The 139,106-nt window shown below is 43.5% G+C and overlaps 1 protein-coding gene across 4 annotated transcripts; it reads left to right on the forward strand.

Annotated features, from left to right (window-relative positions):
* The first annotated feature begins 1,388 nt into the window (after positions 1 to 1,388).
* Positions 1,389 to 84,709, forward strand: LOC139565267 (transmembrane protein 104-like). 4 transcript variants are annotated; one of them, XM_071385456.1, is made up of 11 exons: positions 2,535 to 2,728; positions 3,295 to 3,367; positions 11,165 to 11,286; positions 11,948 to 12,029; positions 13,220 to 13,307; positions 15,225 to 15,311; positions 20,871 to 20,970; positions 23,513 to 23,609; positions 58,838 to 58,931; positions 78,645 to 79,444; positions 80,667 to 84,709. In XM_071385456.1, the coding sequence occupies exons 2-10, from the start codon at positions 3,323 to 3,325 to the stop codon at positions 79,406 to 79,408; spliced, it is 1,479 nt and encodes a 492-aa protein (XP_071241557.1). In that variant the 5' UTR covers positions 2,535 to 2,728; positions 3,295 to 3,322; the 3' UTR covers positions 79,409 to 79,444; positions 80,667 to 84,709. The 4 variants fall into 4 exon arrangements, with proteins under 4 accessions (XP_071241556.1, XP_071241558.1, XP_071241557.1 ...); XM_071385455.1 differs by lacking the exon at positions 2,535 to 2,728 and adding an exon at positions 1,389 to 1,531 and having other exon boundaries at positions 78,645 to 84,709; XM_071385453.1 differs by having other exon boundaries at positions 78,645 to 84,709.
* The last annotated feature ends 54,397 nt before the right edge of the window (positions 84,710 to 139,106 follow it).

The raw sequence follows: 139,106 nt of genomic DNA on the forward strand, positions 1-139,106 counted from the left end.
TTGGAGTGAATTTGCATTCTCTTTTATGTCTTCCAATAGTTTTTAATTTGTATTTCTTGAGTTATAACCATAAATATTACAAAGTAAGAACTGTTTACCAGCAGTTTCAATTACTAAAAATACCCAGTGACCTCTTGTATGAGTCTTAGTTGTTAATACAACAACAATAAAAAATGCCCATGCTGAAGATCTAGGTCTATATCGGTCCACTAATACAGGACTAGTAAAAGCCCAGTGCACTACTTTTGTGAAAACATTTGAACTATCTGTATTTAAGTGTTTACCAGCATTTGTAACTTGAGTCTGATAATTATCTGTACAAAACAGTTAATATGATAATACTTGTGGAATATAAAAATACTTTCATACTTTTCCCCCGTGGGTATCGAACCCACAAACCTAGCATTGTAAGTGCCATTCTTTACCAACTGAGCCACATCATCACATAATCACAAACCACTTGATGTCTCAATGTACTCAATTACTGTATTGTGCATTGTTTTTCTTCATGGGGATGGAAAGTCTTCAGTTACAAACCTAGATGACCAGCCGTACAATACAGTAATGCACATTTACATTGTGATTTGTAAAGATGGTAAATTAATACTGCACAAAAAGTGTCTCTTTCTAGATTTCCAGAAAGCCTTTGATACTGTAAGCCATACTGTTTTTTTATACCCTCCACAAAATTTTGAGATTTCTTTATTAACTCAATAAGAACTCTATACAATGGAAATAATAGCTCTCTAAAACTTGCCAATGGTACATCACCTAAATTTGAAGTCAACAAAAGAGTGAGGCAAGGTTGCCCAATAGTCCATTCCTCTACCTCTTGACAGCTCAGTTTTTACATCTACTAGTATCCCATAATTCATTTACAGGTATTAAGATAGATAGATTAAAGAGAAATTAAGATATCCCAATTGGCAGATGATACCACTATTTCTTTTAAACCATTTGGAAGTTCCTCTAGCCCTTGATTGATGTAATTATAACTTTTTCAAAGATCTCAGGTTTAAATCTGAATTTGAAAAAGTTTGACATTTTAGCATTGAAAGGTACTGATATCACTGAAGCTTGCAGTATTCCAATCAAAGACTCTAACTTATTTAGGGATACAAATTACAAAAGGAGAGAAGAACCTTAATCTTTCCCCAGTTGTCTCAGCTATAAAAAAAGAAGTTTAACTCATGGTTAGGCAGAGATTTGTCCATTCAAGGAAGAGTTTTGCTGACTAAGGCTTGTCTAGAGCCTCTTATGCGTTCTCTTGTTTTAATAGTCCCAAATCTATTTGCTCCCAATTAGATGAAAAAAAATTATTACATGCCTTTGATTTGACGGCTTGCACATGCGCAGTACGGCGAGAGACCGTTTTACCCGATTACGTATTTCTACGCATGATCTTAGCTAACCAACTTCGCCATGACATCGCCTACACGTGTGATCGGGAATTTCAATTTTCATACTGTACTGTCTTTGGTTTTCACCATAATAAGAACGTGACATCTTTGACCGGGATCTGAAGCATCTGGTATGTATCATATGACCAGAGAGGAAGCTTAGAGGCCCAACTCCGCGGAAGATCTGTCTCCCTCCAGCAGGTGGCGTTTTTTCGCCCACCAATGAGTGTCCAATTTGGCCAACCTAAAAATGAATGGCTTAGTGGATCCATAAGGTTTATTTGATCGAATAGAATTTTCGTAGTGCTTAAGTTGTTACGAGTGTACTGATAAGTGACATGACATCGCGGAAACTTTGCGAAAAATCACTTTATATAGGCGTTGTCTCGAAATAGCTATGCATATTCATAGCATGACGAGTCTAGTTTATGCCGCATTCAAACACAATTGGGAACTAGGAAAATACGTGGTCAAATCATGATGTCAGTGATCTTCAGGTCGGAGCTCTGGAAAACGGCCCGAGTTCGAATTCAAAGTTGGATGACCGTTTCCCAGTAGGAGTTAGTTTTTTTCCCAGGTTGCCAGTTCATTTGAACGCACGGAAGTCAGAAATTTACGAGTTCCCAGTTGTTTTGAACGCGGCAGTAGCATATCTCTCCATTTAATACAGGCATTTGACGTCAACTACAGTCATCGAATATTAAAAATATGATTACAATAATCACATGTATCCACCAATGCAAAGAAAATAGGCCGCTAGACAGCCCACCGTGCCGCTTTATGGACACCGACTCAATCGTTAGGGCGGAGAGACCTGTATCTTGTCAGTATATCCAGAGTCTTTGATTTGACTCTCGGTGGCGTTCCGAATTTTGTCGTCTCGTGACCTACTAAATACTATATAAAGTCATAAACCCCTAAAATTGTTATTTAAAACATATAATTTTAACCTTAACCACAATGATAACCATATGCTTAACCTTAAATTAAGACCAAAAGCACATTTTTGTTTTCATACATTTTAACGATATATTCATTACGCCAATTCTGTTGCAAAACATTTCTTTAACGGAAGCAAACGAAACGGGGGAGGGACCTACCTTGATTTGTCCAATAGAAACTCTCGTTTTGAAACTGGCTAATGATGACACCACTGGTGTGCACACAGTCATTGAATGTGCATGAGACAGAAGAATGGACATATAAAGTTTATTGGCGGAGGATGTTTATTTTCTGCACGAGTTATTTATTATTGCCATTCGCTGTCTTGTTGGCTTGAAATTTAGCTTTCTGGTTTAGTTACCCTGAAAAAGATTCACTGAACGCAGGTGCGTGTTGTTTACATCTTACTTTGACTTTGTTAATACTGTTGCAAGTGCTTGAAAACAATGTCTAGAGATGATAAACGTAGCTAGATAACCAGTTCAACGCTCATACTAAATATAGCTACAGTACACATGATCGTACTAGCTACAGTAACGTTAACGTTAGACTGGAGAATGTGTCTAGACAGTGCTAGCTACTTACTGCTGTAGCTCAGTTAGGGTAGGTTGTTTAGCTAGCTATCGTTAGCCAACTAACGTTAGCTAGCGTAGTTAACGTTATCTAGTGAGTGCAATACATTTATGCCACATAGCAGCAGATATAATGCCTTAGCCAACTACTCAAGACAAGGCATCACTAGTGTGATGGCATGGAATAGTTATCAGTGCTAGCTAGCGAGCTATCTGCTTTCTCACAAGGTGTAATGCATTTTTCCCGACGGCTGTCAGGAAGCTACAGTCAACTAGATTTGTATAAAAGCGGTATCTATGAAAGTGAAACATTATGTGATTGGTAGGACACAGTTTTGTGAATAATTTGATTTAGGATTTGCCATTACTGTATCTTCCAGGTTGTGATCTCCAGTATTGGTGCCCATCATGGCAGGAGGCATCACAGAGACCGGGGAGCTCTACTCCCCATATGTGAGTATCAGTATTAGACCCTGCAGTATTATGCTCATTCTCATAACTGTTTCATGTCAGGTATTTGATGTGCATTATTTTTTATTTTACAATATTTTTGTAAAATGTCACTCCCAAAAAATGTCACTCCGTATACGATTTTATACATACAAACAACAACTTCCAGACACACACAAAAATTGACTACATCTCATCTGCCCAGACCCGCATGCTCACACCCCCATCCCTAGTGCCTGTATTATTGTTTGCCTTAGTGCCTGTATTATTGTTTGCCACTTGGCCTGAAATTGTATCAATTTTTTTGCTTTTCTCTATCGCCCATGCTATTTCAATATGTACATAAATAATTAGATAAAAAAAATAAAAAAAATATGTGTTAATGATTGCCATATTGATTTGATTTCCAAGTCTTCAGAGAAAGTTTTATGAAGATAAGTGTAAAACTAAAAATGACTCAATAATCCATGCTTTCTGGGAATTATATAGTCTGGAGGTTGTGGGCAGAGCTAGAAAGTTGATTGTCATAAGTATTACAATGTAAATGTACTTTTAATCCTTTTGTCTGCATATTTCAAGACATGACATAGGGGGTGTAGTGAGAGACCCAATGGGCTGGACAATTCTCTTCTCATCACTCAAGACATGACTCTGTCATTGTGCTGTAGAATTTGTGAATTTAGTCTCTTGTGTATATAATATATTCTATATATTAGTTTATACTGGATTAAGTGTAAATGTTAGTTAACTGTAATGTCGTTAGTTATACTCCAACTTTCCCTCCATATTGTTCCAACATCAGTTATTTTTTACGGTTTTGTTCCAATAGTTTTTTCCCGAAGAGATTGTCAGTTGGATATGGTCTCTGCCAGGTTTTTATATCTTCCCTATCATATGAACATACTTTTCTTACTCAAATAAGATTCCTTCAAGGTTGCTCTGATGTCGAAAAGATTTCAAATCAAAATTTTGAGATGTGTAACTTTTAAGTGTGCTGTAAATTCTGAAGAGAGGTTGACAAATGTATAATGGATAGCAAATTCTGAAAACTTATCTAGACTAAATTAGTTCAAGTTACCTGCATGAGTCCAAAGTCCACACAATATGTGACAAAATTATTTAGAATAGTGATCTGCACCTACTCTCGTTTCGATTACATTTTTGTCCCTAAAAATGTTCATGAATTCTGCCGCTTGTACAATCGGACCTATAGCACTTTCAGATCACGCCTTTGTCCGCCTCCGCTTTGACCTCTGTAAAATCATCCCGAGATCAAAGAGCTGGAAATTCAACACCTCCATGCTATCAAATGAAGCATTCCATACATTGGTCACTACATGGATAGCCAACTACACACAAGACAAAGACTCTCCTGTTTCTCCGGCCAAATGCGAGACGCTGCCAAAGCCACCCTAAGAGGTCATTTGATTGTATATGATTCCTCAGAGAAAAAAGCAATGGAAGCACACAGGTTAGAGCTTGAGAAGGAACTGGAAGTACATAAACAATCTCCAGACAGCGCCTCCTGGATTCAACTTAAAGCAGCCAAAGCAAAACTAAACTTGGACTATACTCGAGAGATATTGCATACCAATTAAAAAAGAGCAGTCGGAGCATACAATCCTGGCCATCCGAATAGAAGATGACGAGGTCACATATGATCCAAATAAGATACATTTAACTTTTCATAATTTTTACTGCAAATTTATATGCTTCTGAAAGGGCACATACAGATGCAGAACTCCATTCCTTCCTAGAGGGAATCTCGCTACCAAAACTATCAGAGACCAACCAAGAAGATATCAACTCCCCTTTCACTCCCGAGGTCTTAGCGGCAATTATCTCCATGCCACCTAACAAATCCCCAGGCCCAAACAGATTTCCCAGAGTTCCACAAAGATTTTTGGCCACTACAAAATAATTACCATATTGCTCGACGAGACTAAACACTCCTCTTCCCAAAATAATAAAAGTGTACCAAACTGAATTTATTAGAGACAGGTACTCTTTTGATAACATTCGCCATCTTTTTGATATTATAGATCAAGTAAATGCACGGAAGACCCTTGTTCTGCTGGCTTCACTGGATGCTGAGAAAGCATCCAGTGGGCTCCCGAGTGTCGCAGCGGTCTAAGGCACTGCATCACTACAGACCCTGGTTAGATTCCAGGCTGTCTCACAACTGGCTGGGATTGGGAGTCCCATAGGCCGGTGCACAATTGGTCCAGCGTTGTTAGGGTTTGGCCGGGGTAGGCAGTCATTGTAAATTAGAATTTGTTCTTAACTGACTTGCCTAGTTAAAGAAAATATTAAATAAAATAAAAAGAAACGTTCGACAGGATGGAGTGAAGCTTTCTGTTCTCAGTCTTAGAAAAGTTCAATATGGGCCCAAACTTTATCAAATGGATTAAGTCCCTATATTTTCATCCAAATGCCGTGGTGTCTACTAATGGTCTAAACTCTGAGAGATTCTCTTTGGGATGTGGCACAAGACAAGGATGCTCGCTGTTCCCTCTGTCTAAGCGGATGATGTTTTATGCTACATATCCAACCCTGAGAAAATCCTCCCTTCCATTTGAGATACAATTTCTCAGTACAGCAATTTTTCAGGATATAAGATCAATTTTAATAAATCCATTGTTTGCCCTCTCAATCTTACCAGCTCTATGAAGACACTCTGCCCGTTCCAATGGAAGACATAGGCTTTCAATACCTTGGAATCTTTGTAACACCAGATCTGAATTGCCTTTTCAACTACCGCTCCTGGATCGAATCAAGAATGACCTCCGAACCTGGATCTCCCTCCCAATTAGCTTAGTCAGAAGAATCAATGTTATCCATATCAACATACTCCCTAGATTGAACTATTTATTTCAGATGCTTCCATGCTATCTCCCAGTTTCATTTTTCAAAACAACCAACCAACGCATCACTATCGTTCAAAAGTTTGAAAGAAAAGCACTTTTTTTGTCCATTAAAATAATATCAAATTGATCAGAAATACAGTGTAGATATTGTTAATGTTGTAAATGACTATTGTAGCTGGAAATGGCAGATTTTTTAATGGAATATCTACATAGGCGTACAGAGGCCCATTTATCAGCAACCATCATTCCTGTGTTCCAATGGCACGTTGTTAGCTAATCCAAGTTTATAATTTTATTAGAAAACCCTTTTACAATTATGTTAGCACAGCTGAAAACTGTTGTCCTGATTTAAAGCAATAAAACTGGTCTTCTTTAGACTAGTTGAGTATCTGGAGCATCAGCATTTGTGGGTTTGATTACAGGCTCAAAATGGCTCTAACCAGAATATAAAGAGGAGGGTAAGGCCCCGGTGCACAACTGAGCAAGAGGGCAAGTACATTCGTGTGTCTAGTTTGAGAAACGAACACCTCACAAGTCCTCAACTGGCAGCTTCATTAAATGGTACTCAACGTCAACAGTGAAGAGGCGTCTCTGGGATGCTGGCCTTCTAGGCAGAAAAAAAACAAGGACATTTCTAAGTGACCCAAAACATTTGAACGGTAGAGTATATGGGGCAATAAAAAAACCTAGAATCAAGTTCTCCACTCTATCAAAACCTGAATCTAAGGGTGGTCTTGCCCTTCCCTGCCTTTAAATCAAATTGGATTTGTCACATGTGCCGAATACAACAGGTGTAGTAGATCTTACAGTGAAATGCTTACTCACAAGCCCTTAACCAACATTGCACTTTTAAGAAAAATACCCCCCAAAAAATAAGAAATAAAACTAACAAATAATCAAAGAGCAGCAGTAAAATAACAATAGCGAGGCTATATACAGGGGGTACTGGTACACAGTCAATGTGGGGGCACCGGTTAGTCGAGGTAATTGAGGTATGTACATGTAGCTAGAGTTATTAAAGTGACTATGCATAGATAATAACAGAGTAGGAGCAGTGTAAAGGGGGGGGGGGACAGTGAAAATAGTCTGGGTAGCCATTTAAGTAGATGTGCAGGAGTCTTATGGCTTGGGGGTAGAAGCTGTTTAGAAGCCTCTTGGACCTAGACTTGGCACCCCGGTACCACTTGCCGTGCAGTAGCAGAGAAAACAGTCTATGACTAGGGTGGCTGTAGTTTTTGACAATTTCCTTCCTCTGACACCGCCTGGTATAGAGGTCCTGGATGGCAGGAAGCTTGGCCCCAGTGATGTACTGGGCCGTAAGCACTACCCTCTGTAGTGCCTTGCAGTTGGAGGTCAAGCAGTTGCTATACCAGGCAGTGATGCAACCTGTCAGGATGCTCTCAATGGTGCAGCTGTAGAACTTTTTGACGATCTGAGGACCTATGCCAAATCTTTTCAGTCTCCTGAGGGTAGTGGTTTTGTCGGGCCCTCGTCACGACTGTCTTGGTGTGCTTGGACCATGTTAGTTTGTTGGTGATGTGGATGCAAGGAACTTGAAGCTCTCAACCTGCTCCACTACAGCCCCGTTGATGAGAATGTTGGTGTGCTCGGTCCTCTTTTTCCTGTAGTCCACAATCATCTCCTTTGTCTTGATCACGTTGAGGGAGAGGTTGTTGTCCTTACGTTACATGGTCAGGTCTCTGACCACCTCCCTATAGGCTGCCACATCTGATGAGCGTCGGAGCCGGTGTAGTACGATTCGATCTTAGTCCTGTATTGACGCTTTGCCTGTTTGATGGTTCGTCGGAGGGCTTAGTGGGATTTCTTATAAGCTTCCAGGTTAGAGTCCCGCTTCTTGAAAGCAGAAGCTCTACCCTTAGCTCAGTGCGGATGTTGCCTGTAATCCATGGCTTCTGATTGGGGTATGTACGTACAGTCACTGTGGGAACGATGTCATCGATGCACTTATTGATGAAGCCGATGACTGATGTGGTGTACTCCTCAATGTCATCGGAAGAATCCCGGAACATATTCCAGTCTGTGCTAGCAAAACAGTCCTGTAGCTTAGCATCTACTTCATCTGACCACTTTTTTTTTTATAGACTGAGTCACTGGTGCTTCCTGCTTTTATTTTTGCTTGTAAGCAGGAATCAGGAGGATAGAATTATGGTCAGATTTGCCAAATGAAGGGCAAGGGAGAGCTTTGTACGCGTATCTGTTTGCGTTTTCCTGTTTGCTTATGGCGGTATACAGCTCATTGAGTGCTGTCTTAGTGCCAGCATCGGTCTGTGGTGGTATGTAGACAGCTACAAAAAAATACAGATAGTGTGGTCTACAGCTTATCATGAGATACTCTACCTCAGGCAATCAAAACCTAGAGACTTCCTTAGATATCGTGCACCAGCTGATGTTTACAAATATACATAGACCGCCACCCCTTGTCTTACCAGAGGCTTCTGTTCTATCCTGCCGATACAGTGTATAACCCACCAACTGAATGTTATTCATGTCGTCGTTCATCCACGACTCGGTGAAATTAAGATATATTAAGATATTACAGTTTTTAATGTCCCGTTGGTAGGATATGTGCTTTTAGTTCGTCCAATTAATTATCCAGCAATTGTACGTTGGCCAATAGGAGGCAGATTAGCCACTCTTCGGCGGATCCTCACAAGGCACCCCGATCTCCTTCCACGATACCTCTTCCGTCTCTTTCTCCTTCAAATGACGGGGATGAGGGCCTGTTCGGGTGTCTGGAGTAAATCCCTCTCGTCCGACTCATTAAAGAAAAATGATTTGTCCAATTCAAGGTGACTAATCACTGTTCTGATGTCCAGAAGCTCTTTTTGGTCATACGAGACGGTAGCAGCAACATTATGTACAATTGTACTACTGGTCTGCCCAAATCAGCAACATGTTAACATGGATCACAAACAGACAAGACTCAATGTGGATTCAGATAGAGGCCCAATCCTGTGGTTAATTTCCCCTAAGCTCAATTATATTCATTATTGACTTTAGTGAAGTGGGGAACATACCCAAAACCTTTGATTTACAACACCCTACTAGCATGGAAGGACTGCAAGAAATACCTTGGCATTTCCTCCCAGATGTGCTCTCACTTGCCTATAGTAAACAACCCAGACTCGCCAAACCCCAGAGTGATGCCAACTTTCATCTTTGGCATACTCTCAGGATCAGGACCTATTCGGACCTGTTTCATCAGAACGCAACTACACTGAAATCCTTTCAAGAGCTCAGCAGGGAATTCGATGTGCACATTTTTTGTTGTTGATATCTTCAAATTAGACACGTAATTTCCTCATTCACTTCCAAGGGGAGGTTTAGAGCTCATCTCAATTAAGTTGAGACCCTTCTTGCTACAGCACAATCCATCAAAGGCAAAATCCTATACTAGAGTGTGGGTTCCTCCTTACTCTTACTCTCCTTTTCTGGGAAAAGGACCTTTGTCTGATTATCAGTGATGAGTTATGAGCGGAGGTTTGCGACAGGATATGCTGCTCCTCTACTAATATAAAAATGAAAGTACACATTTTTGTTCAAATTGTATTACACCCCAGTGAGACTCCATAGAATGAATACAGACATTTCTCCCTATTGTAAAATATGTACATCTGAAAGTAGAACTTATATGCATGTATTTTGGAGTTGTAGAGAGATCTGGTCATCTACATGCATGTACAGTTTGATATGACCTCGTGTCTCTATCTTCTTAATGTTCAGCAGGACTTTGTTCTTGATCTAGACAGAGAGCATTTGTTTAAGACTATCACATACTTTGCTATAAAATGTATTCTCCTGCGGGGGCTTCTAATTCCTCCCCTGCATTTTAAAATGAGGATTGACCAGATTGTTGACTTTCTCCCTCTTGAAAAGCTCACTTACGACCTCCGCAAGAGACAGCCCAAGTTTCATAGACTCTGGTCTCCACAACTCAACGATATTTCAAACTGGACAGAGTGAATGGGGTGATTTAAGGAAATGTGTGTATATACAGGAAGTGTAAGTTGCTTTAAAGCTAATTTTCTTTAATTGTCTCCGCTAAAGCTGGAAATGTCTACACGATTACTGATAGTGCTGCTGCAAATTTGTTTGTTTGATATTTTATTTTATTCTATAATTTGTCTGCCACATCTGTGAATATGGAATGTGTTTTGTTTGTTGATTTGAAAAACAAGAACTTAATATATCTTTAAATTATACAAAAGTGATGTAGAGCAGAAATGTTGTGGGGAGCACGTGCGGTGGTTACTCATCTGGTCAGGACACTGAAAAGAGGAAGAAGGAATGCTTAGGCACTGAAAAAGTCTACCACTGATGAACTTTGATGACCCACACCATAAATTCTGTTTAGCAAAGTGTTATTGTGAGGCCTGTCTAGGTATGTCACAAGTTCCTGCAGGGACTGATATCAGCATGGCTGTGTCTGCTTCAGCTGTTTTAAGGCTAGTTGTCTTGTGGTTAAAGTGCCCTTTCTAGATGAAATATTAACGGACTGAAGGAATGGATAGGGATAAGGGCTTTTTAGTGATCTGACCTTCTGTTCACTGGTCTATCTGTATGTCACGATGTCAGCCCTACGTCTCTACTGCTAGATGGGACTGTAATAGTCCACAGCTGAGGACTGTGTTTGAATAAGATCAAGATAATGTCTTCAGTTGACCAGTGCGTTGCAATTTGTCAATGTGAGGTCAACATGTTTTTCTTTACACCCATGCTAAACTGTCGCATGATTTCCAGGGTTCAGACTTCACTCCCTTGACCAGAGTGTGGTGTTACGTTGAGTGAAGGGAGGATAATGTCCAGTAAACAGGAGTGTCCAGACGTACTGGCCTCTTGTGGACCCCCAAGACAACGACACCCTCTAATAGAGCACTCCCTTGGTCTTACTTCTTGTTCTGTGTCTTTGCAGGTGGGCTTGGTGTACATGTTTAATCTGATCGTGGGCACGGGGGCACTGACGATGCCCAAGGCCTTTGCCCAAGCAGGTTGGGCGGTCAGCCTGGCGCTCATCTCCTTCCTGGCGTTTATGAGGCGAGTTCCTCGTAGGCTCACTGCCTTTCCATTCATTTCCACAACTGTTGCCTTACATCCACTTCCCCAGCTCTCACTTTAGTTTAAGCACACCATAGCACAAGAGTAATTTACCATATTTAATCCTTATCGTCCACACCTAAGGTCCTCCCAGCCACCTACGTGGAGAGTTATTGCCCTCCCTATCAAATGGGATTCCACTGATGAGGCGTGTCAGTAATCTAGCAGGGAACAACCAGAGCAGGAGGAGTTGCAGATGAGTTGATGCAGCGTGTCAGTCAGCAGGAGGAAGTTGATGATGCAGGATGTGTTTCATTAGGGTAGTATATGAGGAAAAAGGGGAGACAGTGGATACACAGAGATGCAGATCAGAGGCCAGTACTTTAGCTTTGTAATGTGGATTTAAACATACACTGTGCCTTTTAACAGTTTCATCTTTTTACATTGCTTTGTTTTTAGATGGTTGAGATCTAGAGATCCTATTTTATCACCAAGGATAGTGTGCAGTTAGGCAAGGTCACAGACTACAGCAAATACAACACAATGATATTCAATGACAGTTGTTGACAATGGGTCATACAATTCTACATTTGTATAAAATTGTTATGCTCAGTATATAATATGTGTAGACTCTGAACCCACTTTGTTTAATTTTCATCAGTTACATGACCACTACGTTTGTGATCGAGGCCATGGCAGCAGCCAACGCTCAGCTGTGCTGGAAGAGGAGGGAGCAGGAAGAGGTGAGTTAGCACATATAAATAACCAACAGGTGGAAGTAATGGAGGAACAGTGATAGTCGACACTCATACATACTGTCTTTTCCAGTGATCCCTACTCATCAAGTGAAGGCCCAGATTCGCTAGTTCACTACCCCTTCAACCTCAACACCTTTACGGGAAGAATAACCTCAAGGCGCTCAATAGACCATTAAAGAATAATATGGGGAATGGAGCGCTTGCCACTCCCACAAATGTGTGATTAAACAAGCCTTGTAGTGTCCTCTACTGACTCACTGGGGGGGCAATTTAGTTTTTAATCGTTTAAATACTAAGGGAAAGTCATCTCGTGCAGAGATTGATGGAGCTGGTGGAGTTAATTTTCTTATTTACAGAAAAGCAGCAAGTCATTTTGCCTAATGCCCAAGGTTTCCACTGGAGGAGTTATGAGCGTAAGGACAATGGGTCTGGCTTTGACAGAGCCCCAAACCCCATGGCCTTGATTAATGGCTCACTTAGTCTTCCTCCAACATAATGGGAAGAAGGGAGGCACAGAGTGTGAATGTTTACCCTTGAACATTCTTTATTTCTTTCCGCTCGAATGAAGCACATAAAAAAAATTAAGCTGTTCCTTTAAAGTGATATACTGGCCGACATTTTCTGAGAAAGTCCCATAAAAGTGTATTAGTTTGAATTTGGGGGGGGACTGACTGCATCTCTCGGATGTGACTGAGAAATAGGATAGATCTGTCACTTTGATGTTAGATGCTTTGTTTCTGTTGTTGGCATATTCTCTTCCAGTGAGCCACCCACTTCTTAGTCTCTCCCACACCCTGCCCAACCAGCTGTAGCTGCTCTTGTTAATTTAACTGATAATGACATCCTCAATGTCAATTGTAATTGAGCATTAATTAATATAAATCTGTAGTGAATTTGGTAGATGAAGAGTTATGGGAGGGCGTCAGATTGGCGCTCATATCTATTGTATATGAGGGGGAAAGCTCCCTCATCCTCCCCAGCATATCCCAGCTGTTCCAGACAATTTCCAGATGCTGCTGCCCTCCACGTCACATGTCCAGCAAATAAAACACAGTGTTAATAGGTTGTAAACTGACTGTTGTTGGCACTGAGCAATAGGACTTGTAGATTAGGAGTGAAGTCATTGTTGGGTGGAGGCAGGCTGGTTATCTTCTTTCCATCACCCTCATCTTCAGGTCCAAGACTGCGACTGCACCTCTGATTATTCGGATGATGATGTCCGGGGACGATCAGAGCCAGAGACAAGGCCCATTTTGTCAGTCCGTGAGTATAGTGTTCCCCTCATCCCTCCTGAAGACTAGACACACTGCTAAGGTCGTGTTAAGAATGTGTTGAAAATAAGGTACACTACATGGCCAAAAGTATGTGGACAACTGCTCGTCGAACATCTCATTTCAAAATCATGGGCATTAATATGGAGTTGGTCCCCCCTTTGCTGCTATAATACCCTACACTCTTTTTGGGAAGGCTTTACACTAGATTTTGGAACATTGTTACAGGGACTTGCTTCCATTCAGCCATGAGCATTAGTGAGGTCGGGCACGGATGTTGGGAGATTAGGCCTGACTCAGTCATTCCAATTCATCTCAAAGGTGTTTGATGGGGTTGAGCTCAGGGCTCTGTGCAGGCCAGTCAAGTTCTTCCACACCGATCTCGACAAACCATTTCTTTTTTTTCTTTTTTCTTTCTTTTAAAATTATTTTTATCCCCTTTTCTCCTCAATTTTCGTGGTATCCAATCACTAGTAATTACTATCTTGTCTCATCGCTACAACTCCCGTACGGGCTCGGGAGAGACGAAGGTCGAAAGCCATGCGTCCTCCGAAGCACAACCCAACCAAGCCGCACTGCTTCTTAACACAGCGCGCCTCCAACCCGGAAGTCAGCCGCACCAATGTGTCGGAGGAAACACCGTGCACCTGGCCCCCTTGGTTAGCGCGCACTGCGCCCGGCCCGCCACAGGAGTCGCTGGAGCGCGATGAGACAAGGATATCCCTACCGGCCAAACCCTCCCTAACCCGGACGACGCTAGCCCAATTGTGCGTCGCCCCACGGACCTCCCGGTCGCGGCCGGTTGTGACAGAGCCTGTGCGCGAACCCAGAGACTCTGGTGGCGCAGCTAGCACTGCGATGCAGTGCCCTAGACCACTGTGCCACCCGGGAGGCCCCGACAAACCATTTCTGTATGGACCTTGCTTTGTGCATTTGGGGGCATTGTTTTGCTGAAACAGGATTGGGCCTTCCCTAAACTGTTGCCACAAAGTTGGAAGCACAGAATCGTCTAGAATTTTATTGTATGCTGTAGCGTCAATATTTCCCTTCACTGGAACTAAGGGGCCTAGACTACTGAACCATGAAAAACAGCCCCAGACCATTATTTCTCCTCCACAAAACTTTACAGTTGGCACTATGCATTCGGGCAGGTAGCGTTCTCCTGGCATCTGCCAAACCCAGATTCGTCTGTCGGACTGCCAGATGGTGAAGTGTGATTCATCACTCCAGAAAACGCGTTTCCACTGCTCCAATGTCGGCAAGCTTTACACCTGGCGGTCCCGTTCTGTGATCTTGTGTGACCTACCACTTCGTGGCTGAGCAGTTGTTGCTCCTAGACGTTTCCACTTCACAATAACAGCACTTGCAGCTCTAGAAGGGCAGAAATTTGACAAACTGACATGTTGGAAAGGTGGCATCCTATGACGGCGCCACGTTGAGAATGGACACCCTTCAAATTGGTGGATTTGGCTATTTCAGCCATGCTAACAGGTGTCTAAAATTGAGCACAAAGCTCGATTTTAGAAGAGCCCAGTACGAGCCATTCTAGTGCCAATGTTTGTCTATGGCGATTGCATGGCTTTGTGCTCGATTTTAGACACCTGTTAGCATGGCTGAAATAGCCAAATCCACTAATTTGATGGGTGTCCACATACATCTGGCCATGTAGTGTATATATGAAAACATTGAGTCTTGTGGAGGATTCGGAATTCTCTTTTTTGTCATCCATCCTTTTTGAAGGTCTCAATTCTTAAGCATATGTTGATTGACATAATCAGATCAATCATAAATTGTATGTATCCTCCATATGTCATTGGTTAATGTCAATGTTGTATAGAAGGAATGACATCAGAATCACTCGGATTGGAATGACTCACCACTGCATTCTCATGTCTATGCATTATCATAGAGCGAACAGGAGGAGGACACGTTGATCACTTTGACATTGTGGAGAGGGTAGAGATGGGTCAAATGGCCTCCATGTTCTTCAACAAAGGTAAGAGCCTATCCTCATTCAGTACTTTGAGGGGATATGATGAACCCACACTCCGTTATTGAATGAAGTGCTGCTGATGCCGCTATGTGCAGGGCATGGTTAAACCTGTCCTCCTTGTCTAACAACTATGGAGGAGTCTTGACAGTTGTGTGGGATAATTTGGGGACAGTTTCTTAACCTTTAAATGGGAATCATTGTTAGATTCCAAAAGTGAGGCTGTTAGCTCTCTAATGGGGTGTAATTTTACACTGAGTGTACAAAACATTAGGAACACCTTCCTAATAGTGAGTTGCGCTCCCTTTTGGCCTACAAGGTGTCGAAAGCGTTCCACAGGGATGCTGGCCCATGTTGACTCCAATACTTCCCACAGTTGTGTCAAGTTGGCTGGTAGTAGATCTCTACTAGTAGCATCGTTCCAACTCATCCCACAGATGCTCAATTGGATTGACATCTGGTGACTGGGTAGGCCACTGCAGTAAGCTGAATTCACTGTCATGTTCGTGGAACCATTCCTGGACAATCCTAACCTTGTGCAATTGGGTATTATCCTGATAATAAAAAATACATTTGCAGATGGATACACTGCTGCCATGAAGGGATGCACATGATTGGTAATAATGTTCAGATATCCTGTGGCATTCAAATGTTCCTCCATTTTTATCAAGGGGCCCAATGTATGCCATGAAAACAAATCCCACACCATTATACTACCACAACCACCACCAGCCTGCAATGTTGACACACAGCATGATGGATGCATGTACTCGTGGTTTTCTCCATTACCTTGTCCTCCCATCAGCAAGAACCGGGGTTCATTCAGATCAGGCAATGTTTTTCCAATTTTCCAGTGTCCATTGTTTTTATTCCTTAGCCCACTGCAACCGCAGTTTTTAGTTTTTTGCTGAAAGAAGTTGAACTCTGGAAGGTCGTTGGCTGCCATACCCCATTTGTGTCAAGGTACGACTAGTTGTGCATTCTTTTATGAGCCTTTGGGCACCAATGTTGTACTGGACTATCAGTTGACTAACTGTAGCCCGTCTGTTGCGCTGCACAATTTGTCAGCCTCCTTTGTCCTCTTTCATCAATAACCCGTTTTCGACCACTGGCCTGCCGTTGGCTGGATGTCGTTTGGGTGGTGGATCATTCTTGATACACATGGGAAACTGTTGAGCGTGAAAAACCCAGCAGCGTTGCAGTACTTGATACATACCTGCTGCGCCTGGCGCCTACTACCATACCCCATTCAAAGGCGCTTAAATATTTTGTCTTGCCCATTCACCCTCTGAATGGCACACATACACAATCCATGTCTCAATTGTCTCAAGGCTTAAAAATCCTTCTTTAACCTGTCTCCTCCCCTTCATCTACACTGATTGAAGTGGATTTAACAGGTGACATCAATAAGGGATCATAGCTTTCACCTGGTCAGTCTATGTCATGGAAACAGCAGGTGTTCCTAATGTTTGGTACCCTCAGTGTATATGGCTAAATGGTTGTATTTCCCAGGCCATCACACTGCTGCTGTTTTAGTCTCCCCAGCTGTGTGTGTGGGCCTCCTGCAGGCTGCACCAGCGGCGGTGAACATGTTAAAGCCTCAAGAGCCTGAGTGATGAGCTAATTGAAAGCAGAATCATGTTCACCTTGAAACAGAACAACCTTGCTGATTTACATTACTCACCTACGTCAGAGTAGACACTCCTCGGTGTGCTGGGCCCGCTCACTACCCCCTCCCCACCCTCTCCTCCTCTGCTGGCAGGTTGGCCTGTTTCTCAAGTAGTATTAACCAGGTAGGTGACTCAACAGTCTGCAGCATACGTACCTGCAGCGCCAATACTTCAACAGCATCGCTTTTGTCATCTCTGATGTTAAAAAGGTCAAACCGTTCTGCTCCACTCTGACAATGTCATCTGTGTGCAGATCTCTTCCGGCCACTAGGTGGTGCACTTGGCACACTCGCACACAAAATGATTCACTGACTCACACAAAGCCAGGCAGGCATGCAACATGCTGTTAGAGAAGCAGCATGTTGTTCCCTTGTGGAACACTCTGGCTGCAGTCTCTTCTTTCCACTTTCTCTCAGCCCTATTAAAGTGTTAAAACACTCTTTGGTGATGACCTCTCCCTGTGTGTGTCTGGTGTGGTGTTGTCCTCGGCTGCAGGTGAGGGTGAGGCGCCACAAGGAAGTATCGATCGGTGGCAGAGATAAGAGTCCCCTCTATCTCTCTGTGTGATGTGGGAGTGCTGCCCAGTGACTCTAATCAGAAATGAATTAGATGGGCACTGGGCCCAGCGCGTATGAGAGAGGAGTGAGATGCAGCTCTTTGTCTCAGCTCAATGGCACTCCAGCATAATGGAAGTCTCGTTTATCTCTCTACCCAGATCTCCGCTGATATGAACTCTTCTTTGTGTAATTAGTGCTGGGAGGTAATATAAGATTAGTGGTATGTCTGGTCAGGGAGTTTTACTGGTGTGGTAAAGCTGCCAGGCATTAAAACAAAATCTCTTGTTGTTTTGTTGATGGATATTGGATAGTGGAGTGTTGTTGAATGTGGTGTTGGAGTTAATGGACTTGGTTGTGTGAGTGAAGGGCTGAGGCCTGCGGTGGGGAAGGGCAGCGCACAGGCCAATCAGCTGGCCTCTTGAATCCTTACTACCTCGGGCCGGTTCTGGTTATTGATGGGACTGTTCGACCGCACTGGGCACCACTGGCAGGAAAGGCACTTTTTCACTTGATATGCAGATTCGGTGTGGATGTGTGGGGGAATACTTTTTTTCAATGTTTTTTTTCTTTCTTCTCCTTCCCACTTCATGTAATTGAAAAATAATCACTATGAAAGGGCATTCGACTTCCTCCTGAGCTAAAATTGTCATAGCAGCAGAGCAAGCTTGGAGTAAGGCCATGGGTATCGGCCCCGCCGGTACTGACAGGAATTTTGATGGGGGCTGGTTTATCAGCGGAGCAGCGAGGAGAGTGCGTGTAGTGTTACTGTAATCTTCCTCATCCACAATTTGCAAGTTGATTAGAAGACAACTTTGGCTAATATCACAAAGGGGGGTGAACAACAGAGGCTGGTCTGTGTGCTCCTGCTCCCATCTCAGCCCACCGTCCCTCTAGGTAGAAAAGGCAGTAGAAGTGATGTATAGGGAAATGGATGGTGTGCAAACAGAGGGAGAAGGTACAGGCTCTATAACATGCACCACCCTATACCCTTGACTTATAGAGACCATGGAGAGGAATACTAATCCAGTCTCCTTTATTACAGACCCCAGCTTTAATGAGAACCTAACACCGATGCATACATTTTCTGTACTTGAATGACTTTTCTTAAATGTGATACTTGTACGCTATGAGGGGCACTGACAAAAGGAAAATGGGGAGCAGCGCTGCCATTAAGAAGATAAATGGACATGTTTATGTCAGCCATTTCACCCCTCCCACCACCCCAATTACATAAGCCTCAACTAAAATAGTTTTCAAGTCTCTATTGTATATGAACATAAAGGATGCACTTTCCTTTTCAGAGGGCCTGCTGCTATTACTGCTCAACTCTGATTACCCCAAGATCCAGATCAATATCCCAAGTTTTAGCACAAAGAATACATCTCACTCAATAAAAGCCCATTGGGGTTTCAAAATCAAACCTAAGGAAAGTAATTTCTGTTGCATCCAACAAACCGCCTTTAGTTGTCAGGCTCTCGCATTCACATTCCTGCCTGATGACGCTCCACGATAGCAGAGCGGAGCCCAGTACAGCTGTGGCTTCCAGCGTGGTTGGCATTCAACAAAATGGCTGTGGATGTTGGAAGGAAGCAACTTCCTAACGTACCTCTTCTTCTGGGAACCACTCCTTCCTCCTCCAGACCCAGCTAGAGAGGCTATCAAGGCCTCTGTCAGTCTGCAACAGTGGGGTGATGGATAGTGACGTGTGTCCGTGCCGCTAGGGGACTGAGTGGAGCTCCTAGGTGAAGAGTCATTTGCAGCAGCAGCGTGTGAGCCTCTGGCCGTGGGTAATGGGGAGGTATTAGTGACAGAGCCTGGCAGGGCAGCATCCTCTTGGTCATGCTGGGTCCTCACCTAGCTATCGCTCACTGACAGGGGCAGCACAGGCAGCCCTGATTTCCCCCTATCTGAGGCAAAAGCTCTAACAGGCTTCATTTCCACAGGGCCAGATGGAGACATGCAGGAATGGTAGAGAGTACTGTACAGTGCTAACCTCTGAAAGTGGGGTTGTCGGAGAGGAGGTGAAAATGGAATGTGTAGAATTGATGCAGAGAGAATCGAGTCCCCACCCCACCAACCTGTGAGATACTTTCATACTGTAATCAGTGTGCAGATCAATACTGATATGTACAGTATAGTGTAATCACACACACTGGCGTCTTCTTGAGTTAGTGTTTATTTTCCCCAGCCTGTGTTTTATGACCTCAGTGCACCACTGCACAATGATGTGATCAGATGGTCCTGGAAGAGAATAAACACAACCTGGCTACCAAAGTGCCCTTTGGTTCCCTCTCCCACAGTACTTCAGCACCACATTATTCTCAATGGAGGTAAGATGAGTGGTGGTGCTAGCTAGGTAAATGTTTGCTGTCATCGTCCTTTCCCACAGAATTGACCTGCTGTTAGACTCTCCATCTAGCTCAAACAGGGCTGCAGCAACTTACTGTAGCAACTGTAATATAGCTTCATATCATAATGCAGTCTACTGTAAGTGTCCATCCAACCCTGCCATAAAACAGGTGATAACTGTTTTACAACTACATGGGCTTATCTGGCTGTTGGACCAGCTAGTCCTCTTCCATATCCCTTTTCATGTTTCCCTCGGCTATGCTGTGTGATGGGCAGCAGAAGGTTGCCATTCGTTCCTTTACTCTCAGATCAGATGAATCAATTTAGCCCTGTAAAACTATAAACCCCTCACTTTTATTTATTTTTAATGGACTCCACACTCTAATTTCCCTGTCAGTAATGAATTGGCTGCCAGGACCAGTAGGACGCAGGAGCCTCCCACATGAGAACCCCAGTGTATGATGGATGCCTGGCACAACATGGCTATCGGTCTCCCGTTGTTGAAAGCTCTCAATCTCCGCTCGTTGTGCCAGCTTGGATGGGCCAGTAGTGTGAGGTGGGTGTAGGGGAGGCTGAGGAGAATTTATCATGAAGTGATTACTTTCTTAATTAGTGTGATTAATATTCTTCTGGAGGAGCGGAGAAATGTGCTGCTGCAGTTGTGGCTGCCATCCCGGAGGGAGAAGCAGGGGATTGATGGAGGTGTAGAGACGGAGGAGATTGCCTCTGATGAAGACTGCACGTTTAGCTGTTGAAGTTTGACACAAGTTGCATTGACCATATTTCATAATCAGGCATCTGACGGCTGTTAAAATGAGGAATGTGTTAGCTAAGCTATTCCTGCATGTGTGTAGGCAGATTCTCTCAGAGATATGATGAACTGATAACACAGTCATATACACTAGAAATATCATGTATAATGTATGACATTTATGTATAGATCCAAGTATAATCTGCTCATGTCTTAACCCTTTGGTTTTGTCTTTCAGTTGGTGTCAACATGTTCTACATCTGCATGGTAGTCTACCTGTATGGAGACCTGGCCATCTATGCTGCTGCTGTACCCATATCACTAATGGAAGTAGCCTGGTAAGACCAGCCAGCCAGCCAGCCAGCTTGCTGATTCATTACATTCATGGGTTTCTTATTTGGGGGTGTTATTTCAAGAAACTTTATGACTACTGTGGGTGCAGCTGACTTTCCCAAGTACTTGGAGCATTTACTTTTGGCAGGACAAAACATATCCCTTTCTCTCAGTTCTGTTTTTGTCTCTGCACTTTGGCTGTTCCCTGACCTTCTGTCTCAGTAAAACTTTCTGATGAGGGGGCCTTTAGCCTTCCTGACTTCCCACCAGTGCTCTTGGCATTTACTTTTTGTTGACTGGCTCCCAGACAGGTTTTTATTACAAGTCCCCTCCACTGGCCCGGTGGGCTGGGTGAACATCACATATTCCATATTGTTCTAGTCTCAGACAGTATGACTTAGCCTGCAGATCTAAGGGAGGCTCTTCTCTAGAGAAACTATTGTACTGGTGAGACCACCTTAACCTCTCTGGGGTAGGTGGGACGCAATCGTCCCACCTGGCCAATAGCCAGGGAAAATACAGAGCGCCATATTCAAATAAAATGATATAAAAATCTAACTTTCATTAAATCACACATGTAAGATACCAAATTAAAGCTACACTCGTTGTGAATCCAGCCAACATGTCAGATTTCAAAAAGGCTTTTCGGGGGAAAGCATAAGATGCTATTATCTGATGATAGCACAACAGTAAACAAAGAGAGTAGCATATTTCAACACTGCAGGCACGACACAAAACGCAGAAATAAAAAATATAATTCATGCCTTACCTTTGACGAACTTCTTTTGTTGGCACTCCAATATGTCCCATAAACATCACAAATGGTCCTTTTGTTCGATTAATTCCGTCGATATATATCCAAAATGTCAATTTATTTGGCGCGTTTCATCCAGAAAAACACAGCTTCCAACTTGCGCAACATCACTACAAAATATCTCAAAAGTTACATGTAAACTTTACCAAAACATTTCAAACTACTTTTGTAATAGGTATTTTTTTGTAATGTTAGGTATTTTTAAACGTTAATAATCAATCAAATTGAAGACGGGATGATCTGTGTTCAATACAAAAAGAAAACAAACTGACGCAACTTTTCTGGTAATGTGCCTCTCTCAAACAATTTACTTCAAGTGACTCTCATTTAAGATGGCCGTACTTCTTCATTACACAAAGGAAAAACCTCAACCAATTTCCAAAGACTGGTGACATCCAGTGGAAGCGGTAGGAACTGCAAACAAGTCCCTTAGAAATCTGGTGTCCCAATGAAAACGCATTGAAAAGACAGTGACCTAAAAAAAAAAAAAAATCTGAATGGTTTGTCCTCGGGGTTTTGCCTGCTACATAAGTTCTGTTATACTCACAGACATGATTCAAACAGTTTTAGAAACTTCAGAGTGTTTTCTATCCAAATCTACTAATAATATGATTATCTTATATTATGGGGATGAGTAGCAGGCAGTTGAATTTGGGCATGCTATTTATCCAAAAGTGAAAATGCTGCCCCCTACCCCGAAGAAGTTAACCGTCAGGATCACAATTCAATTTGGTGTAGCTTTATGACAGAAAGATGATTGACTTTCTCATGGTGTTCCAAAAAGTACAATTTCAACCAAAGACCTCCGCCCCAAACACTAAAGCGCTCTCCCATTTTGCCCAAATGACGTTAGATTATCAGTGACTCTTTAAGGGTTCAGTGAGCTCTGGGAGTGCCATATAGGGGGTTCTTATGAACATAATGTGGTGAGGATGAGATCCTTAAACATTTATAGAGATACTTAGCTTTTAAAGGTGAAGGGGAGTGAATACATTTCAATTCAAGATTACAATTTAACCACTTACCACATCAGAGGAAGTTCTATTAACATACCACCATAATAGCATAAAAAATATACATTTGTCCCTCTGACTCAGCGGGGTCGAAAAGCGCCGTGGTAACTTTTTAGCTAAAATGTGAGGCGGAACAGACACTTAAAAAGGAATTACCCTATGGCACAGACCGGAGCTCCCCGCTCGACTGGCTCTGCCACTGAGGAGAGCCAGGCGATTGAGATCGCAGAGCGGTATCTCTTTGTAAAGCCTTGCCGCAGCAGACTTCTCGGTGGCAGAGGCAGATTCTAATGATTATGTCCCATAATTGATGCTCAGTCTGCCGCACCTTGTTGGCAGCACTGAAAGGGTTTTGTGATTGCCTCAGAATGACAATGTGTAATTTTCCACCAGGAAGACTGGATCATCAATTGGATACCTTTCTTACTGATAATCTAACCGCTCCGAGGTAGTAGGAACTGGCCTCACTGATAATCTAACCGCTCCGAGGTAGTAGGAACTGACCTCGCTGATAAATCTAACCGCTCCGAGGTAGTAGGAACTGACAAGTCTCCAAAGTTTTCGTAATTCTGCCCTGTCATATTTCATCTTTTATCATTGCTTCATGTTCCTTTGCTATATTGTAAACTAGTCTTTCCTGTCGTATGTTATTCTTGGACTGACTTGATCTGATCATGAAGGGATCTGTAATGATCACCAGTCTGTCTGTTCTCTCTGTAGTGGTAACCACTCATGCAGTGCTGGCAGTGTGAAATACGACGACACCGACTTGTGCTGGGGGCCTGTCACCAGGAAAGACGCCTACAAGGTGTTTCTGGTGAGTACATACTGCACCCCTGTTTCTCACCCCTGTCCTTCTACCCTTGTCCCAAAGGCCCCTGGAGGACACATGGTGTACCACACCTCTCTCTGTCAGATCCTGCAATCGTGACAGCCCCAATGTGCCAACCCCTGTCTGTGTTAGTGTCAGCCTCAGCCCAGAGAGCCCCTTCCAGTTCGGTCTCCCTCTCACGCCACCCCTCCCGCAGCCCTCCTGAGCAAGTGTGTGTGCCCTTGAAGTCTTAAGAGAGCAAAACTCCTGCGATTTCCACTTTTGCTTTAACTTTGCCGGCCGACAGTGATAGATGTGCTGATCTCCTCCTGTATTATTTCCCCCCTCCACTGTTCTCCCTCCACCCTCACTCCTCCCTCATTTTCAACAGAACGAGCATACTCAAACAATTCTCCAATAAATGCATTGTTGGTTTTATCTCGTCTGGGATAAGCCTCTTACATCATGTCAACGAATTGAAATTATGCTGATTTATAATCTCCTCCTGTATTTTTTTTGTTTACTTTGCAGTTTCACAAAGTTTCCTTTTAGGGAAAGGGACATTTCCACCTCTGTGTTAATTTATCTAACTGATTGCCTCTTATTATAGTAGATGTTGAGATGATGTCTGCTTGGTAATATGTTTAAAATAATTGACTGTATCTGACAGAAACTGTTTTCTGGTGTTTCTTGAAGAAGTTGTCTCCTGTTATTAGTTTTGGTCTCCTGCTTACAGGCATTTGGACTTCTAGGAGCTTAGTTGTATTTTCTCCCATTTTCGTCTCCATGAAACCTTATTAGATTTCTTCCCGTGGTGGACTCGTCTTTAAATAAATAATTGGGCTTTGATAAAACATTCATCAGCTTCTGTTAGCACACAGGGAGTGGAGTGTCTTCCTGCTCCTCAGCCCCCCTTTGTCTTTGACGTGCCTGGGTCAAACGCTCTGGCCCCTTAGCCACTGCCCACCACTCCCCATGATCACTTTAAATAATTGATTGACTATTCCTTTTAAGCCCAGCCGCTCTCCATACACCGCTCTGTCCTGCCCAATGGAAATACCTCTCCTCTCCCACCTACGCTATACCTGCTTATGCCCTCTGACACGTCTCTGCCCCACCCCAAAGACCACGGTGCCCTTCGTCCTAATGATGGGTCTATCTAGGCACAATGTCCACAACATCTAGAGTATTTGCCATCTGGAGTCATTATGCAGCCCAGTATTTTCCTTTTTCTTTACAACGTCCATATCATTTCACTGGAAGGCTTCAAGCTCCAAACTAAGTGACCTGCTTTATCACCCTACTGCCAGTCTCTTTATGAACTGAGTGAGTCAGATGGTGCTTTAGTATTGACTCCTATTATAATATGCTTAATCAGACTTTGGAAAACATTGGAACAGTTGTCAGAAAGGCTGACAATACGGCATTGGGAAATGCTTAATTATTTTGTTTTGGTTTAGCTAAAGAATTCAAATGAGCCTATTCATATATTATGCCGTCCCATTCTTTGAGTGTTTGAAAAAGGCATTACAAAAAGAACCATAATTACAATTCCTAATTACTTTTTTTGTTTTGGTTATGCAATTAGTTTGACTTAGTTTTGAGCCTCTAAGAGGGTGTTGGCATTAGCAAACACACTGCGTTCAATATGTTATCATTAGGTGCTGCTCAGTTGTTGTATACCAATGGAATTGCTCAAAGCTGGTCTCTTCTCTGTGTTTCAGTCATCATTACATTCTATCTTTAATGGCCCTTCTCTCCTGTCCTCATCAACCACATTTCTCTCCTCACCATCACATCTTCTCAACCTCAAAATCGAGTAGTCTCTCCTGGCAACAGATTGTCAGTTAATCCTCCATTTGTACCTTGACCAGGCATGTGTAGCTCCCAGTTCTATAGGTGTCATTGATATGGGGCTTTAATCACATGCTATGGTATTATCTGTTTCCTTAAGGGATTTTACTGTGGTAACTGCTCTGTGTACCGTATTTATTCATCTTAAATAATCAATAGTGTGTGTAATGTGTATGTTGTGGTTTTGTGCTAAGCACTAATGCTACCTGACCTTCCTCAGTTGGGTGCGTATTTGGTCTGCCTGGGCTGCCGTACTGGGTAGGGCACCACTGGCTGCCACAGGGGGAGTGGGATTGATGTCGGACACATTAGTCCAGCCACAGTGTTATTAGGGTTTAGAAAAGGAAGCAAGGAAAGATTAAAGGGCAGCCCGATTACAGCATAACGGCGCACAGCTGTAATCCCTGTGTGGGTGGCTGTTTGTGAGAGAAGGAAAGAGACTGATAGAGTGAAAGAGAAGGAGAGAGCATGATATAGAGAACTCAGGTTAATGTCACAGACAGACAGAAGTAGGGTTGATGGAGTGGTTCCTCCAGGGGGCCTTCTACCCTCTGCACCCTCAAGAATGGACTGTTGTCCATACAGACAGGCTTAAGAGCTTTTTTTCACCTGCCCTGTACTGTGTTGGTCTGAAATTCACAACCCTGGGCGTTGCGTGTTTCGGACCACCGGCCTCCTCATCAGACCAGGTTTTTATAGATGCCACCCACATTTCAGTGATCTGCCCGGCCAGACAGCTCTAATCGTCATCAACTGAGCCACAAGCTAGTCTTATTCTAGATCTCGTTGGTCGATTTGAATGTCCCAGTCCCTTTATCAGAACAAGATACAAGAGACATTTCAGTTGAAGGCATTCAGTTGTACAACTGACTAGGTATCCCCCTTTCCCTTACATGACCAAAACTGTGGACACCTGCTCGTCAAACATCTCATTTCAAAATCTAACCTACCACTTTGCGGCTGAGTCATTGTTGCTCCTAGACGTTTCCACTTCACAATAATAGCACTTACAGTTGACCAGGGAAGCACTAACAGGGCAGAATTTTGACGTACTGATTTGTTGGAAAGGTGGCATCCAATGACGGTGCCACGTTGAATGTCACTGAACTCTTCAGTACGGGCCATTTTACTGCCAATGTTTGTCCATGGATGTTGCATGGCTGTGTGCTCGATTTTATACACCTGTCAGCAGCAGGTGTGGTTGAAATAGCTGAATCTACTAATTTGAAGAGGTGTCCACATACTTTTGTGTGTGTCTGTGTGTGTATATATTAGAGGTCGACCGATTATGATTTTTCAACGCCGATACCGATACCGATTATTGGAGGACAAAAAAAGCCGATGCCGATTTAATCAGCCGATTAATAAATAATACAAAAATGTTTTATATATAGATATATATATCATACACACACACACATTTTTGTAATAATGACAATTGCAACAATAATGAATGAACAATGAACACTTTTATTTTAACTTAATATAATACATAAATACACACACACACACACACAGCTCTGAAGTGACAATGATACTGAAGAGTCTGCTTAGGAGACAAATACTCTCAACTGTTTGAATAAAAATAGAGTTTAAGTTACCTGTGATGAATGTTGAAAACAAAAACTGTCATTTCTATATGCAGGAAATCCTATTTTAATAATGGGCATGGTAAGAATTGACGACCAAAGTGCGAGTCATAATTCCCATGACACCTTCTAGCAAAATCTGAAAAGCGGTTCCTTCATTTATTCCATAGGATATTTTTTAGATTCACTTAAAATAAGGTCTGTGTTTCGTGTAGGATTACACCACCTTGCCAATTTTATAACTGTGTAGATATCCATAGGACAAGGTAACTCTGATCAATATTGGCTAAATATAAGTGAAGATAAAAAAATTTGTAGTGTGGATTTATGAAAATATGTTGACAAACGTTACCTTATCCTAGTGAGATTTACACGGGTATCAAAACGTCGAGGCGGTTTAAGCCTGCACAAAACACAGACCTTATTTGAAGTAGATCAAGACATTCTCTATGGAAGACATGAACGGTAAAATAACGAAGGAACCCCTTTCAAGTTCAGCCGCAAGTTATTACAGGAATTATAACGCGTCGACTATTTCTCTCTAAACCATATACCTTTGACTATTACGGAAACTATCACCTCGAAAACAAAACGTTTATTCCGTTCCGTATTTTATCTAACGGGTGGCATCCATGAGTCTAAATATTCCTGTTACATTGCACAACCTTTAATGTTATGTCATAATTACGTAAAATTCTGGCAAATTAGTTCGCAAAGAGCCAGGTGGCCCAAACTGTTGCATATACCCTGACTCTGCGTGCATTGAACGCAAGAGAAATGACACAATTTCACCTGGTTAATATTGCCTGCTAACCTGGATTTCTTTTAGCTAAATATACAGGTTTAAAAATATATACTTGTGTATTGATTTTAAGAAAGGCATTGATGTTTATGGTTAAGTACACATTGGAGCAATGACAGTCATTGATTGATTGTTTTTTATAAGATAAGTTTAATGCTAGCTAGCAACTTACCTTAGCTTAATGCATTCGCGGCACAGGCAGGCTCCTCGTGGAGTGCAATGTAATCAGTGTTAGAGCATTGGACTAGTTAACTGTAAGGTTGCAAGATTGGATCCCCCGAGCTGACAAGGTTAAAAATCTGTCTTTCTGCCCCTAAAGGAGGCAGAACGTTCCTAGGCCGTCATTGAAAATAAGAATGTGTTCTTAACTGACTTGCCTAGTTAAATAAAGATTAAATAAAAAGGTGTAAAAAAATAAATAAATAATAGTATATATAGTGTAGTATATATAGTGTACCTCACATTATGCTTGTAGATCTCTCATTTAATTTGTAATTTTTTCGCAGACAGTAGCCCCACGGTGGTTGCAGCAGTGTTTGTTGTGCTTGGACAACAGATTGGGGGTTATTTTTAGTATGTGACAGAACAGCTGTCCCAGTTCAGAAAAGTAGTTCTGCTCTACTAGCAGACCCACAAGGCTCTGGGGATCAGCACAGAGAAGGGGAGAGAGGTGAGAAAAACACTGACCAAATCAAGGATCATCTATTATATAGGAGGGACTATTTTGATAACCGCTGTCAATAGATTTCTTCAGCTTATCTGAACAATTGGGAAGAAGCTATCGTCTTCACAGCCTGTCTAGGGCTGGGAATTTCCAGGGACCTCACGATGTTATCACGATACTTAGATGCCAATATGATATGTATTGTGATTCTATATGTAATTCAATTTGATAATGCTGCAGAGAGACAAGAGAGCATGAGAAAATGAGTTTTGATCAGTCATGGAAATAAATGCTGAAAACATGTTGGCTCACTATTTAAAAATTTGGAGAACAAGCTGTAGGATGAAAAATACCGGAGTTTTGACTCAGGTACAGCCGACTTGCTCTAGCTAATGCTACCAAGCAACAAAAAAAGTGTGTATGTATATATATATATCACACACAGTTGAAGTCGGAAGTTTAGACCTTAGACCTTACATACACCTTAGCCAAATATATTTAAACTCAGTTTTTCATAATTCCTGATATTTAATCCTAGTAAAAATTCCCCGTCTTAGGTCAGTTAGTATCACCACTTTATTTTAAGAATGTGAAATGTCAGAATGATAGTAGAGAGAATGATTTCTTTCAGCTTTTTTTCTTTCATTACATTCCCAGTGGGTCAGACATTTGCATACATTCAATTAGTATTTGGTTAGCATTGCCTTTAAATTTGTTTAACTTCGGTCAAACGTTTCGGGTAGCCTTCCACAGGCTTGCCACAATAAGTTGGGTGAATTTTGGCCCATTTCTCCTGACAGGGCTGGTGTAACTGAGTCAGGTTTGTTGGCCTCCTTGCTCGCACACGCTTTTTCAGTTCTGCCCACAAATCTTCTATAGGATTGAGGTCAGGACTTTGTGATGGCCACTCCAATACCTTGACTTTGTTGTCCTTAAGCCATTTTGCCACAACTTTGGAAGTATGCTTGGGGTCATTGTCCATTTGGAAGACCCATTTGCGACTAAGCTTTAACTTCCTGACTGATGTCTTGAGATGTTGCTTCAATATATCCACCTAATTTTACCTCCTCATGATGCCATCTATTTTGTGAAGTGCACCAGTCCCTCCTGCAGCAAAGCACCCCCACAACATGATGCTGCCACCCCCGTGCTTCACGGTTGGGATGGTGTTCTTGGGCTTGCAAGCCTCCCTCTTTTTCCTCCAAACATAACGATAGTCATTATGGCCAAACAGTTCTGTTTTTGTTTCATCAGACCAGAGGACATTTCTCCAAAAAGTAAAATCTTTGTCCCCATGTGCAGTTGCAAACTTTGGTCTGGCTTTTTTATGGCGGTTTTGGAGCAGTGGCTTCTTCCATGCTGAGCGGCCTCTCAGGTTATGTCGATATAGGACTCGTTTTACTGTGGATATAGATACTTTTGTACCCGTTTCCTCCAGCATCTTCACAAGGTCCTTTGCTGTTGTTCTGGGATTGATTTGCACTTTTCGCACTAAAGTATGTTCATCTCTAGGAGACAGAACGCGTCTCCTTCCTGAGCGTTATGACGGCTCCGTGGTCCCATGGTGTTTATACTTGCGTACTATTGTTTGTACAGATGAACGTGATACCTTCAGGCATTTGGAAATTGCTCCCAAGGATGAACCAGACTTGTGGAGGTCTAACAAATTTTTTTCTGAGGTCTGTCTGATTTCCTTAGATTTTCCCATGATGTCAAGCAAAGAGGCACTGAGATTGAAGGTAGGCCTTGAAATACATCCACAGGTACACCTCCAATTGACTCAAATTATGTCAATTAGCCTATCAGAAGCTTCTAAGGCCATGACATCATTTTCTGTAATTTTCCAAGCTGTTTAAAGGCACAGTCAACTTAGTGTATGTAAACTTCTGACCCACTGGAATTGTGATAAAGTGAATATAAGTGAAATAATCTGTCTGTAAACAATTGTTGGAAAAATGACTTGTGTCATGCAAAAAGTAGATGTCCTAACCGACTTGCCAAAACTTTAGTTTGTTAACCAGAAATTTGTGGAGTGGTTGAAAAATGAGTTTTAATGACTACATCATGAGTGTCTGTGAACTTCTGACTTAAACTGTATCTGTATATATATGTATGTATGTATGTATGTATTAAATATATTTTTTTTTACAAATCGATATGTAACTGTATCGATTCCCCCCCGTCACTAAGCCTGTCAAACCACTCTCTCTCGGATTGAGAGGTAGGGCCTACACAGTATGAACTTTGCACCTCATACATACATGAATGCAGAGGACATGAGTGAAACTCAATAACAATTTTCACTGGATTGCACGGAATGGAATTCACAATTCTGGAGGTTAGCCTCACACCTTACCCTGAGGTGTCTGGACTATTTGTCAGGTTGACTTATCGTCAATGGCCAGCTCTGCGAGTTCTTTTGAAACTTAGTCATATCAGTTCATTCAGTGACTTTGTGACTGAAATTAAAAAAGTATTCCAGGTGATCAAAGGCTTTATCATTCTGTAAACCTTCAATGGACGTCAAGCTTTTCACACAGCTTGTGCTGGGCTGGTCTTTGTCAGTTCCTTTCACATTCTTTAGTCCCTTTCAGACGGAGCTCAGACGACATTGATTGTAAACACAGAGGCTTTTGTCATAGCAAGACGGACTAATAACAGCATACAAGCTGCACGGTGGGTGACCTGTTTGGTTCGCTCTGACCTTTGGTTAGATCAATGGTGTCCACACAAAACGCTATGTATCATGCTGTGGAGCATGGCAGCCATTTTCTCCATCACGATCTGCAAAACCTCTTAACCCTTTTACACTTGTAGGAATTGGACTATATGGATAGGGCTAAATTAAAATGTTTCTGACAGAACAAATATGAAAATGATATGCATAACCATGGTAGCAATTGAAAGGAAACAGTTTGGATATTATTGGAAAATGATTAGACCAAAGGTGAGGACACAACAGTTCACCTGACACAAGACTGAATCCAAACATTACACTGTTGATTTTCTGTGCATTTTACATTTATTGTCCTTCTGTTGCATTTGTTGATAACAAAATCTGAAAATACTCTGGATCTATTCAGTAACTGTGGCGTAGGTGCAACATAAGACAAATCATTCCAAGTGTTTGAGTGAGAGGACTAACTGGTGTATCCACGTGGCCACAAACCTCTCCAAAGTGTGCACGTATCCTAAGTCATTTTAATGCACTTTTATTACTCAGAGAATAGTCTTCAACTACAAGGTGCTTCTTTTGCCCTCTTGTCTGTCGTATCCTGCATCCCAGCCGTCACACAATTACTGTTGTTTTCGCAATCCAGAAACTGTCCATTTATAAATCACAGTCTGGGTCAGGTGGGCATCATTTGAAAGCTTGCTATATTGCCAACATGACAAACGAAATTCTAAAGTAAGATTTTACAAAGTTAGGCTTTCACAATGCAATTCAGGGAAATTGGTCATAATTTTGGTGCGCATCGGAATGAGTCATGAGTGCATTCAGGTGCATGTGCCGTGGCAAATTTTCTTCACAAAAGACAAAAATAGGCTCATTCTGTTCAGACACCCCAGTTTATGATGCCATGTCATCTTGTAACTGTACATCAAACATAGTGATCATAAACGTTGATATTGCATATGCATGAGTTTGATCATATAGAAATGTGAAGTGCACATTTGTACTCACTTGTATGACATAATACATAACAAACGTCATCTTCCAAAATACATAGTCCTCTTAATTTTAATGTGTGTTTGTAACTGCAACTACTTGTCAAACTCTATGTTCAGAACAGCGGTCAGTCAAACCCTTACAGTGACGTGAAGCGCAGAGCTCTGACGTCATGTATAGCATGTTACTCTTCAGCCACTGCGTTCCAATTTAGGCATTTATCCATGCCCAAATCTGCCATTTTCATCCTGTACAAGGTACGAGTGTAAAGGGCTACGAAGATGAGTTGGGTGAGATTTGATCTGCTGCTGCTTGATTCTCGTGTCCAGTACACAGGCTGTTTTCACTCTCCCTTAAAACTAATATACAGTATCTTTAGACAATAAGAGAAATCTTACATCCTAACTACTCACTTAGATTGGGCTTTTCCTCAGTCATGCATATCCAAGCGTAAGGTTGTAGGTCATTGTGTGCTTGGCCAATCCTAGCCGTTGACCTGCCCTTTACATTGGACCACAGTTTTAATTGTAAGGATTATGTTTCGGCGTGAAAGTGCAACAATGGGGTCTTTCTGGGGACTGGCTTAACCCCAGCAGAGAGATTTCCTGAGACCTCAATTAAATTTCTTTGTCCGTTGTTGCTCCCTGGCGAGGTTTACCTTTTGATTTTCAATTGCAATTTGCAACACCATTGGGATTTTACTGCATATAAAAGGCCATAGCTGTCCACTGGTTCCATAATGCATACAAATACTGTTGGGCGGCAGCGTAGCCTAGTGGTTAGAGCATTGGACATTGGAGTAACTGAAAGGTTGCAAGTTCGAATTCCCGAGCTGACATGGTACAAATCTGTCGTTCTGCCCCTGAACAAGGCAGCTAACCCACTGTTCCTAGGCCGTCATTGAAAATAAGAATTTGTTCTTAACTGACTTGCCTAATTAAATAAAGATAAAATAAAAAATAAATATACTGTTGGATAACCCAACTGTGATTTAAATGGCTGATTTTATATTGAGAATGTTTTTTTTGTGGTTGAGAAAGTGATGGAAATCAATACTGTATATCAGCTCAAAATGAGGTTTTGCTGACACTGCGTTCTTTCCCTGTTTGTCTTTATGTATATGTGCGTATTAAAGGCTGTGTCTATTAGACCACTCAAAGGGAGTGGATGCCCTGTGAATTGAAATATTCTCTCAGCGGGCGCCACCCACCATGAAACGAGGCCACCTTTGTGTCAACCATCTGTTTAGATCCACTCCATTGAACTAGTCAGACTCACTCACACACTCGGGGACCCACAGAGAGAACAGACGCAGATAAGCCCAAATAATACACAAAGATACAGTATTTTACCCCATGCTTTCTTTTCATCCCTCTCTGTCTGTATGGTGAAAAGCGAGTGATGCTTTCTTCAGATGTTTGTGTGTTTCACTTTGGAGGAGAGGGAGCGAGGGTGCTGTAGTGTAGCTCTGTTGTGGTGCAGCCATCCCAGAGCTGCAGGGAGATGACAGTGCAGATGGTTTAATAGAGATTACCTCAGCAGGGGGAAGTGTTTGAGTTGGGAACCACACAAGTGGAGTCCACTCCACACCAACACAAGGCAGAACCCAATCAGAGCTGCAGATCAGGACATTGCAGAGGAGCACAGCCGTACTGGGAGAGGACTGGAGGGACTGTTGGCAAGGGGGACTTAGAGGTCATGCAGGAGAGAGGATACAGGCTCTCTGAGTCAGAGAACAATAATGTATGCTGAGGATCCAACTGATCATCCAGTCAGACTTTTGAAAGACTAGAACCTATACTTACCCTGTTTAGGAAGAGTTTGTCCCATCTGTGTTTGCTAACTACAGCATATTGCTTCCACTCCAGCAGATTGAGCAGTTGTTAACCTTTTTTGTGTGTGAGTTCTGCTGGTGCTGCTGTCACATTACCATGAAGAGTGGCAGTTAGCCACACGAGACAAACTGCTAACGCCATCAAATGTGCTTAAGAATCTCTTTGGCAGCTGTCACTACAGAACGCAATGTGGCTTGCCTGTGATTTGTAACAAAGGTAATACATGGTTTAATTATTGCCTTCAGCCTGTCCATTTAACTCAGTTTTTCCTCCGTCTTTTTGCTTATAGACTCTGCAGACGATCATCATTTGAGAAGTTATTTCACTCATTGGTTTTGAGAAAACAAAATAAGGGAGTAGTGTAGCCCATTGCTTTCTGTTACTTTTAATGGCATTGTCTGTGTCAATTGTTTATTCTTTCCTTTTCTCAGGGGAGTAAGATAAAATAGACGTATTTGGCCTGTCTAACACGTTAAAGTCCGTGCCTCGTGTTTAAGGAGAAAATCTACATGCTGTGTACAATATTGTTTTCTGTTTTGAAAAGCTGGTTATCTGGTACAAGGACATTGCAGAATGATGTAAGGGTCTTGCTCGGTGGGTGGCTGAACGCTAACAAACGTGATTCTCATGGAATTAATCTGACGCTTAAACGGAACACAGGCTCCCATTTAAAAAGGGACTGGTTTCAAGAGACTTTTACATTCAGACCCTGTGACCTTGGGCTGATTGCTTGTATGGCTGTGTGTTGGTGTATTTGTCGGGGCCTGCTGGTCAGGCTGACCAGACCCAGCCTCCTATTGAAAGAATGACCCAACCGTTTGCACCCTTCTCCAAAGCCAGGAAATAAAAAGGGACAGTCCGCTTCCTCATAGAGCTTGTCTTTTTCAATTACACCGTGACATGGAGCATATTCATGAAAAGGCCCCTTAGTTGATGTATTATTTAATTTATTCTTCATAAGGTCCATCGTCATAATTTAATGAGACCTTGTTCTCTGTGCGATATGGCACCCCCTTCTCCCCATCCCCCACATCCCCTACTAAAAGTTATAACGATCGGGAGAGTGAAATAGCCGAGGTCCAATTAAACCACAGGCAAATTATCGTTTTGAATTTCCTCCCAGTTATGTCCCTTGCCTGTCATAAATCTTCCCTTTGCGGTGTTGCTCGTTATTTTTACCTAGGTGTATAATGGTTTCTTTTGAGGAGCCAGAGATGTTAATTAGGCAAACCAACTGGAAGGCAACTGCACCCCAGGTCCCCATATGAAGTCATAGTGGTTCAGTGTATTAAATGAGTGCTATGCTCATCATTCTTTACTTTCACAACTGATTATTGTTCCCAATTTACTCTGGCTACCCAAATAGAGGCAGCTGGCACAAATGTGTCCACAACAGTTTTTCGGGAGGTCTGGTTAAGCTAAACCCATATTTCTGGGAAGTTGTGAATGATAAATTAGGGAATAGTTTTAAATGTTGGCTAAGAGTTTAGCTCATGTCTTATCCTTGGTATCCTCTCATCTCTCCAGAGAGAAGTGCATTTTGAGATCCAGTGTAAAGGCAGAGCTTTATATCAGCCCCTCGATTGCTCTGTTGAACTAAGAATGACCTTTACAGGTCACACCCAAGTTCAGTATTTGTTTACGCTGATGTTATGTCTGTTCAGTGATTGTTGTATGCCACAACATTCTCTGATAGACTTCAAAGGCTTGAAACTCTGAACATCAGAGGGGTTTTGAAGCTAGGATAAAGGGAGTAATCCAGTCTTATCTGTACAGTATAGAGTTGATCATCCTCATCATTTCCTCTCCTCATTGCTTCAGTCTCTTTCTGTTTCAGTAATGGCTTGGTGATATCACTGAAGTTACTAACTCATATCTATCAAATCAAACTTTATTTGTCATATGCGCTGAATACAAGTGTAGACCTTACCGTGAAATGCTTACTTACAAACCCTTAACCAATAGTGCAGTTTAAGAGTTAAGATAAACTAAAGTTTAAAAAAAGTTTATAAAAAATAAATAAAAAGTTACACAATAACGTGACAGTAACGAGGCTATATACAATGAGTACCGGTATCGATTAATTGTTCAGCAGTCTTATGGCTTGGGGGTAGAAGCTGTAAAGGAGCCTTTTGGTCCTAGACTTGGTGTTCCGGTACCGCTTGCTGTGCGGTAGCAGAGAAAACAGTCTATGATTTGGGTGACTGGGTCTCTGACAATTTTTTTATGGGCTTTCCTCGGACACCGCCTATTATATAGGTCCTGGATGGCAGGCAGCTTGGCCTCAGTGATGTACTGGGCCGTACGCACTACCCTCTGTAGCGCCTTACGGTCAGATTGCCATACCAGGCAGTGATTGAACTGGTCAGGATGCTCTCAATGGTGCAGCTGTAGAACTTTTTGAGGATCTGGGGACCCATGCCAAATCTTTTCAGTCTCCTGAGGGGGAAAAGGTTTTGTTGTGCCCTCTTCACGACTGTCCTGGTGTGTTTGGACCATGATAAGTTCCTTGGCGTCCACATCACCAACGATCTAACTCTTGACCCGCTCCACTACAGTTCCGTTGATGTTAATAGGGGCCTGTTCGGCCCGCCTTTTCCTGTAGTCCACGATCAGCTCCTTTGTCTTGCTCACATTGAGGGAGAGGTTGTTGTCCTGGCACCACACTGCCAGTTCTCTGACCTCCTCCCTCTAGGCTGTCTCATCGTTGTCGGTGATCAGGGCTACCACTGCTGTGTCGTCAGCAAACTTAATGATAGTGTTGGAGTCGTTTGGCCACGCAGTCATGGGTGAAAAGGTAGTACAGGAGGGGACTAAGTACACACCCCTGAGGGGCCCCAGTGTTGAGGATCAGCGTGGCAGACGTGTTGTTGCCTACCCTTACCACCTGGGGGCGGCCCGTCAGGAAGTCCAGGATCCAGTTGCAGTGGGTCTAGGGTATCCGGGAGGATGTTGTTGATGTGAGCCATGACCAGCCTTTCAAAGCACTTCATGGCTACCGACGTAAGTGCTACGGGTCGGTAATCATTTAGGCAGGTTACCTTCTCTTCCTTGGGCACAGGGACTATGGTGGTCTGCTTGAAGCATGTTGGTATTACAGACTCAGTCAGGGAGAGGTTGAATATGTCAGTGAAGACACTTGCCAGTTGGTCCGCGCATGCTTTGAGTATACGTCCTGGTAATCCATCTGGACCTGCGGCTTTGTAAATGTTGACCTATTGGCTTGTTTGATGGTTTGTCTGAGGGCATAGCGGGATATCTTATAAGTGTCCGGATTAGTGTTCCGCTCCTTGAAAGCGGCAGCTCTAGCCTTTAGCTTGATGCGGATGTTGCCTGTAATCCATGGCTTCTGGTTGAGATATGTATGCACTGTCACTGTAGGGACGACGTCGTCGATGCACTTATTGATGAAGCCGATGACTGAGGTGGTATACTCCTTAATGCCATTGGATGAGTCCCGGGAACATATTCCAGTCTGTGCTAGCAAAACAGTCCTGTAACGTAGGTTGAATCTATGTCTGCTACAGTTACTTCGGAGTCTTAGGAATTGAGCTACCGATATGTTCCGCTTATGGTGTACGGGGTGGTTACTGTCTGTGTGTAAAAGTGTATTCCTACTGTGCGGCTTGCAGAAGATAGTACACTCCAAGTCTGTTTTCTTCTCTTCTTCTCTCTGTTGTGAATTTGAGATTTGGGTCAGATAAATTATAAGAAATTAACTCTGAGAGGGAGACCTTCAGTACCGTTCCATACCAGTAGGATGTCGTCTATGTATCTTTTCCAAAGGGTGATATTCTGGAAATATGGGTTTTTCTGGACATCATAAATGAAGGTCTCCCAGTGTCTCATGAATACATTTGCATAGTTAGGAGCGAAGTCAGCTCCCATTGCTGTACTCTGAATCTGTTGGTAGAAACTTCCAGCATATTGGAAGTAATTTGATGTGAGGGCTATTTCAGTGAGAGACAGAATAAAGTTAGACGGAGGTAAGAAACCCTCAGGTCTAGTGTTGAGATAGCGTGAGAGCGCTCGTAGGCTTGCGCCATGCGGGCTATTAGTTTAGAGAGACTGAACGTCAAGTGTACCCAAGATGCTTTCGCTGTCGCATTTATAGTTATTGATGATCTTAAGCACATCATGGTATCTCCTAAAAAGGCTGGCAATGCTGGCACAAATGTTGAGATGAATAAATCATCATATTGAGACAGGTGTTCAACAGGGCTACTGTTACCTGACACTATGGGACGTAAAGGAGGTTCATCCATACTTTTATGTATTTTCGGTAAGCCATCATAAACTGGACAGACTGGATTAAAGTGAGCAATAAGAAATCAATCTGCCTTTTTTGTTATTGAGTGCCCTAACTTAATTTTACCTCAAGTTAGTCCTTTTGGAAGTTTTTCTTGGTAAGCCCTTCTTATAGTTATTCTAACATGTTCAAAGTGCACATCAGAAGTCTGTAAGAAGGACCACATATAGTTGTATCCTCGACATGCATGTTCTTCTGAATGCGATTTCTGTCACTCTGAGCACGGTGTGTAGATGCCCTAATCAGGTTACGCACCCAATGCATATGGGTCCGGTAAATTTAAAATGTTGCCGGTCAAATATCCGGCACAACCATTTCCTAATGGAAACCCTCATGTGACATCGTTATTCAAACAAAGCAGCAGTGTGTGAGGGCATACATTTGAGACCTCAGTGGTCCTCACCATTTAGTCTCAAATAGACTCACACAAGTGGAACACTGCAATCACTTGCTTAATCATGCTGTAAATGGTTCTTAATAGTTGAGCGATTGCCTTTTAAAAAGTTTAGGCCTACACATGGATTCTCTGTCAGACTGTCCTGAGACCGTATGCTGACCTAGGAATGCTGGCGGATTGTGAAAGTCTTGGCCTGACAAATACTAGTTGGCCATGACAAGCCCAGCCAGTGTGATTTATTAGTACTGCAGTGAAATAAATAGAGATGCATCTATATGCGTGCTTTAGTCTTCATGTGGGCTAGCCCTACAGCGGTGTGTACATTTGAAATACCACGGGTCAAACTTCTTTGATTTTACTGACGTCTGCTTCAACTTCCTTCATTAGTGTTCTGTCATCTCCTACTGAGACAGAGTGAAGAGGAATTGGGCACAACTGCATTACTGTAGTGTTGAGCAATTCTGATGTGTTAAATAGTCACAGGCAGGTGGCAAAATATCCCATCTACACTTACCCCCCCATCACCTACACTTACCTCCCCCTCCTCCATGTCCCATCCCATCCTCTGGCTGCTGCCATCCTTCCTCTCATTACAGTCATCTTTAATTGCGTAGAGACTAGATGGTTGTCTCCTGGGTCATCTACTTAATTAACAGTAAAAGTGTCTGTGTTGAGTATATCTCACTTCCTCCGAGAGCGGGCTGTGTAGGAGAAAGATGAGTGTTGAGGTTGTTTTTATTCTGTTCACACATCTCACAGTGATGGTAGCCATGAGCTAACCATTAGGCTCATACATCTGGACATCAGCTTGACCTTGGTGAGTGTGAAGCTAATGAAATCAATACAAAATGTGTTCCTTGTAGCCTTGTCAAAGTTGCAATTTTCTAATTTAGCATTGTACGGTCATATTTTAGACAGTTATTGAGGTAAGCTCACTTCTGGGTAGAGTCCGTGTGTACTGGGTGCGTCATTGAGTGTTTGTGGGACAGCTGTAACACGTGGAGGTCCAGTGGGAACCCTGTATGTCAAGCTACTTGGGTCCACACACCTCTGTATAAAGATCCTGTCCCATTCTATCTGACAGGTTTCCAACCCGTCCATAGGCTCACTGACTTCCTGAAGCCTCCTCTATAGGTGGACTTTCACACACAAGCCATGTCCACGGAGAGAGACAGTGTTATGTATTCATCTCTGGTGGTTTTATATCCCTGTTTATTTTGGAAGTGTTCAGTTTACGCTTGCCTGATAGTGACCTCGGGGCCTGCAGGGCCGGTGATGCATCCACAGTTGATGCAGAGGAGATCTGACATTGATGAGTCTATGGCTGTTCGTCACACAGGGGGATGGCAAGGCTGCTGCTACCACAAGATATAAGCTCTCCTTTATACCCAATAAAGCCTCTGTCTCTGTGTGTTTCTCCTACACTCACCGAGAGGAAAATAATGAATGAGCCCAGGCCTAACATCCCTTCAAGTAATTTATGTATTTTGTGTTTGTACAGCAGAATTGCTTTTTTGGGGGGGGATCAAAACAAGTTGTTCAATGCAGTTCTAGGAATGTGTTCTTCTGAAGACTGCAGGAGTTGGGGCTCACACACATCGCACCGAATGTGGATCTAGCGTTCGTCTGCAGATCGTTCAGCACGCTGTGTTTTAGGGACCACACGCTGTAGACGTCGGGCTGCCTACATTTTTCATGCGATTCTATTTATAATAACGTCTTCAACGTATCTCAATCATTGTCATGTGGTTTTTCAAAATTCTATCTAAATGAAAATGATACAAACCTAAAAAAGTTACTTCTATTGCCATTTCTAACTATGTAAAAAATTACCTATATAAAGTCACAAATAAAAACATTGCAGCCTGCAGGTAGAAATAAACAGATTAAAAAGAGATATATATATCCTTTAAATCACATTGGCTACACATGGCCTGTCTGCAATAAATTTTAAACATGGTATCAACTATTAACTTGGGTCTGGCCCAAAGCTTGTGCTAGTGAACTTGCAACATTGTATAAAATATTCTGGGCCCTCAGTTTCCTGCACCAGTGAGCTCTGTACAGACACAGCTGTAGGCAAAGAAGCAGTGCTTGACTTGGGCTGGAGCTCACTGGAGCTGAGAGCTGTTCCTCTTATACAATATTAGCTCAAAATGATTGTGGAGCTCCTGCACCTAAATATAAACCGTACCAACTAAAATGAGTACCGGAACCTAAGTCCAGCACTGATAAGAAGCCTGTTTTATGACTTTTCCACTGGATCAGGGCATGATATTTTTCCCTTTCACGCTGAGTGGTTATCGAAAGGGAGAGAGCTGGAAAGATTTTTCAATGCATTGAGGAATTATTGTAATTATCAATGGATGTAAAAACAGACTTTGTTTGCTTGCTGTTTGAGGTGAAGAAAACCACATCACTTTGAGAAGCTCCACAGGTCATTCATTAGTGGTGGTGTGGTTAAGCCAATCAGAAATACTATCAGATCCCCATATGGGCATATTTATATGCCTACATTTGTGCCCCGGCCAGGTAGCCTATAAGCCTACTTCTATGCGTGCGCATCCTTACTCAACATTGACTGGAGCGCCTCCAACAAAATACAATGACTAAATTGACAGAACTCGTCAATGGAATTAAACAAACCAAGAGTAGCATAGGTTGTACACTCTGCAAACAATGTGTCCACTTCGACAATGAGAACAGGAAGACTGGAATAATATTGAATGCATTAAATTAAATGACCGTACCCAAAGTAACAAACATCGTAGATTTAAAAATTATAGGAATTTACCTTAAATGTACTACTGGTGATATACAGTGCATTCAGAAACTATTCAGACCCCTTCCCTTTTTCCACATTTTGTTACGTTACAGCCTTATTCTGTGGTAAATTAAATTGATTGGACATGATTTGGAAAGGCACACCTGTCTATACAAGATCCCACAGTTGACAGTGCGTGGCAAAGCAAAAACTAAGCTATGCGGTTGAAGGAATTGGCCGTAGAGCTCCGAGACAGGATTGTGTCGAGGCACAGATCTGGGGAAGGGTACCAAAACATTTCTGCAACATTGAAGGTCCCCAAGAACACAGTGGCCTCCATCATTAATGGAAGAAGTTTGGAACCACTGAGACTCTTCCTAGATCTGTCTGACATGCCAAACTGAGCAGTCAGGGGAGAAGGGCTTTGGTCAGGGAGGTGACCAAGAACCCGATGGTCACTCTGACAGAGCTCCAGAGTCCCTCTGTGGAGATGGGAGAACCTTCCAGAAGGCAATACATCTCTGCAGCACTTCACCAATCAGGCCTTTATGATAGTGGCCTGACGGAAGCCATTCCTCAGTAAAAGGCACAGCCCGCTTGGAGTTTGCCAAAAGGCACATAAAGGACTCTGACCATGAGAAACAAGATTCTCTGGTCTGATGAAACCAAGATTGAACTCTTTGGCCTGAATGCCAAGCTTCACGTCTGGAAGAAACCTTGCACCATCCCTACGGTGAAGCATGGTGGTGGCAGCATCATGCTGTGGGGATGTTTTTCAGTGGCAGGGACTGGGGGACTAGTCAGGATTGAGGGAAAGATGAACGAAGCATCTGACAAATGTGATTTTCTGGATTTTTGTTTTAGATCTGACGAATGTGATTTTCTAGATTTTTGTTTTAGATTCCGTCTCTCACAGTTGAAGTGTACCTATGATAAAAATGACAGACCTCTACATGCTTTGTAAGTAGGAAAACCTGCAAAATCGGCAGTGTATCAAATACTTGTATATATACAGTGGGGAGAACAAGTATTTGATACACTGCCGATTTTGCAGGTTTTCCTACTTACAAAGCATGTAGAGGTCTGTCATTTTTATCATAGGTACACTTCAACTGTGATTTTTAAGTAATTAATTTGCATTTTATTGCATGACATAAGTATTTGATACATCAGAAAAGCAGAACTTAATATTTGGTACAGAAAACTTTGTTTGCAATTACAGAGATCATACGTTTCCTGTAGTTCTTGACGAGGTTTGCACACACTGCAGCAGGGATTTTAGCCCACTCCTCCATACAGACCTTCTCCAGATCCTTCAGGTTTCGGGGCTGTCGCTGGGCAATACGGACTTTCAGCTCCCTCCAAATATTTCCTATTGGGTTCAGGTCTGGAGACTGGCTAGGCCACTCCAGGACCTTGAGATGCTTCTTACGGAGCCACTCCTTAGTTGCACTGGCTGTGTGTTTCGAGGCGTTGTCATGCTGGAAGACCCAGCCACGACCCATTTTCAATGCTCTTACTGAGGGAAGGAGGCCAAGATCTCGCGACACATGGCCCCATCCATCCTCCCCTCATTACGGTGCAGTCGTCCTGTTCCCTTTGCAGAAAAGCATCCCCAAAGAATGATGTTTCCACCTCCATGCTTCACGGTTGGGATGGTGTTCTTGGGGTTGTACTCATCCTTCTTCTTCCTCCAAACTCGGCGAGTGGAGTTTAGACCAAAAAGCTCTATTTGTCTCATCAGACCACATGACCTTCTCCCATTCCTCCTCTGGATCATCCAGATGGTCATTGGCAAACTTCAGACGGGCCTGGACATGCGCTGGCTTGAGCAGGGGGACCTTGCGTGCGCTGCAAGATTTTAATCCATGACGGCGTAGTGTGTTACTAATGGTTTTCTTTGAGACTGTGGTCCCAGCTCTCTTCAGGTCATTGACCAGGTCCTGCCGTGTAGTTCTGGGCTGATCCCTCACCTTCCTCATGATCATTGATGCCCCACGAGGTGAGATCTTGCATGGAGCCCCAGACCGAGGGTGATTGACCGTCATCTTCAACTTCTTCCATTTTCTAATAATTGCGCCAACAGTTATTGCCTTCTCACCAAGCTGCTTGCCTATTGTCCTGTAGCCCATCCCAGCCTTGTGCAGGTCTACAAGTTTATCCCTGATGTCCTTACACAGCTCTCTGGTCTTGGCCATTGTGGAGAGGTTGGAGTCTGTTTGATTGAGTGTGTGGACAGGTGTCTTTTATACAGGTAACGAGTTTAAACAGGTGCAGTTAATACAGGTAATGAGTGGAGAACAGGAGGGCTCCTTAAAGAAAAACGAACAGGTCTGTGAGAGACGGAATTCTTACTGGGTGGTAGGTGATCAAATACTTATGTCATGCAATAAAATGCTAATTATTGTGATTTTCTGGATTTTTGTTTTAGATTCCGTCTCTCACAGTTGAAGTGTACCTATGATAAAAATTACAGACCTCTACATGCTTTGTAAGTAGGAAAACCTGCAAAATCGGCAGTGTATCAAATACTTGTTCTCCCCACTGTATATATATTTTGATTGCTTTAGTAGAGAAGTAACAAATATATATATTTGTTACTTCTCTACTAAAGCAATCTCGGTTGACCAACAGCTTAACGACCAAACAATCGACTAGTCGACTAATTGGGGTCGTTCCTAAAAATAGGTGCCCACTCAGTTCGCAAATTAAGTCCAGAGGTGCTAAACACTCTCGGCCAGCAAAAGCTATAGACGTGTCTGAGCCCTTCGTTTCAGTTTTGAAGATCGTCTGTGTCCAGTTTTACGGTGACACCAATGGGAAGCGTTCTTCTGATTTTAAAACTTTAGGCCTATCTGAATCAAACTCTGTTGTAACTGAATATCTACAACATAAAAAAACGTTTTGTTCGTCAAGAATGCAGGTTTGCACTGTCATTTTCTAATTAGAAGAAAAAATAATGTTCATGGTTTGAATTTTTTTAACTTGATACATTTTAATTCAAACATTCCCCCTTGCTGCAAATACTGAATGGTGTTTATGATATATGCCTCTTAGCACTGAATTGAGCCCCCTTGATCCATGCAGTAGAAACATCCCAATCCTCCTACACTGTGTTATTACCCTACTACCCTTGTTGAATATGTGATCATGGATGAGCTTGAGACACTTTTGTGACAGTCTGTAGTGTTCCTCTGCACACAGATTATAATGGAGAGGCCTAATGTTTGTATCCCTAAATCAGTTAATTCAATTTGTCTCAATAATTTGACTGAGGCAAAAATATAGCCTTGTTCCTTAATTGCTTTCATTTTTTTCATTAGAGCAAGGGCTGGGTGTTGGTTGTTTAGAAAATTCGGCAAGGCAATCTTTTCTATTTAAGCATCAATTTATTGATAATTAATTTCGTTTTTTAATTATGGCTGCTTGATAGTAATGCATTTTGGTGATTAATGATGCCGGAGGTAGTCTCTCTTTCATCCTGACAGACGCAAAGCGCCAGAACGTTTGAGAGTACACGGTGCTACTGCCCCATAGGCAGTTCCTTCTTCTTTCCTTCTCATATGTGTTGCCCCTCCTTTTAATCTCACTCTCTTCTGCTTTCTCCTCTCATTTCTCTCCTTGTTCCCCTTGGTCTCACCATGTTCAATGAATCAATTGACTTATCACCATCAGTTTGTGTTTGTACCTCATGGGCTTTTATAGCCTATTGTATGTACAGTTGAAGTCGGGAAGTTTACACACTTACACCTTAGCCAACTACATTTCAACTCAGTTTTTCACAATTCCAGACATTTAATCCCGGTAAAAATTCCCCTGTTGAAGTCGGAAGTTTACACACTTACACCTTAGCCAACTACATTCCCTGTTTTAGGTCAGTTAAGATCACCACTTAATTTTAAGAATGTGAAATGTCAGAATAATAGTAGAGAGAATGATTTATTTCAGCTTTTATTTCTTTCATCACATTCCCAGTGGGTCAGAAGTTTACATACACTCAATTAGTATTTGGTAGCATTGCCTTTAAATTGTTTAACTTGGATCAAACATTTCAGGTAGCCTCCCACAAGCTTGCCACAATAAGTTGGGTGAATTTTGGCGCATTCCTCCTGACAGCTGGTGTAACTGAGTCAGGTTTGTAGGCCTCCTTGCTCGCACATGCTTTTTCAGTTCTGCCCACAAATTTTCTATAGGATTGAGGTCGGGACTTTGTGATGGCCACTCCAATACCTTGACCTTAAGCCATTTTGCCACAACTTTGGAAGTATGCTTGGGGTCATTGTCCATTTGGAAGACTCATTTGCGACCAAGCTTTAACTTCCTGACTGATGTCTTGAGATGTTGCTTCAATATAACCACCTAATTTTACCTCCTCATGATGCCATCTATTTTGTGAAGTGCACCAGTCCCTCCTGCAGCAAAGCACCCCCACAACATGATTCTGCCACTCCCGTGCTTCACGATTGGGATGGTGTTCTTGGGCTTGCAAGCCTCCCCCTTTTTCCTCCAAACATAACGATGGTCATTAAGGCCAAACAGTTCTATTTTTGTTTCATCAGACAAGAACGATCTTTGTCCCCATGTGTCCCCAAACCGTAATCTGTCTTTTTTATGACGGTTTTGGAGCAGTGGCTTCTTCCTTGCTGAGCAGCCTTTCAGGTTATGTTGATATAGGACTCGTTTTACTGTGGATATAGATACTTTTGTACCTGTTTCCTCCAGCATCTTCACAAGGTCCTTTGCTGTTGTTCTGGGATTGATTTTCACTTTTCGCACCAAAGTATGTTCATCTCTAGGAGACAGAACGCGTCTCCTTCCTGAGCGGTATGACGGCTGCGTGGTGCCATGGTGTTTATACTTGCGTACTATTGTTTGTACAGATAAATGTGGTACCTGCAGGTGTTTGGTAATTGCTCCCAAGGATGAACTAGACTTGTGGAGGTCTACAAAAGGTTTTGAATGATTTCTTTAGATTTTTCCCATGATGTCAAGCAAAGAGGCACTGAGTTTGAAGGTAGGCTTTGATATACATCCACAGGTACATCTCCAATTGACTCAAATGATGTCAAATAGCCTATCAGAAGCTTCTAAAGCCATGACATAATTTTCTGGAATTTTCCAAGCTGTTTAAAGGCACAGTCAGCTTAGTGTATGCTAACTTCTGACCCACTGGAATTGTGATACAGTGAAATAATCTGTCTGTAAACAATTGTTGGAAAAATGACTTGTGTCATGCACAAAGTAGATGTCCTATTCGACTTGCCAAAACTATAGTTTGTTAACCAGAAATTTGTGGAGTGGTTAAAAAACGAGTTTTAATGACTCCAACCTAAGTGTATGTAAACTTCCGACTTCAACTGTATACAATGTATAGGCTATCCACCAAAACCCTCATTGTAACAGCCAAACCATTGTCCACTTTTGACCCATGTTTTGGGCCTGTTTTGTGCTCAGGCCCTTCCCATGTCTGGCTGTATCGAATTCCTCTGTTCTCCATTCCTCTCAGCTAATGTCATTGAGCACTAATGTGAGGAACTGCTGATTTTGTCTCATCCGCACCGCAGACGATCGATAGATGCACTTTTGATCTTATCTTAATGAAAATAGTCTGGGTAGCCATTTGATTAGATGTTCAGGAGTCTTATGGCTTGAGGTGGAAGCTGTTTAGGAACCTCTTGGACCTAGACTTGGCGCTCCAGTACCGCGTGCGGTAGCAGAGAGAGCAGTTTATGACTAGGGTGGCTGGAGTCTTTGACAAATCTTAGGGCCTTCCTCTGACACCGCCTGGTATAGAGGTCCTGGATGGCAGGAAGCTTGGCCCCCACTACCCTCTGTAGTGCCTTGTGGATCACGTTGAGGGAGAGGTTGTTGTCCTTGCACCACACGGTCAGGTCTCTGACCTCCTCCCTATAGGCCGTCTCATTGTTGTTGGTGATCAGGCCTACCGCTGTTGTCATCAGCAAACTTAATGATGTTATTGGAGTCGTGCCTGGCCCTGCAGTCATGAGTGAACAGGGAGCACTGGAGGGGACTGAACACGCACCCCTGAGGGGGCCACGTGTTGAGGATCAGTGTGGCGGATGTGTTGTTACCCACCCTTACCACCTGGGGGTGGCCCGTCAGGAAGTCCAGGATCCAGTTGCATAGGGAGATGTTTAGTCCCAGGGTCCTTAGCTTAGTGATGAGCTTTGAGGACACTATGGTGTTGAACGCTGAGCTGTAGTGAATGAATAGCATTCTCACATAGGTGTTCCTTTTGTCCAGGTAGGAAAGGGCAGTGTGGAGTGCAATAGAGATGGCATCATCTGTGGATCTGTTGGTGCGGTATGCAAATTGGAATGGGTCTAGGGTTTCTGGGATAATGGTGTTGATGTGAGCCATGACCAGCCTTTCAAAGCATTTCATGGCTACAGATGTGAGGGCTATGGGTCAGTAGTCATTTAGGCAGGTTACCTTAGTGTTCTTGGGCACAGGGACTATGGTGGTCTGCTTGAAACATGTTGGTATTACAGACTCTGTCAGGGAGAGGTTGAAAAAGACACTTGCCAGTTCGTCAGCACATGCTCAGAGTTGGGAATAACCCTATTTTTTTGTTCTCACATTCTCAATACATCCTATTGAGGCTTATCATCAGTGTCACTTATGAGTATGAGTGAAAGCAACAGCCCAGTGATGAACAGCCTTGGCAGAGCCCACTTAGATCTCTGATATCAGTGGGCCCATGCTGTCAGTAGTGGATCATAGTTTCTGTGTTCGCCACCATACCTTCACACTCCTCCTGTTGCTGTATAACGTCCCTCCACTGAGTGCCAGTGGCCAGCTGGGAGAGACACTGTCGCTTCAGTGTTCATCACACGTTGACCCAGTCTCCCAGCTCGCACCCATCAGTCACTGCAGGGCCGCAACCACAGACCTGCTCTCTCTGGCCTCTGAATAATGGTTCTAGTCATAGTCACTCCGAACGGACAAACCCTTTCCCTCTCTGAATCACAGGAAACACCACCAGAACAAGCCTTTGTTTTAGAGTAGAGTTAGTGATGGTTCTGAGAAGGAAAGGAGTCTGAATATTTAACAATGAATATGCGTTGAGTAGGGTTGAATTTGGTTGAAGGCAAATCAATGGACCTGGCGTTTTTATTCAAATATGTGAATGTTTGGTTCGTAGCAGTCGTCCATCTTGTTAGCCTATCCGCTTGTGCACATGCTGATTTTTCCATGCGAGATGCTGATATCCTGTCAAGCAGTCTTCCATAAATGAAACACAACAAACACATTGTAAAAGATGGTACCTCGCTCCACTGTGCCTGTATAAATCAGTAGAACCGCATCTACCCAACCTCTCTTGTTTTCCCTTTTCTTTCGAAGGAAGTTGAAAGGAAACCGGTGACCTCAGTTGAGTGGTTATTTAATGTATTTAATGTATTTTATCGTTTATCCTCATTAGTCAGAAATGAGCCATAATGGAATCCTATCTCCCTCCCGCCCACCCATGTAGGTTTGTGAAATCTGTCTGGAATGAAGATTAACATCTCAAACAAATGGCTGGGGATCTTGGGACTGTGGGGATTGGGAATAGTAATCCTTGTTCTGCTGTTTTGATGGTGGGTGGATTACAGTGTTCCAGGCTGCATGGCCACATGGCATTCTCATGACCACGACCATAGAGAATTCACCATGAGTGGTCTCTGGCTTCCGGGTTTTCATCCATTAACCCCCTCCGCCTCCACCCAAACACCAGCAATATCACAATTGCCAGAACACTAAGCATTATAAAAGCAAGATTCCAAACAGCTTTGTAGCAGTCAAGTGATGCAGTACTCTATGATATGAATCCAATCCCAGTAACCAACCTATCCTAGAGCACCAAGACAGCTGTGTGGTGGTAGTATCTGGCTGACCCCTCCAGAATGAGGTAACCAATATGGTGGTTAATTATTCAAATGGGTGCATGGATCAGAGATGTGTTATGTGGGCCAACTGTAATGGCTGAAGTGCCCACGTGAAATACTCACATATGCAGTGATTAACCAGACCAACGGATTGACTCAAAGATGACGCAAGCCAAAGCTAATCAAAGGCTGTTGCACACACATGACTCCCTCACACACAAATCTTTCACATAAAATAGTGATTACTTGTTGACATTGGTTGTCAGCCACTTTTTCCACCATGATCTTTGGAGAGATTATGGACAGCGGCAGATTAAACAACCCAATGATTTGGGTTTTTAAGTTCAAATCAAATCAAATCAAATTTTATTAGTCACATACACATGGTTAGCAGATGTTAATGCGAGTGTAGCGAAATGCTTGTGCTTCTAGTTCCGACAATGCAGTAATAACCAACAAGTAATCTAACCTAACAATTCCACAACTACTACCTTATACACACACACAAGTGTAAAGGGATAAAGAGTATGTACATAAAGATATATGAATGAGTGGTGGTACAGAACGGCATGGCAAGATGCAGTAGATGGTATAGAGTACGGTATATACGTATGAGATGAGTACTGTAGGGTATGTAAACATAAAGTGGCATAGTTTAAAGTGGCTAGTGGTACATGTATTACATAAAGATGGCAAGATGCAGTAGATGATATAGAGTACAGTATATACATATGAGATGGGTAATGTAGGGTATGTAAACATTATATTAAGTGGCATTGTTTAAAGTGGCTAGTGGTACATTTTTACATAATTTCCATCAATTCCCATTTTTAAAGTGGCTGGAGTTGAGTCAGTATGTTGGCAGCGGCCGCTAAATGTTAGTGGTGGCTGTTTAACAGTCTGATGGCCTTGAGATAGAAGCTGTTTTTCAGTCTCTCGGTCCCTGCTTTGATGCACCTGTACTGACCTCGCCTTCTGGATGATAGCGGGGTGTACAGGCAGTGGCTTGGGTGGTTGTTGTCCTTGATGATCTTTATGGCCTTCCTGTGACATCGGGTGGTGTAGGTGTCCTGGAGGGCAGGTAGTTTGCCCCCGGTGATGCGTTCTGCAGACCTCACTACCCTCTGGAGAGCCTTACGGTTGTGGGCGGAGCAGTTGCCGTACCAGGCGGTGATACAGCCCGACAGGATGCTCTCGATTGTGCATCTGTAGAAGTTTGTGAGTGCTTTTGGTGACAAGCCGAATTTCTTCAGCCTCCTGAGGTTGAAGAGGCGCTGCTGCGCCTTCTTCACAACGCTGTCTGTGTGGGTGGACCAATTCAGTTTGTCCGTGATGTGTACACCGAGGAACTTAAAACTTTCCACCTTCTCCACTACTGACCCGTCGATGTGGATAGGGGGGTGCTCCCTCTGCTGTTTCCTGAAGTCCACAATCATCTCCTTTGTTTTGTTGACGTTGAGTGTGAGGTTATTTTCCTGACACCACACTCCGAGGGCCCTCACCTCCTCCCTGTAGGCCGTCTCGTCGTTGTTGGTAATCAAGCCTACCACTGTAGTGTCATCCGCAAACTTGATGATTGAGTTGGAGGCGTGCATGGCCACGCAGTCGTGGGTGAACAGGGAGTACAGGAGAGGGCTCAGAACGCACCCTTGTGGGGCCCCAGTGTTGAGGATCAGCGGGGTGGAGATGTTGTTACCTACCCTCACCACCTGGGGGCGGCCCGTCAGGAAGTCCAGGACCCAGTTGCACAGGGCGGGGTCGAGACCCAGGGTCTCGAGCTTGATGACGAGTTTGGAGGGTACTATGGTGTTAAATGCTGAGCTGTAATCGATGAACAGCATTCTCACATGGGTATTCCTCTTGTCCAGATGGGTTAGGGCAGTGTGCAGTGTGGTTGCGATTGCGTCGTCTGTGGACCTATTGGGTCGGTAAGCAAATTGGAGTGGGTCTAGGGTGTCCGGTAGGGTGGAGGTGATATGGTCCTTGACTAGTCTCTCAAAGCACTTCATGATGACGGAAGTGAGTGCTACGGGGCGGTAGTCGTTTAGCTCAGTTACCTTAGCTTTCTTGGGAACAGGAACAATGGTGGCCCTCTTGAAGCATGTGGGAACAGCAGACTGGGATAAGGATTGATTGAATATGTCCGTAAACACACCAGCCAGCTGGTCTGCGCATGCTCTGAGGACGCGGCTGGGAATGCCGTCTGGGCCTGCAGCCTTGCAAGGGTTAACACGTTTAAATGTTTTACTCACCTCGGCTGCAGTGAAGGAGAGCCCGCAGGTTTTGGTAGGGGGCCGTGTCAGTGGCACTGTATTGTCCTCAAAGCGGGCAAAAAAGTTGTTTAGCCTGTCTGGGAGCAAGACATCCTGGTCCGCGACGGGGCTGGTTTTCTTTTTGTAATCCGTGATTGACTGTAGACCCTGCCACATACCTCTTGTGTCTGAGCTGTTGAATTGCGACTCGATTTTGTCTCTGTACTGGGACTTAGCCTGTTTGATTGCCTTGCGGAGAGAATAGCTACACTGTTTGTATTCGGTCATGCTTCCGGTCACCTTGCCCTGGTTAAAAGCAGTGGTTCGCGCTTTCAGTTTCACGCGAATGCTGCCGTCAATCCACGGTTTCTGGTTTGGGAATGTTTTAATCGTTGCTGTGGGTACGACATCGTCAATGCACTTCCTAATGAACTCGCTCACCGAATCAGCATATTCGTCAATATTGTTGTTGGACGCAATGCGGAACATATTCCAATCCGCGTGATCGAAGCAGTCTTGAAGCGTGGATTCAGATTGGTCGGACCAGCGTTGAACAGACCTGAGCGCGGGAGCTTGTTGTTTTAGTTTCTGTTTGTAGGCTGGAATCAACAAAATGGAGTCGTGGTCAGCTTTTCCGAAAGGGGGGCGGGGGAGGGCCTTATATGCGTCGCGGAAATTAGTATAACAATGATCTAGGGTTTTTCCAGCCCTGGTAGCACAATCGATATGCTGATAGAATTTAGGGAGTTTTGTTTTTAGATTAGCCTTGTTAAAATCCCCAGCTACGATGAATGCAGCCTCAGGGTGTGTGGTTTCCAGTTTACAAAGAGTCAGATAAAGTTCGTTCAGGGCCATCGATGTGTCTGCTTGGGGGGGAATATATACGGCTGTGATTATGATTGAAGAGAATTCCCTTGGTAGATAATGCGGTCGACATTTGATTGTGAGGAGTTCTAGATCAGGTGAACAGAATGACTTGAGTTCCTGTGTGTTGTTATGATGATCACACCACGTCTCGTTAATCATAAGGCATACCCCCCCGCCCCTCTTCTTACCAGAAAGATGTTTGTTTCTGTCGGCGCGATGCATGAAGAAACCAACTGGCTGCACCGACTCCGTTAGCGTCTCTTGAGTTAGCCATGTTTCCGTGAAGCAGAGCACGTTGCAATCCCTGATGTCTCTCTGGAATGCTACCCGTGCTCGGATTTCATCAACCTTATTGTCAAGAGACTGGACATTGGCGAGTAGTATGCTAGGGAGTGGAGCGCGATGTGCCCATCTCCGAAGCCTGACCACGAGACCGCCTCGTTTGCCCCTTTTACGGCGTCGCACAGGGTCGCCGGCTGGGATCAGATCCATTGTATTGGGTGGAAGGCAAAACACTGGATCCGTTTCGGGAAAGTCATATTCCTGGTAGGAACGATGATGAGTTGACGTTAATCGTATATTCAGTAGTTCCTCCCGACTGTATGTAATGAAACCTAAGATTACCTGGGGTACCGATGTAAGAAATAACACATAAAAAAACAAAATACTGCATATTTTCCAAGGAACGCGAAGCGAGGCGGCCATCTCTTTTCGGCGCCGGAAGTGTTCTTCAAAACAAGTTTGATTGATATCAATGAATTTGTAGTTCCCACAACACTACTAGTATATTTCATGATCACACACCATCTCCCTTTCTATAACCAAACTGAGAGGGCGCTAGGAGCCATACTGTTGCACTTTCAACAAAAGCACCAAACCCGGAAAGTCTTCTTCTCCAGCACTTTGGTGACTCTAGTCCCATGGTGATTGAACTGACAGGTGGGTGAGTCATTCGAGGTGGGCGAAGCGAGGCGGCCATCTCTTTTCGGCGCCGGAAGTGTTCTTCAAAACAAGTTTGATTGATATCAATGAATTTGTAGTTCCCACAACACTACTAGTATATTTCATGATCACACACCATCTCCCTTTCTATAACCAAACTGAGAGGGCGCTAGGAGCCATACTGTTGCACTTTCAACAAAAGCACCAAACCCGGAAAGTCTTCTTCTCCAGCACTTTGGTGACTCTAGTCCCATGGTGATTGAACTGACAGGTGGGTGAGTCATTCCCAGCACTCCAGTGAATGAGCTCACCTCCCCACCATGCACAGGAGGTGGCCTGCTCGGCTGGGGAGCTCATTACTGTAGCCACACGGGTGTCTGGAGTGGGATGGCCTGCTGGAGGTACCTACTGTGTGAAGAGGAACAGAGAGAGAGAGAGAGATAGAAAAGAGAGATGGAGAATGTGAGAGAGGAGGCGGCAGGAGATCTCCAGGCCCTCTGGTCCTGACGTTGGGACATGATGAGAAACGGATGGTGTCCTTTGAGCGTTCTCTTTTTCTGGGTCACCATCAATGTTCCATAATTTTTTTGGGCACTGAGCAAGTTTTCGGTCTGCTGAGCACAAACTTGAACCTTGTAGAAATTCTGTGCAACTTCCGGCGCTTTTACTGTGAACACTGGCTGTACCCGCTTTTTAAGTTTTAACAGTGGCCAAGTAGACTACTGTGGCTATTTGATCATAATGCAGGCCCTACAAGAGTGGCCTACCATCAAAAACAATGGGGAAATGCATCCCATAACATTTTAACATGGAAATAGCTATTGAAAGCTGTTCTATGATACAGCCTACAGTAGCAGCCAATGCTGTGTTCATTGTAAGTCTACATTCCAGGCTTTTGAAAACATGCAGGACCTGACATTAACCTGTTTAGCTACTTGTCCTTCAGACAAGGAGGTAACTGGAAATGTTGTTCTGTTGTGCTTAATGCAAAATATAATTTATTATTATCCCCATACATTATTATAACGAATAATCATATAAAGCTGTATGCTACCCTCACTATTGGCTTCTTAGCTTGTACAAGCCTGTCTTAAAATACAACACTGCCCCTTCAAGACATAAACAGCTCTTTACCTGACTCGCTTTTCAAAGATGGCCAGAAATGTACACGTTTGGGGCAAACAAACTAGTAAAGATGAGTGAAGTTCGACTGTGCGTCTCTGTGCAGGCGGCAGTCCTGGGGAGCTGCATGCAGGAACATTGGTCACAATCTAAATTAAGGGTCTGTGTGTAGTGCCAGAATTGTGGTTAAAACACAATTTTGTGTGTTCACCTGGCAACAAACTGCATGTTGACTAATTATTATGGCAAAAACAGAACTACTACATGTTCTCCTGTCGTTATCAGATAGGATATTGTCCCTAGGGGTCTGTTTGCTTGTCTCTTGCTTCCAGAAGTGCTCTAATGGTCTGTGGAGAGCGTGTGTACCCTTTCAGCCGGGGTAATAGAATAAATCAGTGTTTGTATCCGTCGTCAGCCTGGTCACTTTTGCAGTTTTCATCTCTGACTTATTGTTTATTGCATTTCACTCAAGTGTGTGATTGTGGCAGGTTTGGTGTTGCTCACCGTTGTCTGATATTGAGGCAAGAAATGGCTGATGTTTAAGAATGTCATTGTCGTCAAAAAAGAAACACTCCTAGTCATGATTGAGGGTGTCACTCTGCCGGAACAAAATCATCAGCACACCGCGAAGAGAGGGAAGGAAAATAATGTTTTCTCCTTGACAGGGTTTGTTCTCATTATGGATACTTTTATTGCATAAGTTTGAAACGTAAGCACTCTGGGTCAGGAAAGAACATGCATAGACAAAAATCTATTTCAGAGCAGCGCTGGGAAAAGTGAGATGAACAAATCAGTAGAGAATCTTGAACGTAGAATTAAATGCATCGAAACCAAGTGCCAGTCAATCTTCCTAAGACATGGAACTCTACCTATATTGTCTATGTTTCTCCCCTTTGCGTATTTGGCAGAGAGTGCTTTGCTTCCTGTGTCTCCTTGACAGTCCTAAATAAGTCCACCTGAGTGCTTGGCTGGCTCGTGGGCACTGACTCCGTCTACACCAAACCTTATTAATAGCAGAACCGCCTTTCAAATGAAAGATCACTGAACACAGATGGCGCTGAGGGCTAGGGATTTGAAAGGACATGTTTTCACTGTCATTGGTTCTGAGGATGATAATAGCTGGCCCAAAATGGACTTGAATTGAATCACAGTCCTAACCGCTTTATTAGTGATGTTGTCCTCAAGTCTCAGTCAGAAGCCATGAATGAAATAGCCTTTGATTAGTGAATACTGATATTATCCCCATGCCATGTTAATATATCCTGTCACAACAATTTTCAAAGGTGTGAGTGTACTAGCTACACCACCAACCATCACAAAATGGTGTTATGCTGGCAGTCGGTATACGTATCATCTGTCAATCTAAAGCCTGGTTTATTGACTCTGAAGTTCATTGTTGAGTACAGGAGAGGAGATTTGTGTGTTGACCTGCCAGTGCAGTCAGCTATGGCGGCATGACTCACTGACCACATGCAGACTACCTCCAGATGCCCCTCTCCATTTCCTATAGCTCTAAAAACGTCCGTCTACGGCTCTGAATTTGCATCGTTTATTTTAATGAGCTTTCTTTTGGCCTTTTCACCTCCTTGTCCCTGTCTCTAGGCTCCTTTTCCATCCTATAGTAAGATGGTGCAGAGTGTGTAGTTTTAGGTTCTATGGAGAGTGACTAGGTAAGTGTTATCCCTGCAGCAGTGCCTCTTGTCGCTCTGTCTGTTCCTCCGTCTCTCTCTCTCTGCCCCCCCCCCCCCCCACCGTGCCCTCCTGCTCCTAAGGCCCTGCCAACACTGGGTCTGAGTCACCCTACAGCACATGGCACCTGATGCCCTCTCCCCTCGCCCACACTCTCTCTGTTCCTTTCCTCCCCATACTGTACACAAGCCATGCCTCTCTTGCCTCCAGCCCTGGCCCCTCTGCCAGCCTTCCCTTCCGGTCCTGGCCTTGGCATCGCTTGCCAGTGTGATGCCATCCCATTCCCCATCCCATTTGTCATTACCATAACAAAACCTTGTTGGCAAAATGGTTTCTTCCATCTCTGCTCTCTCTGTCAGAGATGAAAGGCTCTCTCCAACGTTCTGTAAGTCACTGCTGGCCTTCACCGACAAAGCCTTATCAAGATATAGCACAGAGCTGTTTTTGCTGTTCGTATTCTTTATCCATTTCAATTGTTTTGTGTTGCTTCCTCTGGCTGTTGTGCTGTGGTTAAGTGCAGTCCAGTGTCCTGAGGCCTTATTGTCTGGCTGTGGTGGGAGGTTGTAATTGGTTAGAGGAGGGGTCTTGATTCATGTGTGGTGCTGACTGCACAAGAAGGGTGAAATTCATCAGCCACCCCACTCTTTTATTTTATTTTTTTATAAACAAGATCAGTTTTAAAATGATAACTTTGTTTCTTTTCTCTTTCATGAGATAGACATTTGCATCATCTCCTGTTGTCTTTTTTGTGTGCTTTAAAAACATTTTTCTTTCATAGCAGACCCACTCAGCTCTCCCCTCCAGCCACATGCGCACTACTACCTTAACACCAGAGTCTCATCCACAGAACTATCTCCTCTTCTGTAGAGACCATATGTTGCCTCCAGCTATGGCAGTGAAAAGGTCCCGTTCTAACATGCTCTTCACGTTCATGGAGAATCTCTGTTTATATGGGTCTTCGTCCGGCCCAGTAGACTCTCTCTCTCTCTCCAATGTAAAGCCTTGAGGGCCCTTTTTTATGTTATTTAACCTTTATTTAACTAGGCAAGTCAGTTAAGAACAAATTCTTATTTTCAATGACGGCCTAGGAACAGTGGGTAAACTGCCTTGTCCAGGGGCAGAACGGCAGGTTTTTACCTCGTCAGCTCAGGGATTCGATCTTGCAACCTTTCGGTTACTAGTCCAACGCTCTAACCACTAGGCTACTTCCTGCCCTATTCTTGACAAGCACATATCCCCCACCTCTGAGATGGCATATACCATGTCTTCTCAGGCCAGGAGTGGTAGCAGTCCATCACTTGGTGGCAGATGGATGGGAGGTATCATCAGGCCTGTGATGGACTATTGTCTGGCTGGAGGATGAAGTATGACACGTTAGACTGTCTCATACCACAGGTACAGAGACAGACCCAGACACCGCTGACCATTCAGCGCTGAAATATGTCTCACTGTCTCTCTACCTTCTTTAGGACAGTCCACACTTTCCATAATGCCTCCTCCATTACACATGAATGAGTATTGCAAATGTATGTCCGTCGCTCCAAGATGTAGTACATTTTCGGGAATTCTGCACTGATTTGTAGCAGTCACCCGTAGCTGGTATTAAGTACTATTTAGCACTTTCATCTCCTGACACGTGGGATTCACAATTCTCCTCCATAATTCTGGAAATAATAACGTCTTAAATGAGTCTGGTCCCACCCTTCCCTGTCGGCTGGTCTCACTCTGTTGCCTCCTTGGCATTAGCATTCAGCCAGCACTGTACCCTTCCCTGTCCCCAGTGGATGGCCTCCTTGTGCAGGTAGAGGCTGTCTACATTCTCTGTCCTGTCTCGCACTTATGTCACCAACACTGACCTCTGTGTCCTGCCCTCACAACCCATGGGCCCACCCTGTAAATACAGCACAGTGGGAAGGGGAGAGCTACGGGTGGGGGAGGGTGGAGTTAGGGAGGTTCATGGGAGGGGTCAGAGGTCCTGGAGATGGAGAGTGACTGGAGCAGATCAGTTTTCTGAGTGGAACATTTCTCTATCTGTATCTTTCTGTCTTTCTGTCCCCACTTTGGTCTCCTGATTGAGCTCTCACCCCCAGGCCCTGTTAGAGATTATTGTGTCTGACTGTGTGAGTTCTACCCTGCAGGCTCCTCTTCAGATGACATGCCACTGAAGTGACTGGCCTTGAGATCACACGTCACTCAACCGCTATCAGACATGGGATTGTCAGAGAGAATGGGATAGATGGGGAGAGAGAGAGGGGGCTGATGCCACTGATGATTGCAACTCTCGATAAGACCCATCTTTGTTATGAGGCAATCGGTACTATGATGGCTTCAAAGAATTTCAACTTAAATGTTTTATTTTGGGGTTTGGCATCTTGGTGTATATTGGGTGATGAGGGAATAAATAGCCTCATGTTCTCATGAGACAGAGTTTTATCTCTATTTTCATCTTGGAAAAATCCAATTGTACCATTTGTCATTTATTACACATGCTGTGGAAGTATAAACACAACCCAAACACACACTGGTTTGTGAATATGTTGTATAAAGTGATTTCCAATGTGTTTTAAGATGATCTCTCCCTCTCTACAGAGCATCTTCACTGTGATGTTGGGCCCTTTCGTTTTCTTCGATGCTCAGAAGACTAAATACCTCCAGATCCTCACCTCACTCATGCGCTGGATCGGTAAGAGTAACCTATTTTACCTTAAGGAATACAAACACCATAGGCTGATAAAGGTTGCTCTGGACAGACTCGAGGCATGCATCTTCAAATAATCACATTAAATGTGGATCTCAATTTATTTTGTAGGTAGAGCAATTCAAGCTGTGAAATTCCCAGGAACTTTATCGTAACGGTAAATCTGTCATGGGTATTTATTTAGGAAGTGCTTTAATGTGCTTTATCTCTTCCAAGTTTGTCTGCATAATGGAGGGTGTGTCTTTCCTTCCATTAAATATCACATTCCATTATCCCTGGGTCACGGTCTCACGCCTTCTCCCAGATTGCTCTTTGTCACTGTTGCAAATGTTTAGGAAAAAAAACACTTTATTCCACCTGGCTGACGGTCTGAACCTTGGTGGGAGCAGTCCTCCTCTTCCTCTCCCTCTTTCATTCCTCTCCCCTCTCCTCTCCGTGGCTCCTGTGCCTGGGTCTGTCGATCATACGGCAGTCCCGTTCCGTGTCCTGATTCCCATCTCCTTTCATCCCTCAGCCTGACAGGCCTGACAGCCCGTCCCAGGCCTGATTGGAACGTCACTCACAGGGCGACGGACAAAATAAACCGCCCGTCCTGGACCTGCTGTTAAAATCACAACACTACTGAATCATGGCTCTGCCGCCACCCCCGTGTGGGCATACTGCTGGCACCCACAACAACACACAGGGCAGACACACACAAATACACACAGGCGCGCATGCACACACACAAATACACACAGGCGCGCACACACACACACACACACACACACACACACACACACACACAGTTGCGTGCACATAAATAACACACACTGTCCATTATCTGGCTATCTACAAAGCACCCTGGGATTCTGGCTACACCCCTCCCACTCCCTTTTATATCCCCGCCCTCCCCTGGCTCTACCTGTGATTGATTGGCTGTGTCACCTCTGCAGGCCTCTCTACAGCACCAGCTAATGATTCAAAATGGCCGCAGTGGCAGCTCTTTGTTTCCTTACTGCACCGGTGCCACGGAGCATGGGGATAGATGGCCTGCCTTCAAAGCATAGGGCACTGAAAGCTGAGGGGTTTATGCAGCCATCAAACACAGGGTTGGAGACCATTTTAAATCCTATAAGAAAAACATTATGGGCCGAGGTTTAGGAGGAAAAGACGGCTGAAGAAAAATGAATGGGCTAGACAGCATGCTTGAGTCCTAAATCTCTAGTGTCAACAATTTTCAATTTTTTTTTGTTTAGGTAAGTTTCTAATGTTTAGCTAATCTCAGAGGAATTAACTTTGGAGACCTAACCTAATTGATCAATTTAAGTACTGCTTTTATTTCGATTTTTTTCATGAAAGGCAAGTGGCTGTCTAAAGACGTATTCAACTGATTTTGCTCTGAAATTCGTGTTGAAGAGTTTTCTGGCAATTTATGTGGTGCTGTTATCAGGACAGGGGCAGCATAGCCTGTCTGACCTCTCCACCCTGTCTCTACAGTTTCTCTAGTCTCATTTTGACACAGAAACAGCATCTGTCTGTACTAGATTTGCTGCTAAACCGTTAGGGCTTGTTTGTCTGGCTATACCAGCCTATCCAACCCTGAAAGAGAGAGCTCCCTGACAAAGGTCTCAAGAGTAATTGGATGCGCAATAAAAAAAATAATCCGGCAAATGGAAAAATGTTACTCCATTCGGTAACGCATAAATACACTGAACAAAAGTATAAACGCATCATGCAACAATTTCAAAGATGTTACTGAGTTACAGTTTAAGGAAATCAGTCAATTGAATCAATTCATTAGGCCCTAATCTATGGACTTCACATGACACGGACTACAGCTGTGCATTTGTTGGTCACAGATACCTTTTTTTTTTTTTTTTTTTTTAAGGTAGGGGAGTTGTCAGAAAACCAGTCAGTATCTGGTGTGACCACCATTTGCCTCATGCAGTGCGACATCTCTTGTTGATTGTTGCCTGTGGAATGTTTTTCCGCTGTGTGAAGTTGCTGGATATTGGCGGGAACTGGAACATGCTGTCGTACAGGTCGTATCCAGAGCATCCCAAACATGTTCAATGGGAGTCATGTCTGGTGAGTATGCAGGCCATGGAAGAACTGGGACATTTTCAGCTTCCAGGAATTGTGTAAAAATCCTTGCGACATGGGGCTGTGCATTATGCTGAAACATGAGGTGATGGCGGCAGATGACAATGGGCATCAGGATCTCGTCACGGTATCTCAGTGCATTCAAAATGTGATTGTGTTTGTTGTCTGTAGCTTATGCCTGCTCCTACCATAACCCCACCGCCACCATGGGGCACTCTGTTCACAATGCCCGGTACAGTTAAAATCGGGTTTCATCCGGTCTCAGAAGATCTGCAGGTGAAGAAGCCAGATGTGGACGTCCTGGGCTAGCATGGTTACAGGCCAGTTGGATGTACTGTCAAATTCTATACACTGACGGCTTATGGTAGAGAAATTAACATTAAATTAATCTGGCAACAGATCTGGAGGATTTACTGTAGTCAGCATGCCAATTCATGCTCCCTCAACTTGCGACATCTGTGGCATTGTGAGAAAACATCCGTGACAAAACTGCACATTTTAGTGGCCTTTTATTGTCCCCAGGGATGTAAACAAATTTGTACACAGCATTTTACCGAAATACACTATTTGTGCATATGGGACATTTTTGGGATCTTTTATTTCTGCTCATGAATAATGGGACCAGCACTTTACATATACATTTTTGTTCAGTGTATATATTAGTTTTCTATGGCATGATGCTCTGGCCATAAACTTAGAGAGCGAGTGGGTTCAGCACAAAGGGTACCACTTCAAGGCAAATAATTGATTACCAAGCCAATGCATCGTCAGCCAGAATGTATTCTGGGTCTTTTTCTTCATGACTGTTATTGGGTAATTTAGCTGTCCTTCTCTCAAAGTTACAGCCTCTGGCACCAGTTCAATGTTTCCGAGGTAACCTATGTTTTCCAATTCCTCAAACGTTTCCCATTTAAAAGCGATTTTGATTATGTATGTGGTCATTTCGAGGGCCTTGTGGTTAAAGAGGATGTGTGATGCTCTCAAGGCATTGATTGTCTGTCCTGTTAAAGATACTGTACTTTATCGTTGCCCTGCAGCAAGAAAATGGGACTCGGGAGTGATTCATTTAACCTGTTATCCATTTATCACGTGTCCTCTGACTCCTCTCCTCACTCTGATTTAGCTCCACTCTTTTCACCCACTGAAGCTGCTGAATTGGACACGTTGTTGGACCTGAATGCATACGTGTGTACTGTAGCATAGCTTATGTTTTGGAGAAGGTTGTGACTTAGCAAAGCTTTGGTCTCAAGGGAGGAATTTAATACCAACGATATAATGAAACTAATAGTAAACCTCTTATTTCTGTCACGATGATGGGATTCATGATTGTTTTAAGAATGTCATTAGTATGCACTGTGAATACGTCTCTGGATTAGGCCCATGGTTTTACACCTTCAGGTACCAGGTATCTTCGAATCATTCTATGATTCCTTCTCTGCACCTTAAAGCCCCCTTATAAGCATGAACAACAGATCCTCATTCATGTTAATGACGTGTCACTAACAAAACAAAACCCTCAAGTGTAAGAATATTTCTTTTTTTATGAGACAGCTTATGAGGAGACTGAGATTGTCTTAAGATATGTTTGAAACTCGTAACAAGTCCTCCAGGGTTTTTTGTTTTCAGTCAAATGGTTTCGATAATGACACTGATGTAGTACAGTATGATACGTTTTTAGACAGCCATTATATTCATGTTCTTGTCACTCTGAAACCATATCACAACATCGAACCACATTATTCACATTTTTCACAGGATTCTCACCTATTGACAACTCATATATTTTAATAAGCAATTAGTACTACTGAGCTTTTCCTTTTTTTCTAGTGCCAACCAGTATGCAGTTATCCTTCAAATATAACTGCATTATAGCAAACTGTCTTACAAAACTGACAGTGCATGTTAGTCACCTTTTTCTTGACTTTTACATTAGCCTGCATTTGCCGGATTTAATGACTTTCCACCACTATCAGATCCTTTCTTGTCTTCTAAAATACCAGATATTGATACCTGCGTAGTTATGTCTCCCGTTCAGCCACTTCCATCTCCATTCTTTTCTCATGGCCCTTCTCTTTCATACTCATTACTCACCCTAGACAAGGGGCCAGGTGGCCAGGCTCCCCTACCTGCCTCTCCACTCACCCATGATGCCCTATGGGGGAGTGCAGGGTGATGATGGTGGTGGATGAGGGGTGCAGAGCAGTGTGGGGAATGTGTTGAAGCCCTGTGGCCTTGTCAGTGTCACTCAGCTGAGCCCCCCTGTCCAACCAAGCTCACTACACACTTTTTGTCTTCCCCCACTGAGGACATGACTTACATAGTGGACATAGTAGTCCATATGTGTAGCCCTCTTGTACCTCCATCTCCTGTCCTGGTTGTGATCCCATCACTCTGCTTGTAGCTGTTCTGTCCATGGTCCCACTTCGCTGGAGCCATTAGAAACTATTTGTGTAGCCCTGTTTCCAGACCCATTTGTGTTCCTGTTTACTATTCCTCCTACTCTATACTCGGTTCACCGACCCATCTTTTAATGTCACAGTTGTGTTGCCTGATGACCTCATAGGCTCTTAGTTGAATGACTATATCGCTCACATACTGCACCCAGTCTCTATGAACTCCCGTAGGTGCTCACGCTCCATTGGGTGAGTTATGTGAATAGATAAAGCTTGCTGCCTTGTTACCTTGTCCCCATCCTCTCTAGCAGCACACTGTGAAGAGGAAGAGGGGGATCATTATCTGCACTCGACAGCAGACCGGGAGAAGGGTTAAGAGCCGGCACTTTAATTGATATTGAGTGGAGAGGAATGGACGGAAAGGCACCTAGCTCGGTAAACGAGTATTAATCACCCCGCTTCTGTCTCCACAGGGATGGATGGATAGGTGAAGAGCCTCTGAGGCGATATTTATTACCCTTACAGCCATGGCATATAGATCCTACTGTATGCTGGGAATGGAGAAATCATGCATTCTGAGAACACTGTCCTCCCACTATCACATTTGTTTTTCTAGACATGGTGAACTACACCACCACCCCAGACAGCTTTGTGTAACCTCCGGCTCAATTGGAAAAGAGGCTGTGAAATGACCTAGGGCTGTTACTCTCTCTGGAGAAATGAATAGCTGAAACCACAGGCCCCAGCCCACAGGGATCTATGGATCCCTATCCAGTCCATCCCACTGTCTTGGTTTAGGGAGTAACCAGCCCACAGGGATCTGTGGATCCCTATCCAGTCCATCCCACTGTCTTGGTTTAGGGAGTAACCAGCCCACAGGGATCTGTGGATCCCTATCCAGTCCATCCCACTGTCTTGGTTTAGGGAGTAACCAGCCCACAGGGATCTGTGGATCCCTATCCAGTCCATCCCACTGTCTTGGTTTAGGGAGTAACCAGCCCACAGGGATCTGTGGATCCCTATCCAGTCCATCCCACTGTCTTGGTTTGCTTGGTTTAGGGAGTAACCAGCCCACAGGGATCTGTGGATCCCTATCCAGTCCATCCCACTGTCTTGGTTTAGGGAGTAACCAGCCCACAGGGATCTGTGGATCCCTATCCAGTCCATCCCACTGTCTTGGTTTAGGGAGTAACCAGCCCACAGGGATCTGTGGATCCCTATCCAGTCCATCCCACTGTCTTGGTTTAGGGAGTAACCAGCCCACAGGGATCTGTGAATCCCTATCCAGTCCATCCCACTGTCTTGGTTTAGGGAGTAACCAGCCCACAGGGATCTGTGGATCCCTATCCAGTCCATCCCACTGTCTTGGTTTAGGGAGTAACCAGCCCACAGGGATCTGTGGAGCCCTATCCAGTCCATCCCACTGTCTTGGTTTAGGGAGTAACCAGCCCACAGGGATCTGTGGATCCCTATCCAGTCCATCCCACTGTCTTGGTTTAGGGAGTAACCAGCCCACAGGGATCTGTGGATCCCTATCCAGTCCATCCCACTGTCTTGGTTTAGGGAGTAACCAGCCCACAGGGATCTGTGGATCCCTATCCAGTCCATCCCACTGTCTTGGTTTAGGGAGTAACCAGGGAGCGTTACAGCTACCTATTGCCATTTCAAGCAGAGAGAGAGGGTAGTATTTGTTTTTTAAGGTCAGGGAGGGAACTCTACTAGTGGCTGATTGAGCGGAACCTAAGAGTTTGCCCAGAGAGGCTAATGTAGAGTGCATCTCACGGGGAATGTTGAAGTATGGCTGGGCGTTCATGAACTTTCCAACATCAGCACAGTTCAGAAGTCCTGAAAATTGCATTAAAGGAAAACTCCAGATTGGAATGCATCATTCCTTTTCTTGTCACAACGGACATTACTTTTAGTCAACACTGACCACGGAGTTGTTCAGATAGAAAATATGTCTTCAATGAAATGTATTTATAAAGCCCTTTTGACATCAGCCGATGTCACAAAGTGCTGTACAGAAACCCAGCCATTAAACCCCAAACAGCAAGCAATGCAGGTGTAGAAGTTTTAGTTTGACACTTCTCTTTCAGAAACAAAACATCAACAGAGCTCAGATCCTAGGTCCGCTTTACTCACATCTCTGTTGAGTTTTGATATATAGAGAAATACATGTGGGCAGCTTTTTTCCCCATTTGTTTTTGGGCACCTCTCCTTGATCCTGTTTAGCATTGGTGTTTGGTGTTTCATCTTGTAATGAGAACTTTGTTTTGATAGTGAACAATTTCTAGGAGGTGAATAGGGGAAAACTTGGTAGGATGTTTTCTGCAGTGGTGTTGCCCGGGGTCAGTTGGAGCTCAATACCCTGATAACTAAGCCCTTAATCATGACTGTTGACTTCCGTCCCCCGCTCACCTCACTGTGTTGTCGCCTCCATTTCCTTGTCTGTGAGGGAGGAATGAGAATGTAAGACACAGTGCTTATAGAATGTACTTTTTACCGCAGTCTGGTGTTGTACGCTCTTTCTCCGGGTTTCGTCAATGATCGGCAGGAATATTAGAGGTCAAATGCACAACTTGCTTTGAACATTTTATCTTTGTCTCATTTGAAAAAAATGTCAGACCTGAACAGGATTTGATATTGAAGACAGAAGCAGACGAGAATTTGCTTTATTCATATCTTGTCTGCCTTGTACGTCCATTGCATCATGAACCAAGCTTTCTATGCTCAATAAATTATTTGAAATGGTCAGAAGAAAAAATACATTTATATTCTGCACTCACTGAATGTTTAATTACTGTTGGATGTGTGTTTTAGCTAACCTGGTGCAACCTCCCACTGAATTTACATAAACATTTGACTTCTATTAGTTTGTTATACTTTTTTTTTTTTTTTTAAATGTCAGCAGTAGTAGCACAGAAGAGGTTTTTGGTTTTAAACGTTTGCGGTTGAGAAGTTGAAGGAAAAAAAAAAAACTGACCTCAAGCAGATGTGTTTTCGAGATCCCAGCGTTTGGAGCGTGGCTTAGCTCAGCCTTATGGTAAAGAAGGTAGGTGCATTTTGTTTCTTATCTTTGGCCTAATGTGCAATTTGCAGCGGCACGGCTGAGTGATTGGACTAATTGATGTTTTCTTGAACACTGTAGATAATGTCATGGAGTTGAACTCTGCTCTGCCCTGTGGAGCTGCTGTATGGGGTGCTAAATGGCAGCCCTGCTGCGGTACTGCACACCCTGATCGCAGGGCTTGTCTCAAAGTAGCCAGGCTAGTAGGCCATTATCACCAGCTATCACACACGCCGTGGCATTTCTGTCCCCCTGCTTCTGATAACCAAGACTATGCCATTATAGGATATCACCAAAAAACATCTGAAGTAAAAGATTCTGCAAACCTAGAAATTGGGCAAACTGCCAGAGCTGCTCATTACCACTAAGACTCAACCAAGTGGTCTCATCTAGCACCTCGTTTAAAGGGCAACTCCACCACTTTTCAAACTCATTTTCATTATCTCCAGCACAGTACGAGTGTTTACATGTGTGAAAACTGTGCATTTCAATGTTTTATAGAAATAAAGAACGTAAATTTTTTTTAAACACTATGAGATTCGTGGTGATGTGGGGAGCAAGAAAAGACCCTCCCTCTGGCTAGACACTTGTTTTTTACATTTAATCCTACCCTGTGATGAGAGAATGTCATTTCTTATTGTTTTAACCACAGATCATAGAAGCAATGTTTTCACAAATTATGTAAACACTGGTTTGGTGCTGGAGGTAATGAATGTGAGGTTGAAAAGTGGTGGAATTGCCCTTTAATTAATGATTGGATGATTGCTGCAAAGGAGGGCTGCTGGAGTTGGACTTCGATTTTAATCTATTAGGGAATGGAAGTAGCAAGAGGCCAGTTTGTATACCAGTAGAGAGTAATGTTCCTATCTACTGTCAAAGCCTTTGCTAGAATAATATCCCATATGTCTTTTAATGTCAGAAAGATGAAAGCACATGAAAAGCCCTTGACCTGTCAACTGTTATTATAGACTCTTCTTCCCACATCAAGCGCAAAAGCATTGGTACAGGGGGTGTACTACTCACAAAATCAGAACAGTGGTGTGCTTCAAAGCTCCTCACCTGAAGTCATTTTGTGCTCCTTAATGAAGTCAAGGAAACCCGTCCCAGGGCAGCGGCTGTAGAGGAGACCCTCTTCCACAGATACTGTATTCTACAGCTCCTTGGGGGGTTGAGAGTGCTGGACAACCTTGGCTTAACCTCAAACGCTTTGTTTGCTACCACTGGAGATACAACTGTAAGTGCCTCCTCTGGGGGGCGTTTAAGTTGAAGCATTCCCCACAAGGTCATTGCCATCCCCATTGAAGTGCTGTAAATCACCGGTAGCAGTTATGTGAATGTGATATGTGACTGTTTGACACCTACACAATGCACTCAGTCCCTCCCCTATGCCGTGTGACGAGTGCAACCCGCAGACAGGCGTGTAGAGCAGAGAGTGTTAATGTAAAAGTCCAGGTAATCACCATATCATCAGAGATATCTCTGCAAAGAAAATGGCTCATCCCATCTGAATTAATTAGTTTTTCAACTGTGTCCATCGATGGAGAGGCAAGATGGAGTGTCCATTGTTGATTGAGGATTACCAGGAGGATGAAATGAGTGCTTCAGAGTAGACTCCATCAGGAAGTCAATGACACTGCCCTTTTAGAGAGAGGAGAGCAATATAGCCGCAAGAAGGAATGTAAATGTACCATTAGTATATTTATTTTTTTATCATTACGGCGGTTGAAAAATATTTAATTTGCTGTGAATTTATGGTGCAATGACTTATTTAATACTGGCTCTATGCTATTACCAATGGTTTGTAATCTGACTAACTGCGTTGGATTATCTCTCCAGACACACTGTCAGGTTTTGGCCAGGACTGTTCTGGTTTTTTGTCACTAGATGTCCCCATTGCACCTTTTTTGTACCTTTTGTTTTTCCCTTGCTCTAATTATTGTTTGCACCTGTATGTCGTTCCCTTGTTAGTATTTAATCCCTGTGTGTTCCTCAGTTCCTTGCTCAGTGTTTGTATGTTAGCACCCAGCCCCAGCCCAAGCCTTGTTGTGAACATATATTTTTCTCTTGTTGGATTTTCCAGAGGTTCTCTGGTTTTGTTCTTTTGTATTTTGGATTAGTCTTTTGAGGTTTGTTTTTCCCTTGCTGTTTTTACCACTTTGTGGATTTTCTTTGTATTTTGGAAGATATCTATTTTTTTATTAAACCACCATCTCTAGTACTGCTGTGTCTGCCTCATCTTCTGGGTTCTGCCGATTTAGTGACTGTTTCTCGCACCGGGTCCTGACAGAAACACTGAGCCATTAAAATGAACCCAGAGGCAGCCAGTACCCAGGACTTTTTTCCCATGCTGTCCCACCACGAGGGGACTGTCCAACGTCACGAAGCTGCTCTGGTTCAGCAAGAGGCCTTAATGGCTGGACATTCTCAACTTCTGTCGGAGATGATGACTTCCATAAAGCAGATTTCTGATCAACTTTCTCCTGCAACCGCTTCTGCTCCAGTTCATCAGATTCAAGTGCCCGTGGCAGTTAACCCCCTGGCTGAACCTCGTCTGCCGCCTCCCCAACGGTTCTCAGGTGATCCGAGTGGTTGTAAGGGGTTTTTCACCCAATGTTCTCTCTCCTTCGAGCTGCAACCCTCGTCATTTCCCACCGACCGGTCCAAGATAGCATATATCATCACCCTGCTGTCGGAAAAAGCCCTAGCCTGGGCTACTGCTGTGTGGGATGCCCAAAGTCCCTGCTGTGCCAGCTACTCTACCTTTGCTGAAGAATTCAAGCGAGTGTTTCAAGGTCCTACCAGCGGTCCTGACTCAGCCAAACAGCTCCTGACTCTCCGCCAAGGTCGGCGCAGCGTGACGGACTATGCCATCCAGTTCCGCACGGTGGCAGCAGCGAGTGGCTGGAATGACGAGGCGCTCACAGTGTGCTTTTTGAAGGGTCTTTCCGACACCATCCAAGATGAACTGGTCACTCGGGAACCACCGGACAACCTCGAGTCCCTGATCAAGTTGGCTTCACGCATAGACCAGCGTCTGAGAGAGAGAGAGCTCAACCGTAGATCTCTCACCCTAGCTCCTATCGGTCCCAGCTCCGAGTCTCCACCTTTATCCCCGCTGACTCCACCGGAACCCATGCAGGTTGGACGCATCTCCCAGGCTGAGAGAGACCGCCGGATGAGGGAGCGATGCTGTCTATATTGCGGCAAACTGGGCCATTTCCTCTCCACGTGTCCCGGGCTCCAGGGAAAACGCACTCTCCCGTGCAGGCCTGGGAGGACGGTAACGGGAAACATAACCTCCTCTCATCCATCCAACTCCCGCCTGCTCATTCCAGTTACCCTTTCCTGGGACAACCACGAGCTTCCCCTTCAAGCCTTGGTAGACTCTGGAGCCGCAGGTAACTTCATGGATGGTGTCTGGGCGAAGGAGAATGGCGTTCCCTCTGAACCTCTAAGTGACCCCATAAGGGTTACTACGTTGGATGGAAGTCCTTTGGGATCTGGACTTGTCACTCGTGTCACTACCCCCTTGCGTCTTTCAGTTTCCCAACACCAGGAAGTGATGAACTTTCATCTGACCTCGTGTTCCGAGTTCCCTCTCGTCCTTGGATACCCCTGGCTTCACAGCCATAACCCTCACATCGACTGGTCTGTGGGCACTATCAAGCAGTGGGGTCCTACGTGCCAAGCCACTTGTATCTTCCCAAGTTCCCCGAGTTCCCCTCCCGAGTCTCTAGAATCCATCGACCTGTCCCGAGTTCCCAAGTGTTACCATGACCTCAAACCGGTATTTAGCAAACAGAGGGCCACCAAACTACCACCCCATAGACCTTACGATTGCCCCATCGACCTGTTTCCGGGCACCTGCCCCCCCAGGGGTCGGATCTTTTCCCTATCTCCTCCCGAACGAGCTGCTATGGATACCTACATCAAGGACGCTCTGGCAGCAGGCCTCATGCGTCCATCCACCTCGCCGGCGGGAGCAGGGTTTTTCTTTGTGGCCAAAAAAGACGGGGGATTACGTCCTTGCATCGACTACCGGGGACTTAATGCCATAACCGTCCGTAACCGCTACCCGCTACCCCTTATGGCCACAGCCTTTGAGCTGCTCCAGGAAGCAGTGGTCTTCACTAAGCTTGACCTGCGGAACGCATACCATCTTGTGCGGATCAAACCCGGTGACGAGTGGAAGACCGCTTTCAACACGCCTACTGGTCACTACGAATACTTGGTGATGCCCTTCGGCCTGACCAACGCCCCGGCTGTGTTCCAAGCGCTCATAAACGATGTGCTTAGGGATATGCTTAACATTTTCGTGTTTGTTTACTTGGATGACATCCTCATCTTTTCGAGCTCCCTTCAAGAACACACTAAGCATGTCAGACAAGTGCTCAAACGCCTCCTAGACAGCCATTTGTACGTTAAGCCGGAAAAGTGTGAATTCCATTCCTCTCGAGTACAGTTCCTGGGATTTGTAGTGGAACCCGGTCGAGTCCAGATGGACCCCAAGAAGGTAGGGGCGGTAGCAGATTGGCCCACCCCCAAGTCCGTTAAGGAAGTTCAGCGTTTCCTGGGCTTCACTAACTTCTACCGCAAGTTCATCAAGAACTTCAGCTCGGTGGCAGCCCCTCTCTCAGCTTTAACCAAGGGTGGCAACACAAGGTTTCTGTGGGGAAGAGAAGCTGAGACGGCCTTCCAAGGACTCAAGCAGCGCATCCTCTCTGCTCCCATCCTGACACTACCGACGGCGGATGAACCTTTTGTGGTGGAGGTAGACGCATCAGAGGTTGGTGTTGGAGCTGTCCTGTCTCAGAGGGGTGAAGACAAGAGGCTTCATCCTTGCGCCTTCTTCTCTCACCGGCTTACCCCGGCCGAGAGGAATTACGATGTGGGGGATCGTGAACTCCTAGCGGTTAAGATGGCATTGAAGGAATGGAGACACTGGCTCGAGGGGGCTTCTCAACCGTTTCAAGTGCTTACGGACCACAAAAATCTGGAGTATATCCAGCAGGCGAAGCGGTTGAACTCCAGACAAGCTCGATGGTCTCTTTTCTTCAGCCGATTCCAGTTTATTCTCACCTATAGACCCGGGTCGAAGAATCTCAAACCGGATGCCTTGTCACGAGTCTACTCTCCTGCCATTCGAGAAGATACTGACATGACTGTTCTTCCTGCCGCTAAGATCGTGGCTCCGATCTCGTGGCAAGTGGAGGATACCGTGAAACAAGCTCAAGCCATCGAACCGGGCCCTGGAGGAGGTCCTGCTAATCGGTTGTTTGTTCCCAAGGCAGCAAGGTCCCAAGTCCTTCTGTGGGGGCACTCCTCTCGCCTCACCTGTCACCCGGGCGTAGGTCGCACCTTGGAGTTCATCCAGCGTAAGTTCTGGTGGCCCACCATAAAAGAAGACGTTGCCACTTTCGTCAAGGCCTGTTCCGTGTGCTGCCAGGGCAAATCTTCTCACCTCCGCCCTCAAGGACTCCTTCACCCTTTATCTATTCCCCACCGACCCTGGTCCCATATCTCTTTGGACTTTATTACTGGCCTTCCTCCGTCCCATGGTAATACTACGATCCTAGTCATCATCGACAGGTTTTCTAAGGCGGCCAGGTTTGTTCCCTTGACCAAATTACCTTCTGCCAAGGAAACAGCTGAGTTGGTGATTAACCATGTGTTCCGAGTCTTTGGCATCCCGCAAGATATGGTTTCCGACAGAGGTCCCCAGTTCGCCTCAAGGTTTTGGAAGGCCTTCTGCCAACTCATAGGGGCCACGGCCAGTTTATCTTCAGGGTACCATCCGGAGTCCAACGGCCAAACTGAGAGGATGAATCAGGAGCTGGAAACCACCCTCAGATGTATGGTTTCCAACAACCCATCCACATGGTCATCCTTCATTGTTTGGGCTGAGTACGCGCACAACACCTTGTGCTCCTCCTCCACTGGTATATCCCCGCACGAGTGTCAGTTTGGCTATGCTCCTCTATTGTTCCCGGACCAGGAGGCAGAAGTCAGAGTGCCTTCAGCCTCGAGGTTCATCAGACGCTGTCGGCTTACGTGGAAGAAGGCCCGTCTTAATCTTCTGCGTTCCTCACAGCAGTACCAACGACAAGCCAACAGACGTCGCCGTCCCGGTCCTACCCTGTACCCCGGCCAGAGAGTATGGCTCTCAACAAAAAACTTACCGCTACGGGTGGAGTCTCGCAAGCTGTCCCAGAGATTCATCGGACCCTTTAAGATTGCCAGGAGAGTCAATCCCGTTACTTTTCGCCTGCACTTACCCAGATCCCTTAAAATCAATCCCACATTTCACATTTCTTTATTAAAACCTGTTGTTTTTTCTCCCCTTATTCCGGCAGGCAGACCTCCCCCTCCGCCCCGTGTCATCGGAGGCCAGTCGGCTTATACCGTCCACCGGATACTGGACTCCCGCCGGGTGCAGCGGTCCTGGCAGTATCTGGTGGACTGGGAAGGCTACGGCCCCGAGGAGCGCTCCTGGGTTCCTGCCAAGGACATACTGGACCCTGACCTCATTCGTCAGTTCAGGGCCCTCCACCCTGAGAAGGCTGGTAGGAACGTCAGGAGCCGTTCCTAGGAGGGGGATTCTGTCAGGTTTTGGCCAGGACTGTTCTGGTTTTTTGTCACTAGATGTCCCCATTGCACCTTTTTTGTACCTTTTGTTTTTCCCTTGCTCTAATTATTGTTTGCACCTGTATGTCGTTCCCTTGTTAGTATTTAATCCCTGTGTGTTCCTCAGTTCCTTGCTCAGTGTTTGTATGTTAGCACCCAGCCCCAGCCCAAGCCTTGTTGTGAACATATATTTTTCTCTTGTTGGATTTTCCAGAGGTTCTCTGGTTTTGTTCTTTTGTATTTTGGATTAGTCTTTTGAGGTTTGTTTTTCCCTTGCTGTTTTTACCACTTTGTGGATTTTCTTTGTATTTTGGTAGATATCTATTTTTTTATTAAACCACCATCTCTAGTACTGCTGTGTCTGCCTCATCTTCTGGGTTCTGCCGATTTAGTGACTGTTTCTCGCACCGGGTCCTGACACACACTGTCCCCGTGCCTCTAAAGCCCTCCTAGTGATCAAAGATTTCCTCTTATTCTTCGCCGTTAGACAGATAAAACGGTGAGATTCATAGCTAAGGCTGCACCAAGTACTATAAAACCCACACATGGTTTCCCTATCTCGTGTAGCATGATCCAGTTGCAAAGAAATGATGAATGAGTACATTATCAAGAAGTAATTTGTTCTACTTAGTGTCCAGTTCTTTCATCTGATCAACTATCAATCTCTTTCAAAGATAAGAGGAGTTAGTTCAGTGCCTTAAGTAAGACAAATGAGGCCTTGTCTTTAATGAGCACTAAAGCATGATAGTTGGGATCAGAAATTCTCTGTCACTCCAACTTCTCTGCCATAGGAGAGAGATTCTCTGTCATTCCAACTTCTCTGCCATAGGAGAGAGATTCTCTGTCACTCCAACTTCTCTGACATAGGAGAGAGATTCTCTGTCACTCCAACTTCTCTGCCATAGGAGAGAGATTCTCTGTCACTCCAACTTCTCTGCCATAGGAGAGAAATTCTCTGTCACTCCAACTTTAGGGGACAGAACTACAGTAGAAGGGTCGACTGCTTTTTTACAGATCGTTGTTTACCTTTGAACCTCACTTGTTCTCTATCACAGACGTGTGTTTGTCAAGCAGCTGCCAAAGTAATTATTTAAGTTGTGACCTGGCTATGGCTTCCCGATCTATAACCCAGAAGGTAGCACCAGTTATTTGGCTGGGTTCCATTCAGCCGCTCCAGTATACCTGCTCAAAATGGAGCCGTGTCAAAGATTGCTGCCAATGTCATTCCACTCTAATACCATGTGATGCATCCTGACCTGAAAGTCATGGTTAAAAAAATATCTTTCCCCCAAACTCTCCCTGCCCTTCACACTGTTTGATCAACCTGTGTTGATACCCGCGGAGCCGCTATGCCTTTTTGCCATTCACTATCAATTTGAGGCGCGATGCCGAGCCTCCTTGTCCCAACCTTAGCCTGTGCCGCCGTACGGTGGGAAAAGAGCAAAGTTCTCTATCAGCTTTTTAAAGCGTGGCCCTTCCCTCATAAAGGAGCCAGTCACTGACCGTGTCACCAGGGGTTTTACAGTTCAAACCCTGCCGAGAGGAGCACACTGGGCTGCGGCATCAGAGGCAGGTATATCAAGATGAAGAAGACTGTAACATACATACCAGTGCCATTTTCCTCCAGGCTTCCATGGGCCTCACCGAGGGGATAGGAGGTGAGTGTGATGAATCACTGTGCTTGTTGCACCTCAACAAACTCACATTTCAGCCTTGCTGGCAGAGAAAAGACGTGTTGCTCCGGTGAAGGTTAAGCATCTGTACACTAGGTGTGCGTGGCGTCCCATCCTATAAGACTTAATTAAACGCCCTCCTCCCATGTTCCTTCCTTGATAGCCTGTTACCGTTAATGTCAGGGAGTAGAGGAGAAGCGTCTCCCGCTGTCCGTCCTCTGTTATGACCAGCGGGACGGCTCCTTTTGATGGCTGTTTCACACACAGCGGATGTACATTACTTCTCGGGGAGAGAGAGGGAGAGTACAGCAGGCAGACTGTCATACAGCACATTGTGTTCGATGCCTGAAGTGAGAGGGACAGCTGATAACTATCCCCACTGACAGTCTCTCATGTCCAGTCAAATGAAGATACAAATACAAAGTCACTACAATACATACTGTATTCTCAGAGCTGTGTCCCAATGTGGCCCATGTTAGCACATTGAGTGTTGACCTCATCTGCGTAGTTTTTCCATATGCTTTGACGTGATGTCTTTGGGGATTATACTTGTTGTGAAGGTGTTATTTGCTCTTATTTGCCGATGTCCTTGAGTGCTGGTCCACTGCCCACTGTCCCATTCTCTACATAGACTGTGTTAAAACAGGATTCTGCTCTGGCTGCTTCTCCTGTCTGGGGCCAATGTTGACACTGGATGTAGTATCCATTAAATCTTGACTATCTGAGCTTTAATCCTCAACAGGTCTGGGGTTTTGGCCACTGCTGGGCATCTTTATCTCAGTGTCCACCCCAAACTAAGTCCTCACAAGGGAAATTCTTGTTTTTAAGAGGATCCTGTCCTATTTTAAGATGAGTAAGTAATCACATTAGTCATTCAAATTAAAATGTTTGCCTGTTAAAAACTCTTGTCTTATTTCTGCCTGTTCTCTCCATAATCAAATCAAAGTTTATTTGTCACGTGTGCCGAATACAACAGGTGTAGACCTTACAGTGAAATGGTTACTTTTACAGGCTCTAACCAATAGTGCGAAAAAAAAAGTGTGTGCGTGTGTAGAGATGAGTAAAGAAATAAAACAACAGTAAAAAGACATTTGAAAATAAGAGTAGCAAGGCTATTTACAGACACCGGTTAGTCAGGCTTATTGAGGTAGTATGTACATGTAGGTATGGTTAAAGTGACTATGCATATATGATGAACAGAGAGTAGCAGTAGCGTAAAAAGACGGGTTGGCGGGTGGTGGGACATAATGCAGATAGCCCGTTTAGCCAATGTGCGGGAGCACTGGTTGGTCGGGCCAATTGAGGTAGTATGTACATGAATGTATAGTTAAAGTGACTATGCATATACGATAAACAGAGAGTAGCAGCAGAGTAAAAGAGGGGTTGGGGGGGGCACACCATGCAAATAGTCCGGGTAACCATTTGGTTACCTGTTCAGGAGTCTTATGGCTTGGGGGTAAAAACTGTTGAGAAGCCTTGTCCTGGGCTTGGCAGTCCGGTGCCGCTTGCCATGCGGTAGTAGAGAGAACAGTCTATGACTGAGGTGGCTGGGGTCTTTGAAAATTTTTAGGGCCTTCCTCTGACACCGCCTGGTGTAGAGGTCCTAGATGGCAAGGCAACTTTGCCCCAGTGATGTACTGGGCCGTACGCACTACCCTCTGAAGTGCCTTGCGGTCGGAGGCCGAGAAATTGCCGTACCAGGTAGTGATGCAACCGGTCAGGATGCTCTCGATGTTGCAGGGGTAGAACCCCTGAAATTCAGGACCCATGCCAAATCCCACTACTTGTTAGCTATCCTACTACCTCTGTCATTGGTCATTTTTCCCCCATCCCCTCCTCGGAACATTTTGTCCTTGTAATTGGAATGACTCATTTCATCCCCCTGACATACATTAAAGTGCCACGGCAGAAGCACACAGTACCTGATTAATAGGGGCAGATTAAAACTCCACGTTCCCAGCCCCTTCCCCCCCTTGCTAGCTCTGGAATAATCACCTGTGCCCTGAAGAGTATAAAAAACTAAAACAGTGGAGGATTGGAGCAGAGGACTACACTCATGTCCCGACCTCACCTGATGCTAGTGAGAGACCTTGGAGGAGGATGAGGCTGCCGGTGGCACCCCTCTCCCCCGTCTCCTCCCTATACCCCCTCCCACCGCCCCAGTAGCTGCAGATGAATTGGTAATCCGCTGGCCCCTCACTCAGGCCCTATCTAAAGAGCCAATCCATCCTCCCCCCTGACACTGATGGGTTGCCTCTCCTGGCAATTGGGCCCAGATGGATGCTGAGATATTGCCGGCAAGTACAAGAGAGCTTTGGCTCTACTCTAACCTGCATAGCTACACAGGGCTGTGTGGGTGTGTTTTGAAGTGGGATACTAGTGGTGTGTTGTAGTGGGGTGAGTAGTGAAGCAATGTGTGTTCTGAACGTCACCCCGTGTGAGTGTGATGAAAGCTGAGGAGTGGGCCATGGAGTGCGTCTGTGACTGATTCCCGGTTTAATGGCCTGTTTGGGAAGGTGAGGAGATGGGGTGAGGGGGGGCAGGCAGGACTCTGAGCCTTTAACAAGACTGGCATCCATGCTTAAAGCTCTCATTTAGTAACGCCCAGTTCAACAGCCAGAGAGGCAGTCGCACCAATCAATTTGGGGATGGCCTTTGCGCAAACAGTATGAGGTGGAGACACTGATGCCTTTTGTACCACCCAGCCTCCAACCTCTGCTGACTTTGGGTTGGATGAGAGAGCCTTCACATACTCTGTATAATCCATAGTATAGCATTCCTATAGGCTGTAGTCTTTGCCTGTGGGATAGTTTCTGGATCAGGTAACTGGAAGGCAATATCTTACTAAGTGGTTTCAGTATTATCCTCATGAGGCATAAAGCCTCCTGCCCTTTGATGGGGGGAGTTTAGTTCATAACTAGATGGACTGCATATTGTTTCTGCAGTCAGCTGACTGATGCTGGCTTGTGTTTCTACCTGGATGGCCATGCTCGGGCATTAGCAGCATGGAGGACAGAGGAGGAAGCTGACTTATGTGTCCGTCCTGGCCAGCTCAGCACTTTTCCCACAGCCCATTAGGGCCTAAATGATCTTGCCTTGTCAACATTAATCGCTTTCAGATTAGCAATGGTAGAAGGCTTGCCCTTTAAAAGGTATTTTTTAAAACAGTGGTGCTATAATGAAAGGTAGGGGTGGATTAGGGGAGGGCTACATAAAGGGATCATTCCAGAAGTTTGGCCCTAATCTGACCTCTGGGATGTTGCAATATCTGGACCCATCAAAAGCATTCAGGGATTAAGCAGTGTGTAGCTTTGCCTAGTTGGCATGCACCGGATCATAATTTGGCATCAGAAATATGCAATAATGTGAACCCGGTGACCCGAAGTCGAATGTCATAAAAATGTATATTTATTATCTGTATCCTTAAATGCCTCGTCTGTCAGTTCTTTACTCGGCTAACCCTATTACAGTTGTCATGAGATGATGTAGGTGTATCATAGATTTGGCCAATATTTAGCTTACAATTTAATTCACTTTTTACATTAAATATGATACTTTACTCTGAGAATTTGTGTGTTTTAGTTTGCATACAACTAAGTAAAATATGGGTTTGATTTTGTCTACATTGTCAAATTAAAGGAAATTTGAGCTTTATTTTACCGTAAAAGCTTCCCTTTCAACTCTCCTAGTAGATAGCCTCAAGGGAGCCTTGATTTAAACTGCATGAGGCTATAACAGTCCCTCTGTGGGAGCTGATGTTACCTTTTGAAATGTCGTACACACACACTACTTGTTTGTTTTGGTGTTGTCACATCACTTAACTCCAGTACCCGCTGTTTTTCTGTGTGTCTTTCAGCTTTCACCATGATGATTATCCTGGCTCTGATCCGTATTGGTAAAGGCCGGGGCGAAGGCCACCCCCGTATAGCCCAGATCTCTGGAGTGCCAAACCTGTTTGGAGTGTGTGTCTACTCCTTCATGTGCCAGCACTCCCTGCCCTCCCTGGTGACGCCCATCTCTGATAAGAGGCGTGTGGGTACCCTGGTGGTGTGTGACTATGTCCTCATCCTTGGCTTCTACGGCCTGCTCTCCTTCACAGCCATCTTCTGCTTCGACAGCTCCCTGCTGCACGACATGTACACCCTCAACTTCACTGACAACTGTGACGTGCTGGACATCCCCGCTTTGCGCTACTTCCTGGGCCTCTTCCCCATCTTCACCATCAGCACCAACTTCCCCATCATCGCAGTCACGCTGCGCAACAACTGGAAGACCCTCTTCCACCGCGACGGGGGCACCTACCCCTGGGTGGTTGACCGCATCGTCTTCCCCCTCATCACCCTGGTGCCGCCCATCATCGTGGCCTTCTGCACCCACAACCTGGAGTCCCTGGTGGGCATCACGGGCGCCTACGCTGGCACGGGCATCCAGTACGTCATCCCCGCCCTGCTGGTGTACTATGGCCGGCGCCACCTGGTGCCTATGCTGGGCACGGACGAGGTCAACAAGCACCGGTCCCCGTTCCGCCACACCTTCTGGGTGTGGTTCGTAGTGGTGTGGGCTACCTTCTGCCTCATGTTTGTCACAGCCAACATCATCCTGGAGGACACCAAGAAATGAGGACACTGACTGACTGTGAAAGACCGGTTTCTCTGTGTGAGTGTCTTGTATTTCTTATTCTCTATACCTGAGGCCTTCCAGAACTTGGTACAGGTCGGACGGTGTGCCTTTTTATGCTGCTCTTGTAGCATGGGGAACCCTTTTAATTACAGTGGTAATCAGCAGTTGAAACAATTATAAAGTGTCCTCCCCGCCCCTGTTTCAGTAAAAAGCTTGAAGATGGGACTGGAGAAATGTAACCATTATCAAATTCATAGACCAAGCTATGCATGCAAGGACTAGCGTTCCATGATATCAAAATGATAGTTTTAACAATGTTTTATAGCTATATAGTGTTTATTTACATTTACTTTGTTTACAAACAGTCCCTGTTTCGGTAAAAAGCTTGAGGTTGGGGCTGGAGATGTAAACCATTATCAAATTCATAGACCGAGCTATGCATGCAAGGACTAGCCTTCCATGATATCACAATTATAATTTTAACCATGTTTTGAGGCTATATAGTGTTTATTTACATTTAATTTGTTTACAACATTGGAGTAAAACAAGCTTATATTATAGGTACTGATCAGTTGTGAGAGTTGAACTAAGTGGATGAGGCATTTCTAAGTTATATTCTTCAAGAATCAATGGGCACATACATTTATTAATTATATCAACTGCAGATCACCCCTTTTAAGAGTAATCTATACCATTTGTTGAAAGGGACCAAATATCTAGTGATTGTATGAAAGCTGCTACCGTATGCAGGAACACAAAGAAGAGGACCTTGTTCACTCTGTTCCAGTGTCCCTCTGTAGAAAAATACAAGCTGAACAATCAAAGACTGTATTAGCAAGGCATTGCACTACACAACAGCACTGTTTTTAAGCATATACAAAGAGCTGGTCAACTTGTTTCCAAATGCCTAATTTTAAATCCAAAATAACTGAAGGAAGGATAGAGCAGGGAGGTGTCAGTGTTCCTCTGGACCTTCAGAAACAGTGTTGTGGCTAAAGACAGAATATGCTGAAACTATGGAGAGAGCTCAGTGGAGGAAAAATAGAACCTGCCAACTAACTCAACGCTCCTGTTGCTAATGGCAATGCAGAGAGACTTTAATGCGGCTTTAAAATGAACTTGGGATGGTGAAAAAGGCAAGCTAAATTAATCTGCGATAATCAGTTTATTATGGCTGGCATTTCTACATTCCTCACTGGTGGCTCTGCCTCAGTTCTCTTTGTCTTCCCTGTGAACAATGAACTTTTGTCCATGACAGATCCCTGACTGATGGGCCTGATGGAAGAGCTCCGTCTCTGGTCATCAGGAGACCGATCTTGAGTTCAAACTCTGTACACATACCACTCCCATGTTTTACTGTTCACCACCAAATCATCAGCCCTTCATCAGCTCCATGTCAGCCCCACCTGCTCTCTGTTGAACTTTGACCCCAGAAAGTTATCAATGGACACAGGAAGGTTTATGTTGGCTACATCACCAGGAGCCAACTGGTACGGTGTATACCTTGCCCACAAAGACTCCTCTACAGTACTCCCAGTATATCTCTTTTTGCAATCACTGGTTTGCTCATACCATGAACTGCACTGTTGGTTAAGGTCCTGTAAGGAAGCATTTCACGGTAAAGTCTACACTTGTTGTATTTGGCGCATATGGCAAATAAAGTTTGATGTGATTTTAACCATCTGTCTCGTGCTCGCTCGTAACGAGAACTTGTCAGCTGGCTGATTTTGTTGTCAGCTCTTTACTTGAGGTTTTATTACAGTTTCCTGGTAGCTCAGTTTGATCGACTAATTAGATGTTACTTCCAGACATGTGGGAACAGCCTCTTCGCCCCGAGCTCTGCTCATGCTAATGTCCACATTATACGCTTCTGTCTCCTTGTCATGTCCTCTGGTTCTATATATCTATATATATCTGCTCTATAGAATATATATTATGTCCCATTATAGTCATCAAGTTTGGAGCCCAACTACAGGAGTCATACCTTTGTGAAACAGTACTGTTGTTGGGGAATGTAAAGCATGTTTTGTGGTGTAGGGTTCCATATTACGCGGTCACATTTAGAATAGTGGTTTTTCTTTAGTAGTAAGTGCTAAAGTAATAGCTAAAGGGTATCGTTAGCTGCCTGTCATGAGCACACTCTTGGTCAAAAAGGGAAATACTTATTACCATTCATGGTTTGCACCTGCAACATTGCACAAGTTTGCACATAATTGCCTTGGGTTTTACCTTTTGTGTGTTTTACGTAGACTTTTGCAAATGGTTTATCATGAAGATGTTTGTAAGGGTTGATGACTATGGTATTTATCCAACAGTCTTCAATGGTATTCTTAACCCATCAATATATACAGCTTGACACTATTTAAAATGCATTAGACTAATAGTCATGCATTGTAGCATATTGATGGCAGTACAGTATTGTTGAGGACTATTGAATGAGAGACCTCTGCATCTTGTTGGTATTGTGTGTGTTAGGACAGAAAAAGAGTGCTGACTATTTCTGTAACACTGCTTCTCTCAATCTTGGGTTCCTTCTGGTAATTATTGTAAACATGACATTTCTGCATGCAGCTCCTTCCAAAATTCTGTAGCCAGTAGTCAGTTGTTCCTTTAAGCCTCCAGATTGTGATGGATAGTTACTCCTCTTCTTATTTTTCCTCATCTTCTTTTCAATACAAATGTGCAATATGCTTTGAACTGGGTTGGGGAAGTAAGATTTCAAGTGAACATGAACTGTTTCTGAGAGTGTTTGTCTGTGTGTGTCAGTGTATGTGTCACTTTGAAAAGATTTTAAATGTGTATGTCTGACTCTTATTTAGAGTTGTGAAATGTGCCTTTTTCCCCGAGTTATTGTTTCAATTAATTTGTTGACTGTTGTTTTTTCTGCCACGTCTTTGTTTTAAGCAGCCTGTCAGATAATTTAACTGGCTTACATGCAGATCCTAACTGACAACCAATATCTCCTCAAAATAAACTGGGATATCCCTGTCTTCTAAAGTGTGGGTTCGCCTCGTCTTTGTGACTTTGAGACAGTTCTGTGATTATTAAAGAGATATATGTCATTAACATTGTAATTTCAGAACATTTCCTTAATATATCAACATTTAATAGTGGAATGATAGTTTTTCACAACATTTTTTCCAAAATGTTTTTATTGGGCCCACACAAAATTAGCATTCTAATGGTGCAACCTTCTTATTGGCCAACAAAAGATGGACTGGCTCTTGTCAAATTAGTTCTGAGTGTTTTTTAGGCTTTTTGAGGTTGGTTAGGTTTTGCACATTTTTAAAACAAATGCACTATGCATTATGTGGGTTGAATGCTGTAACACAGAATAAAACAATGAATTAAAGTCCCATGATGGTAGACTGCCCCTTACTACATATAATCTTTTAACCATAATTTATTCACATTACTTCAATAAAATATTTCAGTCGTGTATAATACATTAGCTCTATTTGATGACTTTATTTCATTCCAAGTCATCTCATCTATATAGAGCTGCTGTCTGACAAAATCACTATTTTTAGTGATCCTTCAAAGTAAATAAGGTACTTTTAGGGCTCCCAAGTGGCGCAGCGGTCTAAGGCACTGCATCTCAGTGCTAGAGGCGTCATTACAGACCCTGGTTCGATTTCAGGCTGTATCACAACCGGCTGTGATTGGGAGTCCCATAGGGCGGTGCACAATTGGCCCAGCGTCGTTAGGGTTTGGCCGGGGTAGGCTGTCATTGTAAATAAGAATTTGTTAACTGACTTGCCTAGTTAAATACATTTTATGATTGCTGATACCAATACAAATGTTGTCACGTGCCAAATACAACCGGTGTAGACCTTACAGTGAAATGCTTACTTACAAGCCCTTAAACCAACAATGCAGTTTTAAGAAAAATACCTAAAAAGACAAATAATTAAAATAATTAACACATTTTTTTTTTTCACCTTTATTTAACCAGGTAGGCTAGTTGAGAACAAGTTCTCATTTGCAACTGCGACCTGGCCAAGATAAAGCATAGCAGTGTGAACAGACAACACAGAGTTACACATGGAGTAAACAATAAACAAGTCAATAACATGGTAGAAAAAAAGAGAATCTATATGCAATGTGTGCAAAAGGCATGAGGTAGGCAATAAATCGAATAATTACAATTTAGCAGATTAACACTGGAGTGATAAATCATCAGATGATCATGTGCAAGAAGAGATACTGGTGTGCAAAAGAGCAGAAAAGTAAATAAATAAATAATTAAAGAGCAGCAGTAAAACAACAATAGAAAGGCTATATACAGGGGGTACCGGTACAGAGTCAATGTGCGGGGGCACCAGCTAGTCGAGGTAATTGAGGTAATATATACATGTAGATAGAGTTATTAATGTGACTTATGCATAGATAATAACAGAGAGTAACAGCTTCACTTAGATCATGTATTTTCAGGTAGAGATACCTCACGCAACTGCTCTCTATCACGTGTTTTTCTGTCTCTTCTCTTCTCTCCCTCTCTGTGTATGCCCCACACAGACTGGACAAGTAGGCATGCAATGGATTATGGTCATTGTAGTTAATTACCACGTTTTCTGCGCTAAACTATGTAGAATATTGGCCTGTTGGAAACTACAACTCCCTACTACTGTACATTGCACAGTCTGGGCGTGATCTGAAATTGAGAAATTGCTGTAAGAAAATGCTCATTGAGCTCACAGAAAAAACTAAATGGAATTAAAATAATTGAACCAAGGTCGGTCAATAAGTTGTTTAAATACTGAAAGATAACTGAAATGTTGGTTAATTGCTCAGCACTGTCTAATTGACTGAGGCTAGCAAATCTCTTGTCAATTTGACCACAGACCAGTCAATTTGACAATGAGATTTGCTGGCTCCAGTCAATTTGACAAGAAGAGATTTGCTGGCTCCAGTCAATTTGACAACGAGATTTCCTGGCCCCAGTCAATTTGACAACGAGATTTCCTGGCCCCAGTCAATTTGACAACGAGATTTCCTGGCCCCAGTCAATTTGACAATGAGATTTGCTGGCCCCATTCCATTTGACAAGAGACAGTTCATTGTTGAGTTGTTACACGTAGTATCTTTAGTTCACTGTGTTGCACAAGTTCAACCATTGTTCTTTTTTCAGTGGTTTTCATAATGGTTTTCAATGATTTTGTCTGTATGTGAATTCAATCAATTCAGTCTAAATGTTTTCAATTGTATGATTCCTATGTTTCTGTTTTGAAAAGGAAATTAAAGCATTTTGTTTGTCTGGACCTTTTGAACCTTAATTAAAGAACAAATGTTTGAAATTAACTCTTTGATGGTGAAGTTCTGTTCTCATTAAACTTTCACTTGTACTTACATTTCACCTCCTGTTTCAAAAGACCAATAATGTTCCGTTAGAAACCCTTTGATGATGAGGGTTTGAAACATTTCCAATTTGAAAGGCCTGGTTTTGACAAAATGCAACTGTCAAACTATCCCTCACAATGCTGTTAAGCACTTTATCAGTTTACTTTTTCATATTCAGATGACTGTTTAGAATGCATGAATCACTAGTAAAATGTTAATTTGATGTAACTTGTGTCATGTTTATTGCTGTCATCTATCTCCTGTCATCATGTGGCGGAGTTTGGGAAGAAAGTGTCATTGGAGGGTGTGTGTGTGGTCTCCTGTCATCATGTGGCGGAGTTTGGGAAAAAAGTGTCATTGGAGGGTGTGTGTGTGGTCTCCTGTCATCATGTGGCGGAGTTTGGGAAAAAAGTGTCATTGGAGGGTGTGTGTGGTCTCCTGGCATCACTTCATGTTTTCCACTCCCTGTCCTGTGTGAAGATCCTCCATAGTCTTTTGTCAGTGACAACAGATCCCTCTTTTTATGGTCATAATAAACCTTCCTGCTGAATTTCAATCTTGACAGGGCGGCGACACAGTCATTTAAAACACCCTCTGGCCTTCTATGTACAATACCTTCAGAAAGTATTCACACCCCTTGACGACTTCCACATATTGTTGTGTTACAAAGTGGGATTAAAATGGATTCAATTGAGATGTTTTGTCTCTGGTCTACACACAATACCCCATAATGTAAAAATTGTATTATGTACATTTTTATAAATGAAAGCTCAAATGTCTTGAGTCAGTATTCAACCCCTTTGTTATGGCAAGCCTAAATAAGTTCAGGAGGAAATATTGCTTAACAAGTCACATTAGTTGCAAAAATTGTGTTTAGTAGTGTTTAATATGATTTTTGAATGTCTACCTCATCTCTGTACCCCACGCGCAATTGTCTGTAAGGTCCCTCAGTCGAGCGGTGAATTTCAAACACGGATTCAACCACAAAGACCGTGGAGCTTTTCCAATGCCTCACATTAAAACAGCAGACATTAATTATACCTTTGAGCGTAGTGAAGTTATTAATTACACTTTGGATGGTGTCTCAATACACCCAGTCACTACAAAGATACAGATGTCCTTCTTAACTCAAAAAACGCTCAGAGATTTCACCATGAGGCCAATGGTGACTTTAAAACAGTTTAATGGCTGTGACAGGAGAAAACTGAGGATGGATCAACAACATTGTAGTTACTCTGCAATACTAACCTAATTGACAGAGTGAAAAGAAGGAAGCCTGTACCGAATACAAATATTCCAAAACAAGGCACTAAAGTAATACTGCAAAAAATGTGGCAAAGCAATTACGTTTTTGTCCTGAATATAAAGCTTTATGTTTGGGGCAAATCCAATACAAAATGTTACTGAGTACCACTCTCCATATTTTCAAGCATAGTGGTGGCTGCATAATGTGGGTATGCTTGTAAAATCCTAGAGGGAAAACCTGGTTCAGTCTGCTTTCCACCAGACACTGGGAGATGAATTCACCTTTCAGCAGGAGAATAACCTAAAACACAAGACCAAATCTACACTGGAGTTGCTTACCAAGAAGACAGTGAATGTTTGTCTAGCAATGATCAACAACTAATTTGACATTTTGAAAAGAACACAATCCATGTGTGGAAAGCTCTTAAAGACTTACCCAGAAAGACTCAACGCTGTAATCGCTGCCAAAGTTGATTGTAGCATGTATTGACTCAGGGGGCTGAATTCTTATCTAATGAAGATATATTTGTCTTTTATTTTTCATATATATATTGAATTTTTTACAAATGTAAGAATTTTTCTTCCACTTTGACATTACAGAGTATTTTGTGTAGATCATTGAAAAAAAATACAATTAAATCAATTTTAATCCCACTTTGTAACACAACAAAATGTGGAAAAAGTCAAGGGGTGTGAATACTTTCTGAAGGCACTGTGTGTGGGTGTGTGTTTGCGGGTAGAGCTGTAATTGGAAATTAAAACTTTGCTTGGCTTAATTTATTCACATCTTATTTAATGTCTTCATGATTTACACCATGTTTGGATGGAGAGGGGAAGAGGGGAAGGAAGAGGGTATGGGGTGTTACTGAAATTGACTGCACTGCTTTAATTGGATCAAATGAGGATTTTTCTCTGACCTGGTTGGCCTCATCAGTACTCCCCCAGCACAGGGCCAGAGACACGTGGTTAGTTAGAAAGTAGACCGTTCCCAATACCTTGGCTGGCTCAGTTAACAATATAATGACTCATCCTCAGACACATGCAATAGGCCAACAGAAGAGTTGTCTGTATTTGCCACTACTCATTATGTGGTCTGCATTAGTGATTGTTCAACTGGCTGGCTCAAACTGATCCCCTGATCCATGCTGATTGACCATGTCTATTCCGCTGTGCTGACCATACAGTACCCTTTGCTGTGCACTGATTCCACCGTGTTTTTACCCACAACACAATCTTCATCACTGAACTTCCTTTTGTGCTGTAGTCTTTGATCATGGCGTTATTGATGTGGGAGAGGAGCCTATTGATCATGTATCTACTGTCTTAACCAGCGTTGATAGAGAGCAGCAGGCAGGTGCATGATTCTGGGTGCCAGGTAGGTAGCACAGGGAAGCATGAGGCAGGGCTCTCTGCTACTGGAACTGCTGCAGCCCTGAGTCACAGAGGAGCATACCACCTGCTCCTTATCAGTGGACACCTTCTGTCCTCCCTCCACTCTCCTTCGTTCTTTCTCCTCCACACCCTGGGGGAAGAGAGGATGTGATCAACCTGGCAATGCCAGGCTAGAGAGGATTATTCTAGGTGTTGTATTAGGAGAGGTGCCCAAACCGACATAGCAGAGGAAGTCATTAAAGAGAAAGCAGTAGTAGCAGTTGGATAGAAGTTCCCCTTATTCTAACAAGAGGGTTCTGGAGGCTAGAAGATCCGCTTATTCTAATGAGGGTGCTGGAGGCTAGAAGATCCCCTTATTCTAACAAGAGGGTGCTGGAGGCTAGAAGATCCGCTTATTCTAATGAGGGTGCTGGAGGCTAGAAGATCCCCTTATTCTAACAAGAGGGTGCTGGAGGCTAGAAGATCCGCTTATTCTACCAAGAGGGTGCTGGAGGCTAGAATATCCGCTTATTCTACCAAGAGGGTGCTGGAGGCTAGAATATCCGCTTATTCTACCAAGAGGGTGCTGGAGGCTAGAAGATCCGCTTATTCTAACGAGGGTGCTGGAGGCTAGAAGATCTGCTTATTCTAACGAGGGTGCTGGAGGCTAGACGATCTGCTTATTCTAACGAGGGTGCTGGAGGCTAGAAGATCCGCTTATTCTATCAAGAGGGTGCTGGAGGCTAGAATATCCGCTTATTCTATCAAGAGGGTGCTGGAGGCTAGAATATCCGCTTATTCTACCAAGAGGGTGCTGGAGGCTAGAAGATCTGCTTATTCTATCAAGAGGGTGCTGGAGGCTAGAAGATCCGCTTATTCTATCAAGAGGGTGCTGGAGGCTAGAAGATCCGCTTATTCTATCAAGAGGGTGCTGGAGGCTAGAATATCCGCTTATTCTATCAAGAGGGTGCTGGAGGCTAGAAGATCCGCTTATTCTATCAAGAGGGTGCTGGAGGCTAGAAGATCCGCTTATTCTATCAAGAGGGTGCTGGAGGCTAGAATATCCGCTTATTCTATCAAGAGGGTGCTGGAGGCTAGAAGATCTGCTTATTCTATCAAGAGGGTGCTGGAGGCTAGAAGATCCACTTATTATTGCTAAAGTGGATATTCATTAGTAGAGTAATATATTTTTCATGGCATGCAGTATGTATCATGTATTTGAGCCACCTTAGCAGTCGGTGGGTTTAATGGAAGTCTGTGGGAGAGATTCAAGTCACACTGGAAGAAGTGTTTTAGGGACGATGGCCAAGCCCTGCGTGGTGAAAAGCTCTTAGCGTCTTATTGGTTAGCACCGGGAAGGGAATAGATAGGCATCGATAGTAGGATAATAGGTTCAACTAAATTACCCCTCCTCTCCAGCTACCTGTCTTAAATTGTTTTTAAATTGCTCTCCCTTTTTCTCTCTCCATCGATAGGTAGGAAGCCAGCACTGGTTGAATATTCTGGAGGAGCCACTGTCTGGAAAACATTTCAGTGGTTGATTTATGACCATTACAGGACTCACAGTGGAACACAAATACAATTGACTTAAGTCTATATTGTTTACGTTTTAGGGATGTTAAGGAGTCTGTGTGATCTGCCTTACCCTTCAGCTGTTCATCATCAATCAACTTTATCAGCCTACTGTCCCAATACTCAATATTCATTCGGTCTGCACTGGTTTCTCAAAAGCTTATCTCATGCTGGGCTGTAGAGAGTTTAAAATTGATGTTTAATCCATGCCTGGAATACTGCATATACATGTAGAGGAATATCTGATGTTTGGGAAAGGTGATAGTAGAAAGCGTGTTCTGTATAAGTGACAGACAGACCACATGATGGTATCTTTATGTACCATTACACCCGTTCAGGATTCAGGACACAGGTGGCTAGAACAGGTTAATCCTATCTGCTGTCTCCTATCTCACTGCTGTCTACTGGGGGAGGACTTGACAGCTGTCTGGTTAACACACTCTCAATGGCATGAAATCGCCTGTGACATGACATGGGTTTCTCCAGTCCATACACACCTCTTACCCTTTCTCCGCCCCTACAGTACAACACGGGCAGTGTCCACTCAGGGGTGTCCTAGTAGAAGATGATCTATCTGGTTAGCTATAAGGTCACCTGGAGGTCAGTGTTTAGGTGGGGTAGCACTAGGAAAGGTCCCAGTCAGGATGCAGACATGCACTCATACTGTAGGCCTGCTACACGGAGCCTTACTCTCTGTCTTGTTGCGTGTTTGCATAGCTCCATGTTGACAGCATGGCGGCCCAGCCTCAGACCGGACCGGGCTCTCAATCTGCCGTATTTACCCAGGATTCACAAGGGTTTCTCACTGAGGATCACAGTGAGTGAGCAAACACCATGGACGGGGTTGTCTCGCTGGCTGGCTGCTGTTTACTCTCGCTACAGTGTCAGGAGTGTCCTTGGGACTGTGCAAACAGTCAGTTATCAATCCGCAGACGCTGGCAAACCCATATTATTTCAATATAATTCTCTCATGTCCCTGATTTACCCCAATGTGTGTTTTTTATGTTTTTAAAATGCTTTTAAATCGGTTTATCTTGGCGAGCCCATGTGACAACGTAATGCTTAGTCAAGATGATTTATATGGGAGTCTTAGTTACTGTCTGATTGCATCAATATTTTCTTTAGAATAAAGGTTTATCTTAAACCCCTACTCCCTCACTCTTAAGCCATTGCTGACCACAAACTGCTGTGGTTTTGGTTTAGACATTTGACCAATCGACTGGCTCCTTACAGGGAGTGCGATCCTCTCCCTCTCCAAAAAAACTGATAATAGATTTTAGATGATAGGAGGGGAGGAGGAGGAGGGGGTGGGTGCTGGTAACAGGGGGTGGAGGTGTGTGAATTTGATCTGGGCGATAAGGCTCTCTCTCTCTCTCTATCAGTGCCCAGAGCTGTTTGAGCCCTGCCTCATCATCCATCACTGGCCTGGGGAGCCGCCACCATCGCACCGCCGCAATGTGTGCTGCATAGCAGATGGGGCAGAGTGCAGCAGTCCCCCCCACCCCCCCACACACACTGGACACATTGCAGCATAGGTCCAGAGCCTGGTTTCTTATGTTTCTCACATGTCATGTCAGTTACAGTCCCTATACACGTTTTGGCTCAACAGCAGTGCAGCACAGGGACTGAAACATTCACTGCCTCTGACACACCTGTAGGAAAACCCGTGGCAAGGTTAATAGTGTTAATTACCACAGTACTACACAGTCTCTTTGAGGATGACAGTGGCAGTTGCTAATCATGCATTCTCTCAATACCCTGCTCGCTCATTATTTATAAGCTACCTTTCCCATGTAGGTAATCAGTATGGGGGAAGGGATATTTCACACTGGGCCTGAACATTTAAATGGGCCATCACCCAACTTCTGGACAGCACTGAGTCTATGTGATCACATTCCCCAGATATGGAGAATAGAGGTCGACCGATTAATCGGAATGGCCGATTAATTAGGGCCGATTTCAAGTTTTCATAACAATCGGAAATCGGTATTTTTGGACACCGATTTGGCCGTTTTTTTTTCACCTTTATTTATCCTTTATTTAACTAGGCAAGTCAGTTAAGAACACATTCTTATTTTCAATGACGGCCTAGGAACGGTGGGTTAACTGCCTCGTTCAGGGGCAGAATGACAGATTTTTACCTTGTCAGCTCGGGGATTCAATCTTGCAACCTTACAGTTAACTAGTCCAACGCTCTAGTCAAACGCTCTAACCACCTGATTACATTGCACTCCACGAGGAGACGCGAATGCAGTAAGAAGCCAAGGTAAGTTGCTAGCTAGCATTAAACTTATCTTATAAAAAACAATCAATCAATCATAATCACTAGTTAACTACACATGGTTGATGATATTACTAGTTTATCTAGTGTGTTCTGCGTTGCATATAATCAATGCGGTGCGTATTCGCGAAAAAGGACTGTCGTTGCTCCAATGTGTACCTAACCATAAACATCAATGCCTTTCTTAAAATCTATACACAAGTATATATTTTTACACCTCTGCATATTTAGTTAATATTGCCTGCAAACATGACTCGTTGCGAACTGTGAAGACTATTTCTTCCTAACAAAGACAGCCAACTTCGCCAAACGGGGGATGATTTAACAAAAGCGCATTTGCAAAAAAAACACAATCGTTGATCGACTGTACCTAACCATAAACATCAATGCATTTCTTAAAATCAATACACAGAAGTATATATTTTTAAACCTGCATATTTAGCTAAAAGAAATCCAGGTTAGCAGGCAATATTAACCAGGTGAAATTATGTCACTTCTCTTGCGTTTATTGCACACAGAGTCAGTGTATATGCAACAGTTTGGGCCGCCTAATTTGCCAGAATTTTACGTAATTATGACATAACATTGAAGGTTGTGCAGTGTAACAGGAATATTTAGACTTATGGATGCCACCCGTTAGATAAAATACGGAACGGTTCCGTATTTCACTGAAAGAATAAACGTCTTGTTTTCGAGATGATAGTTTCTGGATTCGACCATATTAATGACCTAAGGCTTGTATTTCTGTGTGTTATTATGTTATAACTAAGTCTATGATTTGATAGAGCAGTCTGACTGAGCAGCAGGCTCATAAGGGAGCAGCAGGCTCATAAGCATTCATTCAAACAGCACTTTCCTGCGTTTTGCCAGAAGCTCCTCGCTGTGCTTCAAGCCTATCAACTCCCGAGATTAGGCTGGTGTAACCGATGTGAAATGGTTAGCTAGTTAGCGGGGTGCGCGCTAATAGCGTTTCAAACGTCACTCGCTCTGAGACTTGGAGTAGTTATTCCCCTTGCTCTGCATGGGTAACGCTGCTTCGAGGGTGGCTGTTGTTGTTGTGTTCCTGGTTCGAGCCCAGGTAGGAGCGAGGAGAGGGATGGAAGCTATACTGTTACACTGGCAATAGTAAAGTGCCTATAAGAACATCCAATAGTCAAAGGTTAATGAAATACAAATGGTATAGAGAGAAATAGTCCTATAATTCCTATAATAACTACAACCTAAAACTTCTTACCTTGGAATATTGAAGACTCATGTTAAAAGGAACCACCAACTTTCATATGTTCTCATGTTCTGAGCAAGGAACTTAAACGTTAGCTTTGGCACATATTGCACTTTTGCTTTCTTCTCCAACACTTAGTTTTTGCATTATTTAAACCAAATTGAACATGTTTCATTATTTATTTGAGGCTAAATTGATTTTATTGATGTATTATATTAAGTTAAAATAAGTGTTCATTCAGTATTGTTGTAATTGTCATTATTACAAATATATATTTTTTAAATCGGCCGATTAATCGGAATCGGCTTTTTTTGGTCCTCCAATAATCGGTATCGGTGTTGAAAAATCATAATCGGTCGACCTCTAATGGAGAAGGTCATGGGGTGGTAATATGACAGGCATGCTACATCTGTGTGTGTGCTGGGTGGGTAATTGGCATGAATGAGTGATCTGAGACTAGCAGTCCAAAGGTTCTCAGACAGGAAGCAGTCCATGGACTTCCCCTGGGCTAGCTAGCTCGTCTGACAAAAACGGTGAGAGTTTAAACTCTGTGTGTTTGTGTGATTGTGTAAGTATGTGAGTGTGTGGATGTGATTGAGTAAGTGTGAGTGTGTGTACCCACCCGTCTACAATCCCCCCCCCTTCCCCAAGGGCTCTGACCGTCGGCAGGAGGAAGGAGGCAGGCTAGCGTGCGCCTGGCAGGAGAGGATTAAGAGACACAGTTTGGATTGATGCGGTCCGACAGTGTCAGACAGTCAGCTCCACGCCTCTCATTAGGATACGCCGGCGGAATGTAAAATGTCTGCCGCTGATGGCAGCTTAAGCCCCGTAGAGTGATGATGCCGAAACAGCCGCAGAGGAACTTGAGAGAGACACGCGGCAGCCAGGCAGCAGCTTTGGTCACTGTCACCTCTCCTGTCAGTGTCTTTGTCCTCGTACTATCTCTGTCCCTGTCTCTGTCCCCCTCTCTGTCCCCATCCGTCTCTGTCTCTGTCCCCATCTGTCTATGTCCCTGTCCCCGTCCGTCTTTGTCAGTGTCCCTGTCTCTGTCCTTGTTCTTGTCTTGGTCCATGTCTCTGTCCCTGTTTCTGTCTGTGTCCCTGTCTCTGTCACTTACACACTGACAATTTGTCGCTTTGTCAACTGGAGTGTGAATCAACTACTGTGTGTATCAACTACAGTGTGTAACAACTAGAGTGTGTATCAACTAGAATGTGTTTCAACTTGAGTGTGTTTCAACGAGAGTGTGTCTACTAGAATGTGTATCAACTAGAATGTATATCAACTAGAATGTATATCAACTAGAGTGTATATCAACTAGAGTGTATCTCAACTAGAGTGTATCTCAACTAGAATGTATATCAACTAGAATGTATATCAATTAGAGTGTATATCAACTAGAGTGTATATCAACTAGAGTGTATATCAACTAGAGTGTGTCTACTAGAGTGAGTATCAACTAGAATGTGTTTCAACTCGAGTGTATATCAACTAGAGTGTATATCAACTATAGTGTGTCTACTAGAATGTTTATCAACTAGAGTGTGTGTCTACTAGAATGTATATCAACTAGAGTGTATATCAACTAGAGTGTATATCAACTAGAGTGTATATCAACTAGAGTGTATATCAACTAGAGTGTATATCAACTAGAATGTGTCTACTAGAGTGAGTATCAACTAGAATGTGTTTCAACTCGAGTGTATATCAACTAGAGTGTGTCTACTAGAATGTTTATCAACTAGAGTGTGTGTCTACTAGAATGTATATCAACTAGAGTGTATATCAACTAGAGTGTATATCATCTAGAGTGTATATCAACTAGAGTGTATATCAACTAGAATGTGTATCAACTAGAGTGTATATCAACTAGAATGTGTATCAACGAGAGTGTGTTTCAAATAGAGTGTGTATCTACTAGAATGTGTATCAACTAGAGTGTGTGTCTACTAGAATGTATATCAACTAGAGTGTGTGTCTACTAGAATGTATATCAACTAGAGTGTATATCAACTAGAATGTGTATCAACTAGAGTGTGTCTACTAGAGTGTATATCAACTAGAATGTGTATCAACTAGAGTGTATATCAACTAGAGTGTGTATCAACGAGAGTGTGTTTCAACTAGAGTGTGTATCTACTAGAATGTGTATCAACTAGAGTGTGTGTCTACTAGAATGTATATCAACTAGAGTGTATATCAACTAGAGTGTATATCAACTAGAGTGTATATCAACTAGAATGTGTATCAACTAGAGTGTGTCTACTAGAGTGTATATCAACTAGAATGTGTATCAACTAGAGTGTGTATCAACTAGAATGTGTTTCAACTAGAGTGTGTCTACTAGAGTGTATATCAACTAGAATGTGTATCAACTAGAGTGTATATCAACTAGAATGTGTTTCAACTAGAGTGTGTCTACTAGAGTGTATATCAACTAGAATGTGTATCAACTAGAGTGTATATCAACTAGAATGTGTTTCAACTAGAGTGTGTCTACTAGAGTGTATATCAACTAGAGTGTATATCAACTATAGTGTGTCTACTAGAGTGTGTATCAACGAGAGTGTGTATCAACTAGAGTGTATATCAACTAGAGTGTGTCAACTAGAGTGTATATCAACTAGAATGTGTATCAACTAGAGTGTATATCAACTAGAATGTGTTTCAACTAGAGTGTGTCTACTAGAGTGTATATCAACTAGAGTGTATATCAACTATAGTGTGTCTACTAGAGTGTGTATCAACGAGAGTGTGTATCAACTAGAGTGTATATCAACTAGAGTGTGTCAACTAGAGTGTATATCAACTAGAGTGTGTCAACTAGAGTGTATATCAACTAGAGTGTGTCAACTAGAGTGTGTCAACTAGAGTGTATATCAACTAGAGTGTGTCAACTAGAGTGTATATCAACTAGAGTGTGTATCAACTAGAATGTATATCAACTAGAGTGTATATCAACTATAGTGTGTCTACTAGAGTGTGTATCAACGAGAGTGTGTATCAACTAGAGTGTATATCAACTAGAGTGTGTCAACTAGAGTGTATATCAACTAGAATGTGTATCAACTAGAGTGTATATCAACTAGAATGTGTTTCAACTAGAGTGTGTCTACTAGAGTGTATATCAACTAGAGTGTATATCAACTATAGTGTGTCTACTAGAGTGTGTATCAACGAGAGTGTGTATCAACTAGAGTGTATATCAACTAGAGTGTGTCAACTAGAGTGTATATCAACTAGAGTGTGTCAACTAGAGTGTATATCAACTAGAGTGTGTCAACTAGAGTGTGTCAACTAGAGTGTATATCAACTAGAGTGTGTCAACTAGAGTGTATATCAACTAGAGTGTATATTAACTAGAGTGTATATCAACTAGAGTGTGTCAACTAGAGTGTATATCAACTAGAGTGTGTCAACTAGAGTGTATATCAACTAGAGTGTGTCAACTAGAATGTGTTTCAACTCGAGTGTATATCAACTAGAGTGTGTCTACTAGAATGTTTATCAACTAGAGTGTGTGTCTACTAGAATGTATATCAACTAGAGTGTATATCAACTAGAGTGTATATCAACTAGAGTGTATATCAACTAGAGTGTATATCAACTAGAATGTGTATCAACTAGAGTGTATATCAACTAGAGTGTATATCAACTAGAGTGTATATCAACTAGAATGTGTATCAACTAGAGTGTGTCTACTAGAGTGTATATCAACTAGAATGTGTATCAACTAGAGTGTGTATCAACTAGAATGTGTTTCAACTAGAGTGTGTCTACTAGAGTGTATATCAACTAGAATGTGTATCAACTAGAGTGTATATCAACTAGAATGTGTTTCAACTAGAGTGTGTCTACTAGAGTGTATATCAACTAGAATGTGTATCAACTAGAGTGTATATCAACTAGAATGTGTTTCAACTAGAGTGTGTCTACTAGAGTGTATATCAACTAGAGTGTATATCAACTATAGTGTGTCTACTAGAGTGTGTATCAACGAGAGTGTGTATCAACTAGAGTGTATATCAACTAGAGTGTGTCAACTAGAGTGTATATCAACTAGAATGTGTATCAACTAGAGTGTATATCAACTAGAATGTGTTTCAACTAGAGTGTGTCTACTAGAGTGTATATCAACTAGAGTGTATATCAACTATAGTGTGTCTACTAGAGTGTGTATCAACGAGAGTGTGTATCAACTAGAGTGTATATCAACTAGAGTGTGTCAACTAGAGTGTATATCAACTAGAGTGTGTCAACTAGAGTGTATATCAACTAGAGTGTGTCAACTAGAGTGTGTCAACTAGAGTGTATATCAACTAGAGTGTGTCAACTAGAGTGTATATCAACTAGAGTGTGTATCAACTAGAATGTATATCAACTAGAGTGTATATCAACTATAGTGTGTCTACTAGAGTGTGTATCAACGAGAGTGTGTATCAACTAGAGTGTATATCAACTAGAGTGTGTCAACTAGAGTGTATATCAACTAGAATGTGTATCAACTAGAGTGTATATCAACTAGAATGTGTTTCAACTAGAGTGTGTCTACTAGAATGTATATCAACTAGAGTGTATATCAACTATAGTGTGTCTACTAGAGTGTGTATCAACGAGAGTGTGTATCAACTAGAGTGTATATCAACTAGAGTGTGTCAACTAGAGTGTATATCAACTAGAGTGTGTCAACTAGAGTGTATATCAACTAGAGTGTGTCAACTAGAGTGTGTCAACTAGAGTGTATATCAACTAGAGTGTGTCAACTAGAGTGTATATCAACTAGAGTGTGTATCAACTAGAATGTATATCAACTAGAGTGTATATCAACTAGAGTGTGTCAACTAGAGTGTATATCAACTAGAGTGTATATTAACTAGAGTGTATATCAACTAGAGTGTGTCAACTAGAGTGTATATCAACTAGAGTGTGTCAACTAGAGTGTATATCAACTAGAGTGTGTCAACTAGAATGTGTTTCAACTCGAGTGTATATCAACTAGAGTGTGTCTACTAGAATGTTTATCAACTAGAGTGTGTGTCTACTAGAATGTATATCAACTAGAGTGTATGCCAACTAGAGTGTATATCAACTAGAGTGTATATCAACTAGAGTGTATATCAACTAGAATGTGTATCAACTAGAGTGTATATCAACTAGAGTGTGTATCAACGAGAGTGTGTTTCAAATAGAGTGTGTATCTACTAGAATGTGTATCAACTAGAGTGTGTGTCTACTAGAATGTATATCAACTAGAGTGTGTGTCTACTAGAATGTATATCAACTAGAGTGTATATCAACTAGAATGTGTATCAACTAGAGTGTGTCTACTAGAGTGTATATCAACTAGAATGTGTATCAACTAGAGTGTATATCAACTAGAGTGTGTATCAACGAGAGTGTGTTTCAACTAGAGTGTGTATCTACTAGAATGTGTATCAACTAGAGTGTGTGTCTACTAGAATGTATATCAACTAGAGTGTATATCAACTAGAGTGTATATCAACTAGAGTGTATATCAACTAGAATGTGTATCAACTAGACTGTGTCTACTAGAGTGTATATCAACTAGAATGTGTATCAACTAGAGTGTGTATCAACTAGAATGTGTTTCAACTAGAGTGTGTCTACTAGAGTGTATATCAACTAGAATGTGTATCAACTAGAGTGTATATCAACTAGAATGTGTTTCAACTAGAGTGTGTCTACTAGAGTGTATATCAACTAGAATGTGTATCAACTAGAGTGTATATCAACTAGAAAGTGTTTCAACTAGAGTGTGTCTACTAGAGTGTATATCAACTAGAGTGTATATCAACTATAGTGTGTCTACTAGAGTGTGTATCAACGAGAGTGTGTATCAACTAGAGTGTATATCAACTAGAGTGTGTCAACTAGAGTGTATATCAACTAGAATGTGTATCAACTAGAGTGTATATCAACTAGAATGTGTTTCAACTAGAGTGTGTCTACTAGAGTGTATATCAACTAGAGTGTATATCAACTATAGTGTGTCTACTAGAGTGTGTATCAACGAGAGTGTGTATCAACTAGAGTGTATATCAACTAGAGTGTGTCAACTAGAGTGTATATCAACTAGAGTGTGTCAACTAGAGTGTATATCAACTAGAGTGTGTCAACTAGAGTGTGTCAACTAGAGTGTATATCAACTAGAGTGTGTCAACTAGAGTGTATATCAACTAGAGTGTGTATCAACTAGAATGTATATCAACTAGAGTGTATATCAACTATAGTGTGTCTACTAGAGTGTGTATCAACGAGAGTGTGTATCAACTAGAGTGTATATCAACTAGAGTGTGTCAACTAGAGTGTATATCAACTAGAATGTGTATCAACTAGAGTGTATATCAACTAGAATGTGTTTCAACTAGAGTGTGTCTACTAGAGTGTATATCAACTAGAGTGTATATCAACTATAGTGTGTCTACTAGAGTGTGTATCAACGAGAGTGTGTATCAACTAGAGTGTATATCAACTAGAGTGTGTCAACTAGAGTGTATATCAACTAGAGTGTGTCAACTAGAGTGTATATCAACTAGAGTGTGTCAACTAGAGTGTGTCAACTAGAGTGTATATCAACTAGAGTGTGTCAACTAGAGTGTATATCAACTAGAGTGTATATCAACTAGAGTGTGTCAACTAGAGTGTATATCAACTAGAGTGTATATTAACTAGAGTGTATATCAACTAGAGTGTGTCAACTAGAGTGTATATCAACTAGAGTGTGTCAACTAGAGTGTATATCAACTAGAGTGTGTCAACTAGAGTGTGTCAACTAGAGTGTATATCAACTAGAGTGTGTCAACTAGAGTGTATATCAACTAGAGTGTGTATCAACTAGAATGTATATCAACTAGAGTGTATATCAACTAGAGTGTGTCAACTAGAGTGTATATCAACTAGAGTGTATATCAACTAGAGTGTATATCAACTAGAGTGTGTCTACTAGAATGTGTATCTACTAGAATGTGTATCAACTAGAGTGTATATCAGCTAGAGTGTATATCAACTAGAGTGTGTCTACTAGAGTGTATATCAACTAGAGTGTGTCTACTAGAGTGTATATCAACTAGAGTGTATATCAACTAGAGTGTGTCTACTAGAGTGTATATCAACTAGAGTGTGTCTACTAGAGTGTGTATCAACTAGAGTGTATATCAACTAGAGTGTGTCAACTAGAGTGTGTCTACTAGAGTGTATATCAACTAGAGTGTGTCTACTAGAGTGTGTATCTAATAGAATGTGTATCAACTAGAGTGTGTGTCTACTAGAATGTATATCAACTAGAGTGTATATCAACTAGAGTGTGTCTACTAGAGTGTATATCAACTAGAGTGTGTCTACTAGAGTGTGTATCTACTAGAATGTGTATCAACTAGAGTGTGTGTCTACTAGAATGTATATCAACTAGAGTGTATATCAACTAGAGTGTATATCAACTAGAGTGTATATCAACTAGAATGTGTATCAACTAGAGTGTGTCTACTAGAGTGTATATCAACTAGAATGTGTATCAACTAGAGTGTGTATCAACTAGAATGTGTTTCAACTAGAGTGTGTCTACTAGAGTGTATATCAACTAGAATGTGTATCAACTAGAGTGTATATCAACTAGAATGTGTTTCAACTAGAGTGTGTCTACTAGAGTGTATATCAACTAGAATGTGTATCAACTAGAGTGTATATCAACTAGAATGTGTTTCAACTAGAGTGTGTCTACTAGAGTGTATATCAACTAGAGTGTATATCAACTATAGTGTGTCTACTAGAGTGTGTATCAACGAGAGTGTGTATCAACTAGAGTGTATATCAACTAGAGTGTGTCAACTAGAGTGTATATCAACTAGAATGTGTATCAACTAGAGTGTATATCAACTAGAATGTGTTTCAACTAGAGTGTGTCTACTAGAGTGTATATCAACTAGAGTGTATATCAACTATAGTGTGTCTACTAGAGTGTGTATCAACGAGAGTGTGTATCAACTAGAGTGTATATCAACTAGAGTGTGTCAACTAGAGTGTATATCAACTAGAGTGTGTCAACTAGAGTGTATATCAACTAGAGTGTGTCAACTAGAGTGTGTCAACTAGAGTGTATATCAACTAGAGTGTGTCAACTAGAGTGTATATCAACTAGAGTGTGTATCAACTAGAATGTATATCAACTAGAGTGTATATCAACTATAGTGTGTCTACTAGAGTGTGTATCAACGAGAGTGTGTATCAACTAGAGTGTATATCAACTAGAGTGTGTCAACTAGAGTGTATATCAACTAGAGTGTGTCAACTAGAGTGTATATCAACTAGAGTGTGTCAACTAGAGTGTGTCAACCAGAGTGTATATCAACTAGAATGTGTCAACTAGAGTGTATATCAACTAGAGTGTGTATCAACTAGAATGTATATCAACTAGAGTGTATATCAACTAGAGTGTGTCAACTAGAGTGTATATCAACTAGAGTGTATATTAACTAGAGTGTATATCAACTAGAGTGTGTCAACTAGAGTGTATATCAACTAGAGTGTGTCAACTAGAGTGTATATCAACTAGAGTGTGTCAACTAGAGTGTGTCAACTAGAGTGTATATCAACTAGAGTGTGTCAACTAGAGTGTATATCAACTAGAGTGTGTATCAACTAGAATGTATATCAACTAGAGTGTATATCAACTAGAGTGTGTCAACTAGAGTGTATATCAACTAGAATGTGTATCAACTAGAGTGTATATCAACTAGAATGTGTTTCAACTAGAGTGTGTCTACTAGAGTGTATATCAACTAGAGTGTATATCAACTATAATGTGTCTACTAGAGTGTGTATCAACGAGAGTGTGTATCAACTAGAGTGTATATCAACTGGAGTGTGTCAACTAGAGTGTATATCAACTAGAGTGTGTATCAACTAGAATGTATATCAACTAGAGTGTATATCAACTAGAGTGTGTCAACTAGAGTGTATATCAACTAGAGTGTATATCAACTAGAATGTGTATCAACTAGAGTGTATATCAACTAGAATGTGTTTCAACTAGAGTGTGTCTACTAGAGTGTATATCAACTAGAATGTGTATCAACTAGAGTGTATATCAACTAGAATGTGTTTCAACTAGAGTGTGTCTACTAGAGTGTATATCAACTAGAGTGTATATCAACTATAGTGTGTCTACTAGAGTGTGTATCAACGAGAGTGTGTATCAACTAGAGTGTATATCAACTAGAGTGTGTCAACTAGAGTGTATATCAACTAGAATGTGTATCAACTAGAGTGTATATCAACTAGAATGTGTTTCAACTAGAGTGTGTCTACTAGAGTGTATATCAACTAGAGTGTATATCAACTATAGTGTGTCTACTAGAGTGTGTATCAACGAGAGTGTGTATCAACTAGAGTGTATATCAACTAGAGTGTGTCAACTAGAGTGTATATCAACTAGAGTGTGTCAACTAGAGTGTATATCAACTAGAGTGTGTCAACTAGAGTGTGTCAACTAGAGTGTATATCAACTAGAGTGTGTCAACTAGAGTGTATATCAACTAGAGTGTGTATCAACTAGAATGTATATCAACTAGAGTGTATATCAACTATAGTGTGTCTACTAGAGTGTGTATCAACGAGAGTGTGTATCAACTAGAGTGTATATCAACTAGAGTGTGTCAACTAGAGTGTATATCAACTAGAGTGTGTCAACTAGAGTGTATATCAACTAGAGTGTGTCAACTAGAGTGTGTCAACCAGAGTGTATATCAACTAGAATGTGTCAACTAGAGTGTATATCAACTAGAGTGTGTATCAACTAGAATGTATATCAACTAGAGTGTATATCAACTAGAGTGTGTCAACTAGAGTGTATATCAACTAGAGTGTATATTAACTAGAGTGTATATCAACTAGAGTGTGTCAACTAGAGTGTATATCAACTAGAGTGTGTCAACTAGAGTGTATATCAACTAGAGTGTGTCAACTAGAGTGTGTCAACTAGAGTGTATATCAACTAGAGTGTGTCAACTAGAGTGTATATCAACTAGAATGTGTATCAACTAGAGTGTATATCAACTAGAATGTGTTTCAACTAGAGTGTGTCTACTAGAGTGTATATCAACTAGAGTGTATATCAACTATAATGTGTCTACTAGAGTGTGTATCAACGAGAGTGTGTATCAACTAGAGTGTATATCAACTAGAGTGTGTCAACTAGAGTGTATATCAACTAGAGTGTGTCAACTAGAGTGTATATCAACTAGAGTGTGTCAACTAGAGTGTGTCACCTAGAGTGTATATCAACTAGAGTGTGTCAACTAGAGTGTATATCAACTAGAGTGTGTATCAACTAGAATGTATATCAACTAGAGTGTATATCAACTATAGTGTGTCTACTAGAGTGTGTATCAACGAGAGTGTGTATCAACTAGAGTGTATATCAACTAGAGTGTGTCAACTAGAGTGTATATCAACTAGAATGTGTATCAACTAGAGTGTATATCAACTAGAATGTGTTTCAACTAGAGTGTGTCTACTAGAGTGTATATCAACTAGAGTGTATATCAACTATAGTGTGTCTACTAGAGTGTGTATCAACGAGAGTGTGTATCAACTAGAGTGTATATCAACTAGAGTGTGTCAACTAGAGTGTATATCAACTACAGTGTGTCAACTAGAGTGTATATCAACTTGAGTGTGTCAACTAGAGTGTGTCAACTAGAGTGTATATCAACTAGAGTGTGTCAACTAGAGTGTATATCAACTAGAGTGTGTATCAACTAGAATGTGTTTCAACTAGAGTGTGTCAACTAGAGTGTATATCAACTATAGTGTGTCTACTAGAGTGTGTATCAACGAGAGTGTGTATCAACTAGAGTGTATATCAACTAGAGTGTGTCAACTAGAGTGTATATCAACTAGAGTGTGTCAACTAGAGTGTATATCAACTAGAGTGTGTCAACTAGAGTGTGTCAACCAGAGTGTATATCAACTAGAATGTGTCAACTAGAGTGTATATCAACTAGAGTGTGTATCAACTAGAATGTATATCAACTAGAGTGTATATCAACTAGAGTGTGTCAACTAGAGTGTATATCAACTAGAGTGTATATTAACTAGAGTGTATATCAACTAGAGTGTGTCAACTAGAGTGTATATCAACTAGAGTGTGTCAACTAGAGTGTATATCAACTAGAGTGTGTCAACTAGAGTGTGTCAACTAGAGTGTATATCAACTAGAGTGTGTCAACTAGAGTGTATATCAACTAGAGTGTGTATCAACTAGAATGTATATCAACTAGAGTGTATATCAACTAGAGTGTGTCAACTAGAGTGTATATCAACTAGAATGTGTATCAACTAGAGTGTATATCAACTAGAATGTGTTTCAACTAGAGTGTGTCTACTAGAGTGTATATCAACTAGAGTGTATATCAACTATAATGTGTCTACTAGAGTGTGTATCAACGAGAGTGTGTATCAACTAGAGTGTATATCAACTGGAGTGTGTCAACTAGAGTGTATATCAACTAGAGTGTGTATCAACTAGAATGTATATCAACTAGAGTGTATATCAACTAGAGTGTGTCAACTAGAGTGTATATCAACTAGAGTGTATATCAACTAGAATGTGTATCAACTAGAGTGTATATCAACTAGAATGTGTTTCAACTAGAGTGTGTCTACTAGAGTGTATATCAACTAGAATGTGTATCAACTAGAGTGTATATCAACTAGAATGTGTTTCAACTAGAGTGTGTCTACTAGAGTGTATATCAACTAGAGTGTATATCAACTATAGTGTGTCTACTAGAGTGTGTATCAACGAGAGTGTGTATCAACTAGAGTGTATATCAACTAGAGTGTGTCAACTAGAGTGTATATCAACTAGAATGTGTATCAACTAGAGTGTATATCAACTAGAATGTGTTTCAACTAGAGTGTGTCTACTAGAGTGTATATCAACTAGAGTGTATATCAACTATAGTGTGTCTACTAGAGTGTGTATCAACGAGAGTGTGTATCAACTAGAGTGTATATCAACTAGAGTGTGTCAACTAGAGTGTATATCAACTAGAGTGTGTCAACTAGAGTGTATATCAACTAGAGTGTGTCAACTAGAGTGTGTCAACTAGAGTGTATATCAACTAGAGTGTGTCAACTAGAGTGTATATCAACTAGAGTGTGTATCAACTAGAATGTATATCAACTAGAGTGTATATCAACTATAGTGTGTCTACTAGAGTGTGTATCAACGAGAGTGTGTATCAACTAGAGTGTATATCAACTAGAGTGTGTCAACTAGAGTGTATATCAACTAGAGTGTGTCAACTAGAGTGTATATCAACTAGAGTGTGTCAACTAGAGTGTGTCAACCAGAGTGTATATCAACTAGAATGTGTCAACTAGAGTGTATATCAACTAGAGTGTGTATCAACTAGAATGTATATCAACTAGAGTGTATATCAACTAGAGTGTGTCAACTAGAGTGTATATCAACTAGAGTGTATATTAACTAGAGTGTATATCAACTAGAGTGTGTCAACTAGAGTGTATATCAACTAGAGTGTGTCAACTAGAGTGTATATCAACTAGAGTGTGTCAACTAGAGTGTGTCAACTAGAGTGTATATCAACTAGAGTGTGTCAACTAGAGTGTATATCAACTAGAATGTGTATCAACTAGAGTGTATATCAACTAGAATGTGTTTCAACTAGAGTGTGTCTACTAGAGTGTATATCAACTAGAGTGTATATCAACTATAATGTGTCTACTAGAGTGTGTATCAACGAGAGTGTGTATCAACTAGAGTGTATATCAACTAGAGTGTGTCAACTAGAGTGTATATCAACTAGAGTGTGTCAACTAGAGTGTATATCAACTAGAGTGTGTCAACTAGAGTGTGTCACCTAGAGTGTATATCAACTAGAGTGTGTCAACTAGAGTGTATATCAACTAGAGTGTGTATCAACTAGAATGTATATCAACTAGAGTGTATATCAACTATAGTGTGTCTACTAGAGTGTGTATCAACGAGAGTGTGTATCAACTAGAGTGTATATCAACTAGAGTGTGTCAACTAGAGTGTATATCAACTAGAATGTGTATCAACTAGAGTGTATATCAACTAGAATGTGTTTCAACTAGAGTGTGTCTACTAGAGTGTATATCAACTAGAGTGTATATCAACTATAGTGTGTCTACTAGAGTGTGTATCAACGAGAGTGTGTATCAACTAGAGTGTATATCAACTAGAGTGTGTCAACTAGAGTGTATATCAACTACAGTGTGTCAACTAGAGTGTATATCAACTTGAGTGTGTCAACTAGAGTGTGTCAACTAGAGTGTATATCAACTAGAGTGTGTCAACTAGAGTGTATATCAACTAGAGTGTGTATCAACTAGAATGTATATCAACTAGAGTGTATATCAACTAGAGTGTGTCAACTAGAGTGTATATCAACTAGAGTGTATATTAACTAGAGTGTATATCAACTAGAGTGTGTCAACTAGAGTGTATATCAACTAGAGTGTGTCAACTAGAGTGTATATCAACTAGAGTGTGTCAACTAGAGTGTGTCAACTAGAGTGTATATCAACTAGAGTGTGTCAACTAGAGTGTATATCAACTAGAGTGTGTATCAACTAGAATGTATATCAACTAGAGTGTATATCAACTAGAGTGTGTCAACTAGAGTGTATATCAACTAGAGTGTATATCAACTAGAGTGTATATCAACTAGAGTGTGTCTACTAGAATGTGTATCTACTAGAATGTGTATCAACTAGAGTGTATATCAGCTAGAGTGTATATCAACTAGAGTGTGTCTACTAGAGTGTATATCAACTAGAGTGTGTCTACTAGAGTGTATATCAACTAGAGTGTATATCAACTAGAGTGTGTCTACTAGAGTGTATATCAACTAGAGTGTGTCTACTAGAGTGTGTATCAACTAGAGTGTATATCAACTAGAGTGTATATCAACTAGAGTGTATATCAACTAGAATGTGTGTCTACTAGAGTGTATATCAACTAGAGTGTGTCTACTAGAGTGTGTATCAACTAGAGTGTATATCAACTAGAGTGTATATCAACTAGAGTGTATATCAACTAGAATGTGTGTCTACTAGAGTGTATATCAACTAGAGTGTATATCAACTAGAGTGTATATCAACTAGAATGTGTGTCGACTAGAGTGTATATCAACTAGAGTGTGTATCAACTAGAGTGTATATCAACTAGAGTGTATATCAACTAGAGTGTATATCAACTAGAATGTGTGTCTACTAGAGTGTATATCAACTAGAGTGTGTATCAACTAGAGTGTATATCAACTAGAGTGTATATCAACTAGAGTGTATATCAACTAGAATGTGTGTCTACTAGAGTGTATATCAACTAGAGTGTATATCAACTAGAGTGTATATCAACTAGAGTGTATATCAACTAGAATGTGTGTCTACTAGACTGTGTATCAACTAGAATGTATATCAACTAGAGTGTATATCAACTAGAGTGTGTGTCTACTAGACTGTGTCAACTAGAGTGTATGTATATCAACTGTATTTATGTTTAGGGACAGAGATAAAACACTTTGTTTCAGCATGCGTGAACATGTTCATGTAGTATGAATGTGAGATGTGTTGTGCACTACATGTGTGTCAAAGTGTGGCATGGATTGTGTGTGTCTTCATGCTTACTGTAAGTGTGTGATAAAGAACAGGGAGGTCATTTAGCTCATCTGTCTTGCAGCGCTTGATCCTCTATGCATCCATCTAGTGAACAGTCCTCTGTCCCTGGGACCCGGGCCCTGCCTGCATGTGCTGAATGGGCTAATATTGATTCACAAGATCTCTATCACATTCCTGACAAGGACATCTGCATTTAGACAACCTTTATTTTACACAGTTGTTAATTACATTGATGTTTGTTGAAGGTGTCTTTAATCTACAGTATAGTGCTGAGCGATTAGTGCTTTTTGAGGTTGGTTCGGTTTTGGTTTGAAATAAAAATCACGGTTCGTATCATTTTTGAAAATGTTAAATGCATTATGAAATAATGACATTCAAATAATTTTAGAGCTTTCCTCAGCCATCACCTGCCTTTTCCATGACCCTGACAGTGGATTGAGTTCTGTAACAAAACCAAATAAAACTATTAATAAGAGCCCCATGATGCTAGTGAATATCCATTACTGCTTATCACTTATTAACCATCATGTATTCACATGACTTATTTTATGATTCTTTTTCCTTGAAGTCATCATCAAATCTCTGCTCAGGAAGTATCAGCCAGCCAGCCATTGTGCTCCCCATTGAAGGAGTCATCCTATTTAGCTAAGCTAGTAGTAGTACCTAGTTGGCTGACTAAATAATTTCACTAAATAATTTCACTCGTTCACACATATTTTCAAGACTGCTTATTACCAACTACCTCAACTGTCAATCAAGTAGAGCTACCTCACAAACTGTCTCTATCTGCGGCATGTAGCCTAGCGGTTAAGAGCGTTGGGCCAGTATAAGAAATCCCGCTATGCCCTCCGACGAACCATCAAACAAGCAAAGCATCAATACAGGACTAAGATTGAATCCTACTATACCGGCTCCGACGCTCGTCAGATGTGGCATGGCTTGCAAACTATTACAGACTACAAAGGGAAGCACAGCCGCGAGAAGCCCAGTGACACGAGCCTACCAGACGAGCTAAATGACTTCTATGCCCGCTTCAAGGCAAGCAACACTGAAGCATACATGAGAGCATCAGCTGTTCCAGACGACGGTATGATCGCTCTCTCCATAGCCAGGTCAACATTCACAAGGCCGCAGGGCCTGACGGATTACCAGGACGTGTATTCCGAGCATGCGCTGACCAACTGGCAAGTGTCTTCACTGACATTTTCAACCTGTCCCTGACAGGTCACTTTACCTACATGTACATATTACCTCAATTATCTTGACTAACCTGTGCCCCCGCACATTGACTTTGTACCGATACCCCCTGTATATAGCCTCCTTACTGTAATTTTATTGTTGCTCTTTAATTATTTGATATTTTTCTATTTTCTTCTTCATTTTTTTTTACTTCAGTTTATTTTAGTAAATACTTTCTTCACACTTATTTTTCTTAAAACGGATTTGTTGGTTAAGGGCTTGTAAGTAAGCATTTCACTGTAAGGACTACCTGTTGTATTTGGCGCATGTGACAAATACAATTTGATTTGATTTGATTAAACCGAAAGGTCGCTGGTTCAAATCCCTGAGCTGGCTAGGTGAAAAATCTGACGATTTAACCTTGGCCAAGACACTTAACCCTAAATGCTCCTGTAAGTCGCTCTGCACAAGAGCGTCTGCTAAATTTAAAATGTAATCCCTCTTGTCTTTGTGTCATTCCGCTCTCATGCAGTCCCATATGGTCTGTGCAGTGTTGCCAACTCCTCAGTAAGGAAAGTAGCTATTGGCTGTCCTAAAAGTTGCTAGAAGTCGCTAAAATATGTCATCGCCAAATTTGCATAATTGGCCATGTGCATGTAATTGTGATGGACGCCGTAGGAGAGAGGAATAACATTGTGGGAGAGACAGAAAGTGAGTAAAAAACACCCTAAATATGTTTAGAACTACAGATGAACTTTCTTCTGTCGATTCTTGTTTTTTTTTATGTCTCAATTCCAACCGTCCTCCTTTATCCGGGCTTGGGACTGGCAAAAGTGACCCAAAAGAGACACTCTGGCGGAGTTACTTAGTTTTTTATTGTATTTTTTGTTTTTTTATTTTTGTTTTTTACATTTACATCCTGCCCTGTAAGCTAGGGCGGGATCAGCCAGCGGCGGCTTCCCGCATGCACGATTCATTTGCAGTCTGGACAGAGGGGTGAACATCTCCTGTTCTGACTGCAGCTGGGAGACTGCTGCGCGACGACTGGGCCGCCTGTGAGTGCTTTGGGACGGGGGTGGGGCCCACGGCAGCACCCGCTGCTTGTTGAGAAGAGTAAGAACGATATGTGCTTTCAAGTCAGAGTCTCCAAAAGTCTCCAATAACACCAGAAAAAGTCGCTAGATTTGTCGCTAGTCACTTTTTTGAAAATGTGTCGCTAGAGGAGTCTGAATACTCGGTAAATATAGCGACAAAGTTGCTAAGTTGGTAACACTGGATACGCCTCTGTCCGTGGCTGGAAGGAACATGTGCAATGGATTATGGTCATTGTAGTTAATTACCATGTTTCTGCACTGAACTAGGTTGAATATTTGCCTCATATAAACTACAACTTCCAATTAGCCCAGCGTCCCAAATAGTTCTTGACTTAATTTCTCAAGTGAACGATTTGATTTCTTTCTAGAGAAACGGTGTGTTGAGCTCACAAAAAACCCTAACTAAATCGTATTGAAGTCATTGAACCGATGTCAGTCAATTAGTTCTTCAGGATCGGTGTCCCTACCACGGGATGGTTGAGCTAACGTAGGCTAATGCGATTAGCATGAGGTTGTAAGTAACAAGAACATTTCCCAGGACATAGAAATATCTGATATTGGCAGAAAGCTTAAATTCTTGTTAATCTAACTGCCCTGTCCAATTTACAGTAGCTATTACAGTGAAAGAATACCATGCTATTGTTTGAGGAGAGTGCACAGTTTTGAACATGAAAAGTTATTAATAACCCCCCAAAATTAAACTGACATTTTGGTGAATCGTTCATTACTATTATGCTATCTCAGCCCTATATGATTAAATTAGGTAAAATAAGGTGAGGGTTGATCATGATGCGTACAGTACACATGCAATGTAGTTGCAGTACAAAATAGTTAGCAGTCTTTATGCTGCAATGGATTTGTACCTCCTCACTCCCAATTAAACCCTCATTTCAGGATTTCCATACACGCCCGTTCAATCTGTTCCTTCGTCTTTGAAATTTTATGGAATTGATTTGATGGCATACTGTACCCCTGCCCATTCCTCTGAAGCCATCTGTCCCTCTCCCGTATCGGCCCTGTCCCTCCTCCTCCTCCTCCTTCTCGACTACCAAGCTGGAGGTATGGCCAGCTGGGCAGATGTGCAGTGACACTATCACGCAGTAGTCTGCAGTCACACAGTGTTCTGTAGCCAGGGCGGTGCAGGGCAAAAAGCTCACAAAGAACTCCTGCGTCGTCACTTCATCACCCTGTCATTAAGCCAGAGAGATAGAAGAGGCAGAGAGGGGGGGAGAGATAGAGAGCAGTGTGGGGAGGGGGTACGGGTCAAGGTCATTCTTCATCTTTATCCTCTTATCGAGGAGCAGAGGAGGCAACAACAGCCCTCATTGAAATACACTTCACAGAACATATAGAAAATGTTTTAAAGGTCTAATCTTTTCTCCAAAAAGCGGTTTTATACACGGAAAATGGGCATTCGAATGTTAGGATTTACTACTGAATGTTGGGGTTTATTACTCTATATAGTGAGACAGGCACAGTGAAATACCATCCACATTCCTCAATCGGTAGAGGTATATTGCTGTCTTACTACCTTCTTTACAGGGAGGAGAGGTGGGGGTTAGGGAGGAGGGGGTTCAGTGATGAGACGGTCTTAATTGCATTCCCCATGGGGACATCGCCTTCCCATTGTTAGGTAGAGTAAATGGGTAAAAGTCTAAATTCATTGTTAAGCTGTCGCCACAGTGATATCTGCCTGTGACCAATCGCAGGAACCCTCTTCATTTACTTTCGCCCAAAGCACTTCCCTGTGATGTCCTGTTGAAATGTGAGAGCATTGGTGACGCGGGGGCCTCATAAAACAGGCCAGGGTTCAATTTAAGTCAACCCACTTCAGTATATAATGGCCAGCCTTAATTGCATTCAGCAAAGTGTTAAAGGAGAAGTTAGCTTTTTTATAATTTTTTTTATTTACATTTTTTATTAAAATTTTACCCCCTTTTTCTCCCCAATTTCGTGGTATCCAATTGTTAGTAATTACTATCTTGTCTCATCGCTACAACTCCCGTACGGGCTCGGGAGAGAGGAAGGTCGAAAGCCATGCGTCCTCCGAAACACAACCCAACCAAGCCACACTGCTTCTTAACACAGCGCGCCTCCAACACCGTGCACCTGGCCCCCTTGGTTAGCGCGCACTGCGCCCGGCCCGCCACAGGAGTCGCTGGTGCGCGATGGGACAAGGATATCCCTACCGGCCAAACCCTCCCTAACCTGGACGACGCTAGGCCAATTGTGCGTCACCCCATGGACCTCCCGGTCGCGGCCGGCTGCGACAGAGCCTGAGCGCGAACCCAGAATCTCTGCGCCACCCGGGAGACGAAGTTAGTTTTTTTCAACCAAATCTATATTTTTGATGGGATTTTGCTTGTTTTTGAAAAACTTACCCCAACCATTGATTCCTCATCCTCGTTGTGCAGTACGTTGTGCAGTACTCTGAAAAAGCATGAACAAACGCTCCAAAAACACCCAAATACATCCTTTTAGAATCTGAAACGCCTTCAGTATAGTGATGCAGGTCTTTAGATGTTGTACACATTAAATTGTGTCATCCCGAACTTTATTTGCAAAGTTATATTTGGTTTTGTGCAACTCGAGCTGTTTCCCTTATCCAGCTGTTCCATTCTCAGTGTAGCCTGCTGCTAGAATGGATGGAGAGGTATCACTTGAGTCGCAACCAAATGGAATATAACTCATCTTGAAAAAACGTATACTAAAAACTTGGATATCAATCCGCCATCGTTAATACAATGGAAAAATCGAATGATTTATTATGTAAATATTGAAATAGCATGGGCGACCGAGAAAAACAAATTGATACAATTTCAGGCAAACAATAATGCAGGCACTAGGGATGGGGTTGTGAGTATGCAGGTCTGGGCAGATAATAGTAGTCATTGTTTGTCTGTAAATAGTTTTTCTTACGTATAAATTTCTATCTGGTGTGGGGGAAAAAATGGAAGAAAATTTAAAAGTTGTGGATAAAGTTCCGAATGACACAATTTCATGTGTACAACTTCTAAAGACCTGCGTCACTATACTGAGAGCTTAGTTGGGTGTTTTTGGAGCCACTGTTCTTGTTTTTTCAGAGCCCCGTACTGCACAATGAGGATGAGGAAGTGAATCGCTGCTTGGGGTACGTTTTTCAAAATCAAGTGAAATCGCAAAAGAAAGGTGTCTGGACCCTTCCATAACATGCCATTTACATCAAAAATAGAGATTTGGTTGTAAAAAAGGAAAATTCTCCTTTAAGGCCTACTCTGTCTAATTCATCCTTGACTTACTGTACATATCTCTTTCAAGCATACAGTAATAGATGGTCAATGTTAATTTCCACAGCCATGGCTTCAAATGTTGAAAGTGGTTCTGCAGTTGTGGCTCGTGACATATCAACAAGGTGTATGTTTTTTTCCCTCCTACCTTGCCCTTCCTCTAGGTCAGTCTGTGTGTGGTGTGTGGGGTATAAATTGATAGCAGGCTTTGGATGTCATATCTAATTAGTCTCCGTGTGCCCCTCCCACCCCATTCTCTCCCCCACACCCCATCCTCTCCCCCACCCCATCCTCTCCCCCCCACACCCCATCCTCTCTCCCCCCACCCCATCCTCTCTCCAACCACCACATCCTCTCTCCCCACACCCCATCCTCTCTCCCCACCCACCTCATCCTCTCTCCCCACACCTGATTCTCTCCCTCCACCTCATCCTCTCTCCCCACACCCCATCCTCTCTCCCCACACCCCATCCTCTCTCCCCCCACACCTCATCCTCTCTCCCCACACCCCATCCTTTCTCCCCACACCCCATCCTCTCTCCCCACACCCCATCCTCTCTCCCCCCACACCTCATCCTCTCTCCCCACACCCCATCCTCTCTCCCCCCACACCTCATCCTCTCTCCCCACACCCCATCCTCTCTCCCCCACACCTCATCCTCTCTCCCCACACCCCATCCTCTCTCCCCCCACACCTCATCCTCTCTCCCCACACCCCATCCTCTCTCTCCCCACACCTCATCCTCTCTCTCCCCACACCTCATCCTCTCTCTCCCCACACCTCATCCTCTCTCTCCCCACACCTCATCCTCTCTCTCCCCACACCCCATCCTCTCTCCCCACACCTCATCCTCTCTCCCCACACCCCATCCTTTCTCCCCACACCCCATCCTCTCTCCCCACACCCCATCCTCTCTCTCCCCACACCTCATCCTCTCTCTCCCCACACCCCATCCTCTCTCTCCCCACACCTCATCCTCTCTCTCCCCACACCCCATCCTCTCTCTCCCCACACCTCATCCTCTCTCTCCCCACACCCCATCCTTTCTCCCCACACCCCATCCTCTCTCCCCACACCCCATCCTCTCTCTCCCCACACCTCATCCTCTCTCTCCCCACACCCCATCCTCTCTCCCCACACCTCATCCTCTCTCCCCACACCTCATCCTCTCTCCCCACACCCCATCCTCTCTCCCCCACACCCCATCCTCTCTCCCCACACCCCATCCTCTCTCCCCACACCCCATCCTCTCTCCCCCCATACCTCATCCTCTCTCCCCACACCCCATCCTTTCTCCCCACACCCCATCCTCTCTCCCCACACCCCATCCTCTCTCCCCCCACACCTCATCCTCTCTCTCCCCACACCTCATCCTCTCTCTCCCCACACCCCATCCTCTCTCCCCACACCCCATCCTCTCTCCCCACACCCCATCCTCTCTCCCCCCACACCTCAGCCTCTCTCTCCCCACACCTCATCCTCTCTCTCCCCACACCCCATCCCCTCTCTCCCCACACCTCATCCTCTCTCTCTGTCACCCCACCCTTTCTCTTTCTCCATGACTGTGTTTTACTAATGTCAGCCTGAAACTCCAATTTGTTTTCACTCAAATGACTTGTCAATAGGCCTGCTTAAGCGCGCCCCATTTGGCCGCCAAGTATAAGGAATCAGCCAATCGGTCACATCTGCAGTTCCTGGAGTTCGTCCACTCACGACTCTGCCTACTGAAGGTGAGGAGCTTTGGAGAGAAGCTTCAGTGTCATTTTCAGACTTAATTCAGCAGAAGTTTTATTCATCGATTTAACGATTGAAGTCACGGTGTGGTGACCCCTGCCTCTCCATCTCTCTCTCTCTCTTCTTTTGTCTCTGCAGCTGTCAACTTCATGAAAGGTCCAAATGGAAGACAGTATAACACCTTCATAAACCTCCTTTACAAGCTCCTAGTTAGGTTTATATCGTCTTCTAACAGACAGCAGCACTTACCTTTAAAAGGGCTCGTTTTATAAGAGGATGGCAGTGGACTTATAACACACACATTCTGAAAATGGAATAGGTTCAAAGACTCTGCAATGTTGTAAATATCAGTATGTTGTCATTTCCTACCTTGTTTTCAATTGCCTCATGTGACAAACACACCAGAGAGTTGATACACATGGTGCCCTTGTTGCCTCAGTATTCTGGGTTGATTTGCTGAGAGCTCTTGGAGGTCCTGGGGATGCTTCTGTTTTTACAGTCACTATTTATGGTGCCGATGCGTAATGTTTGTCTGCTTCTTTGCTGCTTCTTCCCCCTGAAATGCTGTGGAGATTTACACTAGTCCTTCTCACCGCCTTCCTTCTCGCCCTCTCTTTTCCCAGGAGCCCCAGCTCTCTGTTTCCCTCCCCAGGGACACAGTGGACACCACAGCTAAATCACTTAATGCTCCTTGGCACGTGCCAGACACAGGCCGTTTTGTGGACCTCACCCAGCAGGGCTTTGGTTTAGGCGTCCTCCTGACTGCCTGTGAGCCTCCCTAAAGCCTCTGGTCCTCATTGTCTTTTAATTGGTGTTAGATTCCCACCACCTTTGTTCCACTTAGAATTAGAAGCAGCCAATTAGAATGGGAGACAGCAGAGTAAATCTGGGTGGCTGGAGGTTTGTGGGAAGGTTTCCCAGTAGTATCAAACAGTGTTTGCTTCACATCTAATGTCTATCAACAGAATGTAACTGAGTTTACATTGCTGAAGAGAGAAGGGCTTAGTTGGTGAAATGGCAGCAACATGATTAAAAGTGTCTTTTCTTTTCACCCCCTTTTTCATCATATCCAATTGGTAGTTCCATTCTTGGCCCATCGCTGCAACTCCCGTACAGACTCAGGAGAGGCGAAGGTCGAGAGCCGTGCGTCCTCCAAAACACAACCTCGCCAAGCCGCACTGCTTCTGGACACAATACATGCTTAACCAGGCGCACCAATGTGTCGGAGGAAACACCGTACACCTGGCGACCGTGTATACGCCGGTCCGCCATAGGAGTCGCTAGAGAGCGATGGGACAAGGACATCCCGGCCGGACAAACCCTCCCCTAACCTGGACAACGCTGGGCCAATTGTGCGTCACCTCATGGTCGCGGCCGCGACACAGCCCGGTATCAAACCAGGATCTGTAGTAACGCAGCTAACACTGCGATGCAGTGCCTTAGACCGCTGCGCCACTCGGGAGGCCTTCCACACTGTATTTGTCTTTCTCCCAAATCCCCTTTCCTCTGACCCCCTCCTTCCATCCCTGAATCCCTCCTGCCCCCGCTCTTTACATCCCTCCCTGTGGATAATGTTAATCCATAACATGTCTTTTACAGCAACTCTGACACACACACCGACACCCATACATCCACAGGCTTGTTCCTATAGTAGCTTGGGGAAGCAAGTCGTTAGGGCACAGTGCAATGGCTCATCACTTTGCTAAGTGACCAAAGTCATTTCAAAATCTAACTATTTCCCCGTTTACTTTTTCTTAAAGCCCAACTGAGAAAACCTCCCAATGGGTTGTATATACCTCAAACTATTACTTTCTGAAAATAACTTTAAAAGCACTTTCAAGGTCTGCTTATGGCCAGTAGTTTGTCACTGTGGTTCTGTGGAACTAGAAATATAAAGAATTTGCCACATCCACAGCCCCTAAAATGGTTCATGGTAATTGCTGATGTACAAGAAAGCATAGCTTTTGCATCATATGGTGACAGATGTGTTAATTCACAACTAAACTAATCACTCTCATGGAAACTAGCCAGTCAAGCTAAATGGGTTTTATTATGCCAGTGATTTGTTGGCTCAGGTGGTTCAACCAGGACACATTGCGCTGTAATGATCAATGCTAATGTATCTGTGGACTAATGTGTTATGTAATTATGGGATATTCGCCCAGCAAGTTATGGATGAGCACATTATTGCTCCTCTTACCAGTGTGTCCCCCATTCAATCTCAGTCCTGTATGCATTAACTCATGGTTAGACCAATGACCTCAGCACTTTGGTTACGGCTTAAGAGACAACTATAGCACTGTCAGAAGCCCACATATCCCTCCAACAAGCTGTTCAGCTCCAAACAAATCCCAAACAAATTGAACATGACATTGAATCAGGAGCAACCTTGATGTCAGCGCGTCTGTCTCTCTACAAGTTGCACACATTAGAATGCTGATTTAGCCACGTAGTTTGCATAGACACAGTCGAGTAGACGCTGGGGTACTGAAGGATCACCTGAGGCTCTGCTACTGATTAGTGGAGCAATCTGAACGCTGCTGCTCCACTTATCAGGGAGACCTCTCTGTGGACCGACGCCCTCTGAAGGTCGCTCCTGGTGAAGGTCGCCCTCCTCCTCACGCTGATCTGACGTCAGCCATTAGCGTCCCGTTCCACTCCCTCCGAGTCCAAAGCCTGATACAATTAAGAACATAACCTTAGATGTCTCTCAGACAGCCTAGAGAGCAAAATAGAGAGAGAGAGAGAGAGAGAGAGAGATAGAGACAGAGAGAGAGTTCACAAACCTGTTCTACTAACACACTGAAGCCTCAGGACCAGAACATCCAATCAATCAGGATAAACCAAATTACAACACGGTCAAAACAAAACTATATTGCTTATTGGGAAACACAAGCACAAACACAAAGCAAAATGCAGTGCTATCTGGCCCTAAATCGACAGTACACTGTGGCTAAATATTTGACCATGGTTACTGATCAAAACCTTAGAAAAACCTTGACAAAGTACAGGCTCAGTGAGCACAGCCTTGCCATTGAGAAGGGTAGACACAGGAAAACCTGGCTCCCTGTAGAGGAAAGGCTGTGCAACCACTGCACAATAGCAGAACCTGAGACGGAGCTGCATTTCCTGACAAAATGTCCAAAATATAAAACAATTAGAGTGTCATTTCCCCAAATTTGAAACCCTTATTCAAGGTTTCAAAGACCTCTCTGATGAGAGTAGGCTACCAGTCCTGTTGGGGGAGGATGCAGAGAGCTGTGGGTTGGAAGCGCACTACATTGCTGCCTGCCATAAGTTGAGGGACAGTGTCTGACAAACCAATCAACCTGCACATGTACTCTACTGTATGTTTATTATTATTGTTGAATGTATGGTTATTTTGACACTTGGTTATTGTTGTTACTGTTGTCCCGTTGACAATTTTGATTCTCATTTTTATTTTTATATTGTAAATATCCAAAATAAGCGTTTGGCAATATGTACATTGTTACGTCATGCCAATAAAGCAAATTTAATTTAATTGAATTGAGAGAGAGAGAGAGACAGACAGAGACAGGGAGGGAGAGAGAGAGACAGGGAGGGAGAGAGAGAGACAGTGAGAGAGACAGAGAGACAGAGAGAGAGAGAGACACACAGAGACAGGGAGGGCGAGACAGAGACAGAGATTGAGTTTATTGGAAAGTTTAAAATGGAGAGAAAGCAATAAAAACACACCACAGTGTGACTTTCAGCCTGGAGGGTAAGCTTGTTAGAGTGTATTGCTACTTTATAGGGTGGAACATTGCACTGTGACATCCTGACACAGGTCAGGTGATAGCAGCAGGCAGTGAGTATGAGGAGAACTGGACATTAGGGTGGGAGGACGGCCTGTGTGGAGAAACAAACTGGTCCAGTTGATTCCAGCTGAAATGCATAATGGACTTTATAGAAATATTGACCGCTGCATCCTAATTCTCCTTCAAAACAGTAAATGCGTTAGGTTTTAAAAGCTTTGTCGCGCTGTATAATAGCATCCTGTCCGGTGACCTCCTTTCCATTGCCACAACACATACCCGTTGTATATTACCAATCATTCCCTCCAGTTGCAGACAGTCCACCAGCAGAGTGTACCTGAATCTTCTAATAGCTTTTCTAATGCGTCCAAAATATCCAGTTACATCAGCTGCTAATAACAGTCCACACTGTCGGTAATACCAGAGCCTGATGTTCATTGAGACATGCACTATGTGGTCTTACAGAGCCTGGATCCTGGTAACCATGGCACCCACCTCACCCTGTCAGCAATGTTCATTTAAAACCAAACAGGTGGCTTCACCACACACACACACACACACACACACACACACACACACACACACACACACACACACACACACACACACACACACACACACACACACACACACACACACACACACACACACACACACACACACACACACACACACACACACTGTGTGGGGGTTTAATTTCTAAGTGGGCTGTATAATAACCCATCCCTTTTAATCATTTAATAAAAGTTAAGTGTTATTTTCTAATTCATTTAGTGTTAAGAAATTACCTCTCTTTGGGCTGTCAAGGTAAAAACAAGAAAGTGATCATGCATTTGAGTGATGACAGGGATGTTGCATATTTAAAATAAATACCCTTTGGGATGTCCTTCCAAGCTTCACTGTGCTATGTTAGAGTTATTGAATGTTTTAGAGTTTGGATTTCTGGCACCAAAGTACTCACATTTTTTACTCACAACGGTCCACCATTTTGGCATCCACAAATGATGTGCCTGTTTGGTAGAAACAAGTGACTAGAAGCAACCTTCCATAACACAGTGTATGGTGCTGATCTGAGGGGACTGGGAGACTGAGTGGAGAACGGGCAGAAGGCAGCTCTGTGCTGGTCTGGTTGGGCAACTCCAGGGACTTTGGCACTAATTGACTGAGGGAAGAGGATGGGTTTTGGCTAAAGGAAGGATCTGTTTGTTAACCCGTCGACCCTCATGATTTCAGACAGGGAATTTATCCATTCATTGTCTGCCAGTTGATTGTTGTTGTTCTGAGTCCCTGGAGGCTATACAGTGGTTCTATGCATCTCAAAATGACTATCGGCCTAAAATTAAGCTCACTGTAAAAACATTATTTTAGTCTTTGTCATTCATAAAAAATTCATGACTCCTGTACAAACAGGTGTTAGCCTATTGGGAGGTGGGAGATGAGAAAGAACTCTTATTCGCTGACAGTAAATGCATTCAGTGACTGAGTTAGTGTTTTGTTGTAAATGAGAACAACATCAATCAGTGTCGAGTATACAGTAGTTGCTGCCATGATATTTAAATTGTTGCCAAGTGCACCTGTATCAAATCTTGAACAAAATATTGCCTCGTTGAAAAACCCCTAACAACTATGGAAATAGTTGACAAACAACATCAATGTAATTGTGCCCTAGTGAAATTAAAATAGGAAATAACCTCTCAAGAAAATAAATGATTGACTGCATGCGTCCCGTTTAAACGTGTTTCTCTCTACGGTGGGAATATGTTCATGCGTTTTTGGATAGCAAATGCAATGTTTAATTGTACAGAAATTACTTTTAATGTATGAGTTTTCATCACTGTTAGCTTGGTAAATAGTGTTTGAGATAGATGACTCCTTATATGATAGAGAGGAGTATATTGGAAAAAGCACCAAGATGAGTCCTAAAACTTGGCCTCAGTTCTGCCACGTTCCTATCATGGCCATCACGTTCACAGGCAATACCGTGGGATGGTTATTCAGACCAACTTATCACACTTTTGGTGTAAGTCAGGCTAATTCAACAAATGGAGGTCTTTTTTTTATTTAACCCGGTAAGTTGACTGAGAACACATTCTCAGTTACAGCAACAACCTGGGGAATAGTTACAGGGGAGAGGAAGGGGAATGAATGAGACAATTGTAAGCTGGGGATGATTAGATGACCATGATGGTACAAAGGCCAGATTGGGAATTTAGCCAGGACACCAGGGTTAACACCTCTACTCTTAGAATAAGTGCCATGCGATCTTTAGTGACCACAGAGAGTCAGGACACCTATTTAACATCCCAGCCAAAAGACAGCACCCTACACAGGGCAATGTCCCCAATCACTGCTCTGTGGCATTTGGATATTTTTTTTAGACCAGAGGAAAGGATGCCTCCTACTGGCCCTCCAACACCATCTGGTCTCCTATCCAGGGACTGACCAGGACCAACCCTGCTTAGCTTCAGAAGCAAGCCAGCAGTGGGATGCAGGGTGATATTCTCCTGCCCATATTTGATATAGATAGATGTTAGGAAGGATGATGAAACAAACTGGCCTGACCCTGACATGCAGTCACCAGCACTAGACTCCCAGACCCCACCCAGTAACACCTCCTCCCCCGCCCAGTATCACCTCTGTCTTAGTGTCCAGCCATCTCCTGGTAAATCATGAAGGACCCCAGAGGAGAGAGGCCTGCTGGAATTGGAATCTGAAGAAGTGTGTAAATCCGATCTATAGGACTAATTGTGTCCACTGTGAATGGCAAACATGCTGCCACAGGTCTGTGAGGACGGCAGTAGCAGGCGTATCAGGAGCAGAAGTGACGGGAGTCTTTTAAGGGGAGAGACAAGACTCATTTCCGACTGATGAAATAGCCATTGCCTCCCTTTCCCATTTCAGCTGTCCTGTTTATTGCATCACCTAAAATGCTGGAAAAATGTATTTCGGAAAGCAGGAGGAAAGTCTCATTTTTATAGGCCGTCACATCATTTCCCTCCAGACAGTCGAAAGGTAGAGGTACATTCTCCTTCACCTAACCCCCCCTCCCTCCCTCCCTTTGCTCAAAGTTGTTCTAGGAATTACATTGGATCAATATAATGTTATTTGTCTGTCCATGTTCCTCAAGTTGTGAAATGAAACCTATCAGTAAGCAGGTTTCGATCCAGTCATTTCAGGCGGATGAATTACTTGATGCATAAAAAACACTCGCGCCAGGCCTTATGGAAACAGCTAATTTGTTGGTAAAATGTCCCAATGTCGACAAAACAAAATACGCAAGACAAGGTGGGATTTTTTGGGGTCTGTGAAATAGATTATGAAAAGATTCCAGTGGAAATGCTTTTATGGACAAATATTGATATTAAAAGCATCATTTCGCAGTAAACTTGGAGTCACACGATAATATGTTTAGATTGAGGGTAGGCTATCACTTGAATGGGGACATGATGATTGGTGCTTGGCTGCAATTATCAAATACAAATGATCTGGCTTTTATCCATATCTCATCATATAACCTACCCTGTCCAATTTATCAGCGAGCTGTCTATAGAGCATGCACCAAAACCAGATTGGGCAAGTTTGCAATATTATCGCAATAGGTTTTGTGACAAAACCACTGATAGAGTTGAAAATGCCATGGAAACCCATTTAACTTATATTCTTTATTCGGTACATGGAAACTTAACCACAAAAGTGTTTTTTTATGTGCACTACGTCGTCGTGCACAGCCTTTTATAACAAGTCAGTTTGATGGAAACACCCCTCTGGTGGTAATGGGCATATTGTTTTTAATGCAGATTTTAGAATGTTCGCATGAAAATCTGTGGCCAATTGGATGGAAACCTAGCTACTCCTGCCTTTTACACAACAGGAAGACACCTTCCCCTTTGTCTGTCTCTGTTTGGACTTGAATGGCTTCATTTAAGCCAATAATATGAAGCCATTACCCATGCATTATTTCCATGTTCTTTAAGATAGAGGAGTTCCTTTGAAAAGAGATATAGTAAATACAACACATTCATCAAACAATCCGTTTGTAATTGCTATAGCACACACAACAATGTATGTAATCCCAGTGGTGTTTGCATGTACTGTAGATTAGGTAACATTGGATGTGTTTCTAAAGTGGTTGATTCCTTAAACGACTTGAAGGTAATAACAATGCATCCTTACACTTTACCGTACATTTATATCTCATGTGGTACAATACAGCAATTACATGTTTCAATGTGCTCAAAACTCTTCTCAACCTGTGACTTATCTTCATTGTGTTTCATACATTTATGCTTCTCTCAGACAAACCACTTTTTCATTACGTCACACTCCCCTACACATGCGCGCACGCACGCACGCACGCACGCACGCACGCACGCACGCACGCACACACACACACACACACACACACACACACACACACACACACACACACACACACACACACACACACACACACACACACACACACACACACACACACACACACACAAACGATTCCCATAATTGCGTCCTTAATCATATTCATGTTTTATTATTATTCAAATAAGGAACTATTATCTGAATACCCAGCCTGTAATGAATCCGTAGCACAGTGCATTGATAATGTAATTCAGGAGAGAAAATATCAATATTTATTCATCACCGTAATTACACTATGAGGAGCATTTAGTGCCCAAAAAATGTTGTAATTGATTGATGCAGTACACTGAGTTTCTATCTCCAGTAGCACTCCATTTCCATTCTTAATTGGATCAACATACACTGCATGCACAATTATTAGGCAAATTGTATTCCTCAGGATTCATTTTATTGTTGAACAAACACAATGCTTTTAGTCAATCCAAAATGTTATTGAACCTCAAACCTGAATGTTTAACTAAGGAAAAGTGAGTTTTGTCTTTCTCAGGGGAATATATACAGTTGAAGTCAGAAGTTTACATACACATAGGTTGTAGTCATTAAAACTCCTTTTTCAACCACTCCACAAATTTCTTGTTAACAAACTATAGTTTTGGCAAGTCGGTTAGGACATCTACTTTGTGCATGACACAAGTCATTTTTCCAACAATTGTTTACAGTCTACAGACTAGATTATTTCACTTATAATTCGCTGTATTACAATTCCAGTGGGTCAGAAGTTTACATTAACGAAGTTGACTGTGCCTTTAAACAGCTTGGAAAATTCCAGAAAATGATGTCATGGCTTTAAAAGCTCCTGATAGGCTAATTGACATCATTTGAGTCAATTGGAGGTGTACCTGTGGATGTATTTCAAGGCCTACCTTCAATCTCAGTGCCTCTTTGCTTGACATCATGGGAAAATCTAAAGAAATAAGCCAAGACCTCTGAAAAAAATGGTAGACCTCCACAAGTCTGGTTCATCCTTGGGAGCAATTTGCAAACGCCTGAAGGTACCACGTTCATCTGTACAAACAATAGTACGCAAGTATAAACACCATGGGACCACACAGCCGTCATACCGCTCAGGAAGGATACACGTTCTGTCTCCTAGAGATGAACATACTTTGGTGCGAAAAGTGCAAATCAATCCCAGAACAACAGCAAAAGACCTGGTGAAGATGCTGGAGGAAAAAGGTACAAAAGGTTCTATATCCACAGTAAAACGAGTCCTATATAGACATAACCTGAAAGGCCGCTCAGCAAGGAAGAAGCCACTGCTCCAAAACCGCCATAAAAAAGCCAGACTACCGTTTGCAATTGCACATGGGGACAAAGATCGTACTTCTTGGAGAAATGTCCTCTTGTCTGATGAAACAAAAATAGAACTGTTTGGCCATAATGACCATCGTTATGTTTGGAGGAAAAAATATGAGGCTTGCAAGCCGAAGAACACCATCCCAACCGTGAAGCACGGGGGTGGCAGCATCATGTTGTGGGGGTGCTTTGCTGCAGGAGGGACTGATGCACTTCACAAAATAGATGGCATCATGAGGAAGAACAATTATGTGGATATAATGAAGCAACATCTCAAGACATCAGTCAGGAAGTTAACGCTTGGACGCAAATGGGTCTTCCAAATGGACAATGACCCCAAGCAAACTTTGTCACGGCCGTTAAAAGAAGAGGACCAAGGTGCAGCGTGGTGAGCGTACATTTTCCTTTTATTAATAAAAATGACGCCGAACAAAACAATAAACACTACAAAAACAAACCGTGAAGCTAATGCCCTAAACAAAGTCAACTTCCCACAAACACAGGTGGGAAGCCTGGGAAGCCTAAGTATGGATCTCAATCAGAGACAACGATAGACAGCTGTCCCTGATTGAGAACCCTACCCGGCCAAAACATAGAACTACAAAACATAGAACATAGAATACCCACCCCAACTCACGCCCTGACCAAACCAAAATAGAGACATAAAAAGGATCTCTAAGTTCAGGGCGTGACATACTTCCAAAGTTGTGGACAACAAAGTCAAGGTATTGGAGTGGCCATCACAAAGCTCTGACCTCAACCCTATAGAAAATGTGAGGTCAGAACTGAAAAAGCAAGGAGGCCTACAAACCTGACTCAGTTACACCAGCTCTGTCAGGAGGAATGGGCCAAAATTCACCCAACTTATTGTGGGAAGCTTGTGGAAGGCTACCCGAAACGTTTGACCCATGTTAAACAATTTAAAGACAATGCTACCAAATACTAATTGAGTGTATGTAAACTTATATATGATGAAATAAATAAAAGCTCAAATAAATCATTCTCTCTACTATTATTCTGACATTTCACATTCTTAAAATAAAGTGGTGATCTTAACTGACCTAAAACAGGGAATTTTTACTGGGATTAAATGTCAGGAATTGTGACAAACTGAGTTTAAATGTATTTGGCTAAGGTGTATGTAAACTTCAGACTTCAACGGTAAACGTGCACAACTATTAGGCAACTATTAGTGGGCAGAATTATTAGGAAACTAAATTACAAAAATAATTTATCCCCACTCACTTGCTTATTCTCAATTGTTTGAGTAAGTGTAACAAATAAGTAACACAAAATGACAATTAAATAACATTTTTGGCCTTTCAAAAATATTCAGTGACCAATATAGTCACCCTCCTTTTCAATAACTGTCATGAGCCTTCCATCCATGGAGCCTGTCAGTTTCTTGATCTGTTCACGATCAACTTTCGCTGAAGCAGCAACCACAGCCTCCCAAATGCTGTTCAAAGAGGTGTATTGTCTTCTCTGACTGTAAATCTCACGTTTGGGAAGGACCCACAAGTACTCAATAGGATTTAAGTCAGGTGAGGAAGGGGGCCAGGTCACTATTTGTGACGTTGCTGGCTAGCCAAGCAGTGGAGTACTTGGATGCATGTGATGGAGCATTGTCCTGCATAAAGATCATGGCCTTCTTGAATGCTGAAGACTTCTTCCTGTACCACTGCTTGAAGAAAGTCTCTTCCAGTTTCAGTCCATCTTCAACCTGAAAAGGTCCAACTACCTCATCCTTAATGATAGCAGCCTATACCAGTACCCCTCCTTCACCTTGCCTGACTCGAAGTGGTGCCCTGTGTCCATTACTGATCCAGCCACGGGCCCATCCATCTGGTCCATCAAGAGTCACTCTCATTTCATCTGTCCATAAAACCTTTGAAAAATCTGTCTTCAGGTATTTCTTTGCCCAATCTTGACACTTCAACTGTTGAATCTTATTCAGTGGTGGTCGTGTTTCAGCCTTCTTGACCTTGGCCATGTCTCTGAGCACTTGACACCTTGTAGATCTGGACACTCCAGGTAGGTTGCAGTTCTGGATTATGGTGGCACTGGAGGATAATGGGTTCCTGGTAGCTTGACGATTAATTAAGTATTTTGGAGTTAATTTGCGCCTTTTCTTCTCCATGCATTTTTTGCCCCCCAGTTGAGTATTCGCAACAAAACGTTTGATTGTCCGGTGGTCACGCCTCAATAGTTTTGCTATTTCAAGAGTGTTGCATCTGTCTGAAAGGCATTTGACAATTTTTAACTTTTCAGTGTCAGTTAAGTCTCTTTTTTGGCCCATTTTACCTGAGGTAATGAAGTTGCCTAATAATCATGCACACCTTGATATAAGGTGTTATTCACTTTCACCACACCCTCCCTCATTACACAAACACATATCACCTGAAAATGATTACATCCCATAAGCATTCAAGTTTATATAGTTTGGAGTTGGAAAATGTGCATAGAAATAATGATAAGATCAGAATACTCACTTGCCTAATAATTGTGCACGCAGTGCAGAAACAAATTGAAAGCATAAAATGTCGACTCATTGGGATGTAAGCTTTAGGCACTGTACTTGTTTTGGGAGATTGTTAATACATGCACTTTGACATTTTCATTAGTGTACCTCTTGGGCACGTGGATTTTCATTGGGTGGTGTTTGATGATTTCAAACCCAAAGGTCACGGGCAGTCCAGTAAGATCAACTTTGATCAGTTTGAATCAATGTGTTGTCCCAGGTAAAACACGTAGGAGGAAGGAACTTGTCAAACCTTGTTAGAGCTTTTTTCTACTGGGATAATTAGACAGCCAGGACTGAGTCGAGTTTGTTTGCAACGGTGCATGAAGATGCAATTGTGTGATGGCAGGATAAACAAGAGAACAATTTCCTGTCTGAGAGACTCTTAGTTGCTCCCTCTTAGACTGAATACTTCAGCCGCTGTGAGTTATCAAATTGATAAGTGCCTGTAACAGGCAAGAGAGAAAGAGAGAGACCTACTCGTTGTTGAGCATATCTTGTGCACCAGTAATATGTCTATAGTTCCACATCTGATACAAACATACCCGCAATTAATGATCAAACTGACATGAAATGACCTGTCACTCATTCCATCTCTAGCAGCTGTCCTAATTTAGCTGCCTTTGGGATGCCTGTGATGTGTTCATGTTACTGGAACAGAGAATAAGTCACATAATCAGGTCTCTGAGTCTGGACAGTCTGCCATATAGACCAGTAACCTCATCCCCTGACCCCCTGTCACGACTTCCGCCGAAGTCGGTCCCTCTCCTTGTTCGGGCAGCGTTCGGCGGTCGACGTCACCGGTCTTCTAGCCATCGCCGATCCACCTTTCATTTTCCATTTGTTTTGTCTTGTCTTCCCACACACCTGGTTTCAATTCCACCATTACATGTTGTGTATTTAACCCTCTGTTTCCCCCCATGTCCTTGTCCGGAATTGTTTATTGTAGTGCTTGTGCACGTTATGCTGGTGTGTACCGGGTTTTGTTTACCCATTGATTTATTGTTCTGTCTACGGTGGTTTTGTTTATTAAACTGCGCCGTTGTAAATCAGTTTTTGCTCTCCTGCGCCTGACTTCTCTGCCGCCAGTACGCACCCCCTACAGAATTCCGGACCCGAACTTATGGAGTCAGCAGGAGCAGGTACCCCGGGTATAGGGGTGGAGGAGCGCGTCCGGGAGAACGCAGCAATGCTCCACCATCTTGGCACCGCCATGGACCGCGTTGTCCAGACAATGGACCGCTGGGAGAGACAGGGAGTTCTCCCAGGGCCTCCACCAGCACAACCGGGGTCTCCACTAGGCGCCCCTCCTTCTCCTGGACCCAGTCGGCTTCGTCTCTCCCTTCCCCAGGAATACGATGGGACGGCTGCGAACTTCCAGCGGTTCCTGTTGCAGCTGGACTTATACCTGTTAACCGTCCACCCGGCCTCTTAGGGCCGTGAGAGGGTGTCCGCCCTCGTCTCGTGCCTCACCAGGAAAGCCCTGGAGTGGGCCAACATCGTATGGAGAGAGGGAGTTGCGGCGTTGGACCAGTTTGAGGAGTTCACCCGCCCGAGGGAAGAGCGGCGGGTGAACGCCTCTTCCATCTGAGGCAGGGGACGAGGAGCGCCCAGGAGTTCGCCCTGGAGTTTCGCACCCTGGCTGCCTGCGCGGGATGGAACAGGGTCCTGATCGACCATTATCGCAGCAGTCTGCGCAAAGACGTCCGTCGGGAGTTGGCCTGCAGAGACACCACCCTCACGTTCGACCAGCTGGTGGACCTGTCCATCCGGCTGGATAACCTGCTGGCCACCCGCGGACGTTCAGATCGGGGTCTGTTGGTTCCATCCCCCCGCACCCCCTCTCCGATACCCATGGAGCTGGGAGGGGCGGTGCGCAGGGAGACCGGAGGGGGTTCCAGCTCGTGCACCATCTGTGGCCACAGAGGTCACACTGCTGGTCGGTGCTGGGTTGGTTCCTCTGGGTATCGAGGCAGCAGGCAGGGCACTCTGGCGTCACCCCAGGTGAGCCGGCACCATTCTCACACAGAGCCCTCTGTTGCACATATGTTTGTGTATGTCACTTTTCCTGAGTTTTCCTCGCATTCCCAGCATAAGGCTCTCGTCGATTCAGGCGCGGCTGGGAATTTTATAGATAGATCGTTCGCCCATAGTTTAGGGATCCCTATTATTCCCTTGGCTGTGCACCTCCCCGTTCACGCCTTAGATAGTCGACCATTAGGGTCAGGGTTGATTAGGGAGGCCACCGCTCCTCTGGGCATGGTGAAGCAGGGGGGTCACAAGGAGAAAATTAGTCTCTTCCTTATTGACTCTCCTGCGTTTCCCGTGGTGCTAGGCCTACCCTGGTTAGCTTGTCATGACCCCACTGTTTCTTGGCCACCGAGGGCTCTCACAGGGTGGTCGCAAGAGTGCTCGGGGAGGTGTTTAGGGGTTTCCGTTGGTGCTACTACGGTGGAAAGTCCAGACCAGGTCTCCACCGTGCGCATTCCCCCTGAATATGCCGATTTGGCTCTCGCCTTCTCCAAAAAGAAGGCGACTCAATTACTACCCCACCGACAGGGCGATTGTGCGATAAATCTCCTGGTAGATGCTGCACTTCCCAGGAGTCATGTGTATGCCCTCTCCACAGGCGGAGACGGAGGCTATGGAAACATATGTCTCCGAATCCCTGCGTCAGGGGTACATTCGGTCCTCCACTTCACCCGCCTCCTCAAGTTTATTTTTTGTGAAGAAGAAGGAGGGAGGCATGTTCCCGTGTATTTACTATCGGGGTCTGAACCAGATCACGGTGAGGTATAGTTACCCGCTACCGCTCATAGCCACAGCGATTGAGTCAATGCACGGGGCGCGCTTCTTCACCAAACTAGATCTCAGGAGTGCTACACGGGCCGAGCATGTGTCCCTGGTGTCCAGGGTACTTGGTCGCCTGTTGGAGCATGACTGTCACGATCATCTTTAGGTGAAAGAGAGGACCAAGGCGCAGCGTGATATAGATACATCTTCTATTTATTTGAGAAGATGAAATGAACACGAACACTAATACAAACTAAACAAAAACAACAAACGACCGTGAAGCTACAAACGAAAGTGCAGACACAAGCTACTAACGTCAAACATAGACAATTACCCACAACCTACCTAATGCCTATGGCTGCCTAAATATGACTCTCAATCAGAGACAACGATAGACAGCTGTCTCTAATTGAGAACCAATCCAGGCAACCATAGACTTACATAAACACCTACACTGAACACAACCCCATGAACTCTACCAAAACCCCCTAGACAATACACACACCCTAGACTAGACAAAAACCACAAACATCCCCCATGTCACACCCTGACCTAACTAAAATAATAAAGAAAACAAAGATAACTAAGGCCAGGGCGTGACAATGACCTGTACGTCAAGGCTGAGAAATGCCTGTTCTTCCAGCAGTCCGTCTCCTTCCTAGGGTATCGCATTTCCACCTCAAGGGTGGAGATGGAGAGTGACCGCATTGCAGTCGTGCGTAATTGGCCGACTCCCACCACGGTAAAGGAGGTGCAGCGGTTCTTAGGGTTTGACAACTACTACCGGAGTTTTATCCGGGGTTTTGGTCGGGTAGCGGCTCCCATGACCTCACTGCTGAAGGGGGGCCTGGTGCGTTTGCAGTGGTCAGCTGATGCGGACAGGGCTTTTAGTCACCTGCGGGCTCTGTTTACCTCGGCTCCCGTGCTGGCCCATCCGGATCCCTCTTTGGTGTTCATAGTGGAGGTGGACGCGTCCGAGGCTGGGATAGGAGCTGTGCTCTCTCAGCGCTCGGGAACGCCACCGAAGCTCCGCCCCTGTGCCTTCTTCTCGAAGAAGCTTAGCCCGGTGGAGCGAAACTATGACGTGGGGGACCGGGAGCTGTTGGCTGTCGTCAAGGCTTTGAAGGCGTGGAGACATTTGCTTGAGGGGGCTAAACACCCTTTTCTCATCTGGACTGACCACCGCAATCTGGAGTACATCCGGGCGGCGAGGAGACTGAACCCTCGTCAGGCAAGGTGGGCCATGTTTTTCACCCGTTTTGTGTTTCCCTTTCCTATACACCAGGCTCCCAGAACATGAAGGCAGACGCATTGTCCCGGCTGTATGACACAGAGGAGCGGCCCATGGATCCCACTCCCATACTCCCCGCCTCCTGCCTGGTGGCGCCGGTAGTGTGGGAGCTGGACGCGGACATTGAGCAGGCGTTACGTGCAGAGCCCGCTCCCGTCCAGTGTCCCGCTGGGCGTCTGTACGTCCCGTCTGCTGTTTGTGACCGGTTGATCTACTTCTCTGCCGCCAGTACGCACCCCCTACACCCCCTTCGTTCCCTCTGACCAACCCTGCTAGCCCCCCATCTCCTCTAGTCAGGCTTCCAGTCATGTGGGCCCAAGGAGCCCCAGTCAGAGAGGCCCCATCACAGGCTCTCATCAGGGACAAGATAGCGGTCTGTGTTCTCCTAATAATCAAAGCAACAGATGCCATTAGTCTGTGGTCGGTTGGCACAGTTTGGCCTACCCCTGGGTAATCAATTTGCAATGGCAGATGCTCACAGGGGTACAAATTTCCATGCCTCGCAGCAGCTGTTCCCAAATAAATATCAAGGATCGTTCTTTTTCCGTCTCCCTCTCTCTTCCAATCTACTTTTATCTCCCTGAACTATGTTATTTGGTATGCCGGCAGTAATCCCAACGCATGTTTGCATCTGTATTGAAAAAGTTTGATCATATGCTTTTGTTTCTTTATCTTGTGCAAACCACCCCCTCCTTTTTCTCTCTATTCTCCTGTCTCTTCAGTCCAATCTTTCCCTCTCTCAGGGATACGTGGTGGATCTGAGATCGATATCTCTCTGAGCTGCCAGCAGAGGATGGGTGGAGAACTTTGGCAGCCGCTCAAAAAAGTTTCCTCCAACATCAACACTGATTAATGGCAATTAAAACATCAGCAGGTCAATGGATACATGTATGAACCCACCAGTGGAGCAAAGTGGAAAAGCAAAGGCACTCATAAAACAAACTCAAGTCATTCATGTAAAGTCCGGGTTTGTTCAGCACAACTATGATAAATGTTACACCAACATCAGCATGCCTACCTGTCTTTACCTCCATGACTCTGCAGAACACTGGATTCATCAAGCCCTCCCTGTATAGCGTACAGCCTCAATCTGACAATGATGGTGGGCTATTCTCTGAACCTTACGCCTAGTCCACCTTCAATGACTCTAAATGTCTCGTTATTGTGACGAAAAGGCAATTATTTCCATTGTGCTTGTCACACACCCGAGGAGTTTTGACAGATGGCGGTGTGTCGCCTGGCAGCCGTGTCCATCCATTCTAATTAAGTGGTTGTGTTGGTGTGGTACTGGCACAGCGGGGAGCAGGCCGCAAGGAGAGCGCTGGGGGAGTGGTGGGTCAGGGACTGGGGAGGAGTGGTCAGGAGAACAGCGCCACCGAACAGGAGGCGCCAAACCTAGCATTCCAGCTGGTACACTGGCTGTGGTGAGACCTACTGTACACAGTATACTGTACATGATCCCTGCCCTTTTCTGCTCACTGCAGAAACTCTGGTGTCAGGGGGCCAACCAAGGAGTGGGCAAATGTGTGTTGTCCTTGACTCATTAACTCCAGGAGTCAAGACCTGTGGGAATTGACACAGGGCTAAAAGTGGCTGAGAGAAAGGAACACACTCAGCTCTTGTTACTGTCACAAAGCAGCAAACACTGGTGCAAGTTCTTCACCTAGTTCCTATCTCTCTTTCTCTTCTTCTCTCGTTCTCTCACACGCTTTCAAATTAGTGATCTATTAAAGTGTGATTAAATGGAGATTAAATGGCCTTCCTTCTGTTGCTGATAAAGAGGGTCTTGCTACCAATCTCTCTCTCTCTCTCTCTCTCTCTCTCTCTCTCTCTCTCTCTCTCTCTCTCTCTCTCTCTCTCTCTCTCTCTCTCTCTCAAGCTCTAACCTCTGTGAGTAGGAAAATATAGAAGGTAGTGCTGAAGGGTTTGCTCATTGAGCTGTCTGGACTGTTTTGCCTTATCTCTGTGTGAATTGCACTCACCGGGCGTGTCTTCCCTTCCTCACCAGACTCATTGTTGTAGTTAGTGGAGTCACACAGACCCATTACTGCTGTCTCAGTGGGCACTGTGGACTAACTGTCAAAGCACTCTCACACCTGGGGCTTCTCTCTTGCTGCCGCCTCACACTACACTAGTAGAGGTTTACTGCTGTTTGGTGGTTACTGAAGTCAGACGTTATTGACACAAGAAATATCTGCTGTGTTTTTTGGGGTAAAATACATTAGATGAGGTACAGCAAACACATTTGTAGCAGAACCCTGATCTTTTTCTATTTATATCATTGTGATAAGATGACATTGATGTAGTCATTCATGACAATATGTTGTATCTCATTCTCTGGTGGTTACAGTATATTTCCACTCTTCATCTCAGACTGAAATACGCTGATAGGAGATCAGAAATAGAGGGGAGTTGCGTAACAACCACGTGGGGCAAAGAGTAGCTCTTAGCCCCGGGGTCAAGGTCGATGTGGCCCTGCTTCCAGAGATGTGGGGCTCGTATGGGATCGTTTCCCAGTGATAGGGAGGACCGAACACATAAATGAATTTGGCTTCCCAGCTGATTTCCTCTGGGGAAGCTTCCGTCCGCTGCTCCATAAAGCAGCATCCAGGGCACTGTAAACCCACCCTCCACACTCCTGCTTTTTATTAGCTAATTTTCAGTCTTCAATTGAACGGGTGAAGAGCAGTATAGAGAAAAAAGAGTTGATCCTACAACGCAAACAATGAGATTGCCCTCCCTCTCTCCTTCCTTCTCCTCTATCTGGGAGTGGAGATTAATGAGACTCAAGCACTTCCTAATTAGACAGCCCTTTGTTTCCGAGCGCTCCCCAGTAGGGTTGTGAAGTAGTGCCTCACACCTCAACGGGACCCTGCAGTGCTATGTCCTGGGGTTGGGTAATTCACTACTTACAAAGAGCCAAGCCTACCGCTGGGGCCCTGCACCCCACACAGGACAGGGAGAGGAGCTGGAAGGGAGACAGAGGTGGAGTTTAGGCTGCTCGCTAGCTGGCCGTATCAGCAGACTGGTGTCAGTCAGAGTGATGTGGTGAGGCGCTAGCTAAAGCTGCTGCAGAGTCATTGACAGAGGTTGAGTTGGACTGGCCTCCGTCCATGTCCTTCAACCTCTACTTAATGTATACTGCAGTGACAATTACATTAGGGGTGGCGAACAACAATACTTGGCTGTTTGATGATGAAGCTAGGGGGTTTTAAGCAGAGGAGGCTGCTTAAAACCACGGTGTTGTGTACGTATAAAGCCACAAAAGCTTCCTACTGCATAGGAAACTTCCCCGGGCTAAATAAAGCGTGTTTGGCACTGAACACATCGTTTGAGAGAGAGAGAGAGAGTTAACTTTGTGGAGTGGAACCTCCACTGTTCTGTACGTATAACAGATTAATGTGGTAATTTCTCCCGAGGTGTCACAGGCCACATTTGGCCTTGTGAGGAAAATCAATAACAAAAATGATCAGGAGTCAACCATCTGGAATGTGTGTGATAGTGAAATCCATAGGAGCATATGAGGATGAGTCGATTCCATGTAGCCAGACTACAGGCTCATTGACTGCAGGGCAGAAAACAATAAATGTATCAACCAGCGCTGATGGATCGTGCTGCCTATAGAGAGAAAGGGAACTTGGAATGTGTTCTCGATGACACGGCTAACTGCATTTCCCTCTTTGCGGAAGGGATTTGAGATTTTAAAACCAGTGTTGGGATGGAAAATATGGACATTTATGGATCAATAACTGTTCATTCGGTGCTGCTGTTCATCATTTCACAGTGCATTTTGTTCATCTAGACTAGTCTGCCACAATTGAGAATAGTAAGGCTGTAATGAATCCATATTCAAAGAGGAAATGAATATTTGAAAACGTTTATTATTTTCTAAGTTGTCTCTTTTCTTTATCAGACCAGATTGATTGACATGTTGAGAAGTGGGACATTCATCCACTGGTAGGGATCATTCAGATGCCATTGGTTCCACTTTGATCTCTTTGACTTGGTATTACCAACACAATCTCTGGCATGCATACAAACACTGAACACAGTCCACCATAATCAACTCTGCTTTCACAAATGAAAAGTGAAAAGGTGAATGAACGAGGGAAAGGGAATGTTCTCCTTTTCTCCTAACCTTGACACAGGCACTCTCATTATGAGAAAGGCAATAGCATTAGGTAATGATGGGCCTGTCCGCCCTCCATGTCTCTCTGCTATGCATGTGAGTTGAAAAGTCAGGTGGAAAGTAGGAACAGAGTAAGGGAGGGAGGGGAAGGAGGGTTCGAGTCCCATTAGGGCACTCCCATTGCCCTTGTCTTGGGCATGCTCGACAGGGGATTACAGTCAGTAGTAAAGCTAGCAGCCAGCAGTAGAGCCAGCAGTGGAGCCAGCAGCCAGCTGTAGAGCCAGCAGGCAGCCGTAGAGCTAGAAGCTAGCAGTAGAACCAGCTAGCAGTGGAGCCAGCAGCCAGCTTTAGAGCCAGCCAGCAGTAGAGCCAGCCAGCAGTAGAGCCAGCCAGCAGTAGAGCCAGCAGGCAGCCGTAGAGCTAGCAGTAGAGCCAGCCAGCAGTGGAGCCAGCAACCAGCTTTAGAGCCAGCCAGCAGTAGAGCCAGCCAGCAGTAGACCCAGCAGGCAGCCGTAGAGCTAGCAGCTAGCAGTAGAGCCAACCAGCAGTGGAGCCAGCAATCAGCCGTAGAGCCAGCCAGCAGTAGAGCCAGCCAGCAGTGGAGCCAGCAGCCAGCCGTAGAGCCAGCCAGCAGTAGAGCCAGCCAGCAGTGGAGCCACCAGGCAGCCGTAGAGCTAGGAGCTAGCAGCTAACAGTAGAACCAGCCAGCAGTGGAGCCAGCAGTCAGCTTTAGAGCCAGCCAGCAGTAGAGCCAGCAGGCAGCCGTAGAGCTAGCAGCTAGCAGTAGAGCCAGCCAGTAGTGGAGCCAGCAGCCAGCTTTAGAGCCAGCCAGCAGTAGAGCCAGCCAGAAGTAGAGCCAGCAGGCAGCCGTAGAGCTAGCAGCTAGCAGTAGAGCCAACCAGCAGTGGAGCCAGCAATCAGCCGTAGAGCCAGCCAGCAGTAGAGCCAGCAGTGGAGCCAGCAGCCAGCCGTAGAGCCAGCCAGCAATAGAGCCAGCCAGCAGTAGAGCCAGCAGGCAGCCGTAGAGCTAGCAGTAGAGCCAGCCAGCAGTGGAGCCAGCAGCCAGCTTTAGAGCCAGCCAGCAGTAGAGCCAGCCAGCAGTAGAGCCAGCAGGCAGCCGTAGAGCCAGCAGCTAGCAGTAGAGCCAACCAGCAGTGGAGCAAGCAGCCAGCCGTAGAGCCAGCCAGCAGTAGAGCCAGCCAGCAGTAGAGCCAGCCGTAAAGCCAGCTAGCAGTAGAGCCAGCCAGCAGTAGAGCCAGCAGTGGAGCCAGCCAGCAGTAGAGGCAGCCAGTAGTAGTGCCAGTAGTAGAACCAGCCAGCAGTAGAGGCAGGCAGTAGTAGAGCCAGCAGTATCAGCAGCCTGGTCGGGGGGGGGGGGGTCTAGGCTTCATGAGGGGAATTCCGACTAGATTTAAGCACACATAAACGGCGCCTGAGGTGATGGCTGCCGTTTTACAGGCTCCTAACCAACTGTGCTATTTTGTTTGTTTTTTCGCATTGTTTGTAACTCATTTTGTACATGATGCTGCTGTCAAACTGGATGATAATTTTTTTCTTTAATGAGTCCAATGCTTTATCAAGACAAGGCCCAAATCTCTGTCATCAATGTGAAGAAAAGACAGAGAAAAAGGGGGAGGAGGGTGAGGTGCCTTGTAAGAATTTGCCGACAAGTAGGTAAACTACCACTACACTCTGTATTATTGGCCAACGTGCAATGATTGGAAAACAAACTGGATGATCTACGATTAAGACTGTCCTACCAACGGGATGTGGCTGATCGACGACACGGATAATATAGAGCTGGCTGGCTTCTCTGTGCATCGGCAGGACAGAGCTGGTGCGCGATGTCTAATATTAAAGAAGTCTCAAGGTATTGCTTGCCTGAGATAGAATACCTCATGATAAGCTGTAGACACTGAAGCAACACTGAAGCATGCATGAGAGCATCAGCTGTTCCGGACTACTGTGTGATCACGCTCTCCGTAGCCGATGTGAGCCAGACCTTTAAACAGGTCAACATTCACAAAGCCGCGGGGCCAGAAGGATTACCAGGATGTGTTCTCAAAGCATGCGTGGACCAACTGGCAAGTGTCTTCACTGACATTTCAACCTCTCCCTGACCGAGTCTGTAATACCTACATGTTTCAAACAGACCACCATAGTCCCTGTGCCCTGTAGCACTCATGTCGGTAGCCATGAAGTTCGTTGAAAGGCTGGTCATGGCTCACATCAACACCATCATGCCGTAAACCCTAGACCCACTCCAATTCGCATACCGCCCCAACAGATCCACAAATGACACGTTCTCAATCGCACTCCACACTGCCCTTTCACACCTGGACAAAAGGAACACCTATGTGAGAATGCTGTTCATTGACTACAGCTCAGCTTTCAACACCATAGTGCCCACAAAGCTCATCACTAAGGTAAGGACCCTGGGACTAAACACCTTCCTCTGCAATTGGATCCTGGACTTCCTGATGGGCCGCTCCCAGGTGGTAAGAGTAGGCAACAACACATCTGCCACGCTAATCCTCAACACTGGGGGCTCAGGAGTGCGTGCTCAGTCCCCTCCTGTACTCCTTGTTCACCCACGACTGCGTGGCCAAGCATGACTCCAACATCATCATTAAGTTTTCTGACGACACAACAGTGGTAGGCCTGATCACCAACAACGATGAGACAGCCTATAGGGCGGAGGTTAGAGACCTGGTAGTGTGGTGCCAGGACAACAACCTCTCCCTCAATGTGAGCAAGACAAAGGAGCTGATCGTGGATTATAGGAAAGGAGGGCCGAACAGGCCCCCATTAACATTGACGGGGCTGAAGTGAGTTTCAAGTTCCTTGGTGTACACATCACCAACAAACTATCATGGTCCTAACACAACAAGACAGTTGTGAAGAGGGCACGACAACACCATTTCCCCCTCAGGAGACTAAAAAGATTTGGCATGGGTCCCCAGATCAAAACTTCTACAGCTGCACCATCGAGAGCATCCTGACCGTTTGTGTCACCACCTGGTATGGCCACTGCTCGGCATCTGACCGTAAGGCGCTACAGAGGGTAGTGCGTACGGCTCAGTACATCACTGGGGACAAGCTTCCTGGAATCCAGGACCTATATACTAGGCGGTATCAGAGGAAGGCCCAAAAAATTATTAGAGACTCCAGTCACCCAAGTCATAGACTGTTTTCTCTGCTACCGCACGGAAAGCAGTACCGGAGCGCCAAGTCTAGGACCAAAAGGCTCCTTAATTAACAGCTTCTACCCCCAAGCCATAAGAATGCTGAACAATTACAGCTTCTACCCCAAGCCATAAGACTGCTGAACAATTAATGAAATAGCCACCCAGACTATGTACATTGACACCAAGGTAAGGTTACCTGTTGTATTCGAGGCATGTGACAAATACAACTTGATTTTATTCGAAATGGAACGTAATTCCCTTTTTATTCCCTTTTCTCTCTACTATGCTATTCACCTGCTTTGGTTTGGGGAGGAGATACAATATATGAAGGTGTTTACGCACAATGAAATTATGAATATGGTCGAGCAACCTGTCTTGGATAGAAATAACACCATTTTCCATGCACGGTCATTTACAAATTGCTACTCTAAGAGCTTTGGATAAGAGCTAGGTAAATGAGTAAGCCGTTAGGATAAGGGGATTGTAAATATAAATGACAATTGTTTTAGATATATTTGACCTTATGATCGCTGGAGACAAATGTGAAAGTATAAACTGAAGTATATCAACATCTTTTCCACAGTGAAGTTTATGAAATGTTGGCCTTATAACTTGCATTTGCAGGCCACGGATGCAATTTGGAGACTCAAGCTATAGGCTTCTGTAGTCAAGCGCAAATGACAGTAAACCTATGGAGTTGATTTATGATTCATAGAATGTTTTAATTATATGCCCAGACTTTTCACTGTTTTTTTAATATTAGCTACTATCCACCGTCAGTTATACCCACATACATGTATATCTGTCACTGACTTTAGTGTTAGTTTCCTTACATTTTGCATCATTCCATTACATCGTTAGTTTGTCCTCTGTCAGGTTGGCATGGTTGTTCCTGAGGATCGTTAGCAATAGCGGATAATATTAGGCTAACGTATTACAAGTTGTGTAATAATTCGGGGCATGTAGCCTATTTGAATCATTATGGAATGTAGACCATATGTAGCAGTTTAAACCTGGAGCCTGGCGCACTGTTTACGACTGGATCGTTGTCATCACAGTTCCTTGATTAGTGAGGATTATTAGGGTAGATTCATAAGACTACTGTTCAACACCTATTGTACACTTTTCTCACCTTCCAATATTTAATGGATTGAATAATTGAATATGGTAACTTTCAGGATTAATCAAACCACTGTATGTTTTATTCACCAATATATTTAGTGCATAAAGGCTCTCCAAACCTGTTTTTTTAATTAATAAATACTTTCCTAACCCTAAATAATATACACGATCAG

This window comes from Salvelinus alpinus, chromosome 36 (genome assembly GCF_045679555.1).
Source record: "Salvelinus alpinus chromosome 36, SLU_Salpinus.1, whole genome shotgun sequence".
Taxonomy (NCBI): domain Eukaryota; kingdom Metazoa; phylum Chordata; class Actinopteri; order Salmoniformes; family Salmonidae; genus Salvelinus; species Salvelinus alpinus.

Excerpts from the sequence above, each read along its gene's own strand:
- LOC139565267 (XM_071385455.1), top strand. The coding sequence starts at position 3,323 with ATGGCAGGAGGCATCACAGAGACCGGGGAGCTCTACTCCCCATAT. Across the intron at positions 3,368-11,164 it reads GGGAGCTCTACTCCCCATAT|GTGGGCTTGGTGTACATGTT; the intron begins GTGAGTATCAGT and ends GTGTCTTTGCAG. Across the intron at positions 11,287-11,947 it reads TCCTTCCTGGCGTTTATGAG|TTACATGACCACTACGTTTG; the intron begins GCGAGTTCCTCG and ends AATTTTCATCAG.